Source organism: Ochotona curzoniae, unplaced genomic scaffold (genome assembly GCF_017591425.1).
Source record: "Ochotona curzoniae isolate NIBS_2020 unplaced genomic scaffold, NIBS_Ocur_1.0 scaffold_2453, whole genome shotgun sequence".
In the NCBI taxonomy this organism is placed as follows: Eukaryota; Metazoa; Chordata; class Mammalia; order Lagomorpha; family Ochotonidae; genus Ochotona; species Ochotona curzoniae.
In genome coordinates, this window is record NW_024467094.1 from 17528857 (window position 1) to 17671494 (window position 142638).

General features: G+C 52.7%; 1 protein-coding gene across 2 annotated transcripts; it reads left to right on the forward strand.

Annotated features, from left to right (window-relative positions):
* The first annotated feature begins 38862 nt into the window (after positions 1-38862).
* TMEM132E (transmembrane protein 132E) lies at positions 38863-81307 on the forward strand. Of its 2 annotated transcripts, XM_041001437.1 has the most exons (10): positions 38863-39247; positions 70990-71453; positions 71724-71926; positions 73233-73379; positions 73604-73796; positions 74472-74615; positions 76148-76353; positions 78053-78341; positions 79199-79390; positions 80135-81307. In XM_041001437.1, exons 1-10 carry the CDS (start codon positions 39181-39183, stop codon positions 81188-81190), a joined length of 2961 nt encoding a protein of 986 aa, XP_040857371.1. In that variant the 5' UTR covers positions 38863-39180; the 3' UTR covers positions 81191-81307. The 2 variants fall into 2 exon arrangements, with proteins under 2 accessions (XP_040857371.1, XP_040857370.1); XM_041001436.1 differs by having other exon boundaries at positions 39181-39247; positions 70990-71926.
* The last annotated feature ends 61331 nt before the right edge of the window (positions 81308-142638 follow it).

Consider the following 142638-nt stretch of genomic DNA (forward strand, 5'->3'; position numbering starts at 1 on the left):
GGGCCCCTCGGGAGCAGCCTCCTTCCCAGCCTGCGCTGATGGAGACTACTGCCAACTTATCTCCCCGGAAGCCAGGAGTTTAATGGTCGCTCCCAGAGCATGACTCCTGTGTCTTTTGGGATCACTTCTGTGGCTGCCTGCAGTAGCCAGCTGAGGCAACTCTTCCCAGGCTGGGCTACCCAGGAGAGGGAGGAGTCCGCATGGCTGGAGGCCCAGAACCACGAACTCTTTAGTCAGCAGGCTGCTTTAGCCTCAGTATTCTCATCTGCACAGTGGATCTCCATGATTTCATTCCTTCATCAAGTATTTACAGGCCAGGCCTAGTTCTAATGCCATGTCCAACAATGAACAGACAAGCTGGAGACCAACCATGTTCAAGTGAACTGCGGGGGGAGACACGATTGTTTCAGATAACAGTGATGCATAACCTGAAGGGGTCCTGGAAGAGCACATGGCTGCGGCACGGACACCATGGAAACCAAGACTTCAGAAGCAAGCAACAGCTGAGCACAGCCATCCATGACAAAGAGGAGTAGGCCAGCAAGGAGAGGAGGGTGGGCAGGTAAGTGCTGGGACAGGAAGAAGCAGAAGGCTTGTCTAGGAAATGGTGAAAGAGGCAGAGGCCATGCAGCCAGTGTTGTGGTGTAAAAGGTTAAGCTGCCACCTGTCATCTGGGCACTGGCTCAAGTTCTGCCTGCTCCACTTCTGATCCAAGCTCCCTGCTAATGGCCTGGGCAAAAGCAGTGAAGGATGACCCATGGAGGTCTGCTCTAGCCCAGGGGTTCTGACCATCTGGGGAGGAAACCAGCAGACGGAATATCAATCTCTCTCTCTATTTCTCTGTAACTTGACTTTCAAATAATTAAATATTTTTTTAAAAAAGGTAGAGGCCAGACCACAAAGTATAGGTCTTGCTCCTAGTGGGAAGCTTCTGAGTGTGGGCCATGACCTGATTTCATGTTGACGTAGCTCCTCCAGCTGCTGTGCAGACAATGATGCCAGGGGCAAGTAGCTGGGACGCTCTTCTCCCACTTGTGGTCTACAGAGCAATAAACACGGATATAGCACCTTCTAAACCCTGGCACTCCCCGGGGAATGAATGTCCTTTCCCAGTTCTCAGAGAGGGCCCAGGCTAGCTACAGGCAAGGAGACAAGTGGGTCCAGGTTCCTGAGATTCACCCCGGGGATTTGGGACCCAGGGATGGGCCCTACCCAAATAAATCAGGGAGGACTTACCAGGGAAAGTGACTGTCAGTCAGCATGTATAGGAAAAGAGGGGTGGGAAAGTCCCAGACACACTTAGATTTGCGGCCAGGCTGAAGGACCAAGGCCTGGGCACAGGACAGCCCAGCCAGATACCAGCCGCCACTAGCTCTTATGGAGAGCAACAGATGGACAGCACCAACGTGAGGTAGATTCTCCCTGAGCAGAGTCCCCTCCCCGTCATGCCCAATACGTGGGGACGTCATGAACAGTGGTTTGATTCCATTCTGCTTTGGGAGGGCAAAGTGAGCAGCTCAGGAGAGGATGGGAAAAGACTCAGAGGGTGCCCAAAGGTAGGGAGGGAAAGGGGCAGGCAGTCGGGAATCAGGTGGCAGGGGGAATTAGGAATCTAGGTTAGGGGGACATGGGGAGTGGAGTGTTATGGGGCAGTGGAGAAAGCTTCCCCTTTCATTGCCTTATCTCCTATCCGAGTCTCTGGGTTCCAGCCTAGCCTCTGCTTCCCACACAGCTGCCTGATAAAGCACTTGGGAGGCAGGTGATGGACCAAGTACATGAGTTCTTGCCACTCATCTGGGAGACCTAGATGGAATTCCTCATTCCTGCCATCATCCTGGCCAGAGGTCGGCCCTTGTGGACTTTTCGGGAATGAAACAACAGATAGAAGATCCCTCTCTACCTACCTATCTCTATCATCTCTGTCACTTTGTCTTTCAAATAAATAAATCCTAAAAAATAAATAAATAAAAAGAATCTGAGCTAGGAAATTAAAACGGGGAAAGAGGAAGAAACTGGGGGTGGGGGGGATGGGGCGGCAGGGCAGTAAGGATCTGAGTCCCAGAGGCCAAGGTCAGAAGAGTTCTAGCATCAGGACAGGGAACCCGTCGAACCTCTGCCTCGACTCCCCTGTTTATACACTGGGAAGATGCCCTCCAACCCTTGCCACCTTCCCAGGGAACAAAGAGCAAGCAGTGCTGAGTGTTCCCAAGGTCTGGGCCCAGGACAGGCACTCCAGATTCCACTACTTAGGCAGGGGCACCTGTATCGCACCTGTATCAAGAGAGGAGAGTGGGCAGTGGAAGAGGTTTTGAGGGAGCAGGGAAAGGCTGGCGTCAATATCCATGATGTCAGCCTTTCTGGGAGAGACCCATAGGGTAAGTGAAAAAGGAAGCTGTGGGGGACAGGATGACAAGCCACAGGCCCCAATGGCTGCAGCCCATGCCTGCCCTCTAAGGACTGGACCTCACAGGGGTAGGAGCAGGAAGCCCACCCCAAACCCTACTCTGCCTCCTGCTCCCCACTGCCTGAAGGCCTGGATAGTGCTGGGAGGTACTTGCAGGTGGCTCACACCTGTGCCCAGCTCTGCCTCCTCCCTCTGCCTTGAAGCCTGGGAGCTTGGATCTGGGTCCCACGCATGCAACTCTGCCAGGCTTACAGATGAAGAAACTGAAGCACAGAGAAATAGAATCTAACGTGCAGAGTTCTCCTGGAACAGGGATTGGGGCAGGAGGAGAGCCTCTGGAGTGGGGCTCAAGGCTCCACCTGTGCCTGCTGGGGATGCTGTGGTCTGGGGTACGGAAGTGGGTGGGCAGCAGACAGTGGAGTCTGACCTGGGCTGAGGGTAGATAGAGACAGTTAACCTCTTCATGGCAGCTGCAGTTTCTTGAGAATTCACCACATGCCAGGGTCTGCCCTGAGAGAACTCACGTGAGTGCCCCCTGCACAGAGGACATCTTATCCCTGGCAGACAGATAGGTTCTGTGACTTGTCTCTGGTCATGCAAAAAGAACTCTGATTCAAACAAAGCTGTGTTTACCTCCAACACCACGCCTTTTAGATGTGCCAACCACCAGGGAAAGAACACACCAGCCATGTATAGAAAAGAATTTAGATGGCCTTTATTCCAGGGAACCACGGTCATGGGCTATGCTTTCCCCATGGTTTATCTATCTGTTGAAGGGGCTCTAGGGTGGAAGACTGGGAGGCCATGGAGGATCTGATGCCCACTGCCAGGGGAGGCCAGCAGGTGCCAATGCTCCAAGGCTTCTGGGAACAAAAGCATGTGGCTGGGGAAACTCATATGGTTGCCCTGTCCAGCAGTCAATCATCAAACATCTCCAGGCCTCTGACCTCTCCACAATTCGCAATGCCCGGCAGCACTGGCTTGGATTCAGATATTAATTTTTTGATCTGATAAAAGCTGCTTGTCTCCTGGCAGCTTCTCTTCCCTGCAGGAGAAAGGCCCAGGCTGAATCCTAACCCTCAGGGTGGGACGAAGGGGGCGCAAATAGTGATTTAAAAAAAAAGAACCCCCAGCCTTAGCCTTCAAATGGGCACAGGGTGGCGCTCACCATTGACTCTGAGCCCCCAAGCTGCGTTTCAGGGTCCCCACAGTGGCTCCAGCTCCACACAGGATGGCTGACATCAGTCAGGTTTTTGCTGGTCCTGTCTGCTGACACAGCCAAGCCATCCCCAAGCCCTGCCCTTCTGGGGACCTTGGCATGTTTCTGCTGCAAACTGGCCGTGTTGTCTCCATTATCGTGCCTGCTGTACCAGCTTCTCTCACTCTGCACTTTGCTCACTTGACAGCCACCAGGGCCTCCTGGGTGCCAGCCCTACCCACCAGAGTGAGAGCGAGGGTCTGAGGTTGTCTTCCTCCTCTCAGTGGGCTGGAGCCAGTCACACTACCCCCACACCCCCACCTAGTCCAGACCGCAATATCCCCATCAGTCACCGGAGCAGAGCCCTACAAACAGTAGCAAGACCCACAGGGGTTGCCCGCCACCCCATGCCCAGGGTTTAACAAGGCACCTGTAACATGCAGCCACTTCAAGTCCGGCCTTTCCCATTGGAACAGAAGCTCTGGGCTGGGCGTGCACCCGGGTGGCACAGGTGAGGACAGCAGGTACTGCCACAGCCACAGCCCTTCAGTTCTCAGAACACTAACAAGTAAGAGTCAGAGACAGCTCCATGCCAATTCTTGCAGAAACTACCAGGTGGGATACTAGCTCTGTCACGTGTGTGTTTTCAAGAAGCCACTGTCACAGTGCTGAGGGAGGGGACACACACTGGGGATACTCTCACAGCTCCCTGGAGGCGCCAACAGGCTGAACGGATTGATGCTTTCAGGGACGCAAGATCATCAGGCAAAATTCCCTGTGTAAATCGGACTCCCTGATGGATTCACAGTGGCGGGGGAGATGTCGACCGACTGACTATTTAACAAAGCAGCGTAAAGAGGAATCATGTGGGGATCATGTTTTATGTATTAGCTGTGAAAAAAAAATCTCTTTACAATTTGTTTCCACTGTCTGAAAGCTAGAGTTCCAATAAAACATCGTTTCAGATGTATGTCTTACAAAGACACATACACACACATCCTGTATGTACACACACGCACGCATCACACACTGCACACCACACAGAACACACATACATGCATATACCACACCACAAATATGCACACACTGCACATATCACATACTATACTTAGCATACTGAGCAAACACATTGCACCTACACACACATGCACATACCACACACACATCCAGCCCTCCCTTTACCTCCCTGCCTCTGTTCTCCCTGCAAGTCCTGCAGAGCCTAAGGTTCACCCAGTCCCATCCTCCACGTGTTCCAAAGCGAGTAGGACAGCATCACTGCACATGTGAATGTGAATAATTCAAACTTCACAATATGTCTTCAAACTGGATCAGCTTCCTAGGCCGATGAAGAGGCCGGGAGCAGGGGGTGGGGGTGCCAAACATGCACTGAAGGAAAATCCCTTTCATTAGCTTATTTTCAACGTGGCCCAGAGACCTCATGCGATTGGCAGGGCATCATTGCAATCCCAACCTTCGCTCCATGTTGATCAGCTGACCAACTGCACTGCGGTAGAGACAGAACGTTCTGTGTTCTTGTTACTCCTCTCCAGCAGGTTTTCTGCGAGGCCCAGGCCTTGTTTTCTGTGGTTTGAGGGTGGCAAAGGGCAGTCTGGCTTGGAGATCAAGGCAGTCTGGCAAAGGTCGTGAAACAAAGAGAAGCAGGAGTTAGAGTGAAAGCTCAGAACTCCCCGTGTGATTCCAGCCAGGCTCCCCATGCTAGCCTGAGCTTCTTCATGGGGGGAAGAGGGACCCTCATGACCTCCTGGTCATAGGGAGGTTCCAAGGAGAGAGCGAAGGTGAAGGACCTGGCACACTGGAATGCTCAGTGAGGGTGCTGACTATGAGCCTCCTCCCAAGCCCTAGCCTGTCTCCAGCCCTGAAATTAAACCCTCCCTGGGGCCTTCCCCAGGGGGAGGGGAAACCACCATGCCCTGTTACAGGAAGCCAGCACCACAGCATTGTCATCCAATCCAGAATTATCTTGCTGCCAGTATATATGGAGACCTCCTGACCGGCTGCTATGGGTGAGCTCTGATGCACCAAGGGTGGGTCAGACCTGCAGGTCTGCATTTCTGACAGACCCCTGGCTATGGCCAGCCCACAGATAACTGTGCCTGAGTCAGCCCTGGGAGGCTGAGGGCAGGCAGGGTCCCTAGTTGCTCCTCTTCCTTCACTCCTGCTTCCCTCTCCCCTCTTCCCTTTCGCTCCTCTTTGCTCTCTCCTCCTTGCCTCCCCTCCGCTCTGCATCCTATCCCTAGCTTCTCTTCTACTTCCACCTCCCTCTCACTGCCCTGTGCTGTCCACTTCTGCCTTAATCTTAGGAGTCCTTTGCCTTTCCAGGTTGGGTCTCCCCTGTGCAAACAGTGGAAAGCTAAACCAGACACTCCCATCCTTCAATTAAACCCTCCTCTGCCATCTCTCAGTGAGCAGCAAGTGGGAACACGTTATGCACTGTGCGCTGCTCACAGAAAGAAGGGCCAAAAGGTAAAAGTCCTTCCTGAAATTGAGAGCCGGGGAAAGGTGTCTGCAGGCCTCTGGGGCAGATTAGTATGCTGTGTCTTCTGGAAACTCATGGCCATCGAGAAGGTCAAAGCCACAGCATAGGTCACAGGGGTACCGTGTCCACCTGATGGAGAGGTCAGGGTGCAGCCTGATTCCTGGAACAATGTGGGACCAGGGCTGGAGGAGCGTCATCATAGCACTGACCCCGACAGGGCTGTCTGGGGCTCAGCCCCTGCTCTGCACATGCTTGCCAGGAGAGAGGGGTGACAGGAGCTTCCTGACAAGAATGGACATGCAGGGGTGCGGGGAGGGGCAAGTGCCCACCCTGAATTCCAAGCCGCAGAGTCAGCCATGTCCTTCTCTCGGGGCTGTGGGCTACCTTCCCGACGGAGGGAGCTGGCGATGCAGGCTGTAAGTGACAGGCAGGCAGGCCACTCTGACTCCCAGGGGGTCAGTTCTCCTGTTTGTTTACTTCCCAATGCAAACCTTTTCACTCAATAATTCAATTCAGCAAGCTCTGCTTAAGCTTTGCCTCATTCAGCAGGCCAAGCAGAGCACGGCAGGGGCTGGGGAAGTAGAGTTCTGCCAGTGAGGAAGCTGGACAGCCTGGCAGAGCACCACTCCCCCAGATCTGAGGGTCAGAGTCAGGGAAACAGAAATGACCTTCAACCATCCCGAATGTGTGGAACCAGCTGTGATGCCTCCACACTCCAACTCAATTCTAGTTGGCTCTGCAGCCAAGTTAGAATTCCCCGGGTGTTTATCAAGGAAGAAAATAAAAGCACAAACTCGGGATAGTGTTTGAGCAAAAGGCCAAGGCATCCAAGAGCCCTGGACATGCTTCCTGCCATTCCCCTTCACCAGTCTTTCATATCCGTCCACTTCCTAACTCTGAGGTCCCTGCAAAGCAAGACTCAAGCTGCCTGTCGGGCAGCAGCGGAAACCCACAGTGGTGGCAGCCATCGTCTCCTTCAATACATGAACGTCCTGGGCTGCCACACAGGCGGCAGACACTGAACACCAAGCTCTCTTCTTCTGGATCGTCTGACACAGAGCTCCTGTGGAATAAGCCTGCGTCCCTGGCTCTGTCTAGCTCCAGGCTGGGTTCTCCCGGAAGGCAGAACCTGTATGTTTTCGCAATGGGGATCTTGGGTGTCCAGGGACTGGTGTGCAGATTGCTTTTCAAATCTAAAACAAGTCACAGTAGACCCAGTGCATTGTGCGTCGGTGAATGTCCAATAAAAGAGACGGGTGAAGATGAAGAGAGGGAAGAAGGAGGGAAGAAAGGTTGGAGAATTGAAGGGACATGCTCTCCTTTCCCCCGGGAGGAGCTGTTCCCTGCAGGAGCTGGGAGCTGCTTGTCCGTTTATGACCACGGTAATGAAGCCCGGCTTATTCTAGCAGAGCTGCAAACCTTTTCCTTTCCCCTCTGCTCCAGGGCTCCTCCCAGGTGAGAATGAACAGACTCATGATAGAGATGGGTCTGTATGCATCCCCAGAAAAGGCCTCTGGGGACAGCTGGGGATCTGCAAGCACACCCAAGAACTGTGGTGCTTGGAAATTTGTGGAGCTGGAAGTCTAGCCCCCAAGCAAGGAGCTTGATGGTAGACCGAGTACAGCGTCCTCCATGCATGCCAGCATAATCGTAGTCCCCTGCTCCTGTTCGAACTTGGGTTTCCCATCTGCAAAATAAGCAGTAGAGATGCCATCAAGGGCTACCAACTCTGCTCTCTGCAGCTTGAAGAGTTCCAGGAGGTGGATTAAGAGCAGGGGCATGCAAGTGGGCAGCCCCAGCCCACCCCCACCAGAACAGCTCAGCTTTTATCTATACATAGACTAGGCCTCTGCATAGCACTCCCCTTTGAGGTTAAAAATAAACTGAGAATTACTGAACGGGATGTCCTCTGAGGTTTCTTTCAGCTTGGACGCTCCGCTTCCCGTCCTGAAATCTTGTTCTTGAACTTCTGCAAGGCAGGGGCAACGCTGATGGAGCTAGCCCCTGTGCTCAGCTCTCAGCCCCACACAGTCCCAGGATAGAAGGCTGCAGGCAGTCGATCTGCGGCAATCTTACAGGCACAGCCAGCTCTGAGAGCCCTCCCTCCACCCCAGGAAAGTTGTTCCTCAAGCCACTCCCACCCAGGCAAGCTGGTGCCCAAAGCACTGTTAAGAAATAACACACAGGAGCCCCTCTTCCTGAGGAGGAGGCACTGGAGTTGCAGAAGCCCACCTCTTCACCCACAGGGATCCAAACCCCACCCAGAAGGACCCAAGGACTTGGTAGCCCTCCAACCCATGGGCTCTGCACCAAGTCTTTCTGCTGCTATAATCTGAGCATTCTGTCCCCCTTGGGCAGATGAGAGAATGGAGGCTGGCAACAGTGCAGGTACTTGCTCCAGCTCATGCAACAAGACCATCTCCTCTTGGCCCCTGTTTCCCACACTGCCAGATACAACCTGCACAACTTCTGTCAAGATCATCTAGTCTCGACTTTGCTTCACCATGGGGTTATAAAAGTGAAGTGCCGTTTATCCAGGATGGGACCAGCATCCTCCCCCTAAGGCCAGTAAGGTGGAAGCATAAGAGACTAAACAAGGAAGTTTTGTTTTCCCTATCAGCCCTGCTCCCCATTGGCCCCCTCGGTCCTATGTGACACGTGGAAGGAGAGTCTGGCATCCAGACACATGGTACACCTGACAGACAGTAGGTTAGCAAGAGGATGTCTGTCACTCCACAGATCACCAGGGCTAACAGGACTGGTCTGGCTGGCTGAAGCCAACCTCATCTATCCACACCTGTGCCAAAGCCCCCAAGGACAGTGGCCTCTGAAAAGTACTGATGCTTCTTGGACTTGGCTGCCCATTTAGAGATCAAACTGACATCAGTTCGACTCCTGGCTCCCCCGCTAACTTGTAATCTGACCTTGAGTAAATTATTTATCCTTCTGAATCTTGGCTTTTTCCTCCATTAGAAACAGAAAAACAGTAATACAGTAGAAGGCTGTTCTCTTGTTTCAAGATGAGTGGGTGATTTCTAATTTAATTTTGTTTTATTTTATGCTATATATACACTCATCGTGAAAGAGTCAAACCATTACGCAACACTTTGAAAAACAGCTGCCCCATTTCCACTTCCCATTTCTTGCTTCTCCAAAGCAAACATTTTCAATGTTAACAGCTTTATTGAGATATAATCCACATAGCATACAATTCACCCACTTAGTGTGTGCTTCAATGGCTTTTAGTACTTGCATACTCACAGAATCGTGCATTCACCACCACCATCATTTTTAGAATGTTCTCATTCATCGTCCCCAAAATATCACACCCCTTAGCCATCCTCTCCTAGTCTCCCCATCCCCTCCTCCATCTCCAGTCTCTGGCAATCACTAATCTACCTTTCATCCCTATAGATTGCCTGCTCTGGACTTCCATGGAGATCAGACATTGGTCCTACAGAATGTGATCTTCTGTGACTGGTTCCTTTCATGCAGCAAAGTATTTCCCAAGTGCTTCTGGTGTCGCAAATACCAGCGCCCATTTCTTTGATTATCCTGGTATGGATATCCTGTATTTAATGTGCCCCTTATCAGTTGGTGGCAGTCCAGGAGCTCTCAACAACATCGTAGGAGTGAGCTTGTTCCCCCAGAATGACAGGGGGCCAGCTCTTGGCTTTGCTACATTGCTGACCACTGTGTAAACTGTGCATACTCTCAACTCTGGATAACCACATTGTGCAGAGCACACAGAAGCTGAATATCAGAACAGACTGATTTTCTAGTGCTAAAATCATAGCTCAGATCATGTGCCTCTTGCCTGGCATACAGGATCTGTAGATAAGCTCCTCTGAACAAAGCTGGAAGAAAATTCTAGGTGTAGAATTCCTGCCCTGGCACTCTAAGTCCCTCTCAGACACAATAGGTGGCTGTAAAGTGCAATAAGATGAAAATGCGTGCAGGATGCAAGAAATCAATACAAGCAGGAGAAGCATGGAATGGGAAATTCACTCTAAGGCAGCCTCGGCCTGACTCTGGAGCCCTGCTCCTCTAGCTGGATGCTCTCTGCACCTTACCCCGCCTTGCTCAGAATCGTGGCTTGCTGTTAGCCAGGTGCCTCATGGCTGAGAGCTGTAAAAACCCAACTCAGGAGAGCTGAGGCTAAAAGAGGGCATTATTGGCTCGCTTAATGGAGTAGTCTGGGTGGAGGGAAGGGAAGCTCTTAAGTGTCCTCTCTCCACGTAAATGTGTGCCTCCGGCTATGGCAGGTTGCTGCCAGAGACTGTGGGGTGAGGGGGGCATAGGGTATCATGGGTGCCAAGCTCCAGGCATTTCTAGGCTTCAATAAATCTAGTTTAGGAATCTCAAGGGATGGGATCTGGATATAAAACTCAAGAAGTAGGGCTCTGATGGGCTGAGTTTGGGCTGTGTGCCCACCCGGACTGATTCCTCATCTTGGGCTGGATGGTCTCACCCCATGGCTGAGACAGGGAGTTATTGCTGCAGGAAGGAGGAATAAACAAACACAGCAAGACTTCTACATATAACCCTGCAGGCTCCCCCATTGAACACTCAGGTGTCCTGGTGTCTAGGTCATACCCTGTCTCCTGTACCTGCCTGCGCCTGTCTTGGGCTTCCCTGACCCCTACAATAATACTCTAGCATCCCATTCCACAGACAAAAAACCGAGGCACACAGAGGTAAAGCCAGTTATCCATAATCACAAAGCTGAGACTCCAGCCCTGAATCCAAACCGTGTGTTTTCCCTGCTCCCTGCCTCCCCTGGGTGGAAATACCACTGCCAGCCACAGCCCCCGCGCTGCCTGCCGGCACAGGTGTGTTCTCGTAGCTTCCTGACAGTGACTGAAGGCTTTTAAAAGCAGCTCCTCTGCCTCTCTCAGTTACCATCATCCTCGGGCAGGCTGGTCCCTATCCGAGGAGGCTGGGATATTCATTACAAGGCTAACAAGCATGTGCACCTGTCAGTCACAGTGCCTGACGGAGCTCTCACACAGGGGCTGACTCCTTCCGAGCAGTGATGGCAGGAGATGTTCCAACGACGTGGCTACATGTTGCTGGTGTGGCAACAGCCACGCCCTAAGAGATGGCCTCATTCCAGGGTTTGCGGCAACTGAGGACTGTGTCCTCAGACATTGTGCTTGCTGGATGACAGCCCAGGTCTCAGCAGGTGGTAGAACAGCAGAGTACGGGGTTGGAGGGAGGGGGAGGTACTTTGGCCTGCCCCTAAGGAGCAGCTACTCTCTACAGTGATGGTTCTTGGTTCCTTCTGCCTTCGCAAGAGACATTTGGCAATGTCTGGAGATGCTTCTGGTTGCCACAGCCATGAGGATTGTCAGAACTAGAGGATAGAGGCCAGACATGTCGCTAGGCACCCCACAAGGCACAGGGCAGTCTCAGAACCACATCAGAAGCAAAGAGGCTGAGGAGCCCCACTCTGCACACTGCTGCTGGGACTGTGACAGATTCAGCCATACCTGTGAGCTTTCTTCACAGGCCTCCTGGGTGGAAAGTCGTACCTGAGGGCAGGTGTTTGGCACAGTTAAGTGGTGGTTAAGGCATCACTTGATGCCTTAACATCCCACAGTGGGATGCCCCAGTTAGAATCCTTGGCTTTGCTGCTGATTCTAGTTCCTGCTGGGGAGGCAGCAGGTAACAGTTCACATACCTGGGTCCCTGCCTCCAACATGGGAAGCCTGGATGGAGTTCCTGCCTCCTGCCGTGCTTCACCCTGGCCCAACCCTATTGTAGTCATTTGGGAAATGAATCAGTGGATAGAAGATCAATTTCTCTCTTCTCTCTATCTCCATTTCAAATTAAAAATAGATGAATTTTTAAAAAGATTCTGTGCATCTATTAAACTTTTAAAACCATAGTTTTTTTTTTTAAAAAAAAATCCATTGACAATACACGGATGAATCTATATAGACTACAAAGGGAACCATTAACTACCCAGACACCAAATGCAAGGGATTTGGGTATGGGAAAGCACAAGATGAAAGAGATCAACAGTGGAAGGAAGGATGGGTTGATGAAACTGAGACTTGTTGCACACCTAACCTATGCCAGGCTAGGTCCTTTTCATAAATTATCTCATTTATCCCTAAACAGTCCTGGACAGTCACTAGCACTTCTCAGTGCTACTGATATTTAGACAGACCAAATATGGAAACAGTATATTCAACCTTGGGCTCCTGTTAAGATAAACTACAAACATGGCAGGACCTCACTCTCCACACCCTGTTCCCGCTACCATCTAACCTGGAGAACACGGTCTTGTAGAATACCCGCGTGGGAGGCCTTACTGTTGGCATCTGGTGTTAGCTTCTAATGTGTTCCTCCACTAGAGCTGTGTCATTTTCGTATGAGCAAAGAATGTAGTTTTCTCCTTCGTTTCCTCTTAACAGATCAATAAACATCTTGTTTTGCCTTTAATAAAAGTTGTGTGCCTTCTCTGTAAGTGGTATTTATTTCCTTTTATTAAGAGGATGTTCTAAGGTCAACAATGAAGTTCAGTGATGTTGGGTTTTATGATCCAAAAACTTGGTAACCTCATCAAAGGGAAGAATAATAGTATCCACCACTTATTATTCACCTATTGCTTGTGGCGTGCTTTGTGTCAGCACCATCCCATCACTACATTCGGCTTTCCACCTCTCCTGCTCTCCTGCAGCCACAGCCCGCTCACCCTGCCTCCAGTCCCAAGTTACCTCTGGCTCAGAAGACACAACACAGTGTTCAGCTGTATCAGAGGGACAGAGCACTTCCTCTGAGAATGGCAAGACAGCAAGCGCCTGGAACTCTGTGAAGTGGAGTTCAGGGAGCTGTTGGCTGACTGGAGTTGGCTGCAGGCTGAACTGAACAGTCTCTGGCCCATGGGACGACCAGGGTGTCTGCACTCCTGGCATTCTTCCTTTTAGTGAGAAACAGTCCCGTTACAGGTGGAAAAATGGTAGTTTAAGGGCCTTCTCAGCTCCATGACAGATTTGGCTGAGCCCAAGGAGCGCCCTGGGTTTTAATGATGCTGTAAAACACACCAGAGGCAGCAGCCAGGTAATGAACCGCAAGCTTTGCTCTCTGGCTCTAGATTCTCCTTCCAATTGTCAATCCCCCTGCATCTATCCTTCCACATTTACCTTTGGTTTCTGCAATATTTCACAGCCAATCCTGACATCCCATTGTTTTACCATAAATACTTCAGTATGTCTCTCGAGCAGGTAAAGACTTAAAAATAATAATAAAAATAAAGCCACAAACCTGCTATCCCACTACCAAAATGATACCCCCTGCTAGTGTCTAGTAACTCATACATATTTAACTTCCTCTAATTGTTTCCAAAATTGCCTTTTTACCGCTAGTTGGTCTGAATAAGGATCCAAATCAGATCTCACATTGTATTCACACAGAGCTTTACGTGTTTGAATTAGTTGTCAACATGTGAAAACCTGCATTTCACATCAACAGCGGGCTCCAGCTCCTTTCAACAATCACCTGGAAGATGAGGCAAGCTGGCAGCCTCCTACCCTGGCAGCAGCAACAGCCAAAGCAGCATGGAGCAGCTAGAGCACACTGCAGACCAAAACCCGTGTTCTCCTGTCCCCTCTGCAGCGCCCAGAGGCCTTTCCTGCACCAGAATCTCGAAGACTTTGGTGTTCACCATTCCTGCTCTTGACATTCTGCCTTCTTTAACTGACTGAACCCCTAAGTCATTTGGGTCATTCCCTAGCCCTTTCTTCCACCATCATGAAACCGTCCCTTTGTTACCCTTTCCCTCCCTTGAAGCAAAACTTCAGAGCCCACCTGATCTCAGGAGGAATTTTGTAGTGAAGAAAGGCTGATCCAATACCATCACTAGCCCTTCAGAGCACAGGGACAAGCATACCAGACTCCCATACCTTCCCTGATGCTCACTGGGCCCAGAGCCCTCCCTCCTCACACAGAGAGAGTACCAGCCTGCTTTGAATCCTCTGTGTGCCTTTGAAGAAAGATTTTTCCTTCCCTGGGCCTCTGTCACCCCTCTGCATTAGTGGGGGAGAGAATGAGCAGACCAAATTCCTGAATAACCTCCAGCCGGCCACCTGTGGTCCTGGGAGCACAGTGCCCCACACAGCCACACACAGCCTATCCACCCCATCACCAAGGTGGACAACGCTCAGGACCACAGCCAGGCAAGGCACCACCCCAGGATGGAGCACATGGAGGAAATACCACACAGCTCTACTTCCCCTCTCCATCCTCCCCAGAGGCAGTCTTTTTGCAGGAATTTGGTTCTCTTCCACTGGAGATTGACTGATCTTCTCTGCCCAAGTCCCAACATGGCACAAAGGGTACCCACATGGGCAGGGAACATGCTGAGAGATGCCAAGGCTGATAACAGGCTTGCATGAACTGTGGGATGCGTGGATCTGTGCAAGGCAGATTTGGGAATGATGGCAGGACCAGGATGCGAAGTATGTGAGTGTTCAGTCATGCAAAGGAGGCCAGCTACGGGGTACCAGGTGGCCTCCGACAGGTGTGAACAAGGAAACAAGCAATGACAACAAACTGAATAAATTATGCTCCTACCTTGCTCAAAAAAAAAAAAAGAAAAAGAAAAGATTGAAATGGCTATCAAGGCTCAGCACAGAGGCAAAGTGAATATTAAGTTAACAAGGGATGGGAAATGATGTTGAAAGAACAAAGGCTGGAATCTTTTGTCCAACATAAAAAAGGTCAGATGGGCCAGCCACAAAACCAGAGCACACATCAGAAGCCTCTCTCTCCTCTGCCACACACCCTCCTCACCTGGGTCTTGTGGCACCTTTCCTGGCACTGCCAGGGCCATTAGGTGGTGTGAGGACTCAAGGTCCAGAAGAGGACTTCCCTGCTTGATGTGCATCTGCCGCTGTCATGACTCTGAATAAGGTTGCTGAACAAGTGAGCTTCATGACCAGCACCTTGTGATAATCAAATAACTGAATAAAAGCAAATACCAATAACGGTGAGAGTACATGACTTTTGCCACCTAGCCCTGCATAAAGCCAGTGTGGCATATGCAGCCCTGGAACATTCTTCAGCCTACAGAATAAGGGAGATCCTGCCATGTGCTTCAGCATGGATGGACAATGAAGCATTCCACCACGGGAAGAACCCTGTGGTCCTACTTTTTATAAAATACTTAGAACAGTCAAGTTCCCAGAGAAATAATGTGGAACCATATTTATCAGGACTGAGGAAGGAAAGATGGGAAGAGTGGGGACAGAGTCAGTTGGGGGGTGGTGAAAACGTTTGGGAGATGGATGTGGTAGTTGGCTGCACAACAATGGGAAAGTAACTAAAGAAGCTAGACCATGCGCTGAACCATGACTCAGATGGTGGATGTGATGCGATGTATATTTTAACAACATGAAACAAATTCCTTACAGTAAAACGAGGCTAGGAAATTAACAGTGAACTTCAGAGTCAGGCGGTCTGGGCATGAATCTCAGATGGCAGAGAGGTCTTTGGCAAATACAACCTTGACCTCTTTGAGTTGCCACTTTGTCAAGAGGAGATTGGGGACAAAACTAATATCCTGGAGTGGGCATGAAGGTAGACATTCTCCCAGCATCCACACAGGTTTCTCCCCCAACCCTAAGAAAGAGAAGGGCAGTAAAGAGAAAATTGAGAAGCTGGAGTTTGGCACAGTGGTTAAGGCGCCACTTGGGATGCGCTCATTGCATCTTGGAGTGCCCGAGTTTGAGTCCCAGCTCTGTTCCCCATTTTAACATTCTTATACTCACCCCAGAAAGCAGGCGATGACGATTTGTGAGTAGTAAGTTGGGTCCTGCCATCCACATGGGTGAGTTGAGTTCCAAGCTTCTGGCTTCTGCTTGGCCCGGTCTCAGCTGTTGCAGACATTGGGGAGTGAATCAGCACATACGACTTCTCTCCCTCTCTCTCTCAATAATGTTGTTGTTTTTTTTTTAATTTGAGTATAAAAGTTGGGTCTGTGTTCTGTGCACTGTGACCCTGCAGATATCCCTTGAAGCAAGGACAGAATTTCATTGTGGATTTGGAAACTTGCAGGGCACAAACCCAGATGTCCCATGTCAGGACCACTCATCAGCTTCAGATACAAAACAGATTGTCTTTGAGGCCATTACCAGCATTTCTCAGTTTATGGGGCTCTTTTTTATTTACAAGTCCTATGAATGTTGAATTGAAATAGACCAGGAAAATGTGTTTCTAGAACTTACGTGCTTGGAAACTAAAGCAGAAAGCTTTGGTGGAGGGAGAAATTGTTCCAAAAACTGAGGTAGAAACAATGGGGACCAAGCTGAAGTTTCAGTCCTGAGTCAAAATCCAGTCCATGGAGAATCAGACAAGGTGACAGGCGTTTTGGTCAAGAGAAGCCAATAGAACTTCGACAGGGAAAAGCTGACCCAATAATGCTGGCAGAGGCCCCAAATCAGAGTTCTCAGATCCACCTGCTGGAAGCTGGAGGAGCTCCACGATGCCAGGGGCTGCCAATCACATGTCCAGGAACACAAGCACCACCCCCTAAAGTTGTGCAGAAGATCAAACATGGGCAGACAGGAAGGCTGGAGAAGAAAGATGTTTTCATTTCTCAGAACTTGCGGACCAGCTTGTGGGGAGAAGGGAACACAGCCTCAGTGTGTTCATTTTGCCTCCTCCATGTTGGGCCTTCTGGGTCTGTCCCACTTCATCCTTAGCATGACTTCTCCTATGATAAGAAAAGAAGTTCAGAGAGGCCTGGGACTTTCCAATGGCTACACAGCTGGTTCCAGGAGAATCCGAAATCACGACTAAACACCTGCTGGGAGGATCCTGAACATGGATGGATCCAGGTTGAACTGGGCTGAAAGAGCCATGTGGAGATGATGGAAGTTACAGGGAGGCAACCAGAGCAACCTGGTGGGCAATTAGGAAGTCGGAGGAGAGACCCAATTCCTCTATATTTTAGGCTTCAGCAACAAGACTAGTTAATGGCCTCAGTGGATAACCACAGCCTGGGTCATCCTGGGGTGACACTGCTGCCTTCTCTGCCCTTCCAGGGACATCTGCATATCCTGAAGATGGTACTGCTGGGCAGGTTGAGGGTAAGGGGGTTGTGCAGAAAACCTGTCCCAGGTTTTCAGGCCCAGGGATAGCTGTGACCTCAGCAAAGACAGAGTGGGGAAGGGTCTGAATTCCAGCCCTTTCTTGGCCTCTTTGAACCTGACATCAGTTACCTCTGCTCCTGCAACGCGTATGTTAATCCCTGTGGCCCGGATCCTGTCTCTAAGCTTTTCCAGGCTCTGGCATGCCCAGTTTTAGAATGTGCTCCTGTGCCTCCACTCCTCCCAGCAGGTCCCCACCTGTCTGGGGTGAGGGCTGCCTTGTTCTGCAGGCCCCTTGGGTTGGGCAGCTGGGCCTGGTGCTGCCCTCCCCTCACCCGCACCACAGGCCACACAGACAGGCTGGCAAAGGCAGAGCAGCTTGTTTCCCTCTTTCCCATCACCTCCGTACCTTTCTGAATTTTTAAAAATGCCTTTACTCAGAATTCATCAAAGATTCATCAGGCTTGGGTTGGGCCCCAGTGTTGGCAGGAGGAGCCAAGGGAAGGTGCAGAAGGGGAGGAGCCTGGGGGAGTCTGGAGGCTGTGTGGAGGCTCTGTTGCCCTGGGTCTGCTGACCCTGAGTGCTGGGCAGACAGGGTTGGGGGAAGAGAGGTAAGGGTGAGCTAGAGGAGGGGAGGCACCCTAGGGAGGCTGTCCCTCCACCAGAGATCTTAGTCTTGCAATTTGGGCTTCACTTTTCCCCTGGTGGAAGTCAGAGCCCTTGTTCTCTCTGGCAGAGAGCTGCAGAGGGTCTCTATACAGTGGGAGTTTAACCCTAAAGGCAGGGGACTGGCTGGCGTCATGATTGACATTAAAGCCAGGCATCAGGGGAGTGTGGGGCGGGGGGCTTCCAGCCTGGGCAATGGGGTAGCAGCTCCAGGGAGACTCAGCACTCAGTTCTGGGCTTCCAAGCAGCTCCTTCCCTCATCTGTCTTCTGTCTTTGGCTCCTGAAGGAGCTTCTGCTTTAAAGAAAAGAGCACTGGTATTTGTAAAAAGTCTGCAAATCATCAGACAGCTTGCCTCGTCAGTTCACAGAGGACTAGAGTGAGCCTAGAGTGGCAAAGCTGTTTGTCCACGGCCATCCCAATGGTCAGTGGCAGAGCTGGGCCTGCACCTGGGCCTCTAGCATCCTGGCCAGCAGCCTGTCCTCCTCTCCCCTGGCTTGCTCTGACCAGCACCTTTGCCTGCATGTGCCTTTGGTCTTCTAAGCCAAGGTCAGCTTGCTGGGCTGCAGGCAGAACACATTTCACGTCAGTGGAACTAGGCTGAGTGGATCTCCATTGGATGCCCATGATGAAATATTCTGTTCTCTGTGTGTCTGGCAGTTGCCCCTGGCTTGAGTCCCTCTGTAGAGCACACGGAACACAATGAAGTCCTTCCAGTCCAACAGGTAGCTGGTCCCAGCCCTCAGAGCACTGGTCACCTTGTCAGATTCACCCATTCCAGAGGAAGAAACAGAACCCAAGGCAGCCGAACTAGCACTCAGTCCAATGGAGACCAAGTTGGTGTACTTTCTGCCCAGTCACTGTACCTGCCCAGCCTCTCCTGCTTGTTCAGCCTCTCTTCCCTCATGACTGTCTCCTCCCTTGGATAGTGACAAGTGTGACAAGGCCCAGGAAAGGGACAGACCCTCTTTTTCTTGGCGGGAGGCCGGGGGGGTCTTCAGTCCCATTACTGTATCAGAGAAGCTGGGCCAGCTCTCAGCACCAGAACACCCACTGAGGACCAAGCGGAACAATAAACCGTGATAATCATGTTCTTAATAATCGCCTGGAGTTTGTTTAACATACAGTCACGGCCGGCAATAAATCCAAATTAAAAGCCCAATCGGGAGGCCTAAGCTAAGCTGACTTGTTGGAGAAGGAAGGAGGAGGAAGAGGGAGGGTGGAGCCTAAAGTCGGGGAGTAGAGCATCTCTAGGAGGGGTAGACAGGGACCCTTTGAGGCACTGGGTGTCTCCTAGCCTGGCCCCAGCTCTGATTCCAACCCTAGCTCAAGCTTTGCTTTCTTAACACAAAAGCATCTCTGAATGGCTTGATCAGAGATGAAGCCCCAAGTCCTGAACCCTCTGAGCTGCAAAGCACACGCTCACTCCCCAATGGGACAATCTCTGCCAACCCATGGACCCTTCAGTTCCATGCTCTCAGCTGCCTAGTCAGCAAATGTCTGCTGGATGAAAGCATGAATGAATGAATGAATGAATGAATCAAAGGGATCTGTTTTCCCCCTTTCAACTATTGATGATGCACATGCAGGACCTGAGGAGATAGAGCCAAACAAGGTTCCTGCTAGTGAAGAGTGATGTCCAAGGGCACAGGTGAGCAGATGACTCCAGGCTGTCTGATGCGTGCTAGGATCTTGTGATTAGCATGGGCTTCCAGGAGGAGGCTTTTGAAAGCTGAGCTCAGAGGGGCAATTAGGTCAGAGCTAGGCTGATAGGAGCCCGGACTTTGGGTGTTGTGGGTGACCCTGATCATGCATAGTGCTCTAGACACAAGCAGGCAGTGCCAAAGGAGAGGACAAGGTACTCAGAGAGGTCAGTGAGGCTGGAGAACCAAATCAGGGATGGACGGCAAGGAGGGAGAAAGAGCAGGTGCACAGCTGGCAGGGGCAGAGCACGAAGGGCCGCATGATCCATGCTAAAGAGTCTGGATTTTATCCCGAGGGCAGAGAGAACTTATTGCTGGGTTTTAAGCCGGAGGACGACATGACCAGAATTGCAGTCTAGAAAGATCACTCTGGCTGCAGTGTGGAGAACTGATCTGAGGTGAGGGTGCCTGGGGCAGGGCAGAAAAGCTGGGAGGCAGCTTCACTGGCAGGCAGCAGTGAGATAGGGACAGGGACACATTGTCTGAGAAGGGCCCAGGCACCACAGGGACTGAATGTGAGAGTGAAATAGAGAGGGCATCTGTGACTCCCAGGGGTCAAGAACCAAAGGACAGAGGGCAGCGCTGCTGGGGCTAGAAATTGAAGTGTGACTGACAGAGACACTGGGCCTGCTGCACAGGCCTCTTAGAAGATCTTGGCCACATGCCTGGATCCCTCCAAGGCCTGTGGTAGACCTCCCCTGCAAGGCACTTCTGTGAATCCACACTTCAGCGGGCCCAAGAGAAGCATCTAGATCAACTTTCCTCACTTGACTATGATATGGGAGTGGAGGAGCTTGGGAATGCAGAGACTCCCCCTAGATCACCCAACCGATCAGTGGCAGAGCTGAGAAGAGTGCCCAGGTGATCTCACTGCGGGCAAAGAGGCTTCAGTGCCTACAGATGCAGAGGGCTTGGAGCAGCCCCTTGTGCACACACACAGTGTGCCTTTTACCAGTCCTGGGCTTGTGCAGCCTCTGGCCCCACTAGGGGACAGAAAATACTGAAGTGCCCTACTCAGAGGCCACATTGTCCTACACACTCAAACCTGAGGGGAGAAAAGAGAACGGGGCAGAAAGGAGAAAGGAGAAGCCAATCTGGGCAGACTCTTGCCTCTGCCACAGGCCCAGGAAAGCCACTCCTCATCCTCTCCAAGCCTCAGTTTCCTCAGCTATAGAAAGGGACTCAACTGAGTTGGAGGAGTACAGTCAATAATGACCTTTGTGTAAAAGATGCTTAGAGCTAGAATCACTACAACCTGGAAGGAGCTCCTTTTGGTCACTGATATTCCTTTAACAAATACCCGGTCTGGGCCTGCAGCACACAAGGTCAGGTCATGGTGGGCAATGTGGAGATGACGAGGCACTGTCAGTGGGAGCTTTCCCCTTCTCCCCCAGCCTGGCTGCAGGTGAACCAGGACTAGGAGGCTGGCACACATTGGCCAGCGACCCCTTACTGCCCACTCTCACACCTTCTCCTCCACTCTGTAGTCCTGCTTGGAGCTGCTCACTCAGGTACATTTCAGTGTGTGCCAAGTACCATGGTCCCTGACTATGGGAATCTTAATCAGCTAAGACACCAAACTTGTACACAAGGTCATCTGTAAACTGCTCAAAGCCCTCCCCTCACACTTTGGATAAATGTCTCACCCAGCCCCCTGCCTCAGACCTCATAATAACATGCTGACCTAGTGTTAGAGCAGACCTGGTGTTACAGCACCCCAGCCCCATGTCCCCCACACACCCTTACGCTTGTGTGCCTGCCACAGCCTCAGTCGGAAATGCTCCTGTGCACATACCACGTGGTTTGCTCCTCCAGGTCACTCAAGCCTACAGCAATGTCCCCTCCTGCAGGAACTTTCCCAGTCCCTCTCCTCCCACCCCACTCTCCCTGCCTCTCCTCAAAGCGCTCATCATGACCTTTCTTTTACATTATGGAGATTAGGTTACATTCTGTTTGCTTACTGTCTGTTTTTCTTTTTTCATTGCAATATACACAGCAGAAGATCAGATGCTTGGTTTTGCCCACCGCTTCCATTCAGTGCTATCACGGAACTCTATAAAGATAGATTGATTGACTGATAAATGACTGATTCCAATCCTTGTGGCTTTTGTGCCAGGAGAGCCCACCCCTCCCTGGCTCAGAGCTGGGCTTTTCCACAGCATGGGCTGCTCTCTGAAATGAAGACACACACAGAGGCAGAGTTGCTTTCCCCCAAAGCTATTATTCAATCGATGTGCAGCTCACAATCGATGGTGTTCTACAACGAAGATGCACAAGAACCTGCAGGGATGTGGGGTTTGTCCTCCCCAAGGAGACTTGAGGAAGCTCTGGGGTAGAGAGCAGTGCTCGGAGCCTCAAGGAATAAATGCCTGTTCTCTGCCATGAGAGCCTTCAGGCAGAGGAAATGGCCTATGGGAGGGCACTGAGGCCTGGGGTGGTTGTGCTGCCCATCACAGGAAAAGATTGAGTCTGGGGCGAGTGGAGGGGCTGATGCCATGGCTGAAGATGAGGTGGGAGGTTGGTCTCACCTCTGCTTTCGTCCCACTCTACAGGGCCCAAGGGGCCGCCCCTTCTTCTAGGGTAGAGACTGGTCCCATCACACAGTCTGCCACACAATGGAGCTTCAAACACAGTGATCAGAGGTGTGAATGAAGGAAGAACGGTGCCATCCTAACAGAGAGCGGGGTCCCAGTGGAGGGGGCAAAGGTGGAATCAGCCAGGAAAGGCAGCTCCCTTCACCCAAGTGCTTGTTAGCTCAGGGCAAGGGGTTGTGGGGTGGGGTAGAGCGCAGCGTGCATGGTACTGGGCAAAGGAAAAATGAGGCACCTCTGCACTGATGAGGCATATTTAAATGTTAAGAAAAACAGGTCTTTTTACTTAAAAGTCAGAGTTACAGAGGAAGAGAAAGGGATAGATATGAGATCTTCCAGTTGCTGGCTCACTCCTTAAATGGCCACAATGGCCAGAATTGAGCCCATCCAAAGCCAAGAGCCAGAAGCTTCTTCTAGGTCTCCTGCATGGGTGCAGTTGTCCAAGGTCTTGGGCCATCTTCTGCTGCTTTCTCAGGTGCACCGGCAGGGAGCTAGATGGGAAGTAGAGCAGCTAGGACACAAACTGGCACTTATATGTGATGCTGCAACTGAGATGGAGAATTAGCCTGATAAACCATGGCACCGGCCCCCATTTTTGTAATTAAGTTTTTAAATGTTTTTCCTGTGTTTAAAAGGCAGAAATAGAGATGCTCCTTCCAGCAGTCATTCCCCAAACATTTTCAACAGCCACAGCTGGGCCAGGCTGAAGTCCAGGGTTCAGAAGTCAATTCAAATCTCCTACATAGGTAGCAAGGACCTGATTCCGTGAGCCATTTCCCTGGGCACCCCCAGCAAGCACATCAGCAGGAAACTGGAACTGGGAGGAGAGCTGGGCCTGGAACCCGGCAGTCCCAGATGAGATGCAAGTGTCCCAAGTGGTGTCATAATGACCGTATCAAATGCCTGCTACCCGGGAGGTAGCTTTAAGCAGGACTTGACTTTGGAGGAGCAAGAGGGAAGAGACAGCCAGATCAGCATGTCCTGGAAGCAGCCATACCTCAGACGCAAAGATGGGGACACTGGTGTAACAGATGGAGCCCAACATCCATCCACAGCCCTGCACCAAGTGCCAGCAGAACAGAAGGAATCTTGGAATTTGCAGTTAATTTGTGCTTTTAACAGACCCAACTCATTATCAGTCATTAACACGGACTTTCCTCATTTGCTGCTGGTGTCCAAGAGGCAGCTGCTTTCCTGGCCCTTCTACCTTCGCAAGGGGGCACATACGTGTTCAGGTGTTGGGGCGTGAAAGCTGCTCATTTGCCAACATTCCAACTAGCTTAGGGGCACTTGGACCCTACACACACACATACACACACACACGGAAAGTTAAACTAGAATTAAATTAGAGCCTCACATCCAAATCACAACCGTGAACCCCAGCCATGCCTCACAAATAAGATGATGGGACTCCGGGATGTCTACATTCAAGAAAACATGAAACTGGAAAGATCCAGGGAGATCACCAAGTCCAATCCCCTCTGGGAAATCACAGAGAAGAAAAGCAACTTTCCTAAGCACCCTGATATCCAAGTGGGCTCGGAACCCAGGACTCCCCACACACAGTCTCAGCGGATGGCAAACCAGCCTCTCAGAGCCAGGCTCCCCAACAGCCGCCCAGGGGCTCCCTTCTTGGGCATTTTCTGCTCCACCAGTCTTCTCCTAAACATAAACCTACATGGGGCATCACAGCTTAGCTCACCAGTTCCACTTCCTGTCGTGTGCATAGCACTTTACAGTTTACAAACTGTCGTACCTCATTAACTCCCAGTCGCAGAGGTGGGCAGAGCTGGTATTATTTTAATCTCCCTTCTCCAGATAAGGAAGGCAAGGTTCAGAAACAGGAAGGGATTTGCCCAAGCTCACAGCTTGCACAGATAAGGCCAAGATTCAAAGCCAGGCCTCCCAAATCCAAATCCCAGCTGCCCTCAGCGCTGCCCTGCAGTTGCTGGGTTCAGAGAGCCTCGATCTTCTTCTGCCATTGCACTGGCTTGGAACAGGAAGATGCAGACACACACACACATGCGCCCCTGCGTCTGCACAAATGAGCAAGACTGCAATGTGTCCCCATACAGACGGCCTCCCCCGACTCACATCCTCCCTCCCCGACCCAGCCAAGGCTGGCCCAAATCTGCCTACACTCCAGGCACTTAATAAGCAAAAACATCAAGTCACTCAATCAATAAACTCAGCTGTCGACAACAAGCGAGGCTGAGCACTCCTAAGAGCTAATAATGCTTGGAGCTATAAACATGGCCATTAGCTGGGCTCCCACCCTGCCAGGCGGGCTCTGCCACTTTGGGCAGGGCACCTGCAGCCAGAGGCCGCGGCATTTCACAGTTGGCTGAACCTGCGGAGCCTGCTCTGGTTGAGCTGTTGCTATCATCTCACTTCCCCTGTCATCTTTGGCTCCCCTGCCAGGGACCTGAGGTGAGGCTCCCAGGCTGAGAAGGTCCCAGCTGGATCCTTCCAGAACATGTGACAACCCTTGAGAGGCTAACTGACTTTGAAATCTTCACAGCCACAGAGGGCTCTCCCTGTGGAGCTGCCTGGGGTTGATGCTACCCACCCAGCAATCTCTCTGTCCATAAGAAGTACCTCTGCTATGTCTGCTGTGGGGCCTTGGGCAAGTTTCTTAACTTCTCTGTGCCTCAGTTACCTTGTCTGTCAGATGTGAATACCCATCATTCCCAAGGGGATTATGAGGCTGCAGTGTGGTTTCTGTGCTCAGAGAACTCAGCATGTAAAATACGCCTGAGAATCAGAGCAGGAGGTGTGTATCCCACAAAACTACCCATGTGGGCGGGTGGGAGAAGCCAGCAGGCATGCAAGAGAAAAGGAACATGAGCCAAGCAGATTTTATCTCCACCCTCCTGTCGCCTACACACATGGGCAGGCAGTGAGCAGAGGGCCTACTTGCTTCCAGTTGCTTCCTCCAGATGATCTTCACCCGTAGAAATTCTACCCAGTCTGGGCAGGTGGGGGAGGTGAGGGATTAGCAGGCCTGGAAGGCACCAGGAGACAGTGATCTGCCAGGATGCCAACCCGGATTAGGGTGGGATTGGGGCCTCATCCTGGATGCTAAATCCAGTTACAAGATTATACGGCCAGGCTCTCCTTTTAAAGGAACTTCAGCCTTGGCTGGGAGGCACCACAGCCCAGTGCTGGCCTTGCTAGTTGCTGCTCCAGCTTTTAGGACCAGGAGCATCTATGTTCCCAGTTTCCCAGAGGGGATTAGGAAAAACAGGCCTCCTCTGGCAGTTATTCGAAAGGGAAGTCAAGGAAAAAGTCATTGTGTTCCTCTGAAGCCTCTCCATATTTTTAAGAGTCTTCTATTGTGTGTTTGAGAGAGAGAGAGTGTGTGTGTGTGTGTGTGTGTGTGTGTGTACAAGCACCTGCAGACTAGCCTCTCCTGACTCTTTTTGCCCAGTCTAGAATTCCTGAACAGTTTTGGGTCAAGTTCATCACCAATGCCCCAAGGCTCAGCAGAGGGTAAGCCAGGTAGGATAGTTCAGGACCACGGACAGAGTTCCACAGGGGAGACCACCTGGTGGAGAGACCTCCATTCCTAAAAGAAAGGGAGCTGGATAGAGGGTCCTGGATAGAGTAGGTAGGGATGAGAGCAGCCGAGGAGACAAGCATGGGTGAACCGGCACAGCTGAAAGCAGAGCATAATGTGAAGGCTGGTGGCTGGGGGGGTGGGGTGGGATAGGGAAGGGATGACTGTGGAGCACAGGGAGGCTCAGAGCAACTGAGTCTAAAAGTGAGTTGAGAAAGTGTGAAGGGCTGCGAGCATGGAAGGAGATGTGCCTGCATGCACATGGAGTGCATGTGAAGGCAGCTATGAGGGAGGTAAGAGTGAGTACTGATCAAGATTAGAGCTAGGTGAGCTTCGGGCTTCTGGGAGGCCAGCAGGAATCCCAGGGGGCAGTGGGAGGCCAGCAAAGCTGGGTACCAGGGGAGGCAGGAGAGCTGAGTGCATACCCCAGGGGCTCCTTGAGCGCAGGGGAAGCAGGACCGGAAAGCAGGATTATTCCCCAGGATGCCAGGTCAATATTTAGAGGACTGTTTCCATGTGTATAAAAACTCAGTGTGTCTGCGAGGCAGTGTTTGCAGTGGCTGAGAGGGAGAGCTGGACCCAGGCCAGCCACAAAGCCTGTTTAAACTTCCATCTCCCCCAGTCCACTCTGCTGGCCCCAAGAGGGAGATACACACACACACACACACACAGGGCCCCCAGCCCAGGGCACACATGCTCACACACTAGCATTGTGCATTCAGGGACACAGCTTCACACACACACACAAACACAGAACATTGGTTCCTGCATAAATGCACCCATGAGCGCACATCCCCAGAGTCATAAACTAAGGTCCAAACAAACGCAGAGTGCATACACACATACACACAGTAGCATGATAGATCACAAACTCAACCAGAATGGATAGTTCATATATGATTACTTCCACAGTGACCCACATGATAACAAACACATGCACTTGGTCCATATGGCATCACACCCACATATACACACATGACTCATATATAAACACACAGAATCTAATAATTACAGAAGAAATAACATTACCGGTGGACCAACACAGAGACAAATGGTACACAACATCTCACACGGGAACAAAATAGCGTGTCACTCCTCCATATACTGGTGCACACACAGTCATTCAACATCTGTGAACTCACATTGCCCCCACATCATCACAAAGCACAGTTTATTTACCAAGGCCCCGGATGCAGCCCACAGCACCACATGCAATTCTGCACACACCATCTGCCCTCACCTGGCAGGCTCCAAGCTCTAAGTAGAAAGTTTACAGAGTAGTGGCTAGGAGGCTTACTCAGGAGTCAGACAGCCTGGGTTAAAATCCCAATGCTGCTATTTACGGGCTGACCTTGGAGGAAATCGTGAGGTTCAGTGAGATAATGAACTCAGTGTGGTAGCAAGTGCGTGCTAAGCACTGCATAAGCTCTATCCAGAGTCATCACGTAGTTTATAGCACTTACAGATTAAAGAGATTGAGTGGAAGGGATTGCCCAAGCCCAGGAACAATGCTAAGATGGAGGTGGTGAGGAGGAGGAAGAGGAGGGGGAGGCCCTGTAACAGCAGACATTTGCTCAGCACGTACAAGAGCCCTGGACTGTTCTAAGTGTTTTCATAAAGAATGCCATTTAGTCCCCGCAGCAGCTGTAGGACGCCAGCACTGTCATTTCTCCCCTTCGCAGCTGAGCAGACTGAGCCACACAGTTGTCAAGGCACTTTGGCATCAGACCAGTGCAATGGCAGTGATGTTACCTCCACTGATCACCTCCACAGAGACTCCAGGACACCCTCCAATGAGGCTCAGGGCTCCCGCCTGGCACTCCTGCTGTGCTTCTCTTACGGGGGCCCTTTCTCACCTCTCCTCTGGCCTGCATGCTAGGAATCCAGGCCTTCTCCATGGCTCAAGGTGTGGAGACCTGCAGGAAACCAGAGGCAAGAACCCTGGATTCTGCCCCGCAGTTCCATGATTCAAAGAACTGCCTGGGGCTGGCCACATCCCATCACTTCTCTGGCTCTTACCCTGCCTGTCTGTGGAATAGGATTGACTGATGAACGCTCCCTCCCTTGCCAGGGGTTGTTGCCAGAGCCAGGCATCTCGGTGACCATGAGAGGTCTCTCTCAGTCTGAAATCCTCTAAGGACACAGACGGCATCAGGAGGCTGGACCACTCATAGAAACCCGCTTCTCTGGTCTTAAGACTGAAAACTCCACAATCCCAAAGACGTCTTGCTCACCTCCGATTCCATCCCAAGTCTGTCTCAGCTCTCAGGGAGTGGGGAGCCCTGGCCACAGCTCCCAGAGAACTAGGGTCCCACTTCCTCCACATTATAACTTTCTGGAGTTTCTGTGTCAAGGCCAAACAGCCAGGTGGAAGGGAGACAGAAATCCATAGGAAGATCCCTCATTGCCTTCCTGGGGCTGAGCAGAAACATGCGGAGTCCATGGTTTCAACACAGAGAAACACACACACACAGAGGCAACATAGGCCATCCAACATTCCCAAGGCTGCTCTCTGCCCAGTTCCCTGCCAGTTTTCCCTCTACAAGTCAGAACTGGGAGTCTGATGAGCACACACAGATCCTCCAGGTCTGGGTCCAGCTCAGAGCTTCTCCTTGCTCTCTTGGGCTTTCACCCATGGAGTCTGCTCTGTGCCACTGGCCCTGTTGTTGTCTTCATTTCTCTCCGTATCTTTGTGGATCTTAATGAGACTTGCATCTCAGTCTTCCTCAGTCTTGCTGGGCTGCTGCCCTGTCTCCATGTGTCAATGTGTCCTTCTATCTCTTCCTGTTCCTTCCTCTGTTCTTGTGCCTCTTCTCCTGTGGTCCCATCAAGCTCAAATAAGCAAATGGAGGCCCAGCAAAAAAAGCAGGAGCTCAACCAGGAACAGAAATAGAGCCTCTTGCTGCTACGGATGCTACGGGTGGACCCTGCTTCGTTTCCTCAAAGCCAGACTCCTCCTTTGTCAATTGGTGCCACACAACAGAACAGGAGGAAGGCTGCAGTGAGCCTCCAGAGCTCAGTGTAGCAGACAGAGCCCCTGACCAGGGAACGAGAGCCCAGCTTTACCAACTGCTTGTCCCAGGACATGCCCCTGAGCACAGCACTCCCCATCTTGGGGCCTCAGTCTATTCTTCTGTGAGATGGAGAGAACTAGAGCAGCCTTGCATGCTTCACAAGCTTCAGATTGGGGAAAGGACCTGGAAGTGCTTTTGAACAAAGCATCCAGCAGGCATGGAGGGAAGGACAGGGCAATGATGCCAGGGGACCACATGACCCTGATGGTTTAATTGTGGTGGTGGTGAGAGCTATGATGACAGTAATGCAGTGTAAGTGCTGATGAGGGTGACAGCGATGCTGGAGGTGATGAGAGCTGAGATGAAGGTGATGATGTTCACAAGAACGAAATCAGTGCCCTTCCCAGACCCAGATGTGAAGCAGTGGGTATGCTTCGGTGACAGCAGCGCCCCCTGCGTGTCACACCTAGGAACATTCCCCTTCCCAGCACCAGCCCTCAGCCTTCCCATCAGGTCCCTTCCCCGCAGGTGCCACTTTGGCCCAGCCCATGTGTCTCCTCCGCTGGTCACGTCCTCAACCTGTCCTTACTTCCATGGGACTTCTCTGTTAAAGTGAGGAGAGTAGCTCCACTTGCTGCAACCATTTACACCCAGGGACACCTGTCGTTTCCCTGCCTCGTCTTCCTTCAGCACAGCGCCACCTGCCCCGCAGCCAGCCATCTGCAGAGAGGGGCAGGTGGCCAGGGCCCCACCTGCCGGCCACAGCCAGCCCTCCCTGCACCTCCCCACCGACAGGGCCAGTGCAGGACAGGAGAGGGCTGATCACGAGAGAGCAGTAAGTCCAGCCCTCTGTCTTAGTGTCCCCCCTCTCTGGAGCCTGAGAAGTATTTCATGCCAGGGAGAAAAGCTGCAGTGTGGACAATGGAGCACCCACTCCTGCTCCCTAGAAAAGGGGGTGGGGAACAGGAGCAGTTGAGGATCAGAAGGGATTAATAGCAGGAGGCAAACAGAGCTGTCAGGCAGAACTGAAGGCTGAGGTCTGGAGCACCAGCATCTCCATCATGTCCACTGTGCCTCAGTTTCCCATTTGCAGGAGGCATGACCGTAGGCAGATGCAGAAGTTATTGGGTATCCTCATGCAGAGGCTGACAGGGGCTAGCAGGTGCCCAGGATCCCACCCAAGCCCGTTGCCCACATGCCCCTGCTGAGGCGGCATCATGGAGGAGCCCTCAGGCATTCATCACTCCCAGCAGAGCTGGGCCCCGGCCCCTGACATTCCAATTAAACACTTGGCTCTGACCTTGGTTGCATCATCTGGAGCTTGGAATAATGTCATCCATCTTCCCCGGACAGATGGAGACCAGGGCCGGGCAGGGGCACCAGCAGCCACCCAGCCCCAGAGCAGGCCCCATCCCCACAGGGACGTGTTTCAATCAAGAGGGACCACCGCACTCCCAGGGACGGCATTCATCTCCGCGGCGCGAGCAACAACCTTGATTCCTGCAGAGCGGAGCCCATGCTCTTCCCGCTGCCCTTCTCATCCATCACCCATCACTGGCCAACTCAGGATTCCCAGGTGGCAGGCAGAGAAAGGGAGTCCAAGGACAGGGTCTGATGGTGCAGTGTGGGGGACAGCGGCCGGGAGGTGAGCTCCAGCCTTCCTGAGGCAACCCCAACCTGAGAATGGAGAGAGGCCCAGATCTGGGACTTCCTCCACACTAGTAGGAAGGAATATTCCAGACTGAGTGAGAAGCCTCACCCCTTTTGGGAGACCCCTTTTGTGATAGGAAGACACAGCCCTGCCTTAAGGAGAGCCCCATCTGGGAAACACAGGAAGAATGCAGCCACGCCCCTGGACTCTGAGGACAAGGGCCAAGCACCTGCCTCCAGAAGCTCCACTGCAAGGGGTAGGGCCATGCACAGCTTCTGGTAGGGCTGGCTGTGAGCTTAGACCTGACCTCAAATTCCACTTCCGTGCACTCTTTCCTGTGTATCCTTGCCCCATGACTCAACCTCTTAGAGCCTCTTCATCTGCAAAATGGGATCTGCCTTCTGGAGAGAAGTGAGGCCAGTGTGGAGCACACTGAGCAGAGTGTACAGCCCTCAGCGGAGGTGGGATGAGGGGGCGCAGGCTCAGGGTCAGGCCAACTCCAAGGACCCAGCACAGGGGTGGTGACAGGACCAGCTCCGGGGCTTTAGTTCTTGAGAGAAGAGAACAGCACTGGTTGCACAGAAAAGAAACGAAGCCAGTGTCGGGGCCCAGGACAAGGCCCCAGCCTACCACAGCACCCCTGGGGCCAAGAGAGGATGGGAGAGGGGCCGGGTGCCTGGGAGAGACTCTGAAGATGATGCTGAGACCTCTAGTGTGAGGGAAGAGTTCATCCCCCAAGCCATGCCAAAGACAGTAGGAAAACCTATTACCCCGGTTTCCCCAGACGCCCCCACCTCCCTCTCACAGCTTCTGAGCTGGCACAGCTTCCTTGAGGGCTATTTTTAGTTTGTTTTCCCAGTGATGATTCTTCTGGGTGCATCCCGGGGTTGTAGCTGTGTGCTCTCTGGGAGGCAGGAATGGTATCCAGACCAAAAAAAAAAAAAAAAAAAGTGAGGTTGTTATTCATAGTAATTCAACAGAGTGATTGTGAAGCATGTGTCACCACCAAAGTCACTTCGACTCAGCTTTGCTTGGAGCTGTGCATGCTCATTCTCCAGGGAGGCTCAGAGTGTTTGGTGGGGCAGGGGGCAGGGGATCCAGGAACCCCCAAGAGAGGCAAATAGAGGCAGAGAAGACCCACCCTCCGGAGCCGTGGCTCAGAGGGGACGACTCTGAGAGCAGGGAGCTTCCCACAGAGCTGCTCAACAGGACTTTTCAACACTGCACATTTCCTACAACCAGTATCCCCATTTCACCAAAGAGGAACAGATAGGCAAGTTGGCCAAAGTCACATGGTTAGCACAGCTGGGATTTGAACTCTGCCTATCTGGTTCCAGCACTTGGGCTCATAACTACCCATGAGCTGCTCCAGGAACTGCCTCAAAGGATCTGGGAGACGGACGGCGAGGCACACACAAGGACAGGGGCTCTGAGAGAGCAAAGTTCATCTCTGCTCTACTCTGCAAGCCTAGAACGTGGCTTCACTTGGCCCAGGGAGGGAGAAGTTTCCAAGGGAAGAAAACACTTGCAGATACCCCAGGCTCCCTGAATGTCCCCTGCTAATGGGTTTTGAGGTTCACAGGCAAAGTCCTAGGAAGATGAGCCTCAGAGGGCACTGAGCACTGGATGTGCCAGGAATAGGCCAAACGAACACAGGATTTTTGAGCAGATAAATGTGAGATCCAACCTCAGCTAGGTCACTTTCTCACTGTGCAATCTTGAGCAAATTCCTTCACTTCTCTGAGCCTTTGCTTCCTCCTCTCCAAATCAAGAGAGCATTTACATCCCCCCTCAGAATTACAGTAATGATTCAGAGACAACAAGGCACTTGAGACCAAGCGAGACATAGGCGTCCAAGCCACTCATTCATTCTGTAAGCATTACACCACAGATCACACTGTAGGGGGCCTAATGATGAACCACATTCCATCTGGGATGATTGAACAGCCTCACTCAATTCTCCAGGCAGAAAGGGAAAACGAGGAACAGGTATTCCAGCCAAAAACAAACAAACGAACAAAAAATAGCATGGTAAAAGGGCATGGTAATGAAGACAAGGCTGGTGAAACAGACAGGGCCTGCAAACACCTGTGCCAAGCCCTAAAGGATGAATCCAGTTGGCAGTGGGAGCCATAGATGTTCTGTTGCCAGAGTAAGACATGGGAAGTTGAGCCACATATTTGGGAGCTGGGCTGAGAACCTAAAGCAAGGATTCCATTCTTGAGGACCTAAGTTGGATTTTTTTCTCTGAAAGGAATTGCCAGTATATCAGCCCAAGCATGCAGTGCTCTGAGCCTCATGTCCATCCTCTTACACTCAGGGACTGCCCATATGATCTCTGGCAGCCCCTCTGGTCATATGCGCCCATGATAAGAGGAATTCTCTTATGCACAGCAGCTCTGCGGCCTCCCCAGCCTCAGCATGCCTGGCTCCCTCCCTCACCTTCTCCAGCAGCCACACTGGCACTCTGTACTCAGTGCAAGAGTCCCAGGCAATGTCAACCCCAAGGGTCAGGCAAAGTTGGTTCTGCAACTCTGTCAGATTCCAGGCAGCAGCTCAGGAGGCTCTGGGATGCGGCTGGGCCCTGGTTCTTCCACCTGCCCCTCCAACCCCCCGCCCCGGCCACCAAATTGGCTAATGAAAGAGAAGCCATGCAGGTTAAGGCAGAGGAGGATCCCACCACTGGGCAGCTGGGTTTGCTCCCTCTCGCAATCACCTCTCTCTGGCTCTTCTCTCTTTCTCTGCTTTGTGTTGGGTGAGAGCTTTGCCCTGGAATTAAGTGAAGCGGTGTGGGGGTTGGGAAGGAAGGAAGAGAAAAGCAGTTGGCCCAAGGCCAAATCCCTGCCTTGGCTAGGTGCCCAGGGTGGTCCTAGCTTACTGTCCATGTGTGTCAGAGGGAGGAAGGGAAAGTGGACAGACAGCCAAAGTCCAGGCTGGGTGTCGGGGACAGCGGGGGCGAGAGGGAATTGAAGAGAGTATTTGGAGAAAAAAATGAAAGGGTGGAGAGTTCAGGGTGGCAATGAGAGTACAAAAGTCCTATTACAGGGCCCGGCAGCTTGGCCTAGCAGCTAAAGTCTTCGCCTTGAACATGCTGGGTGTCGGTTCTAATTCCGGCAGCTCCACTTCCCATCCAGCTCCCTTCTTGTGGCCTGGGAAAGCAGTCGAGGATGGCCCAAGGCTTTGGGACCCTGCACCCATGTGAGAGACCTGGAGGAGGTTCCTGGCTCCTGGCTTTGGATCGGCGCAGCACCAGCCATCACGCTCACTTGGGGAGTGAATTATCCGATCTTTCTCTCTGTGTCTCCTCCTCTCTGTATATCTGACTTTGTAATTAAAAATAAATAAATCTTTTAAAAAATAAGTCCTATAACAAACACGCAGAGTTGTGTGTGTGAGAGTGTGTGTGTGTGGCTAGCACACAGGCATGTGCTGAACAAATGCATTAGCAGTAGCTTTGTGAAGCTGTATGTGACTGAATAGAATAACCGTGAGTGTGCAGGGCGGGGCTCACTGTGCCTGCTACTATCCCAGCCTCCTTTCCCAGCTTCACCCCAGCTCTCAAAGGCTCCAGCCACACGCTGAACCACAGTTTCCTATTCAGGCCGGATCTTCCCTGCTTCCAGGCTGTCAAAAGCTGCTCTCTGTTCCTGCAACACCCTCTTCTCTTCCTCTTCTCCCCATTCCCTTGGTCTACTCCAGCTTGCCCTTCTTTCATCTCACCAGCCAACCTTCCTTCTCCTGCATCACTCCTGGCCTTCTGATACCCCTAGATACACAGCAGTGGGTGAGTGACTCGTTTCCTCAACAGCCATTAGCTGCACAGATGTCAGGAAAGGGAGAAATGTTGGGAGAACAACCCAGACAGCACCTGCCTTCCTGGGTCAGTTCTCTTTGGGACGAGACAGGAATTCTACAATCTGACAGCCACTCCCATACGAGTAGCACAGAACCCTACTGGTGCACAGACTAGGGATGGGGCTATGAGCAGAATTCTGGAAGAAGGTGCAAGGTGAGGCCAACTGAATGGATGAATGAGTGAAGGAGTACAGCTGCAGGAACCGGAGTCTAAGGCCACATCGTATTAGGGCTGAGCCTCATCCCCCAGCAGAGAAATTGGTGCTCGCATCTGCAGTGGCGATGGCCACTTGGGGCAGGGAGTAGGTCCATCCCCATACAAGGTCATATTCCCATCTGGGCAGTAGCCGAGTACATGGACTTGGCCCATCACTGGCTCTCTCTGGGCCTGGAGTGACGAGAAATGTGGTTGGAACCATCCTGCAGGACTGGATGGCAGGAAGCAAAGGGGGAGATCAGGGTTCTCAAATATCAGCCCAAGGCCCATCAGGCAAGGAGAGGCTGGTTGGGCAGGTGTAGAAACTCTGTCTACTGCAGGGAATGAGGCACAGGAGGAGGCAGGTCAGCCAAGACATGTATCGGGGGTGAAGGCAGCCTGGGTGGAGAATGTTAAGGAAGTGACATCATTGCAGCCTGATAAAAGGACTGAAGGAACAGGCCTCTGTTTTTGCAGTTATAAAAGCTGGACAGCCAGCTTAGGGAGTCTCTGAGCCTGCTTCTGGCTGGAGAGGATAACCCCACAGACACACTTCAGTAACGCTCCATGCACTGGGCCTGTCCCAGCTCCAATAGGCAGGCATCCTGAAAAGTAGGGGCATCCTCAAGGGCAGTGGGGAGGTGAGCCAGTGAACAAAGTTATCTGCTCCAGGCCATGCAGGGTGCTGAGGTTCTGAGTCCTATTTGCTGCCTGGCCACGTGGCAAGAGACTAAGCTGCTCTAGGCATCATTCAGGAGCTTACAACAGACACCTCAACCTCTGGTAGTCATCTGCCTAGAAACACATGCAGTGTCCAACGGAGTGGGAAGACAACGGGGCTTAGGGGGACAGAGGGCTACACACCTGCAAGGTCCCCAGACTGGCTGCTCCACTGACCATGATCCAGCTAGGTACCAGCAGCACTGTTTAGGACTCATGGGTAAGACCAGAGGCAGATGTTGATGTGACAAGAAAGGCTGAGGGAGTAGGTGGCCACTTTTTCAGACAGGTGGCACATGGAGTCAGAACAAGTACACTGGTGGCTCTGCCTTCTTCCTGCTATTGCTTTCTCCTGAGTCCTAGAATTTGCACTGGACAGAGGAGCAGGTCCACAGGGCCCAGGAGAGGGAGTCAGACCTATTTCCTATGCTGAGCAGCAACAGCTTTGGTGTCTCTGAGGCAGGGAGAAGGAAGAGGTTGTATCTGGAGATCAGAGGAAGATCAGATAGGCTGCCTGGACAGACGGTTCCTGGTTCATGAAGAGTAGGTTCAGAGAGGAGGTCCAGGAAGGACAGGACCCTCTAAAGATAGCTGTGGCTGCATCCTTCCTGACCACAGGCGAGTGGGCATGATGCCACACAGCATCACCGCTGTAACCCATGTAAGCCCGGTGTTGCCTTGCTTCTAGAACCCAAGCACAGAAGATTGCCCACTGCTGTGACTGTGACGTTTCAGATACTCTTGTAAAAGGGAGAAGACTGCAGAGAGGAGAAGGCGAGCAGAGCCTCCTTTCTTGTCACCTGAGAACAGAGGGGCACAGAGAAGACCCGGATCTGTGTCCTGGGTTCAGTTTCCCAAAGGTGATCAGAGTGCAGGCTGACTTGGCTGTGCCCTCAGATCCTAGGGTCAGCCGCAGACCCATACAAGAGGGACACTGCATCCCCAAGAGGGACTCTCGTCTCTTTCCTCTGGCCTTCCTCAGATCTGGGTCCCGCCAGTGGGCTGGTGGGCAGAGCAGAAGGACTCCCTGTCTCTTTCCTGGAACCTGCCATGTGTCAGAAGCTGGCCTTCCCTCCACCACTCCCACTTCGCCCCCCAGCCTCATGACTGGTCTGCCTCAGCAGTGAGAGGGTGAATAAGCCCTGGGTGACACTAATTGCCATCAAACATAGGGACCTAATGAGAACTCATCTTCTCTGAACTACTATAGCAACTTCCATCCTCAGGGCCTCCAGGAGCTCCGAGACAGACGTGGGGGAGGGGCTCCCCTGGCCCCAGAATCAAGCTGAGGCCACTGTCAGCCAGTCAGCCAGCATCCAGGGAATAGGAAGGCTTCCAGCAACAACATCCAAAAACAAAGTCACTCTTCTGGATGAAAAGGAAAGTCAGAGTCAAAAGGGCTAAGAATCAGTCAGGCACATGATTGAGGGGAGCAGAGACCAGGCCCCAGTGGACCTTGCGCTGACCTGCCTGGCCCCACATTCTCTACCTGGTTAGGTGCAGAGGTATGGCGAGAGACGACCCTCAAACAGCTCTCTTGCACAAGGGTATTAAACCTGCGGTGTTAAAGACCCTGTCCCTCTGGAGTAGGATTGCACTCAGACCTGGTCTCTAAGGGCTGGGGCGTGACACCCAATCACTGCCATTGATCCAGGGTCTGATTGACGGTTGACTTGCAGGGTCTGATCTAGAGTGTGCCCTAATGGACCTGGCCTGATGGTGGGAAGGAGCGCCACCAGCCCAGCCTCTTCTTCAGCAGGTGACTGGGTGAGTGTGCCAGGGGGTAATTCCCCAACCCCTACTCAGGCCCCCCCCTCCAAGAGATCTGCAAAACAACCTGTAGGAGGACCCGGTCCTTCCTCTCCATCTCCTCTCCCGCCCCCCCACCCCCGCCCAGGAGAGTACTCGGTCTCTCCCCAGCTGCGCCCTCCACCCCATCCCCGCAGAAGCCAAGCCCTAGAGCTCCCACGCTGCCCGCAAGAGCCGAGCGCGGCAGCTAGGCTGATTCCCACCCGGAAACCCTCACGCTGACTTTGGGGATGGGGGCTAGGGTGCCCCCTACCCGCGCCTCTGGCAGAACGGTTGCAAAACACCTCCGGCGCCCGGAGGGAAGCTTACAGCCTCTGAAAAGGGACCTTGGCTACTGCAGCAGCGGCGGCGGCTGATGCAGCTACCGGGGAGCGGCACAGCCGCCGCAGCCGCCAGGCCCTACTCCGGTCCCAACGCCAGTCCGCGTCGGAGAGGGAAAAATAAAACCTCAACCCCCGGAGAACGGAATCGCAACGTCGGCCCCTGCCCGAGTCTCATTAAGCAGCGGCGCGCGCCCCCAAGGCTGGGAATGCGGAATGGACACGTGGACGGCGGAGGGGGCGGCGGGGAGGGGGCTCTCCGTGGCGCGCGAGCCGTGGGCCGCGCGCTCGGGACCCACGTGACCACGGGGACCCTGCGAGGGGAGGGGAGCGAGCGCGCCCAGCGCGGCGCCCGCCACTGCCCGGGTGGGCGCTGAATCCCGGTCGGGGAAGGAGGGCGGGCGAGCGCGAGTGTGTGTCTCTTTCGAGTCATTTACGGCGGAACAGCCGGCGCGAGCGCCGAGGAGGCGGCGGCGGCGGCTTCGTGCAACTGTGGCTACCCGCCGCCTCCTCTTCCCTTTTGCTCCCGATTCTTCTCACCTCAGCCCCACACAGGTCCACGGGGAGCCGGCCCCCCTGCCGGCACCTCCTCTCCGCTCGGCCTTCCCAGCCGTGGGCTGCGCGGGTGCCGGGTGCCCCGGTCCCTGGCGCCGCGCACGCGTCTCGCCTCCTGCAGCCCGGACTGGCGCGGCGATCCGCTCGCCCAAACTGACTCGAAGAGAGCGGGCACCGCCGATGCCCGGCTGCACCACCACAGCGGGCGAACGGGCGTCCGGGGGCAAGGCGGGGGAGGAGGGGAGACGGAGGCGGCGTCGGAGACTCTGAACCCCGGAAAAGTTCAAGGTTCGTGCAGGTCTCCCCCCACGAGCACCCCAGGAAGACGAGGAGCGCGGCGAGGCAGCGCGCCCCTCAGCTTCAGGTGGCGAGCCCTGCGAAGGAGAGGGGCGGCCTGGAGCGGGCGGGCCGAGCCCCTGCCCATCCTGTGTCGTTTGTGAGCGGCAGGCTGCGGTCGACGCCCTGGATAGGAGGGACTCGCGGCAGGGCGCATTAGCCGGCTTTCCAGCTCCCTCGCTCCTCCAAGCTCCTCTGGCCACCAGGCACCCCATTTCGGCCACGCCACCCTCACCCCGGCCGCCGATCCGCTGCCCGGGGCGGGCCGCCACGTTGAGCCTGGCCTGCGTCGAGCCCGAGCCCTGATCGAGGCTGGAGAGAGAGAGAGCGCGCGCTGGAGCCCAAGCGCGAGCCGAGCGAGGGGACAGACAACTGGCCGCCCGCCTCGGGCGTTCCGTCTGGGCGTCGGCGGTCTCAGCGCTGCACGGAAACTTTTCCTTCTCCGAGTGGATTAAAGTTGCCGGGATTTTTCTCTTTCTTTGCGAAAGAAACCGTTCCTTGGCACCTGACCTGGGATTTTTATGCTGAAGCTGCTGCAGGGCGCTCGGAGGAAGAAAGCCGCGCTATCCATGTGGGGTTACTTCCGAAACCGAGGGGACTGGGGTCGGCGCTGGAGAGCTGCACCCTCGTGCCACTTGGGATTGGAGCTGGGCCGCGGGCCCGGGGCACTCGGGACTGGGCTCTGAGCGGCCCCCGGCCCCGGGACCGCACGTGCGGCTCCCGGCTGGCTCCGCGGATCCTGCAGGGGGCACCAGCCTGGGGGCGGCCGAGGCTCCTCCCGCCCGGAGCTGCGCCCCCACCACTTCCGAGGGTGTAGCCGGTGGCGCCTGGGACGCCCCCTCCCCGCAAAGTGTCCCCGAATTGCACTTGCTTGCCCCCTCCCCCCTACCACACGCCTCAGCAGACAGCCGGGCGCACCGGCCATCCCGAGTTGGATGTGACCGAGCCCATCCCGGGGCCAAGTCGTCGTCGGCTGTTGCCCCCTCAGCCCCTCCCGCCCCCGCCTCGGCCATGGCCCCGGGGATGTCGGGCCGCGGCGGCGCCGCCCTGCTCTGCCTCTCCGCGCTGCTCGCCCACGGTAAGTGTCGCGGCGCAGACTCGCGGGTGAAGATGCGGCGGGAGCCGCTGGAGGGGGCGCCGGGAGGATTGAAGAAAGGAGGACCCCCCGCCAGCTCCACTCCCAACCCCCACCCCAACTCGCAGTCGCCGCTCCCAGCTTGGCGTCTCGGGCAGCAGCTCGAGTGACCGCTGGTTCCTATGCCCTCCCTCCCTCCGGAGGGAGCAGAGGCTGAGAACCGGACCGAGGTGGAAACGAGGAGCGAAGGGGGTCCCTCCAAGCCTCCCCGGGTTAGGAAGAAGGGTCCAAGCCCGAGAGTCTGGGGGCGTGTCTGCCCACGGGAAACCAGAGGAGAGCCCGGGGATCCGCTACCTCTCCCCCCGGCCGCCGCCCCTATCACCCGCATCCTCCCGCTGCAAACGGCCGGGCTGGGAACTGTCGGGATCGCGGGGGCTCTAGTGTACCCCTGGCCCTGGCGCGCAGGCCGGTGCGGCGCCGCACGGCCCGCCGCGTCGCTTCCTGCGGCTGTCCTCGCGAAGGAAGTGGACCGGCAGGGGCCCGGGAGCCGCTGCCACTCGCCCGCCCGCGGGCCTGTGAGCTGCATCTAAATGGCCGGCCTAGCCGAGCCCGGAGGGCGGGGGTCCGGGCAGCCGGCCGGGCCCGCGGACCGAGCGCGGAGGGAGCGGGCTCGGCGCTCCTGAGCTCTGCAATCTGTTGCGTCTGCTCCCCAGGCTCGCCCGGGGCTCCGCGGTGCAGGGAGAGTGGAAGAGGGACGGGCCCAGGGTGGCGCGCTTTGCTTCTGGGACGGCGGTGAAGCGGGTGGGGTGCTGGGGTCTCTGAACAGTCTCCCCCGACCCCACCCCTAGGGGGAACTCGGACCCGGCTTCCTGAGGCTGCAGCTGGCCTTCCGCAAGCTGGAGACGCTCCAGGAGGCGAGGGGCGCTGACCGAGGAGAGGGAGAGAACTCTGGGGAAGAGAATGGAGGCCCTGTACCCGCTCCCCCAGCATTTAACCGCAGACCTGGGACAGGTTTCCCTCTGCCTAGGGCGGGGGTGGAAGAAGGGCTTCCTGCCCCGTGGTGCGTGGGGGTTTCAATGGAGCAAGCAGAGTAGCTGCTCGCATTTGCTTGGAGCCGGCCCAGATCTGCCCACTGCCCAAGAGCCTGCCATAGCTGGCCAGGAAGACCCCAAAGATCCCAAACCAGCCGCCTTGGACCCTGAGTCAGATGCTTTGGTTTTCCAGGTTGAAAGAAAAGAAAAAGGGGATGGGGCCCGGCTGGGTCCTGAGACAAGAGGGGAACCTGGAGCAGGCTGACCTCCCCAGAGGGTGGCATCCTTGTTCCTGGCTGCTGGGTGACTCCCTGCAGCTCACTGGGGACAATTAGCCTTCGTTGTTCTTCCTGGGGTTGGAATCAGGCAGGGCAGCGAGCCAACCAACGGTGCTGGGCAAGGGGAGTGGGAGTGAGTGGGGAACCAGAAACCTCTGCTCTGCGCCAGAAGGGGGTGGGCAGGAGGACTTGCCTGTTTGTCTGCTGGAGGCTCCTGGGCAAGCACTCCTGACCCTGCCCTGGCCGAGTGCAAGTATCCAGCCGAAGGAAGCCAGAGAGGGTCTAGGTGTGGTTCTGACTGCCCCTTTACACCTTGCTGGGCTGCCCTCTCTATGCCAGCCATGGTCTGTCTCTGGGCATCCCCCTCCACTCGCCTTCCTGATCAAAGCCTGGCCTGATCAATCCTTTCCCCTCCATTCCCTCCCAGGACCCTGCCTGCTTCCTTCCTGTGCTGTCTTCCCTGGCTATTTAATCACTCTCATTCTTGCTACTAAGCACCAGTGTCTTCCTTCTCTGTGCCATGGGGTGCTGGAGCTGTGGCCTTCTTGTCTGTCTACACAGCCATTGCCCAGTGCGTGACACAGAGCTAGCTCAGCCAGGGGCCCAGTGCTTGAACATATGGTCAGAAAGAAAGGATCAGAGGAGACTGAGGCTGAGGGTAGAAGGGGTCCTCCTTCCAAGCAACTCCCCCTGGCCCTAAAGTCTCCCCTTCTTGGGGAAGGATGCCAGCGGGTGCTTGAAGCTGAGGGACTCCCTCCTGATAGATAAGGTCAGATACACAGAATCCATCTCTCCTCCTCCAGGGCTGCCAGACACCAGTGGTCCAGCCAACTCTTTACTCTCAAAGGAAGAGGCTCCTTGGACTTGATCTCACTTGGAGCCTGTGCTGGGTTGGGCATGGAGTGACGGTTATGGTTTTCTGTGCCTGGCAGGCTACTGAGGCCGCAGGGTTCTGACCACACAGCCAGAAGGGGAGCCAAGTGGCCTGGGTGTCTGCCTGCCTCTGGCGCCATCAGGCAGTGACCTTGGGCTGCCTCTCTCATCTTGGGCTGTGCTCCCCGTTTTCCACAAGCCAAGTGGTCTCTGGCCATCCCTTTCCCTCTAACTTTGTGCCAGGACTGCTGGACAGTGACCGTGTGTGGTGGAGGAGGCTCAGCCCTGGGCCGGGCTTAGAGGGGCATCCAGACACCCCCTGTCCTGTCACCAGGCCAACTGCCAGGGAACATTGGCCAAGGCTGCTTTCTTTGGTCAGGGGTCTTTGGGTGCGGGGGAAGAATCTGTTCTATTAGTTTGAATAGAAGTGTGAATGGTGGTTCGATCTGTCACAGAGCGGATACTTCCAGCCCGCTGCCCATTTATGGGCTCCACGAGTGTCCTAGGACCTTCATGCACTTGTCTGCATCTTCTGTGGTCACTTCCATGGTCTTACCCTCTCATACCCCTCCATGCACCCTGTGAGGTTTCCTCTTTTCTCACTTGCTTCCCTTTATGCCTTTGCACCTGCCAGCCCCTCTGTGTGGAACACACTGCTCCTAGAAAACCTTCCCCAACCTTCAAAGTCACGTACCACCTCCTCCAGGCAGTCTTCTCGCAGCAACTCCTCACTCTCCAGCAGAAGCAACCCAGACCTTCCTAGTGCTGCCCTGGCACTTTTCCCTGCCCTCTTAAGCCCTCTAGTGAACTGTACATGGGCATGTTGACCTGGGCAACCCTCCAGATCCTCCCAAATCTGCATCAAGGGTAGATGCCTCATCTTCTGTGCTTCTGCCTCATTCTGTAGTAGTTCTTAGAATGAACAAACAGGGTAAGAGGAACACTGTGTGTTGAGGGACCCTCCCAGTTGCCAGGGGAGCTCCAGAATGTGGGGCAAAAGAGGGGCATGGGAGGACACGGGCAGAGGCAACAGGGAAAGCACGAAGGGATGGAGTGGGCACAGGGCACCTAACCTTGCAGGGTGCAGAAGTGGTGCCCCATGACACTCTGAGTGTGTGGTTTCGGTGCGTGTGGGAAACACCCCTGCAGCTTCAAGTCTCTCAAGCGGTTTGTCCACACCCTCACCCATGCCCTGGCTCACCAGGCTCTGGATCCCATTGGAGATGGGGGTGGATGGGGAGAGGTGGGAAGACGGGAGTTCCTTGGGAGGCCCATTACTGGAAGGCTGCCTACCTCCCCATTCCCACAGCCTCTTCTCCCTTCTGGCTACATGGAGCTTGGTGCTGCCACTCAGCCCTGTTAATGTTTTAGACCAGTAGGTGGGGATGTGTTATAAACTTGGTGGCAGAAAATGAGCTTTATTGGAATCCATTCTGAAGACTGCTGGGTGTTTGGCTGCGGGAGGAGGCAAGGCCACTGTGGAACAGCAGGGTGGACCCTGGGTACACGCTGGGCTCTGCACCGCAGACCTATTGGCAGCCTGCTGACCCCAGGCCGAGATGGGTAATGAGTGAGGAACTGCGGAAATGAAGAAGTGACAGGCCCAAGCTCCGACCACCTGGTGCAGCCCTCCCACCTGGGTCAGGGTCTCCCTTGATAGCTCAATGTATAGCCAACATCCACCCCACTGAAGCGATGGCCAAACCACCAGGTCTCACTCCTTCACTCCTCATGTGGATGAGCAAGTGGCCACACGGTGGAAGGGACTGGCCAGGAACCCAGTGTGAGGCCAGTGTGCATCAGGACCCATTCCAGGGCCCAGATGGGGATTCTGGATGCTGCCTGGCAGCTTCCGCTGCCTCTGGCACCTGCTCAGGGCACCTTGTCCAGGCAGGCTAGGCTGGGGCCCTATGGCAAGCAGTCCCACCCCTCCAGCAGCCGGGGAAGATAAACCTCAGCTCACACACAAGAGCAACAGGGAGGGGCTCTGCACCGTGTCCACTAGGGTGCTCCAGCACCAGACAAGGAGGTGAGGAAAGACCTGACTCTTCACATTTAAACCAGAGCTGGCAGGACTAAGGACACCTGGGTTCAACTCCCCCCACCTCCCACCCCCGTGTCAGCAGTTTGCTGCATAGCTGCAAACAGTTCACCTCCCCTTACCAGTCTTCTCCTCCTCGACCGAGTGAGAGGGACAGTGCCAGGCAGCCCCTGCCTGCAGTGAACAAGCACTTCCCCCAGCCGGCTCTCTCTCTGTCCCCCACCCCTGCAGCCCTGCATGGCCTCCGACAGCAGAGCTAGCCAGTGGACAGGTTCTCCTCCTCTGCCTCCTCCCCAGAATCAGCCTTACTTCTTTCTTGCCTGTGCTCAACACAGAATATTAATAAGAAATTAATGAACCAGTTGTGTGTGTGCATTTTTTTTTAAAGAAAATAAATGTCTTTTTCTATTCTCCTCCTCTGTCTTTTTAAATGCAAGGGGGAAAAAAGTGGACTCCTTTAGTACCAGTTCAGCTGGTTGGACCCTACTTCCAGAGGTCCTCTAAGATGGTACAGTGTCGGGGGGAGTCCCAATCCACCACTAGCTAATATGACACCAGTATCTGGGCAATGAGGGGCAAGCAGGGTGGGGAGGGGGATACTGGGAGCAGGGAAGCCTGGACGGTGCCAGCAAAGGGCAGGCCAGGCAACAGAGTGACCTGGGCCCCCACACGCTGAATCCAGATGTCATTATCTCCTTTCTGCTGTTTGGCTTTTGTCCCTTTCAGTGCCCCCTCCCTCCCACCTGCACTCCACACACCTCCATCCCAGGCCTCACTGGCCAGCAGACAGCAGTAGGATGAAGTGGGAAATGGAGGCAATTACCTAGATAATTCAGTGCTTGTGGTGAGAATGAATGAATCCAAGAATGAATAATTCAGTGCAAAAAAAGGGGGGTGGGAAAGATAATTGAAGAAAACGCCTTTTTGACTAAATTATCTAGATAATTATCCGCAGTTGGAAAGTCCTGTTTTGGATCAAACTTGAATCCTTTTTGCAGCATCCCCACCCTCCCCTCTTTGACCTAAGAGAGGGGCAGCTGGCTTCTCTCCTCCCTGGAATTGCTTTTCATGGCCGCCTCACACTGGCAGGCGGCAGGCAGGATGTGTGCTTGCTGGCAGCTTTGCTCAGCTTACCTGGGCTCTCCTCCCAGTGTCCTTGGAGCTGTGAGAGAGATGCACTCTGGATCACCAGACGTGACCCCAGGCCCGAGACTGGTAGTAAGTTGAGGAACTGCAGAAATGGAGAGGCCTCTGAATGGCCTTCCCGTGAGGAATCCAGGACTACAAGTGGATGTAGCAGGGAAGGTTCCTGACCTCCCGTGAGAACAAGCAGCCACAGACACACCAAGTCTGTTACTTTTAAAATGCTTATGTGTTTCCTTGACCTGTTTTTATTTTTCCAATGCTTGTTTATTTTCATCTTGGATTGTGACATGATAGAGCAATCTTCCATTTGTAGGTTTACTCCACAAACGCCTGTAACAGCCAGGGTTGAGCTAGGCCCAAGCCATAGGCCAGAAACTCCATCCAGGTCGCCCATGTGGGTGACAGGGACCCAAGCCCTTGAGCCTTTGTTCATGCTGTCACCTCTGAACAGGATGCTCTGCCTGACCTGCCTTCACTTCCTGCTAGCAGGCTACCCTGATGGTCGGGATGACCAAGTCCCTGATCATGCAGTATGTTGTCGAGGGACCACGCCTCACCTGTGTCCTGCTGGTTTTGTATTCACCTGCATCTGCAGTGTGTGCTCTGTCCCCATCCCTGTGTGCCTGTGACCTGACAGGGACGAAATACCTGACATGCTCTTTACATTGAGCAAGTGAACATACACACACACAACCCTCACCGGCACTCAGGAAGCATTCAGCTGGTGTTCACTGCACCCGGGCCAGGCCCTGTCCTCAGCTTCTGACTGTAATTGCATGCTTAACAAACCCCCTGCAGCCTGGAGGCTAGGTTCTCAAGAGGGGAAATAAGTGAGAAGCACAGGAAATAAGCACATTAGGTATGCTAGGAGGCAGCAAGGGCCATGCGCAGATGCAGGCAACTGGGGTGCTGAGGGTGTGGACAGGAGGTGTGCCATGTTCCTTACCAGCTGGTAAACCTGTTCACTTGGAGGGGGTGTGGGAGCCTGAGGGCCTTGAAGGCAGAGGGACTGGCGACAGCCAGTGTGGGAGCTCCATGGGGAACAGGCTTGGCATTCAGGGAACAACACAAGAAAGGAGGACAGGAGCAGAGCACAGGGAGAGTTGGGTAGAGCAGGGCCTCACGGGCCCCTGTAAGAACATGATCTTATGGACTGAGCCGGATGGGAGGTATGTCCACCTCCGCGGGGTGTTTGGGACTCCGAGCACCCTTCCATTTCTTTTTTTACAGACCCTGACTTTGTAAATCGTTTCTACCTTACCAACACATGAGCTCCTCGGGGTAGCAGGGCCACCTCATGACTACCCCAGCCAAGCCTCTTCACGGAGAGGGCACCTGGCCCGGGGCAGCCCACACACTTCTCCCTTGCTCTGTCCCTCCTGGGGAGAGATGGGCTTATGGGGCGTCTGTCCAATGGGAGGGAGCTCTTGGATTGGAAATAGGAAAAATTGCCATTTTCCCAGATGCCAACACAGTAGAGAAATGATCTCAATTTTCTGTAGCTGTTCTCGGTGGGAGAAAAACTGTCAGAAGCCAGCCAGCCAGCCCTGTGCCCAGAGCTGTTGGAAATGTGGGAGGGGTGGAGGTGGGGAGAAGAGACTGGAGCAGCAGAGAGGAGCTGTGCTGAGTGTGCCTTGTCTCTGAAGGGCAATGACTTTCAGCACCCCTGCCTGGAACATTGTCCCTTATTCCCTTCTTCCCAGCTCCACTGGCCATCTACCTGAGTCTGAGCTCGTTGAAGTGGCCAGTTACCTTGATGGTCCTTATTAATCGAACACCTGGTATGTGCTGAACACCAGGGATGGCCCCGTGGAGTGGTGGAGGCCTCCACTGTGCTTCAACTTGCCCTTGCCCTTCATAGCTTCCCTCCTCCACCCTCACCATTCCTTTACACTGGGCTTGGGAACCAGACCACCGACTTCATCACTTCCTGTTGATTTAGAGCAAACCACAGAGCCACTCTGTTTCCTCCTCTGCAATTGATCATAAAAGGACCTGACATGGAAAGCAGCGCAACGATTCACCATGTTATTCCATGTCCGGTATTTAGAATCCTACCTGGCAGATAATAAGTGTGCAAAACTGACAGCTGTCAGTCATGCCGTCGTTAATAGTATTGGCAGATGTCAGGTACTGTGTGCAGAGTATAAAAAGAAAAAAAAAAAAAGATTAGGGAAACATGGCACCTGCCCCATACAGAGTTTGTCATGGGCCTTAGGGGTGCTCCTGTCTGCGCCAACAATGATGATATTCAGAGTTGTGGATCTGTTAAAAGAGATCCTGAGTGGTTGTGGTTGGGAAGGGAGAAATCTCATAACAGATGCATCAGGGGAGGCTTCTTAGAGGAGGCGCTGTTAGGATCCCTTCCCCAGGTCCCAGAATTCTGCTTCTGGAATAACCAGTCAGCAGATACTCTGCAGTCTGGCACCCCAAGGCACAGAATACAGAATGGGCAGAGATGGCTGCTGGCCTAGGAGCTCTCAGATCCGGGTTGGAGCGAGCTAAGGCCAGCCATGAAGGAAGGTAGGACATGAGACTAGATGCAGCGAACATGGCTAGAGGCAGGTCTCTACCTGGATGTTTCCTGGGGGCCTTTCAGAACTTTGGCCCTATGTTCCCTGGGGCACTAGAGAGCCACTGAGAGTTATGGAGTGAGGGTTTGCAACACTCACTTTGCCTGGGGGTGCTGGGCAGATTGTTGCAATGTTGAAGGAAGTAATGGCAACAGCTGCCCTGAGGTGGGAGCCTGGCCCCTGGAGTGTGCTCCTCCCCCAAGGTAGAGCCCTGAAGGGAGTGGCCAAGTAGGAGGGAAGGGAGACCCAGAACCTCTCATGCTACTTTTAACACTGGCCCAGTTTCCGTCCTCATTTCTTACCCACAGTCAACCGGAGACTGAAGGGTAAGGTGTGCCAGGTGTCGGGACCCGTGTGGACCCCCATGCAATTCCCAGGAGCCAGCCAGGTTGGAGGCAGGTGGTAGATTTCTGAATTAACTAAGGGTAGCTACCAGTCCATGCCCTGATGTAGTATGGCCAGGTGGTCCAGAGCACACCCTTATCTGACATGGCTCAGCTTACCCACCTGCCAAATGGGAGTGACGGCCTCAGCTCTCAGACTGGGCTCCTGCTTGGAGGAGGTCACATGGTACAAGTGCCCAGGGACATGCCGCATGCCTGTGGAAAGGCCTGAGTGGGTGTGGGTTTTCCTTGTCTGCCTGCTTGGAGCCAGCCTGGCTGCTTTGGAAGCGTGTTAAGGTCAGAGCAAAGACTTGGCAAAGACCTCTTTTCTGGTGGTTGCAGTTTCTTATGCTTTCTTTGGGGTTTTCGTCCTTCTCTCTTCTGCTCCCTCCACCTTGCTCCTTATCTTTGATGCCTCCTAATAACACCTTGCTGATTTTAAGAATAGCAGTGGCCAGCTGCTGGCCCTCCCCTCCCATCCTCTCTCTCAGGAAAGCAGTCACTGGCCTTACCCTGCACTCCACATGCCAACGGTGGCTGACAGGGACAGAGAAGGTAGTCCCAGCTCTGGCTCTGGCAGCCAGGTCCCACTTTAGGGGGACAGAACGGGTCTGACATGGGACTCTCCAGCCCTATAGCCTGAAAAACACATGGAAACAGACCAAAACCAAGGGGTAGGCCCTGAGGATTCTGGCCCCACAACCTCTGCCTGACCCTGCAAGAGGTGACCAGGTGGCCAGGAGCAGGTCAGTCTTGGGTTCCATTTCCTTTGTAAGCAGCAGGAAGAAGTCTTCCCCTTCTGGTGGCTTAGTAGGTCACACTCATGGCCCAGCACCATCAGTGCCATCAGTGACCTACAATGGCTCTCCATAGGGTCATCTCACCCCCCGTCCACCCAGAGGACCCCCAGATCCTACCCTGCTGCCACACTCTCCATCCTTGCTCTTCCAGCTAACTGCGTGCACAAGCTCTGGCTCCTAGGAGAGCTCAGTCCAGGTTTTTTGTATTTTTTTTAAGATTTGTTTATTTGGAAGATAGAGAGAGAGGGAGAGATTTTCCATCTGTGGGTCACTCCCCAAATATCACAATGGTGTGGGCTGGGCAGACTGAAGATGAACTTCATCTGGAGTCCCACATGGATGCAGGGGCCCAAGCACTTGAGCCATCTTTTGCTACTTTTGCAGACTTATTAGCAGGGAATTGGATCAGAGTTGGAGAAGCTGGGTCTCTGGTACACTGATATGGAATGCCAATGTTTCAAGCATGGCAACTTTATCCACTGTGCCTCAGCACCAGCTCCTCTCTGCCGTTGGCATAGGGGTCGCTGAGCTGCACCCCCACAGTCCCATAGGAGTGCACCAGGAGCCCCCAGTCTGCTGGAATTTGTCTCAGTGTCATGAGAGAAAGCCAAAGAAACAGCTGGAATTAATGTTACAGCATTTTCACACCATCGATCTCAAAGATCACCGCTTCAACGTGCAATCAGTAGAAACGATTATGAAGGAGCTATTTTGCATTGTTTTTTGTGCAGGCAGCCTCAGAGCTCTCTTGGGTGTTTGGCATTTGCCAATGGCACACTTTCATACCAGCCAACCAACCAATTAGCTAGCCAGCTAGTCAGCTGCAGCGCCCCACAGCCACCTGAACAGGACCGCCAACACCCAAGGTCTCTGCTGGGAGGTGTTTGGGGACCACTAAGGCGGTGCTTTGAGGGTGGCTCCCCTTTTTGCAGTCTTTCTTGGAAATGTTGTGTCCTCTTGTAGCTTGCCCAGCCCCTGCGTGATTCATGCTGGCCATGGAGCCGCCCACTCTTTCACTGCCTGGACACCCTGTATGCTATAGTCTAACAATATCTAATCCTTCATCCACTGATTCATTTATCTGCCTCATCCCAGCTGTGTGGTCCTGGGGTGGCAGGGAGGAAGCTGCTTAACTCCTCTGGCTTGGTTTCCACCTGTCTGCAGTGGGATGATACAAGGAGCTTCCTCATATGAAGTTGTCAGAATGAATGGATGAGTTAGTGCGCTGCAGCGGTGGGAGCCGTGTCCACCAGAGAGCTCTTTGTCCTGTCTGGGGTAGGGGCAGGAGGCATGGATATTTGAGGATCAGGTTCTCATCTCTGAGGGTCCCTACCATGACCAAGGTGTACGGAGCCCATGGCAGTTGAATTGTGACCACACATGCCCTGTCCCATGGAGGTCTCACATCCTCACCTGTGAAATTGTTCGTCACAACCCTCACTTCACAGACAAGGACGCTGAGGCGTGGAGTAGCCAACTTCCCTCCTCCTCTCAGTCCTGTCCCACAAACACTCCCACTGGTTCCTTTGTCCTTGGTTGTCCCCTAACCCCCAGAGGACCCCAGCCTTGTGGGGAGCTGGGGCAGGGACAGAGCCTGCCGCTCCCCTCCCCCAGCCACACCCTTGTGAACCCCATGTCCATGCCAAGCTGATTTACATAAAACCATCCCCAGGCCCTGCCTCTAAAAGTCTTCATCTTTCCTCTTCTCCCTAAACGGCCTCTAAATGATTTCTGTAAATTGCTCTAAGTAGCTAAAAAAAAAAAAAAAGAAAAAAGAAAAGAAAGAAAGAAATAATAATAACTCAGCAACTGGCTGCCTGACCAGAATGTCGATGACTCCCCTCCTGCCTGGCCACAGATCTCAGCTCCTGCCCGCCAGCCCAGGGGCTATTCCCACTATGCCAGGGCACCACAGTGCCCCTCATCAGACAGGGAGCCCATCCGGGCAGCTACACCTTCCTCCCTTCTGCCTAACCCCCGTGCCTCCCTCATCAGGCAGGGGGTGTTCCCATGAAGGGGTTTCCCATGGGCAGAGGTGGGGGCCCTGGGAAAGAAGCCCCTGGGACTCTGAATGTCCCTCGTTCTGCAGCCAGTTCCACCATGACACCTCATTTGTCCCACCCCATCTTAGAAATCTAGATGCTGGTGTCATTGGTTCCATCACACATTCATTCATTCATTCTAGAATGCTTTCCTGAACACCTGGGCTGGAGCATCCATGACCAAGGCCCCAGGCACATCCTGGATTCTCCTGGGGACAGAGCATCCTGCCCAGGGCCCACGGAGGCAGTGTCTTCTCGGGGGCTGCCCCACCCTGGCCCCAGCCACCAGCATTACCTTCATGGCACTGACCTCTTTTCACTGTGGGCCAAGGAGGGGTCTCCCTGAGGCAACAGACCACTCTCCTCCAACCCACCCTTGGCCAGCTATAGGAAGGGTAGTGTCTCCTCTGCCACTATTCAGGACTGGCCATGTGTAGGTTCCCCCATTGTCCCCTGCACTCTTCTGCCCATGGAGCTCCAGGCCTAGGGACCTCAGTGCTCACAGCCCAGGTTCTACACTAATGGTGTGGCCCTGAACAAGTCCCTTGCCCTATTCTGAGATGAGACAAAGATTGGGTGAAATTCATGGAAAATAGCAGTGTCTCCTCTGCCACTATTCAGGACTGGCCATGTGTAGGTTCCCCCATTGTCCCCTGCACTCTTCTGCCCATGGAGCTCCAGGCCTAGGGACCTCAGTGCTCACAGCCCAGGTTCTACACTAATGGTGTGGCCCTGAACAAGTCCCTTGCCCTATTCTGAGATGAGACAAAGATTGGGTGAAATTCATGGAAAATAGCAGTGTATTCACTATGCAATACAGTGTCTAGAATAACAACGTGTATTATGTGGAATACACACACTGCCTAAGCTGTGGATCAGAATGGTTGGATCAAAACCAAGTTGCTGGTTGGAAGAATACTTGGGGTGGGGTAGGGTTCCTCATCTGTGCCTGCTTCCACTGTCACCCCTTGGCAGTCCTTGAAATGCCTGCATGGGGCCCAGCTGGCAAGTCCTGGGTTCCCTAGTCCCTTCCTAAGGCCACTTCCTCTGTGCCACTGGGGACCTGGCAATGCTGGGGGTGGGGGCACTCCCACCACCTGTCCAGTTCCTGATTCCCAGGAGCCTGGCTCTGTTTGTAGCTGGTTAGGGTGAAGCCCAGGAGAAAACCTGGCTCTTGCTGGGGCCCCAAGAGCCTCTGGGATCCTGCCGCGGGTGTAGCCCCTGGTGAGAAACCAGCAGGATCCACCTTGAGACAGCTGTGCCTGCCTTTGCAGAGGGCAGGGTTGTTCCAGATGAGACCAAACCCATTTGTCATCCTTCTGCACCCACTTTGATATGCACATGAGGAAGGAGGAGAACAGACACAGCCCTCTGCTTCCTCTCCCATTTAATTGGAACCCAATTAAGTGAGTAATTGTTACAAATGTGAAATTACCTTCCACCAGCTTGAGGGTGAGAGCTGGCATCTTGCAGTGAGCCTTCAGGACCTCTAGTGGGCCCTGCCAAGGCCCGCCAGCTTGGGGTTTCCCCAGAGCGAGGGCAGGTGGGCCTCTGGGAGTCTTGACCCTTCCTCTGAAAAAGTTGTGGTGGAAAGGGGTTCCATGTGGCTCTGGCTGCACAACCTGGCTGCCAGAGGCCTGTAGCTTCCAGCCCCCGCTGTTCGCATACAGCCTGGCTCCCTGGGCTGGGACAGAGCTTCCCATCCCAGAACTCAGGCTTGCTTGCTCATAGGGGCTGCTCTGAGGCCAGCAGATGCGAGTCAGTGGTCCCGTGGAGGGGTGGACATGGGGTCCAAGGAGAAGCAGGGAGTGAGGGACATAAGTAGGACACAGCTACCTCAGGCCACTTTAGTTCATCCACACACCCAGACACCTGCTGCCAAAGCTAGGCCAGGAGAGCTTAGGCAGTGTGTGTATTCTACATAATACACATTGTTATTCCAGACACTGTATTACCTTGGAAGATGGACAACAGCAGGTTCTTGGGGCTTCCTGTAGTGGGTCTCTCTGGAGGAAGCAGGAATGGGGGTGCATGCGGAATTAGAGCGCGGAAGATGAATGATCCACATTAGGGAGTGTCCCAGAAAGCTGCCTCAGAAACATCCCTCCACACACAGAGTTCCTAGCCCCCCATCGTCCACCTCTGAGTGCATGCTGTCCTGACCTTCGGAGCCAGTTTGCCCCAGAGTGGCCTCTATGCAGGGACTCTAAGGGTGTGAACTGCTGATATGCACAAAGGCTGCTGTGCAGTGGGGGCAGGAATGCACTCCAGCAATGTGTATGCAGGTTCATGGTAAGGGGAGTGTCTGTGAGAATGGGCACTCTGCAGGCGGCGGTTCTCAGCCTTGGCTGCGCATCCAAGAGAACTGTTGTAAAGCTCGTGTGCCTGGGTCCCAGCCTGCAAGAATCCACAAGGCTGTGGCTCCCCAGATCTCATGCCTGATCCATGGGCAAAGGCTTCCAAAGCTGCAGGGGAACATGGAGGCCCAGGGTGGTAGGGAGAAGAGGGGAGGCCACTGCGACAGGAGGGATGTGAAGAAGGCATTGAGGACGAGTCTGTCCTAAGTGCCAGTGAGCAGGGACACTGTTTTGTGTTTCTTGCCCACCCTCTCTCTCACCGAACTCCCAGTCCTAGAACCCAGAACTCCAGCTTCCCTTGGGAACACTGCTCAGTCCTTTTATGCACGTAATAGGTATTCAGTCCATATTTGCAAGGTGAGTTATGGGCAGGGTCTGGAGGACTAGCCTGGGAACCTAACTGCTGGTGACTACTGCTCCAGAACCTGTGCTAATGACTCCTAATGGTTCTGTCTCTAGGGAAACAGGCGGAAATGCGTCTCTAAGCTTGGCAGCCTATTTCCCATGGAATCTTGATAAGCAGCTTGTTAATAACTTGGAGCACGCCCTGATGTGTGCCTGTGTTTGTGCAAGTGTGCATGCAATTGTGCGTGAGTGTGCCTGTGAGTGAGAGAGGGAGACAGAGATTCTGCTCTGAATGAACATAGCAGGGACTCCACCTCTCTCCCCCCCACCCACAGGATCTGTCCTGAGCCTGACCTCAGTGGTGTGTTGATGGCAAAGGCAAAGTAGAGAATGGTCAGAGGGAGGAGGGCCCACAGTCCAGGGCAAGCAGAAGAACTGGACTTGAGATGTGGCCCCGACTGAGCTAGGGCCTGGATGTATATACCTCCTGCCCTCACCCCACCCCCGGCACACACTGAGCCTCCTGCAGGAACCTTCAAAACAAATGAGAGCAGCCCACTGGGTGACAGATTCCAGGCAGGGCAAAGGCAGAGGCAGCTGCAAGAGGGAGCACAAAGCAGAGACTCTGAGGCCATGGGGACCCACAGTCCACCAAGGCACAGCTCCCTATGGGGCCTTTGTGGATGCTGACTAGGACTGAGAGGGGAGAGACTGGCCTACAGAGCCCTGGGATAAGGAGTTTGAGCCACCAGGAGACCTTGAAAAGCTCTGGCTTGCAGCCTTCCAGGGGGATTGTCAGGAGCCCGGGTAAGGAAAGCAAAGAGAGGCTGTGAGTGCCTGCCGGGGCAAAGGCTTCCTCTTTGCCAGGAAGTAGTCTCTGCAGGATTTCTCTGGTCAGCTGGGGCTGGGCAGGCAGGGAGGGTAGGGTAGGGGGGACCTGCCACACTTGCACTACCCCATCCCAGGCCTGGCTGTTTTTGTCCCCAGAGTCCCAGTCCTGCCTCTAGGGGCTGGAGAACTCCCAAGAGGCAACCGTTTATGGGGGAGATGACCCCGATGGCCTTGGAGGCGGAGGGCTGTCCCTGGCCACACAGAGTGACAGTGATTAAGTGCACGAGCAGCTGGGCCATTGGGGCCTCCCTGCTGCTAATGTGGGTCAATTAAGCCAATTTATCTTTGTTGACTAGAGGTCCCTCCTTGGTAATGGCTCTAGCTCCTCTGGGACCACCGAGGGAAGAGGCAGCCACTGGTCACACCTGCCTGCCCCTTGTGACCCCTCACCCCACCCAAGGGCCTCTCCCTGTCCCCCTGTCAGCCCTGCAACTGCCCACAGGGGAATCTCACTACACAGGTACACAGTTAGGAGTTCTCAGACAGGGAATGGCTCCAAGCTCATGTGAAAACAGGGATCAGAACCCACACAGCCGGATGTGTCACCCAGCTCTCCCCTGCTCATCATGCTGACCTCTGCAGTCCATGGCCGGCCTCAAAAGCTCTCTGCTGCCCTGACACCCTTGAGGGGCTCCAGAGGACGTGGTTTGAAAACCACTGCCCCTGCCCATCAGGCTGCACTTCCCATGAACACCAGGGACAAGGAGTTACTTGTGTCTATAGATAGAAGCCAGCTGCCCATGCTTGATCTCCTAGCTGAGGCAGGGACAGAATGTTCTGGAAGGAGTAGTAGTTCTTGCACTCTCCTTGTTACTCTGCCAGCAGCACGTTCCTTGGCAGAGTTCCATCATCCCTCATTCTGTGTGCCCTCAACATCACCTTCAGCCCTTGTGGGTCTGGCCCCATGAGATCTCTGCAAGCTCTGCCTGGTATACAGTAGGCCCATGACAAGCTTAGCTAAGACTAGAATGCCCCAAGCCTAGAGAGAAAGTGCTGTGTTGTCAGTGGCAGTTGCTCACTTTCATTACTGAGCACCTACTGTGTGCCCAGCACTGCTTGAGGCACAGGACACATCCTTACCACAAACCCAGGAGGGCTTGGTTCTTCTATCAGCACCTTAGGGGACAGGAGGTGGGCACTCACTAGGGGTCATTCAGTTCCCTCAAGCTGCTGGGGTTCTGAAGCCAGGTCTGCTGGTACTTGCTACCTACCACCCAGAACCCGGCTGCTTGGAGCTGTCCAAGGTATCAGGATGCACAAAGAGGGCTGTGTCTACCTTCTGCTGCCCACAGAATGGATGACGTTTCCTTTTGTAATCATCCATGAAGCCCTAAGCAAGCAGACTCAGATCCCCTGTCCTCAGATGTCACACAGGACCGAGCACACACGCTGGGAGCAGGAAGAGCAGGTCAACTTCAGAGCTTCATCGCATTTTGGACCCCAGCAAGGCTGGCTTCTTCTGGACTAAGGGGGTCAAGTGTACACTCAGCATCCTCACCTTGGTGAGTAGGGTCAGGGAGGACAGGGGCAGCCCCTCTGAGGAATGCCTTCCCTGGCCAGTATGAGCAACCCCTCCCCACAAGCCAACCAGCTCATGCCTCCCTTCCTGGCAGCCATACCTATCAGACGGAGGGCTGAGATGATCCCTCTTTGGCACCACGGCTCACACTGGGCCAGAAGGTTCCTTAGTAGCTGTTGCTGTGATAATGGCACATAACAAACAAGCAGGATCTCATTGGGCCAAAGCTTCTCAGGCACCCCTTTCTCTGCGGAGCAGCTCTGAGCCCAAGGAGCCAGTCACTCATGTTCAATCCTGAGTCGGCCTCCCATGAAATTCCATCTATCCTGGATTTCAGGAGAACCTACTGTATGTCTGCTGGGACTGGGGCTGCAGGGCTGGGTGTCCCTGGCTACCTCCTCGGGGACTCACACAGGCTACAGGGGAAGCAACAGGGTAGCAGGGGACAGGTGCTCCTGGAGGGGAGCATAGGGTGATGTATGATGAAATCAGGAAGGACCCTGACCATCACAGGGCCTCGCTCTGTTCTGTAAGAACCCTGTTCTTGTAGTCACACACACACACACACACACACACACACACACACACACACACACACACACACAGTGAGCAGCCTGTAGCTCCATTTGGTTCTGGCACCAACGCCTGCAGTTAGCACAGACCCCACATGTTCAGGGCTCAGCGCTTCTGCTCCCCACTTCAGACGCCAGCTGCAAGTGTTGGGGACTGCTGTTTCTGTTCAGCTGGGTTTCCAGCTGGAACTCCCAGAAACCCTGCCCAGCATCTAGAGTTTGCTACAATGGCTTGTGGAACTTGGGGAAACCCTTCACTTACCATTACCTGCTAAGCAGAAAGGGTGCGACCATGGACACAGATGAAGGCATGGGTGAGGGCCTGGGGGGAGGTCTGGGAGGGTCCCGAATGCAGATGCTGAGCACCACCCTCCTGGTACTTGGGTGTGCTCACCATGCCTGGGATTCTAGTCTCCCCGTGTGTTTAATGGACAACATCACTGTCTGTTAGGGATTAACTCAACTCTAGCCCCTGCCCATTCCGCAGAGGTCACAGGGTGGTCCTAAACATGGTAACTCTAATCTCACATTCTCTTGGTGACCTGCACATCTTCCTAACTACCTCACTAGGGATAAGATGTTGAGGTAGAGTCCCTCTTCCCCAGCACACCCAACAGGTGCTTTATGATCACAGCTCTCTTGGCTATGATCTTGGCCATGGCTAAGCTTCTACACAAAGTAGAGACAAAGCTTCTATCCAATGATGAGAGACCGGGCAGTGGAATCCATAAAGCTGAGGCCTAGTGCCTGGGACTGTAGTCTTGATAGGAGTGGTAAAGTGTGCACCCCCAATAGAATGAGCTATGAGCACAACTACACACAGACTGTGACCTCACATTGACCGCCCTTCCCCCCCCCCACATTGGGGGCTGCAAAGAACTACTGGGAATGTGACCCTGGTCCCCACTTGTCTCTTCCTCTCAAAAATGAGAAACAGAGGGACAGTGTTTGGCGTAGTGGTCAAGTTGCTGCTTAGGATGTCCATGTTCCATATTAGAATGTCCAGTCCAAGTCCTGGTCCTCTGCTTCTGATCCAGCTTCCTGCTGATGCAGCCTCTGGGAGACAGGAGGTGATGTTGGCCCAACTACTTGGGTCCCCTTCACCCATGTGGGGACCCCAGATTGAGTTCTGGGCTCCTGGCTTTGACCTCCTGGCCAAGCTGTGACTGTTTGGGAAATGAACTAGTAGACAGAATCTCTCTCTGTCTTCTCTCTCTCTCTCTCTCTCTCTCTCTCTCTCTCTCTCCCTTTATTCTTTCCAAATAAAATCAAAATTTATTTTTAGAAAGAAAAATCTAATTCAAAACATGAGGACAAGATACACTTGGCAGTTTGACCCAGCTGTGGGCATTTGAGACCACATAAGTGCTTTCTCCCCAGCAGGGCAGACCAGGAGATAGATGGCCACGGCCTTAAAGAGGGTGTCACCTGCTCTGGTGTGGCTTCTTCCGGAGCCAGAGGGCTGTAGGGGACCTCAGAAATGTTACGTTCTGTCCCTGATATGATGTTTGGGGTCGGTGGGGGGAAGCATGAGAGACCACAATGGAAGCCTCTAGCCCGTGCCTGCACTCACAGCAGACAGCATTCATCAGTTATGTTTCTGTTCCTCCCCTGCCCCCCAAATGTTGAACTTTTCTCAAGTCAGACTCCTTGGCGTGAGCAAGAAAAGTCTCCTTCCTAGCCTGAGCCTGAGGCAGTCAGGGCAGGCTCTCTGGAAGAGGTGGGATTTCAGTCTTTTCATCCTGTGGAGTTGAAAATTATTAAGCAGCTGTGAGAAAAGTCCGCTATGGTGGTGAAACTAGGACTGCATTTGTTTCGCACATGGCCTAAAGGTGAACACTGCCTGTGTGCTCTGCTTGGGTCAGGACTGTGAGAATGGATGGAGCAGTGGCGGGCAGGGGTGGGCTGGTGTGGAGCTTCCTGAGTTTGGGAGAGCGGAATGTAGCAACATGTCTATGAACAGAAGGGTGCTATCAAATGGGGGTGCCTGCCCTTCATCCGTGGATGCCAGGGACCAGAAGCCTTTTCCTCCCTAGCACATCCAGCCGTACCGGCTTGTTGACGCTATAGCGTAAGCATCAGCAGTTGATTCTAGCACCTGCTTACATCTGTCCCTGGGAGCCCCCCTCTGCTCTGTCTTTGTATGGGGGGAGCGGGGAAGCAGGAGCCCAAGGCCAAGTGCTACTCTGTGCACCAACATTTCTCTGCTCCAGAACCCCAGTGCCTCTGCATCCTCCCACCCTGGCCTTCCTACAGGCTGGTAAAGGTGCAGGCAGGATCCATGTGCAGTAGCCCATGTGAACACCCTTGACAACCAAAGCTGCCCCAGGGCTCCCTGGAAGCCAGTTTCGGAGTCCCAGGGTGAAACGTGCAGACTCCTCCTGGCAGCAAAACCGCATGCCCTCCTGGTGCCAGTCAGTCTGTGGCCCAGAATCTTGGTCCAAATTTGCCTTTTATCCTTGGCCCCATGTTGCCACCCTGCTCCTGGCCCCTCCAGACCTTGCCACAGCCAACCTGCTGTTGTATTTGCACCTCTTACTGGGCCCACGGGTAAGGGCTGCGTGGGCAGCTGGCTGTGCCTGGGGCTCCCAGGCAGCTCCACCGTGCTTCTTCACAGCCTGCGGTGCATCCTACCTTTTAGCTCAGTTATTTATGTACTTGTCTCCCTGTTAGCCAGCAAATCCCTCAAGGGCAGAGACTCTCTTTTTAATCTCTGTCTCCCTGCCAGTTCCCAGCAGGGTCTTGTGAGAGAAGGGGCCATATAAATATTTATTTGCTGAATATCTGTATCGAACGTCAGGCTCAAAGCCCTTAGTTCTGTCCTGGGCGGTCAGGCTGGGTTGGTGCAGGATCCCTGCCCTCAGCAAGGCGTATATCTAAGAGAAAGAGGGATGTGTAAACGATGGCCCCTGACCGTTGCAATGACAAGAAGCAAGAGGTCTGTGTCTAGTCAAGCTTTGGGGAGTGATCAAAGATGCCTTCACAGAGGAGGTGACATCTGGGAGAAAAGAAAGGAAAAGTGACACCTTTCAGAAGGAATGTGGGAGCAGGATAACAAAGATGGGGGCGCAGTGTATGCAACGGCCCAGAGAGGATGCTGCTGGAGAGGCCCAGCCCCAGGGGTGTGGGCAAAGACTCAAGAGCAGATAGTGCATATCCTGTGGCACTGTGGGATGAAGGACACACTTCTTGGGGATGTGGGTCTGGGAAGAGGAGTGGGGTGCAGGGAGGAGGGAGTGGCGCAGAGTTTGGCCATCCTTGGCTTTCCTAGTCTGTCCCGTGGGTGCTTTGGAGGCTCCTTCTCAAGCCCTGAGTTAGAAGTGCTGCAGAAACGTCAATCCATCAGCATGGTGCCAGGAGGAACAAGACCCATTAGGGCCCAGGCTTTGAGGGGTGCCTAGGGCATGACAGAACCAAACAGCAAGGGCTCCATAGGGGGGTGTCATGTGGGAGCCAGAGCCTGTGAGAAAGGATCCCCACATGGATCTCAGCCCAACTGCAGGTGGGGAAGTCTTGTCCCATTTTGGAGACAAGAGGTCTAGACTCAGTGATCTTCAGATTGTCCCCACTCCATAGGCCTCAACCCCAGAGCCCCTGTGGAAGAAGCCAGCTTAGTCATGCTTGCCTACTCTTGCTCCAGGCCTGCCCACCCCAGGGAAAGGACCATCACCTCAATCTTCAAACAAGGACTGTTGCTGGAGACGGTGCTGGGCTAAGCAAGACAATTTGGTTAGCCTCTGCAGTCTACTCCTCAGATACACACAGTCAGGGTGAACTCCTTGTCAACTGCCCTGTTCTCAGAGCTGCCTCTGACCTGGCTGGCACTGGGGACTGCAGAGGACACTGCCAACGCAGGCAGCTCCTAGGAGGAAGCTGATGAGAGCAGGTTCCTCCAGGTGCAGGTGCCCACACAAGCTGAAAGCTCTGTGCTACCCTTTCCTCCCCACCCTCAGCTTATGTACACAGGGCAGGAGTCTGAGTTCCAAACCCCTCGTTGCCTCTAAGCCTCAGGAACCTGCAACAGGTGCCTTCTCCCTAGGTTCAGTTAGAACGGGGATGGGTGGATTGGGCTGTCAGCAGGGGTGTGTGTGTGTGTGTGTGTGTGTGTATGTGTGTGTGTGTGTGTGGCTTGCTTCTCCCGAACAGTGTGCAAACATCAGCAGTTAGTCCCATTCAAGCCACTGCCATCCCACCTCCAGCTCAGATCTAGGAATATGTTTAGGACATCAGTACAGGTTATCCCCAGTGTCTAGGCTCTGAAAAAATGAGCCAGAGAAATTAGCAGAGGGACGGGCATGGGCTCTAACCCCAGCTCTATGTCCTTCAGAGGATTCTTCATCATTCCAGTGCTTCCATAGACAAAGAAGATAAAAACGATGCAATTTCCAGAGCTCCTGTGAGGCTGAGTAGCACACAATAGCCTGGCACCCAGGACAGTCTTGGAGCATGAGCTGGACCCCACTTACTGCACTCTGCAACTCCGGGGTGCTGCTTTTTCCTGTAGCTTTGCTGCTACGTAGGGCTGCACAGGCTGGGGGGTAGGGGGAAGATCCCTGACTCCTACCAAGCCTGGTTCTAACCACCCCCATCTACAGACAGGCCTGTGCAGGATCTCTCTCTCTCACGCACACACACTTTCTTTTTCCGTTGTTTGCGGTTAATTGTTTATTAGGAGATGCAGGCAGCGGCACCAGTGGGAAGGCTCAGCTTGCTCCGCTATAATTAGGATAATGCACATTAGTCATTTAGTGGAACTCTGAGCACGGCCCCTCCCCCGCACTCCCCTCACCCACACGCCTGCTGCCACTCAGCTCCCAGGCCACAACCATGAAGGCTTGTCCCACGGCCTCAGTGATCCCCTTCTTGTATGGAGATGGCCACCCCAGGATGGCGTTGCCTCCCTCTGACCTCCTCCCTCTCCCCCAGTGCACCTGCTCTGTCCTTTTCCACTGACCCCATTCTTTGCCTCTTTTCTGCTGCCTTTCTCCTGATTCCAGCTTCCCTGGCTTCCTTCCAGTGGCTGCCTGCAGCCGCCTGGTCCTTGCCCTGCTTCTCTTCTCTCCCCTACCCCTCAAGGCTGCAGCAGAGAGGCAGAGGTAGGTCTGGGTGTGTGAGCAGGGCAAAGCCTTTGTGGGGAGGGCAGTGTTGGTAGTGGTCGGTATGCCTGGGGGCCTTGGTAGTAGCATCCATAGCACACCACCTCCCCTCCTCAACCCACTCCTCACCCCCAGCTTTGGCTGAGCAGGGGCCTAGCCAGACAGGACATTGTTCCCAAAAGGCCAGAGCCTATCAGTGTGGCCTCATGGCCCCATTTCTTCTTGGTTCACTTTTGGTTGTCCTAAGACCTAGGCAGAGGCCGGATGGGTTGAGAAGGTGAAGACAAGCACCCTGCAGTGCTGGCAGGAGCCAGGCCTCCATTCTGTGTGGCCTGGGGTTGGGCAGGGGCTAGCCAGGTGGGGGGGAGTACCCAAGAGTCCACAAGGAACAGTTTTGTTTTCTGCCTAGCTTCATGCCTATTGGCCAGTGTCAGACCTGGAGACAAGTGAACCCCCGACCCCTGGTGCTTCATCCCTGATCTCTCCACCCAGTTCTTCCCATCACAAAAGGGACCTCACATCAGAGCTCCTAGCTGCCCCAGAGGTCGCTGCTGGGGCAGGGGGAGGATGGAGCCCCACTGGATTTTCCGGAAGTGCAAGGGCTGTTCCAGGGCCTGGGAGCACAAAGACTTCTTGTCTTCCCTGGCCTGTGGGAGCGGTCCCCATCCTGAGGTCACAGAGGCAACCCCCCCCCTCCCCGAGCAGACAGGTCACAGGGTAAGCCTTAGCACAGGTCACAGGGTAAGCCTGGGGTGGCCAGGCTCACTGTGCACTTAGAAGGCACAGCGAGGCTGCAGGGGCAGTGGGAAGGTACCCCAGGACTAGCAGGCAGCAGATGCTAAGTTTGGTCTTGGCCTCTTGCATTCCTTGCTGGGAACTTTGAGCAAGTGCTCCCTCCTTAGGGGCCTCAGTCTCCCCAGGAACAGGACAGTATGTGGGGGCTGTCCTGACAGCAGCTTCTGGGGGATCCCCTGGCTACCTGTCCTCCTGGTACTCAGCCCTCCTTTGGGCTTCAGAGAGCAACTACAGCTGAGCTGGGTTCAGTCTTGGTTTCTGCTGATGTGGAAGGTCCTCCCCTCCCCCACTCCTGTTAGGATCTCTGCTCCTTCCTGACTCAGCAGAGAGCACCACTGTCAGGCGGATAGGGGGTGGGGAGGAGCATTCACAAAGAGGGGACAAAGGGAGTGGCCCACAGGGGCTAGGGATCCCAGAACAGGGATGTGGTTGGGGGGCTGTAAGGGAAAGACTAGTAGATGTGTGTGTGTGTATGTGTGTATACAAGATTGTTAGCAAGCATCACCTCGCAGAACCACATCACTCACTCATTCATTCATTCATTTGCTCTACAACCCTCAATTGTATGGGCAAGTCAACAGCCATTGGAGTCCTAGATGGGTTCATGGACAGTGACGGGGAGTCAGTTGCTGGGTGAGGGTGAGTGGGCCCTGACTCAGGAGACCCTGGAGGATTCCACTGAATGGCGATACCAACGCTGCAGTAACAGCAGACAATTTGGGGTTAAATAAATGCATGCCAGGCATGAGGGACCTATTTTGCAGCTCCCTTTAGAGCACAGGAATTCTGTTTTCCCAGCAGCCCCAATGACAGGAGTGCAGCTTTCAGCCTGGTTCACACTTTAGGACCTTAGACTGGGAGGGGGGCCAGACCTTGGTAGGTCCCACAGTGAGTGATGGGCAGAGCCAGCCTCCCTCTCCCTGCAGTATCCTCTGAAAAAAAACATCTGGGAGCTTAGAGATGGCTGTAAACTAGCACAGACAGGAGGCCTGCTGGGAGGGGATTTAGGGCAGAGTGGGACAGGTGCTGTCCCCTCCCCCAGCCTAATCCAGCCAGCAAGGGCTGGGGAGCTGGAGTGCTGGGAAGTGGCCTCTCCTGGAAGCCTTGGTGCAGGGTTCCGGGTTCGTCTCCTCTGCCTTCCAGCCCAGGGTGGTTTGCTGCCACTCCAGCCATGGGAGGCACTGATCTCTGTGGCATTTTCGTGCGGCTTAAAAAAAAACCCAGGAACAGCGCCACAGTGGACTGCAGGTCTGGAGAGTAGAGCCGGGTTGGGTCTGAGCCCGTGCTGCTCCCTGAGTGGGCTGGAGACCAGATGTCAGGGTGTAGGGAGGGGGTGGGCAGCATTCAGGGCCCGGGGAACCCTGCTGTCACTTCCCGTTTATCCACTTGACCCTTGCCTAAGTCAGAATGTCCCAGGACTCTCTAGGGACACAACCTTTACCCGCCCTCAATCATCGTGTGATGTACGCGGCAGGGACGGGCCTCTGGTCCCAGATGAGGAAACAGGTCCAGGGAGGAGAGGCCAGTGTCCCAGGTCACATAACAGACCCGCAGCCCAGCTCCCTGGTCTAGATTCTGGGGCCACCAAACGGTAGTGCTCCTTCCAGCCTCAGTGCCTCCTCCAAAGGTCCTTGGGCCACTGCTCCAGGCACCTGTCATGTCTGTACTTGTCCTGCTTAGCTGAGCAGATATTGACAGGGCACCTGCCATTCCTGCCTCTCAGAACTGAGCAACCAGTGAGCGTTGAATGAGACTGAGTACTAGCTGAGCTGCACCCAGCAAATGTGTACTAGTTGCATCACAGCCCCTCAGTGGGACAGGGTCTGTGGTCCTCTTTACAGGTGTGACCGCTGAGGCTCAGCGAGGTGAGGTAGCCGCCTCAAGGTCATGCAGCTAGGACGTATCTGAATGGAGACTGGAATGTGAATTTTAGTAAGTCCAGGGACCCAAGTTCATTAGTTTTTTTTTCTTTAAAAAAAAATCCTTGGAACAGGTTCAAATACTTTGATTTTTATAATGGCGTTTATTGTTTGCTCCCTAATTTTACAAGCAATCCATGTACATTGCAGACAACCAGAACATACATAAGTGCGTGAAGGAGAAACAACGCTCTCTCGTACTCCCGCCCCCTCAGAGGTAACCGCCATTAGCATTTGGATGTGTTCCTTCCCATTGTCTACATGCTGTTACATAAAATCAGTCTCGCACAGTAGAGCCGCTGCTGCACCCTGTCTTGTCCGTGCACACCATCTGACTAGTGAGCGTGTTTCTGGTTGAGCAGAGGTTTTTGTTTTTGTTGTTGTTGTTTTGTTTTTTTGAGACCTTGGTCTATACCAGCAGCACAGGATCTTGTAATTTGTCTAAGTTTTCACTAACAAGCCTAATGCTGTAGTGGCCTTCTTTGTCCATCACTTGTAGAGCAGATATCTGCTTCTGGAGTATGGCTGGTCTACCTAGGTGTCCCTTTCTGGCCCCTTGCCCACTGTCCCCTCCACTGCTGGGACAGCCAAGGGCTTGCGTCTCTGAACCCTGCTAGCACTAGGTAGCACTCTTTTTTATATAAAATCAAAACTCTTCCTCAAGGTTCAGGCATTGACACTCTGTTGTGCAAAAACTGTGTGATATCATGGTGAATGAGCCTCTGACCTTCCTGAGAGGACCTAGTGCATCCCCCACCACCCCCAAAGCCTAGGGCATGCTGGATCAGACCCAGGCAGAACTCAGGCCTCCTGCTCCACCTTCCATCACACCTCCACGTGGTCCTTGGGGCCTGAAGCAGACAGTGGTCACCAGACACTAGATGGCCCCTAAGCCCCTCCCCGCCGCATTCCTCACTGTTCTTGCTTCACTTCATTCATTCATTCATTCATTCATTCATTCATTCATTCATCTGTTCATGGATTTGATAACAAGACTCAGCGTAGGCCAGGCACTGTCCTGGACTCTGGATGCCTGTCATCACTGCCTGCTAGCATTGCTCAGGCCACCTCAGGCCAGTCATGGGTCTTTGGCATCGTCAGCAACCCTTCCCCTTGGGCTCTGTTTTCCGGACTAGTGTTGTGATGGTGGTAGTGCCTGGAAGGCTCGAGCAACAGGAGCCACAAGGCCTGTCCTGCTGCTCCTGATCGCGTCTGCCTGGTCATCCTGGGCTTTGCTGCCTGCTGTCCTGTGTGCTTTTGTTACGTGAGAGGGAAAGAGCATTCACCTGCTGGTTCACTCCTCAAACGCTGGAAATGGAACTCCCATCCCTGCCCCTGCTTGTAGAGGCTGAAACCAAAAGCTGAGAAAGCAATCCAGGCCTCCCATCCCAGGCCAGGGAACTTAGTCACTGGAGCCATTTACTGCTCCCAGGGTACACATAGGCACGCAGGAAGCCAGAGTCAGGAGTCAGAGCCAGGTATTGAACCCAGATCCTGAAGCAGTATGGCACAGGGGTGCTCAGATCACTGGCCTCCATGCCCACCTCCAGCTGATTTCCTGTACACATGAAGGTTATGTGCTAAAGGAGCCATGGACACTGACATGTGGCATGGCAAGAGCATGTGCACACACACACACATACGCACACACGTATGTGTGGGCTGGCGTAGCCCAGAGCCCTTGGGCCCTGCTGGCATACCCTGCTGTGCCCTTGGGCTATAAACTCACCAAAGCCAATGACTTTTTTCCCCCTGATTTACATGTGAACAATTTGTGAGCATTTAGAGGTACATACTGAGGCATCTGATTGTGATTAGAAGCAAGGAGATGGCCAGGGCTCCCTGCCCCCAGTCTACCAGGCCTGCATGCTTCTCACTCAACAATTCATGTGTGTGCAGTATAGTAGAGGCTAGCTCTACATCGAGAGAGGGAGGAGTGGCCAGGGCTCCCTAGCATGATGACATGTGAGGGAGTCTGTTGCCCTCTGCTTCTAAGCCCATGCCCCTAGTGCCATCAACAGGTCAGTGGGGATTTCAGAAGCACCTACTGTGTGCTATGCCTTGCACTACGCAAAGCTGGTCAAACCCAGAGTTTCCCCATATCCTGTATGGCTGGAAAGGCCTCCTAGTGGTTTGAGAGAGTTCTGCATGGCAAGTTCATGTGTGGGGCCAGCACCGACACAACAGGTTGAGCCACAGACTATCAGCATCCCAGATGGGTACACATTCAAGTTCCAGCTGCCTCACTTCTCATCCAGCTGTCTGCTAATTCACCAATGAAGGCAGTGGAGGATGGCCCAAGCCTTGGGTCCTTGCACTCACATGCAAAACCATGATAGAGTTCCAGCTCCTGGTTTTGGTCCCACCCCTCCCTGGTTGTTGCAACCATTTGGGGGATGAACCATCAGATGAAGGGCCTCTCTCTCTCTCTCTCTCTCTCTCTCTGCCCTTTACCTCCCTCTTAGTCTTTTTCCAAAAAAGTTGGGAGGGGGCGGTGCATAAGAACCAGAATCCCCCAGCTCCATAGGAATGACTGATGGTTTGCCCCTAACACACCTGGGCCAAGCCTGATCCATTAGAACTAGAGCTGGACAAAGTAAAGTAGTAACAGACAGATGGAGGTATTCTTAGGTGGTCTCGGGGAAGGCTTCAAGGAGGAGGGGGTGTGTGAGCTCACCATGGAAGGATGTGGGGATCCCTGCCCCTCTCTCATGTATGTGAGTCTGTTCCGAGATCTTGGTGGGACTGATGGCCTCCTCGGGAGCCAACTGAGCCTCTGTCCACTCCTTTGGTGGGAGAAAGAGTCCCATGCATGGGGAAAGGGAGGCTGACTACGCAAAGTCCGTAAAGGTCAGGCCTTCTAGGGCCAAACAGGCACAGAGGGCACACTTGGAGTTCAGGTTCAATACTGTGCCCTCAGCAGTACTGCTGTGGGCAGCCAGTCTGCTGGGCACTGAGGCAGGGCCAGCCAGCATGTGTATTGTGTGCATGTATGTATGTGTGAACTATGTGTGTGTATGTGTGCTGTGTGTGTGCATGTGTGTACGGAGGCTTCTAGATCTAGCTGGAGGATGTGCACCTTTTTGGTATTGGATGTGCTCATGACAGGCCCAAGCTGTTACTTCCTCCCCAGTCTCAGTTTTGAAGCTCCATCTGCTGCCCACTGTTGGAGCGACCTGACTGCCACATCTGTGTTGGACTCCAAGTCCTTACCCCACTTCTGTCTCCCTTCCTGGAATCTCCCAGCAGCTTTCCTCCTCCCACTCCAGGCAGGGTACATGATATCTGGGGGTCAGGGCTCTAGACTGTGACTCAGGCCAGCATGTTAGTGCATGCTGAGACACACACACACACACACACACACACACACACACACACACACACGTGTGCTCATGCACTGCTGTGAACCCTCCACCAACCACATGATGTTGATTCCACCAGCCTCACCTCCCCACTCTCCCACCGCAGCACCACTTCCCAGGGGAAACTGAGGCCCGGTGAGGTCAAGCAGCTTCCTTCAGGCATTAGAGTAAGTGAGGGGGAGAACAGAATCATGCCAGGGGCTTGGGGGCCCCATCAACTGTGCCCACAGGGGAGCCCTAGGGCCACAGAAGCAGATTCCTTCCTAGTAGAGAGGGGAGGTATGTGTGGCCAAGTGAGAAGCAGGAGAGCTGCAGCCCCATGGCATTGTCTGCCTGGCCTCTATTGGATGCCAATTGCTTCCTTATCTGCAGGGATGCTAACGAAGGTCGAGTGCTTGGGCCCTGTGCCAGGAGCCCTTGGATGCCTGACGAGGCTGTCATCACCCTTACATCTCTGCAGTCAGTGCTGGGTAGCTCATTCAGAGAACTGCATTCTCGTAATGGAAATCCATGGAGGGTCTACAGTGTGCCAGGCCTATCATGTGCCAGGGAGCAAGCAACATCCATGTACCAGGGAGCTGAATTCCAGCTGGAAGTCGCCACAGGCAGGTGCATGGGAAGTACTGTCAGGTGCTGAGAAGTGCTATACAAGCAAACGAAACAGGAAGGGGAGGGACAGATATAGGGAAGGTGGAGGGCCTGAGTGAAGACTGGGGAGAAGCATCTTTGCCCCTCTGGGAGGGGGCGTTCCAAGCAGTAGCAGGAAAAGCACGTGCAGAAGCCCTCACTGAAACAACAGCACAGGATCTTGCTTTTTTGCCAGGCTAGCTCCCTGCCCCCCTCTAGGGGGTTGGAGAAGGGCACATGGACCCAGTTCCCTAGTCCTTCCCCTCAAGCCCCACCGCCATCCCATGTCAGGTGCCCTTCTGGTGGCCTCTGTCCCCCACCCCCGTGACTCCAAAGGCTCTGGATAGCCAGCCATGAAGTCAGGATGGTGAGGGACAGATGGAACCAAGTGGCACTTAGCTACTCTTGGGTCTCTGGAGATGGTTAGTAGGGAGGAGGACAGTGGTATGACCTCCTGCACACTCCAGCTGATGTAGACAGTGAGCACAAGAGCTCCTGAGTCCTGGGGCCCTTTTCCAGCCCAGGGGCCCATGCATGGTGGTCCCTCCAAGGCTCAGCCTTGGGATGCATAGATCCCGGCTGTCCCTTTGGCAGCTTTGCAGGTCACAGAGGGAAGAAGCGGTTATGGGTCCTCAGCCTCAGTTCCAGTGTGTCTGGAGGTAGTGGGGTTCATGTCATCATGAAAATCTGAGAGCAGAACACTCAGATGCAGAATGGGAAGCAACTTGATCAGTGAGTCTGTATTAGAAACCTGCTACTTCTCAAGCAGATGGTTGGCAGCTGTATCCTGACCCCAGGTGTTAGCCTGGATTCTGTGGGCCTGGGGCCAGTCTCGCCCTTGGACTTGGGGGACACAGAGACCCCAGAGGTGACTGTGGAGTAGGCAGGAATGCCAGGTGCCAGTCAGGAAGGCTCCTCCTGACTCTGCAGACATCTTCCTGTCCTCCCTTGGATCTCTGCTGCCAGGTTCACCCTAGTCCCGCAGCCAGCACTTCCTGCCGGGACAGTTGAGTGTCAGGGAGGAGTTGCCTGGGGGGTGAGTTCTCCTAGGAATGATGGCCAAAGCCTGGGCTGCCCACAGGGACCAGGAGGCCACTGCTTTAGGGTTCCTGGAGGCTCCAAATGCCATTCCTACAATTGACCCTGAGGGCTTTTGCCAGGGTCCAGATCAGTTGCCTCCAATGAAAGGCTGAGCCACTGGACCCTTGCGGGTGAAGAACCAAGTGTGAATGGTTGTGGTCGAGGGGTTACAGACAGTGGGGCAGCAACAAAGGGACACCAGTTGCCTGCAGGGCCAAGGACCAGAGCAATTCCTCTGCCAGAGGCCTCTGCAAATTACTTATTTCAGGTTGCTCATGAGGCTTTCAAGGCTGCCTGGAGGGTGGACTCCCCCACACAAGACTGGATGAGAGAGATAGCCACGGAAAATAAACCAAAGCTTCCCAAGAGTGGAGCCCGAAGGGCTTCCTGGGTGAGGTGGCATTGGAACACAATTCAGATTTGCTTGTGCATGGATAGAGAGGACACAACTTGAGCAGAAGAGGGGAGAAGCAGTGGTGGCTGTGAGCCCTCACAACAGCGAGTTGTCAGGTCATGCTGCCAGCTGGGTCTTGGGAAGAGGGATCTTAGGGGACAGGGCAGTTCGGAATCACACCTAAGAGATCCTGCATATCACACTCGAAAGCGGGTTAGGTTTGGGTTTGTAAGTACCTGGAAGAGATCCTTTAATACTTGCACACTTGTGCCTTGAGTGGCATGACAGATGGAGTTTTCTTCTTTGAGTCTCAAAATCAAACCAAATGTCACGGCTTCCTGAGAGCCCAGCACTGTCTTTGCTCTGACTTCCATGTTGAAGACTGGGACTCAGAGAAGGGTCCCCAGGAAAGAGAGGAGAGGATCCAGAACCTCCACCCTCCATCATGGAGCCTCCCTGGCACCTACCCGTGTCCAGCAGGTGTTGTGTGGGCATGAGAGGATAACACAGTCTGATTGGTGCGCAGGAGACAAGAGCACTCCCCTGCCATGCTGGAGAGGGGACTGGCAGCAGGGAGGTGAGCTGGGGAGAAGGGAGACCCAGAGAGGCAGTTTGGTGTCATCATGGTGACAATAATGAGGCCAGAGTAGTGAAGGGCCTGAGGATGGAGGATGGCGCATGGATGAAGCAAGAGGTAGAAGTTGGATAGTGCTGAGTGCAGTGGTTTAGGGGCCTCTGGAGAGTCCTCACCTCTCAGAGAACGTGGTTCAAGTCCTGGCTGTTTCCAATTCCAGCTTGCTGCTACACGTTTACCCCTGCCACCAACCCAGGCTGAGTTCCAGGCTCCTGGCTTTAGCCTGGCTCAGCCAAGGCTGTTGCAGGCATTTGGGGAATGAACCAGTAGATGGAAGTCCCTGTCTTGTTGCCTTTCAGATATTTTTTTTTAAGGTGACATTTTGAAACTAATTGGTTTCCTGGGTAGGTGGGGAGAAGACCAACAGGAGGCCCATATACAGATGTTGGGAGCCTGTTGGTAAAGCCCTGGGGCCCTTCACCTCTGGGACGACTGGTGCTGTTGAGGCTGGGTCTGAGAGTGAGCAGGCTGCAGGATGGATTCCCATGGCTGGCCCTGCTGGCCAGCTCCCTGTGCCTGGAGTGAATTCCTGGCTCCAGTCCCTCATCTCCCCTTAATCTGAAAGGTGTAAGAAGTTACTGAGGTCAGACTGCCTGGCTCCAAGGGCCCCCAGTAAGGCCTACTTGAAGGCCTGAGTGCAGGATCAGTCCAGCTGAGGCTTGTGCCCAGCCCTGGATGCCCAAGACTTTGCAAAGTCAGCCCTCCCTGAGGCACTTTGGAGCAGAATGCAGATGCACGGGGGCAGGGAGACAACATGGCTACAGCTGCCTAGGGCTCAGACCCCTCTACCTCCATGCTGCATATAAGTAAGCATGGGGGAGAGAGGAGTGTGACACACCAGCAGAGGCTCTGCCAGGCCCAGGGCCCGTGGGAAGCAGGCAATGCCTGCCCAGGTCAGAGAGCCCAGGGCCAATGCCGCGGCAGAGCCCGAGGATCTGTGTACAGCCTCTTCCCTCACCCCTCTGGGCTTCTTTCCTCTGTTCCCAGCCTCCAGCCGCTCACACCCGGCCAGCCCCAGCCCGCCAGGGCCGCAAGCTAGCCCAGTGCTGCCGGTCAGCTACCGCCTGTCGCACACGCGGCTGGCCTTCTTCCTGCGGGAGGCCCGGCCACCACCACTACCACCCTCCGAAGCCAATGGCTCCCTACAGCGCTCCGAGCCCTTCGTGGTGTTCCAGACCAAGGAGCTGCCGGTGCTCAACGTGTCTCTGGGGCCCTTCAGCACAAGCCAGGTGGTGGCACGGGAGCTCCTGCAGCCCTCCAGCACGCTGGACATCCCCGAGCGCCTGACGGTCAACTGGAAGGTGCGGGCCTTCATTGTGCGCTCCCGCGTGCCTGCCTCACAGCCCGTGGCGCAGGTGCTTTTCTACGTGGCCGGCCGAGACTGGGACGACTTCGGTGTCACTGAGCGCCTGCCCTGCGTCCGCCTGCACGCCTTCCGCGATGCCCGCGAAGTCAAGAGCTCCTGCCGCCTCGCCGGGGGGCTGGCCACGTGTCTCGTGCGGGCCGAGCTGCCCTTAGCGTGGTTCGGACCCCCAGCACCCGCCTCTCCACCCTCTGCACGCCGCAAGGCTCCGGATGGGCTGGAGGCCGAGGCGGCCGGGGAGAGCCAGCAGGCAGAGCTCTATTATACCCTGCATGCTCCCGATGCCACCGGCGGCTGTGGTGGGGCCCGGCGCGGGCCGGTGCCCGGGGTTGGAGCGCGCTCTGAGAGCCCCACGCAGCACCCGCTACTGCGCATCGGGAGCATCAGCCTGTTCCGGCCGCCGCCCCGCAGGGCCCTGCAGGAGCACAGACTGGACAGCAACCTGATGATCCGCCTGCCCGACCGGCCCCTCAAGCCTGGGGAGGTGCTCAGCGTCCTGCTCTACCTGGCTCCCAACGCCTCTTCGGCCTCCAGCCCCAGCGTGGAGCATTTCACACTCAGGTATGGGGACTGTGGAGGGTGTGCAAGGCCAAATGGGCACCTGACTTGGTGGTGGTGGTGGTGGTGGGGTGATCAGCTACACCACTGGCTGTGTCTGGATCCCAGCTCTTCCACAGGTGGCTTGAGCAACCTCAGAAAGACACTTCACTGACAGGGGGATCTCAGGGTTCCCGTTTGTAATAGCAACCCAGGGAAGTAGAGTCCTGATAAAGGGGCCGGGGGGTTTACAAGTGTGGCTGTCCAGAATGATAGAGTCAGGGTTGGAAGGACCTTAGGACATAAGCAGGCGCATTTCTCCCATTCTGCAGATGTGGAGTCTGAGACCAAAAAAAAAAAAGAGGCATGAAAATAAAAACATAATTGCTTCTGGGCTGATGGCCAAAAGATGAATGGCAGTGTACGCCCACATGGACCTTGGACCTGATTCTGGAGTTAGAGGGACAGTTTCAGGCCTCTCCACTGTCTCTATACCTTGAGGGCACGGTTCATGAATTCAAGAAAGTGTTAGATCACAACACCCCAGGACACAGTGATGCCTCCTATAGGGGTCCATGCCCTGAGCCATGCTGAGTAACTCCTAGGATGTGAGGAAGTCCCCAAAACGTGCCTCTCCTGCCTCCCAGCACTGTAAGACGTGGAAGACCACGATGGACCTTGCGTCAAGAGTGGCCCTAACTCCTCACACCCCAACTGTTCCTGGAGTGGGTCAGGCCTAATCCAGGGCTCGGAGGCTGAGTGGCAGATAAGTGGCACCAATCTTCTGAGCTTGGGCTACACTCATGCGCTTGGAGCATGTGGGCTTGGGGGGGCTGGTCCTCTGCTTGCCCTGGTGTTCACTGGAGCCCAGCTGGCTCTGTGCCTTCAACAAGGACAATGCACCTGGTGTGCTGATAGCATCTAGAGTGGTAACTAGCCAGCAAGTGCCACAAAACTGCAGCCACAGCGTCTCCTGGAGGAACTGGAGAGTGGAAAGCATGGGAGGGGGCTCTAGCTAGCTAGAAAATTAGCCGTTAGCATGGGAGAGGTCGGAAGTGCTACCTCCGCTCTAGCAGAGGCCCTGCCTGGCTAGAGTGCCTTCTCATTCCTGTGGACCTTCAGCAAGATGCGTACAGAAGCCATGTCACTAAAGCAAGCCAGTGGGGAAGGGGCAGACCAGGCAGCGGGCTCTAAAAGGTGATGCTGTTTGCATTCAGCACACCTGCCTCTCCTCCCCTTGTCCCACAGCCTAGGGCTGGCGGCCAGGTATGTGGTCCTGGAGCCATTGCCTGACTCCATCTTTGTCATTTCCCCCAATCCTTTGTCCCAGGGTGAAGGCCAAGAAGGGTGTGACCCTTCTAGGCACCAAGTCACGGAGTGGCCAGTGGCATGTGACCTCAGAGCTACTGACGGGAGCAAAGCACTCAACAGCCACTGTGGATGTGGCCTGGGCTCAGGGCACACCCCTGCCTCCCTGGTGAGCATGAAGTGGTGCATCTGCAGGGGTGATGGAAGAGGCCTGGCCTGGGGGCAGGAGGGTGGCAGCTGGGACTTGCCTATTGGTCTGGGCTGCTGGGCAGTGTTCTGGGCAGGGTTCAGGGATCTAGGGGCACCTCAGGAAGACTGGATCCCACAGAAGGTGTCAGAGCCCTTGGCCTCCTCCCAGCCCATCTTCCTCTTCTACCTTCCAAAACCTGGCAGGGAAGGCCAGGGACCCCTGGAGATCCTGCAGCTGGACTTTGAAATGGAGAACTTCACCAGCCAGTCAGTCAAGCGGAGGATTATGTGGCACATTGACTACCGTGGCCACGGCGCTTTGCCTGAGCTGGAGAGGGCAGTCACAGAGCTCACGGTCATCCAGCGGGATGTACAAGCCATCCTGCCTCTGGCCATGGTGAGCGAGCCTGTGTGTGGGCTGCGGGGTGGGGTGGGCATGCCTGGCTGAGCATGTGCACAGATGCACAGATGTGTGTGTGTTTATGAGTGAGAGAGACTGCCTCCTATATCCAGATGTGTCTGATGGCAAAGTGCCTGCCTACACTCTCGGGAGGCAGGCACTGCTTGATGCCAACTAGTATAGACAGCAGGTGCCAGGGTGGACAGAAGTGGGGGAAGTTACCACGATGATTTCTGGAGGATGTGGCTCTGCAGGGGTGCCTTGAAGGTCATATGGAGGAAGTGTGGGACCTTCAGAAGTGACAGGGTAGGCAGGGCTCATCTGTGCCCAAATGCTATGCTGGGAAATGTGAGGGTTACCCCATGGAAGGTCATTTGGGCCCAGTCTCGGACACCATGGTGAGCGTGGGGGATATGCCCACTGGGGAGGTGTTGGGGACAAAGTGGCAGGCATCAGGGAAGGGCAGAGTGAGGTCTGCCTGAAGCTCCAGCAAAGTGTAAGAGAACAGACCCCAGTAAAGGCACTTGGGACCAGGCAGACACCTGTCCCTGCCTGTCACCCTGTCAGAGCGATGTGCTCCAAACCATGGGAGTAGCCAGGAACCAGGGCTTAGTGGGTGCGTTCCAAGAGACAAGACCACAAGCAGGGGCCCTCCCCTTCCCCTTCCTGCAGGACACAGAGATCATCAACACAGCCATCCTGACTGGCCGCACTGTGGCCATCCCTGTCAAGGTCATCGCCATTGAAGTGACCGGCATCGTGCTGGATGTTTCTGCTCTGGTGGAATGCGAGTCTGACAATGAGGATATCATCAAGGTGGGCTTCCTGGAGGCAGGGCCCCCTGCAGAGTCCAGGTTGCTCCCTCTCACTCATCCTTTTATTCTGATCTCACACCTCCCTTGCTCCCCTTATCCCAGGCGCCACCACAGCTTTGTGAGAGGGTGGGTTCCCAGAACCACTCCCTCACCCCAACCCGGGGTACTGCTCTGGTCAATCCTGGAGGGCTTCCTGTAGAATGGCCCAGCATTCTGGATTTGTTCCTTGCCAGAGCTTTACCCAGTGGGCAGAGGCAGGAGGGGGAAGAAGGCAGAATTTGAGTGTGTGGGGCTGGGGGTGGACAGCAAAGTGAGAGGTGACTAGCTCTGGCAACCATGGCCTGCAGTCAGCAGGTTTGACACGGAAGTGGTGCTGCTTGGAGGTGAGCAGGAGAGTGTGGGTGCAGGGACCCACTCTGCCTCCCTCTCTATCTGTTCTGCCTCTGGGTCCCTTGGGATCCAGGGAACCTGGGGAAGAACCTCCCACAGAGGAGCAGGGGCTCCATGCTGCACCCCATCACCTGCCTACGCCCTCACCCCGCCCCTCCTCTGCCACCCTGACTACCCCTCCCTAGGGCTGCCTTAGAGACCCTGGGAGGGTTTTAATGGAGTGTGTTCTGGATCTCAGTAAACCACACCTGGGTCTCTGTGGCATTGCCAGACTGCGGGTACACTCCTCTGCCTTCTCACATGGGAAATAAGCACTCCTGGTGGGCCCACACATCCCACCTACGCCTCTCCTCTGAGATGACAGAAGGGGCTGGCAGAGGCTCGGATGGCCCTGGGACTGCAACACACTCCCTGCCCACCTACCCACACCCACCCCTGCAGAGCCCACCCGCTGCATGAGAGACCTCCTGCTAAGCTCAAGGCGCCCACAGGTGAAGTGCTGGGACACACTTTGAGCATACATTTCCCTCTGGGTTGGCCCTGCAGCACTGGCAGCAGCCCCTGTCTGAGTGGGCACCACCATCTACCACCGAGACGTGTTCAACAGACCTGTGGTTTCTATGCCCAGAACCCCTAGCAACACAGTGTTGCAGTCCAGGTGGGCTGGCACACCCATCGGTGGCAGCCTCCCGCCTGTCCGCCTCAGATCCCCTGGCCAGGTTTCTTCTCTCCTATTTTCTCTCTTCTCCAGCCCTCTCTGCAGCAGCTTCTGACCCTGACATTAGCCACTGCGCATGCTGCTGGGGCAGTCACAACCAGGGAGGTGCAGGCCTACCCTTCCCCCAGCCTGGGATCCCCTTCTTCCTTAAAGGGGACCCAGCCACCTGGCTCCAGAGGCGTCGTTGTGAATGGGGGAGGGACCAGCCCCAGAGGAGAGTGGGTCCAGGGCTCTAAGCCTCCCACAGAGGCCGGAGGAGTGAAACAGGCAAGGAGGCCCTCTGCCCTTCCAAACACCTCCCCTCCTCCACTCTGGACACGTCTCCCTCCAACAGCCTCCCTGACCTAACTGTGGGACCCAACCCCCTGTCCCACCTGGTCGGGGAAGACCTATGGGACAGGATGTGCCGCCCTGCCTCTCCCCAGGTGTCCAGCAGCTGCGACTACGTATTTGTGAGTGGAAAAGAGTCTCGAGGGTCTATGAACGCCAGAGTCACCTTCCGCTATGATGTGCTCCAAGCCCCCTTGGAAATAACCGTCTGGGTACCCAAGCTGCCGCTACACATCGAGCTCTCAGACGCCCGCCTCAGCCAAGTGAAGGGCTGGAGGGTGCCCATCCTCCCCGACCGGAGGTACAGTGCGCATGTGCTGGGGACACTCACAGGGGACACAGCCTCGGCGCACATGTGCGAGTGACCCTGGGTAGGCAGGTTGGGCATCAGCAGCTGCCAATGTCCTGGGCAGCTGCCATGTGCCAGGCACTGGCAGGTGTTACGGCTGTGGGGCAGGTGTGGCTGCTGCCTGCTCCAACCCACTGCTGAGTGTCAGTGCTGTGCACATGGTGAACAAGACCAGCCCAGCACGGTGCTGCTGCACAGGTAGCCCTACCATGATAAGTCAAGACAGGTTTCTTGGAAGAATTGGTTGGCCCAGGAATCAGGGTGAGAGCTGTGAGGCAGCTAAAATGCAGCAAGCCTGTCAGCGCAGAATCAGACATATGCCAGGCCCCCATGCCCGAGCCTGGTTACAGCGAGGGCAAACTTCCAAGCACTAGAGTCCCTGCCCAGACTCCTTGCTGGGTGCAGGCTTACCCACCTGTGGGACATATATGTGAGCCAGCCTATTCAACCCCTCCACTCATGCCCTCCGAGCTGCTGGAGAGAAGAACCCAGCAGGGGCACGCAGGGAATGAAGGCAAACAGCTCTGAGCAGTAGCACGTGGGACTGGCAGGAGAAGCAGGTGGTAAGCAAAGCAGGTGGCCAAGGGAAAACCGAGCAGAGCTCCATTCAGTGGGGATCTGGGAAAGCTCGGGGGTGTGGACCAGAGCCCATTGAGCATCAGCGTGCATGGGAATTCTCTGTGGTCCTGTTAGACCGTGGCTTCCAGTCAGCAGGATGGGGCGAGTATGCCTTTGCCCAGCTCCCAGGTGATGGTCACGTGAGCACTATAGTCTGCCAGCCAGGTTAAATTCTGGCTCTGTGATTGGCTAGCTGCTGTATGGCAGTGACCCACTTATATAGCCTTTCTGTGCCTCAGTTTCCTCATCTGTGAAATCGGCAAGAGGCCCATGATAAGGGTTCAGTCGGTAGGTGACACAGATGCACAATCAATTTTGTGGGAATGATGTTACTGGCAGGTTGAACCTTCCAAAGCCCTAACAAAGCATTAGCCACAGAGAGAAAGCTTTCCCAGGTGTGCCTTCCTCCCACTGGGTTTCCTGCTTGGAGCATATTCTCTAAGCTGCACAGCCTGATAGCTTCCCAAATCATCAGCTCCAGGGGCCCTCTGGCTTGACAATCAGTACAGTTGCCCCCCTCGTGTCACAGTGTACAAATGGCAGCAAGAGAAGACCAGGCGGCACCTTGCTTGGCAATGTCCTCGGTAAAGTGTCCAGGTCACCTCCCCGCCAGCATGCTCTGCTCTTCACATAACCATAAGCACATTCAGCTGAGCTTGTTGGCATTCCCCATGGCCAAGATCGTCTTTGCTACAGTTTAGAGTTTAGCAGTGTGCCAGGCATACACTCAGGGCTGAAACAGGCAGTCACCGTTGGGGTTTGACGTCAGCTATTCCCAGATGTGGAGGAAGCCAAGCAGACCGGGGGAGGAGTAAGAGAGGATTCAAAATGGGTTTTTCTAGAAGCAAAAAGGCTGGGACACCTGGCTGAATGTTTACCACATGGAAAACGTGAACCAGGAGGAGACTTTCCACCCAAGGGAGCTGGAGAGATGCCACCCGGTCAAGGGCAAGGGTAGAGACTGGTATAGGTCAGCCCAGGGTCAGGAGCTCTTGGCCCGGCCAGCCCAGACTCTGTCATGCCTCTGTACCAGGTCAGCCCGGGAGAGTGAGGACGAGGATGAGGAGGAAGAGGAGCGGCGGCAGAGCGTGAGCCGGGGCTGTACCTTGCAGTACCAGCATGCCACCCTGCAGGTCTTCACCCAGTTCCACACCACCTCAGCAGAGGGCACTGACCAGGTGGTCACCATGCTGGGCTCGGACTGGCTGGTGGAGGTCACTGACCTGGTCAGTGACTTCATGCGGGTAGGTGACCCCCGAGTGGCACATTTGGTGGACAGCAGCACGCTGGCAGGCCTGGAGCCAGGCACCACCGCCTTCAAGGTAGGCATGAGCTCTGTCCTAGCACACGGGCAATGTAGAGTGCCTTGGTGACTGGGGAGGGGAGGGAAGATATCCCCAGAGCTTGAGCCAGTCCCCAGCAGGCGCTTCCTGCCAGGAACTTCACCACCCATGGTCAGGCTTTTCCGGCATCCCTTTGCTGAAGGCTCCCACCCCTTACCTGATCAGCTTTGTAGATTCCGGCAGAGCCCTCCAGCAGTTAGAGCTAGCGGCGGGAGAGCAGGTGTGAGCCAGCAAGAAGGCAGACTCTGGCCCTGGGAGCACAGTGGTGACTGTCACCTCTCACAGTGGAAGCTATCCACCTAGCGGACTACAAAGGGGCACCTGGAGGTGGGGATTTGTGTTCTGTTGAGGAAGTAACTGATCCAATGTGTAACAGTTGGGATGCTCTTCATTGAACAACAACAAAGAAAGACCAGACTGCTGGTATAACCCTGGACATGAATTCCCACCTGGCAATATTTAGCCCATATATTGGTGCCCCTTTTTGGGGTGCATGCCTTCACCCCTTTGCCACAGTCCTCACCATTCCCTTTTGCCTCCCTGACTGTGGCACTGGGCAGCCATTGCTGCTTACCACTGTGCAGGCATCATTTTCTCCTTAAACTCCCCTGTATCATATGTGTGGCTGGCTGGCTCCTAGGAGCCTCTGACTCTCTGGGGACCCATGGACCCTGGATCCCCACTGTAGACCCGAGTCACAGCCAGCAGTCCCACCTTCCTGCCTGCCTTGTCCCCTGGGCCCCTCCTCCAGCAGCACCAGGATTTCCCCCTGATACAGGGACCCTGGGTCGGGGGCTCTCCCAGGCCTTCCCACTGCCCACCCCTCTCTGCCTCAGGTGGTGTCCCCACTGACGGAGGCCGTGCTAGGGGAGACGCTGCTGACAGTGACGGAGGAAAAGGTCAGCATCACACAGCTGCAAGCCCAGGTGGTGGCCAGCCTGGCCCTGTCCCTGCGGCCGAGCCCCGGGAGCAGCCACACCATCCTGGCCACCACGGCCGCTCAGCAGACCCTCAGCTTCCTTAAGCAGGTAACGAGCCACCTGGGCCTCCTCCCACCCCAAACTGGAGCCTCTGGGGTGCAGAAAGAGGACTCACCTGTCCCACTCCATCTCCCTGCCCTCTGCTTGGGCTGCCTGGGCAAGGTCTCACCTGCTGGCTTTGCCACCCTGAGCAGTGTCCACTGGTCCTCAGAGGGTGGTCACTCTTGCCCCATGAGCGGCCAGTATCCCTACCTGACCCTGGAACTCTAAGCACACACATAGCACAACCCTGCCACGGGCCATGGGGTCAGGTGCCGAGCCGGGAGTCAGGACTTGGGCCATCTGATCTTGCCAGGCTCTAGTTTCTCAGCAGTAAAGGGGGACTCTCAGGAGGTTGGGGCCAGTGGAGGAGGTATGTGTGTGTGTGTGCATTCTCCAAAGTCAGCTGTCTAAGGAAGGTGAATCCAAGGTCAGGCGTGGATGTGGGGCTAACCTGCAGCACCTAGAGACTTGAGTTAGACCCAAGGCAGAACCTATCTTCCATTCATCAAAGGGATTTCGGTGAAATTGGTTAAGAAGCCTTGGGCAAAAAAAAAAAAAAAAAAGCAGCAGCAGCCTTGGGCAGTTCAAAATCTGGAGGTTGTAACCTGTGAGCAGGACTCACTGCAACAACAGTTCCTGAGGGCTTGCCGCCAGCCAGTCAAGGGCCAGAGACCCTTGAGGGTCTCAGCTTCTTAACAGGGCAGCCCAAGGAATAAGCACCTAACTCCTGTCCCTTTTCCCCTCCTCCAGGAAGGCCTCCTGAGCCTCTGGCTCTCCTACAGTGACGGCACCACAGCGCCACTCTCTCTCTACAGCCCCCGTGACTACGGGCTGCTGGTGAGCAGCCTGGACGAGCATGTGGTCACCGTGACCCAGGATCGCACCTTCCCACTGGTGGTGGCCCAGGCTGAGGGAGCCGGGGAGCTGCTCCGGGCGGAGCTCAGCATCTCTGAGAGCTGTCAGAAAACCAAGCGCAAGAGCGTGCTGGCCACTACCCCCGTAGGCCTGCGGGTGCACTTCGGGAGGGACGAGGAAGACCCCACTTATGACTACCCTGGCCCCAGCCAGCCGGGACCCGGTGGGGGCGAGGATGAGGCCCAAGGAGGCGGCCAGTCAGGCACTGCACACCCCGCTCCAGGGGCCTCAGGCCAGGGAACCAGCAGCCCCATGGCACCGCCCACTGAGGACTTCCTGCCACTGCCCACGGGCTTCCTGCAGATGCCCCGAGGGCTGACCGACCTGGAGATTGGCATGTATGCCTTGCTGGGTGTCTTCTGCCTTGCCATCCTTGTCTTCCTCATCAATTGCATCGTTTTTGTGCTGCGCTACCGGCACAAGCGCATCCCGCCTGAGGGCCAAACCAGCATGGACCACTCTCACCACTGGGTGTTTCTGGGCAACGGGCAGCCACTGCGTGTGCAAGGGGAGCTCTCACCACCTGCTGGCAATCCGCTAGAGACGGTGCCCGCCTGCTGCCATGGTGACCACCACAGCAGCGGCAGCTCACAGACCAGCGTCCAGAGCCAAGTGCACGGCCGAGGTGATGGCTCCTCTGGCGGCTCCGCCCGGGACCAGAACGAGGACCCTGCCAGCTCACCCACCTCCAAACGAAAGCGGGTCAAGTTCACCACCTTCACCACTCTGCCCTCTGAGGAGCTGGCCTATGACTCGGTGCCTGCCGGAGAAGAAGATGAGGAGGATGAAGAGGACCTGGGTTGGGGCTGCTCAGAGGTGGTCGGCTCCACGAGGCCCACAGCACCCCCAGACCTGCACAATTATATGCGCAGAATCAAAGAGATCGCATAGGCGCTGGGGAGTGGGTTGAGGGAGGGGTGCAGTAACTGCTCCAACCCCCAGACCCCGGCTCACCCAGGGCAGGCAGCTGGATGGATTTATACTTCCTGCCCCTGCAGCTTTGCCCAGCCCTGCTCACAGCTACCCTCTTCTGCCCTCTGCAGGTGGAGGGCCCTCCCTCCTGTGGCTCGCAGGGAGGAGGGCCACCCTAATCTGCCTTGGTGTGGTCCTTCCCAGGCTGCTGCCCTCAAGAGGGAGGGCAGGTGGCCCCACCTGGGGCAAAAGGGTTGGGGCCCACACTGTGCTCAAGCCCTCACCTTCCCTCCCTCCCACCCTACCCCTGTGAAGGGGGCTTTGGGGAAGTCTTGAGGCACACACTGCACCAAGATTTTTCTCAAACCAATATTCAGGGATTTCCGTCCTGCAGGGTGGGAGGTGCAGCTGCCTGCCCTGCTGAGGATCTTGATGTGGACAGGACTTGGGGCAAGGAGGCGGGCATGGTGGTTGGTTGTAGCATCTGCTGGCTTCTGAGTGTCTCCTAGGCTGCCCCTGGGAGCTGATTCTACAAAGGGAGCTAGTGCCACATCAGGCACCTCCCTGAGTTCTCACCCTGCTCTGAGGGCTGTGGGCAGGGACCCTAAAGGGAAGGTTTCTGGGTCCCTCTCCAGCCAAGCCGCACCCCAGAGCGCCTAGGTCCACAAAGGGCCTCCGATGTCCCACCCCACCCCCCAGCAGGGTCAACACTATTGCGCCTTAGCCATCTCCAATCTGCTGACCCGTCCCTTCCGCAGCGGCAGGGCGGGCAGCACCCACCCCTCACAGGACAGAGGCTGGGGATGGGGCAGGAAAGGTGCAGGCACACTGCGAGGGACCTTGGGGTGGGCACCTGCCCAGGGGAGCTGACAACTCCCCTTCCTCACCCCACAGCCTCTTTCCCTTCGGGTTCTACCCACCACTGTGTCAGATATTTCTTAAATAAACGGGGCCGTCAGACTTGGGGTGGGGGCGGCAGCTCCCAAGAAACAGAGAGCACCTGGTGGCTGGCTCGGACTCTTTCTTGTATGCCTGGGCAGCATGCGTGGACACACACGCACTGGTTGTGCTGTGGGAGGCCAGTCTGAGTCCTGTTCTTTGCCCCTACCTGCAGGCCTCTGTCTATAGGGGGATACTATATATACGGGGGATACATCACCTGATACTATAGCGGATGCCCACCTCAAGTGGTGACGCATCTGGTGACCTTACAATGTGCCCTAAGAAGAGGGCTCCGCTAGGAGTTGGTCATGATTGACTCCAGGGAGGGAGTGAACGAGGTGCAGACCTTAGGCCTTGCAGGGACAAGGCTGTGGCCCAGAGGGCACAGGAAGAGGAGGAAGGGGAAGTGTTTGCTGACTGGGTTGACTCAGTCTCCCTCGCTGCCTCTGCTCACCTCTCCTCATCATAATTCACAGGAAAACCTTCCTTTCCTCCCCACAGGGTGGATGGGGAAACTCAGGGGGCTTTTGATTACAACAGGTGTACCCACCCACCAACAGGCTGGCAGCCTTGACCTTGGAGTGTGCTTCTGGTCTCCCATGGCCTCTCATGGCCAATCCCCAACACAGGGCAGCAGCCCAGGGACACGAAGGAGCTCCAGATCTGAAAGGGGGACCTTGTGTGGTGCCCGTGGACAAGTGGCTACTGTAAATGTAGAGAAACGGGAATGAACAGAAGCCAGCTTCTGTCCTGGAAGTAGCTGGTAGCATTGCAGGCTGCACAAGCAACTAACTGCCCAAACAGATATGCAAGAAAGGAAGCCTGACCTGCCATGGTCACCCACTCAACTGATAGGGGCCACCATGGGAGTGGCACGCTCTGCCTGGTCCCAGGCGGCAGGTACACATCTAGCCCAGGCCTGGAGGGTCTCAGTGAAGGAGTTTGCCACAGCTGGGTAAGGTGTAGGGACAAGGGTAGGGCTGTTGGAGAGCCGTGTCCAGGTCACAACCACAAGGTCCTCCCAGGAGGGCTGTCCTTGAGTTTGCAGAACACTATTCATGGCTATTGGCATCTGCCATGACAAGCTCCTAGAAGGTCAGGGTTAGGGTCATCTTAGTCATTCTGCTTAACCCCCAGATGCTGGCTGGCTGAAATCTAGGTGTTGAGTATAAGTGGTATGCACGTGATCTCACTTCAGGGCCTGCCTGTGCTCTGCCATCTTGTGATCTCTCTGCTACAGGAGTGAGATGTAAGCCAGGGAGGGCTGCTAGGGGTGGGGGTATGCAGGGGGCAGCTTGGTGTTGAAGTTGGAACATGGAGCCACTGGTTTATTTAACACATGAAGCTCCTACATGCACAGAGTCTGGGGAACAGTCTTGAGCCAGAACCACAGACGGGGAGGATAGGTCAGACGTGCATCCTGCTGTGCCCTGGGTTGGGGGAAGAAGTGAGGCTCCCCCATACCGCTGTGGCAGCTTGGGAAGGACAGCCAGGGAAGCTCAGGAAGCAGAGGCCCAGGGTTGCTACGGCGCCCACCACACCTGCTTTGGCAGCCGGGTCCCCGCACTTGCTCTCCTGCAGATGGAGTAGCAGTTCCTGATGAGGAGAAGCACACATGAGGAAGATGCAGTGGCCGGAGTGGGGCAGACTCAGTGTGGGCCTGGGAAGCAAGCTCAGACTCAAGGTCCTGCTATTTCCCTTTGTGGGGAAGGACACAGCACAGGGACAGTCAGAAGAGAGGGCTGAGGTAGAGGATAGGTGGCTGCAGGCTTCATCCCCATGCCTGATGCCATGCCAAGGATAGTGGGAATGAGACGCACTGCACCTCCGGGTGAAATCAGGAAGGACCTGTGAGCAGGCACTTGCAGGACAGAGGATGGATGCTCAGGTAAAACACACCTTTGGCTGCAGGAAATGGGCCCAGAGAGGAGCAGCCGTAGGTCAAAGACACACAGCAAAGCTTGGAGCAGAGCCGAGCTGCGCCACCCTCCTTGTAATTTGTGTCGCTTTCTCTCGATCCCTCACTCACCCATCCAAATGGGAAAACCAGAAGCAATCACAGGCGACAGCAGCACCTGACCCCGGTGGAGTTCAAGTGGGCCCGGGCTCGGCAAGAACGAGGTGGGACATTAAGTTAACAGCCTCTCTGGAATGGCCCTGGCTCTCAGCGCCTCTTTGAAAATTTGTCTTCAACCCTGGAAACGAATCGAGGGACTGTGGAAAGAATCGTTATTGGCGGGGAGCTGCTCGGGGGCACCGGGGAGCCAGGCCCATGAATCAGCTCACCAGCAAAATGAGATTTCTCAGACGAGCAGGATGAGAGCAGGCAGGGAAGAAGCCACTGCAGAATGACGGGGGTTGCCTCCACCAGCTCCACCCTCCCTCCACGCCAGCCCCGGACACTCCTCCCTGCCAGCCCTTACCCACACTGACCTAGTGCCCACTGTTTGGGGTGCCGTGTTGCCCTTAAGGCTCTGGGGGCAGAGGGAGAGGCTTGGAAACCAGGGAACTGCAAGTACCGAACTAGTCTAGAGGACTGACTTCTAAGACAAGCCCTGCCAAGATGACTGAGGGCTAGCTGCATCTAGCCACTACATCACCAGTTCTAAGACCTTGCCACCTCATAAAGGACAGCACAGACATCACCATCAACCCTAGGCATCATCTGCCACCTCCCTGAAGTGGCCCCACTTGGATTCCTACCATGAGTTTTGGGAATTACGGGCCAGACAGCACCTGTGGTGCCCTCCATCCTCACAGCTGGTAGCTCGCAAGGGGTGAAGCCTTGGTCTCACTTGGCTCTCGCAGATCACACTGGCCTTGCCCCAACATTCCTAGAGGGAAAGCTGCTGTGGGGAGGGAGTTAGGGTTGGTCTCCTAAGCTTCACTGTGTTTCCACTTGATGCTGCCTGTGTTAGAGGGTTTGCTATGTTGGGTTCAGACAGTCATGGGTCAGGGACAGAGATCGCCATTATCCCTCACTATACGTGCCAGGCAGGCTGGATGAGCATCTTAATGCTGAGATAGAGCATCCTCAGGCATGGCAGTCTAAAGGGAGAGGACCAGGCCATGTCCTCCAAGGGCTTCCAGTCTGGAGCAGATATTCTCTGGGGACTCCCACTTCTACAACTGAACCTCTGCACCCTAGTCAAGAGCCAACTGTGCCACCCTATTCAGAGGGCCTTCTAGCCCAGGAGTCGCACGACCCCGCTTGGGTGCTGGACCAGGCTGCAATCCTTCCTGCTACATCCATGTGGCTGCAGGAGCCCCAGCTCTATCAGTCTTCCTGGGCAACCATGGGCACAGCCCCAGCCCTCCTTGGGCCCCACTATGGGGCTAGGAAGGCCCTTTCCCTCCCTGGGCATTCCTGGTACATCCCAGCAAGGTGGGCGCTGCCAGCCAGGGATGAACAGGCACAGAGGGTAAGTGAGCCCTCCAACAGCAGTGGCATGGCCCCAGCCCAGCCTGAGCTTCATTTCCACCGTCGACTTAGAGGCTGAGGTTCTGCTCCAGGTTCTAGTGTACCCATGAGCTCTCTGCAGAAAGGACTCTTGTCCACTTGCGACAATGACCTTCAGGGTCCTTGTTTTGGAGCTTGTTGAGGGGAGGGGACCTGGGAGCTTGTTGATCCCATACTTGAAATGACAGTCACCCAGCCCTCAGAAGAATGCCCATTTACATGCAAGCCAACTCTGAGTTAATTACAAAGATTCTTATCTGTTCATTAAAGCAGTCCAGTGGCCTCTATTTGGAAACACATTGCAGTTGAAAGGGCTGTGTCATTAGAGCTAATGGCATGAGTTATCTGGGGCCCGTGCCTGGTCATGGATAACTTGGGGCCTGAAGCCTAGATTCTCAGGACAGGGACTCTCTGCCTGGGAAGAAAGGGACAGAAATCCAGGAGTGACAATCAAAAACCCTCTCTGGTGGGAAGCAAAGCCCTCCCTGACTGGGAGCAGGCCATCTGAAGCAGCTGGAAGGAATGGGCCACCTGGGGATTCCGGCCCACCTGACCCAGACACCAAAAGCAGCAGGACTGACATCCTACAGGTTTGGTCCCATGTCTATGAAAGGGGAATAAGACAGTGCCTGCCTCATAGTGTTGCTGTGAAGATTCGATGAGTAACTGTGTGAGAATAGCAGAAAATACCTGTTCCACAGCTCCCTTCAGTAAATGCAAGCTATTATTCTATCATTTTCCAAAGAAAGATGAGTTTCCCAAAGTAACATGGCGTGCAGAGCTGGGCTGAGCCTGTCTAATTCTCTGGGATTTTATTTTTCTCTTGTTGGTGGCAGGAGGTAAGATAAGTGAGTCTCCCTTCCTGATCCATCTCTCAGCGGGGTGGGAGGACCTCAACAAGTTTGTGGCCAGTCTTGAGGTCCCCCAGAGGCAGATACTGGCATTTTGCTAATGTCGGGCAGGAGCATTCAAGCAATTGATTTGACAAGTCCAAAAAGAGTGGATTTTGAGATGGTGTCAGGGGTGGCTCCCTTTAAAGTTTTCTTCCAGGCATATGCCTCCCTGATCATCCCTATTCCCTAGAGTTGGCCACCAATCCAGGACCTTGTTATGATGCAGCAAATTAAGCCAGTGCCTACAATAGCAGTATCCTGTATGAGCACCAGCTCTGCTGCTGGTCTAGCACCGTGCTAATGCTCCTGGGAATACAGCAGCAGACAGCCTGAGTATGTGGGCCCTACGAGAGACTTGGATGACCCAGCAGGTGGAAAATCCACTTTTCCCTCTCTGCTTTTCTCTCTCTCTGTTACTCTGCCTTTCTTGCCTTCAGCCTGTCTCTGGGTTTGCACACACTCTGGTGAGGACACAGCCATCAGGGCCTGGCCAGCTGCCACATCTTCTCTGCCCCTTCTTTCATGCATTCCTCCCTTGTGCCTGCATCTTGAGGTCCTGAGGGACCTATGCCAGGAACAGGGACTTCCAGCCTAGACCCTGGCACAGGGAGGAGTTTCTGAGGCAGGAGCGGAGGGGCTGGGACAAGAGAAGAGAAAGGAGCCCGTGGTGTCTGCCAGGAAGAGAACCCATCTGCAGGTGCGTGCCTTGTACGCAAAAACTGTCTCCTTGGCAGGAGCCTCCTGTTGGGCTGTAATCCTGAGAGCATCCTCCACTTATCCAGGGAAACATAGCTTTATCACAGGCCCCACATCCTCAGGGAAGCCATCTTCTCCCCTCCCAGGCCCAGAGAGCACCATTGGCCCCACGCAAACCCAGCTTGTAAACATCTGCTCCAATCTCAGGTGGGAAGTCACTGATCTGAGCTCTGCCCTCACCTACGGGGGCCTCCCCTAGACCCTGTGCCCAAACGGCAAACTTGGGCCCTCAACCCCTCCAGGCAGCTGCAATACACCTCGCTGTCTACCGCCTATCCTTGTATTGAGCTGCTGCTCTGGTGGCTGCCCAGCCGATGGGGGTTCCTGGACGACATGGGGCCTTGCTTCACTCATGCAGAGAGAAAGGGGTGCTCTGATGAGCCTCTGTCTCAAGTGTTTGTGCCCTGTTGATCATGGAGCATCTCCCATGCAGAGGAGACAAGGAGTCCAGCCCTGCCATACCCTGGGGCCCACATGGCCTTCTGCCAGCCTCTCAGCTGCACCTGGAGTAATCTTGAAGCTCTGTGGGTGAAAAATAGGGCACTCCCAGGCAGAACAGGACCTGCTCCCCATACCCCCAGCTTCCCCAAGGAGTAGGAGCCCAACAGCCGGGAGCAAGGGAAAGACACATGCGATACGCAACTCCTACTTCTGTGGTGAGCACTGGCAGGGTAGGTATGACTGAGCAGCAATGCACCATGATGGGCTCTGAATTCAAGCCAGAGTGCAGAGCTGGTGACCCATGGTTTGCAGAGGGTATGAAAGCATGCAGCTCCACACAGCTTTTCCTGGATTTCATCAGCCTTTCATAGGGGCCTTCACTTTAAAAAGAAGGAAAGCTTGAAGTTTGGGAGAGTACTTCTGGCCCTTTCAGCTCCTCTACCACCTCCAGGGACAGAGCACACCCAGGTCCCACCTGCAAGAGGTCCCTGATACCAGTCAATGAAGCCACTCCCTCGCTTCAGCAGGGACTGAAGCCACAACCAAAAATAAAATAAAATCTCCAGCCCCAACTAGCCCATAATGCATTTGCAGGTAAAGTGGATATGAATTGGGGCCCAGTGTTTCTATTTGGGAAACTATATTCCCAGTCCTTCTGCTAGAAGGGCATAGATGCATCACAACTTGATTTCTTCCCCACTGAGGGCCCCTGGAGCCTGGGAGGCAGCTCCTGCTAGCGTCTAGCTGGCCTAGTGATGACTCCTGCACTTCCTGGACCACCCATCTGGCCCACAGTGCAGGCACAGGGGCAGTGGGACTCTAAGAACCAGATTAGCAGAACAAAAAGCCTCAACCATCTTGCTTACACCAGACAGGAACCAAGTCCAGTGGCTGAAGAGCTAGGGGAGGTATCGAGCAAGATTCAAAACCTTCATCTATGCAACATAGAAAAACCATGCAAGGGAGAGAGCCCAGAACCCAGTGCAGTCCCAGAGTCAAGACAGAGCCCAGTTACAAACTGCCAAGGACTCCCTGACCACTCCCTGACTGCACCAGGAGAGCATCCCAAGAAGGGCAGGCAGGCAAGGCAGTCCCACAGATTTTGACCAGTGTGCACCACAATAGACTTGCAAATACAGAGTGACCCAAGCGGCTAAGGCCTGAGGGTTAGGAAAGAGGACCCCAATGCAAACAGGAGACAGGACAAGGGTGTGTTCAGAAGGAAGATATGCCAGGTGGTCAGTGAGTTCAGGAATGGAAATGCCTTCCCAGATAGTTCCTTGAACTTGCCAAGTCCCTTGCTTCAATGTTTATTGCTCCGTGAGATCCCCTAAGGCCCAGGCCCCCATGACTGACTATGGCCTAGGAGGTAATCACATCCTTTAGCCTGAAGAAAGGATTTGGGAGTTTAATAGGATTGGGTCTGAGTCTTGATGCTATCCCTCTCAGTTTCCTGGTCTGTGAATTGGGGCTGCATTTAGTTTTTCCCAAAGGTGGTCACTGCGATCAGGAATCTTGCCCCTGCAGCCTGAAACGCAGCGGGCACTCAGTGATGAACACGGGCATCCCAGCTTCAAATGCCCAGCATGAGCTCATTAGTCTGGAATCATCAACCCCACACCTCTTCAGTCTGGGAAGAAATGAGATCCAGAGCAGTGGACACCATGGCTAGCGTCTTGGAATGTCCACGACTCAGGAGCTGGGATTCCGAGCCAGGCCTCCTGGCCACAGTGTCTGCATCCAGCCTCCCAGCTGCCTCACTCCCAGGCAAACCCGGCCTCCATGGACATCTCAAGGAAGTGAGTGCTGTCGATTGGTGAGGCTCCAGGGACAGTAATCACCTTCTTCTTGCCCTTCCCCCCACCACAGCCTCCTCCTCTTCCCCCTCAGAGCGCCCCTTCTCAACTGCCATCAGGCCCCAGGCCTGCAACTGAGAAGCTGCAGCCGGGAAGGGAAAGATGCTAAATGCCTCTCTTGTCGTCACTCTGTCCCTTGGGTCCCCTCCGCTGCTGAGGGATGGACCTGTGCTCTGGCAGAGGCCCGGGTCCACGATGGATGTGGAACCTGGTAGGATGGTGTCGGCAGCACTTGGCGAAATTCATTTTCCTGCTGCTGGGGGAGAAAAATGGGGCCTCCGTGTCATCCATCTGCTCTGCAGCGGAGTGGCAAACAGGCGAGCTGTGCAGAAAGTGATCTGGAGGTGAGCCCAGCTCAGCAGCCTTTCCGCGGGCTGGGGAGGTAGGGAGGGACACGGGGCTTCCCTGCCCAGTGCACCCATGGCTGGCGGGACCCCTCAGGTGGCCTCCTCCACTTCAGCAGTCACATGGATCCTGATTGGTATCGAAACTGTTCCTTGGGCATGACACCAGGGGATATAACGGTTCCTGAAGTCCCCTCCACCAGACCGGGCTGCTGCTCTCCACCTCACTCTTGGACTCCTACCCAGGAGCCTCACACTCAGATGCTTCCTCCAAGGAGCCCTCCCTGATCCTCCTGCCTATATCCCAGAGTGAGATCTTACCACCAGGTTGCACATTCACGTAGGTCCTCCTCCTGTCCCCTGTGGCCACATCATTTCCCAGCCTCCTTCCTCTCGACTCCCCCGGTGGGAATTCTAGTATCATGAGACTGGGCTGGACCGGAGAAAAACCAAAGCCCACCTTTCCCTCCCCCAAATCAGTACTTCCTCTGGAAGGGCTGTGTCAAATGTTCTTAGCACATGCCCTGTGCTTCCAGGGAAGCAGCCATGGGGGGACACCTCCAGACACGCTTCTTTTGGAGAGCTTAATTGGCTTTAAAAACCTGATTTAATTATTCGAAAGGCAGAGAGAAAAGAGACTTTGCATCCACTGGTTCACCTCCCCCCCCCCCGCCCCAAATGCCTGCAACAGGCAGGACCAGGCCAGCCCAACACAGGAACCCCAGAACTTCGTCTAGGTTGACCCTGTGGGTGGCAGGAGCCCAAGGACTTGAAGGATCACCTGCTGTCTCTCAGGGTGTGCACTAGCAGCAAGCAGGTGGAGCCGGGACTGGAACCAGGCTCTGGGACCTAGGATAGAGGCGTCCCAAACAGCAGTTTAACCCCTTGCACTCCCATTATCATCCTGACCAAGAATGGAGCAGCCCTCAGCATCACAACAGGTTCAAATTCTCCAGGAGGTCAGGTCATACTCAGTGAAGTGTGGAGATACAAGCGAGGCCTCACGTTGAACTAGCGTGGCGCCTGACTTACTGTGATCATTTGGCCCCCGACAGCTGAGTCAAGAAAGCTGTATGCTGTAACCGACTGAAACCCAGCCATCTGATCTGTGTGTGCGCTCTGAGATTAATTCATTTCATTTAGCATGGATGACTCCGCCGCGGCTTGGGCTGCTGAGCCCAGGGTAGGAGCCTTGTGCAAATCAGCAGCTTCCCACAATTTTATTTAACAGACTCCTCCTCCCCAGCCTTGCCTCCCCTCCCCCAGCATTCTTTCTTCCCATGTAGCCCCTCTCTGATCTTCAGCAACACCCCTTCCTTCACAAGCTTCAATGTGCTTTTATGCCCACCCTCTTGACCTCAAGCCCTCTCTGTTAAGGAGAGTTGCTCTGATGGTGGCTTCCCATCTAACAGACAGGGAAACCAAGGCTAAGATGGGAATGGGACCCTCACTGTGCTGTCCTGGTGTCTTTTCTGACCAGGACAGTTGCAGCACCCTCCTGCCTGACTTCCTGCCTGGCTCTGCCCTCCCCACCTCTGCACTGCCACCACTGTAACATCAGAGATGCCTTTCTGATCTCTGTCAGATCCTGTCACCCCTTGCACCTCCCCGCCTTCCCTATGGGTGTAGAGATAAGGCTGAAGAAGCCAAGCCAGAACAAGGGACCCTGCCAGCTCTTCGAGTTGCATCCTCCTTGCCCCTTCCTAACCATCCCAAGGAGGAGAGAAAGTCCACACGCATGCCCACCCTCACCTTCAGCTCTTACCCAGGCTCACAGGGCATGTTGGGAACATTCAGAAGCCCTAAGTGCAAGCCCCAGGCGATCAAATTCTCTCACAACCCAGCCCCACCCCCGGGTCTACTCCCACCCGCTTGGGAAGCTGGAGCAGCCCCTTCCTTGCCTCGTCTGTTAAGCAAGAGGGATGAATCCAGGAGACCTGAGCATGGGCACGTGGTTGGCTCTGTGGAAGTATGGGTGAGGCCCAGGTACCCTCTTCCACACCCCCACCCCAACCAACCCAGCACACACTGCTTTCTGTTAAAATTTGGACTCAGAATTTCATGGTGCTATTCAGTGAGGGGAGGTTGACACCCCCTACCAGAGGCCCCTACCCCGGCCACCCAAAGCTCCATGCAGACCAGCATCTCTCTGTTCTGTGTCCCAGTTAGTTGGCCCCAGGCCAGGCCAGGTGAAGGGGCCTGCCTCTTGCCATCCCCTCCTACATGTTAGAGGGGCCAGCATAGCCATTACTCACCGAGCCCATCTCTTGCTCTGACATCAGCTAGCCCCACCCTCTACTCCAGAGAAGAAAATTAAAAAAGATTTGTCCTCCAGTAGCGACAGCTCATCTCTCTGAGTGAGGCCACAGCCCCTCCGGTCTCTGTAGGGGCTGTTGGCTGGGAGGAGGGTGGCTGTGCAGAAATCCCAGGAACCTCTTGCTCTCAGTAGGCTCTGCCTGTCCCACGCCCTCTGCTCAGCCCCCTCCTCCTGTCTCACATTCAGCCCAGCCAGAAACCCCTAGGCAGATTCAGTGTAAAGCCTGAGAGGCAATCCTTCCCTTCTGGCCCCACACCAGGCTCATCGGCTCACACTACCACTCAATAGGTGGTTCGATTTGTCATCTAAGTTGCCTGATCCCAGCAAGCTACATTGTGGCACCCAGCTTGGAGAGCTCAGTGAGAGCTGCTCCAAGGCGGCAGGAGGTTGGGGGGTGGGTGGGAGGGAGGTTGGGTTTTCTCCTCACCCCTGTACTGAGAGACCCTGCCTAGCACAGACCTTGTAGATCCATTTCTGTAAGCCCTGCCTGGGTCTGGCATCCAGCACGGGCCAAAGGCATCCACGCCATGCTGAGCCCTGCATCAGGACAAAGGGAATGACCCCACACACCTAGAGAAAAAGCCAATATGGCAGCAAATGCCACTGCACCATCCGCTTCAAGAAGTCAGGGCCCCGTACTCTTCTTCTGGCCCCACCCTGGCTACACCCTCTAGAGCCCAGTCAGCCTCACCTGCTACTTGGGACAGACAAGGGGCCCAGTTCCAGACCCCTGAACCAGTATATGGGGGTCAGGAGAGAGAGACAGAGAGAGAGCCTCCATCCTCTGGTTCACCCCTCAAATGTTTGCAATGATCAGGGCTAGGCCAGTCCAAAACCAGAATCCAGGGGCTTCCTTTGTGGGTGGAAGGGACCCAAAAACTTGGCCCAAGCAGAAGTTTAAGCTACTGTACCACAACATCCTTCCCAATACAACTTTATTTACAGAAACAAGCAGCTCTGCTGGAACTAACACACACGCACACATACACACAGCTCTCCTGCCATCAAGATTGCTGTTCCCAACCCCATGACAGTATAGCCTAACCCCGTAAGCACGGACTCCCACGATCAAGAGTCAGATACCAGCAAAGTGCTTCTCCTATCTTTTCTAGAAGTGAGAATGCCACAGGGGCTTCCGGGTGGGCCTAGCAACTGGTGGCATCATGCCCTGCTTTGGAATGTCGAGAAGGTAGGAGCTGCAGAAGCCTGGGGTAAGACAGAATATGGATTGGGGAGCTTTTCAAATCCTTGCTCACTGATAGCATGAATGCGATGGATCCTTGAGAAGCGAAGTACCACTCGCGCGTAGTGCCAAGTGTCCATTGCTAGCAGTCACCCTCTTCGAATGAACGCTTCTGGAAGTGCTCAGGTGTTATCAGGCATTGTTAGTAGCACTTGCTACTGTCGACGTGGCAGCTGAGGAAACTTCTGCTGCATTAGCAATTAATGGTATTATACATGCAGGTCCTGTTGTAAAGAAAAAGATGCCGCTGGTTCAGTACATTGCAACAACCGGGGCTTTGAAAGCTAGAGTTGAAACCTGTTTAAACATCCTCAAATATTTAATAATGTTTAAATATCTTTGCACAAATTAGGTAAAATTCAGCTATATTTAAGTTACTTTTATTTTCAGCTTTTTTATATTCATTCATTGGAATGTGAATTACATCTTGTAATTTTAATAGATCACATCACAGGCTTTTTTGAGAACATAGGAGATGTGTAATTTTTCAGTTTTTTACGATTGCTTGAGTTTAACAGTTTAATGTGAATACAGTCAAATTTTGGACACTGTGAATAAAACTTCATTTTATTTTCTAACTTTTTTTTTTCGTTTAAGTGGCCCAATCTAGAGTCCAGTATCTACATGCAGTTACCTACACCTGAATGCTTTAACCCATACAATACAGGAGTCCAGAGACCTAGTAGAAAACAAGGGACCTCAAATACCATGCAAGAACTTTTTAAAGATTTTTTATTTGAAGGGTTGAGTGACAGACAGAGGGCAAGGATAAAGAGCTCCATCTTGAATCTGCTGACTCACTCCCCAAATGGATACAACATCTGGAACTGTGCGCAAGTGAAACCAGGAGCCCAGAATTCAATCCCACTTTCCCACATGGGTTGCAGGGATCCAACTACTGCAGCTATTCGTTGCTGGCTCCCTTGGTGTGGGTTAGCAGGGAGCTGGAACCAGGCATCAAGCTGGGACTCACTCAGACACCCTGACAGGCACTATAGGTATGCTGAGAGTCACCTGGGCCACTGCGCCAAATCCTGACGTTACCAGCAAGGCTTGAGATTTTGCTAACATAATGGTAAGTACATTTTATGGAGTAAGTATATAATAATTTGAGCACTAGGCACATGCACTTTTGTGCAATTTTAAACACTGCTTTGTCTTCTGATGTCACTGTGGTTTTGCTGCTGTTTTTGAAGTGTAATTCACACACATTTTGAGGGGACAGCTTGGCAAGTTTGAATTCTTGTATCTTCTCATTCTACCAACACCCCAGGTTTGATGCTGGTTAACCCCTCCATCCCAGAAATATCCCCAGACTATTGTGCAGACAAATCCACCTCCCAGCAACAACGCTTTGCCAGTTTCTATCTCTGTCAATTCAATTGCCAATTGTTGACCAGCATCTAAACAACATCTTTGACTCTCTGTGCTCTTGAGTCTGCATCTTTATTCCTCCTCTGGACATCAGCAGCCCACCGACAGGACACCAGCATGTGTGCTGTAGGGATTCAAGTGGCCATCACTGTAGCTCTGTGTATGCTTCACAGCCTTGCCACACTGAAGGCCCACTTGGCAAGACAGGAGAGAGGGGCCCACTGTGAGATAAACAAATGACTTCCAGGGATTGAGATATGCACGGCCCTCCCTGTCGCACTCCTGCCCTGGACCTGACAGGTGGTGGGCAGGCAAGCATCAGCTAGCCCTGGAGGTCGGGAGAGTGCTACAGAATCTCTAACTTCCTCTCTGGGAGCTGGCCCAGCATCCCCAGATGGCTGAAAAAGCCCTACTCCCAGGAGACAAGGTATGCAGAGCACACAAGGCCTGACGTCCACGGGGGCAGCGACAGAGGATGGGGTCCTGAGCTGCTCACTGAAGCAGGCACCACCCTTTGGCCAATAAATATGTACTGAGCACTTAGTGTCAACCCACAGAGTGATTAAAGAGATTAAAAATGTCTACACATGTGAAGTCAGACACAAATCCAGAAAACAAGATGCAGGGGAGACTTTCCACTGATCTGAATTCCCCTCAGCATTCCCAGAAAGGGGGAAGGGCAGGAACCCCTGAGGAGCTGCTGGGAGTGGAGGCAGAGGACAAGATTAGTCACAAAAACCTGGGCACCCAGTTTGCTGTGTTTACCTTGGCATGGTGAAAGGACACACAGGCAGCACAGTGCTCCTGGACCCATGGCTTGAAGATCCAGGAGCCTCTACCTGAGGCACAAGAAGCAAGGAGGTAGGCCAGGACACTGGGAAGAAGCAGGGATGGATGGATGGATGGATGGATGGATGGATGGATGGATGGATGGATGACTGGTGGATGGATGGATAATTGGATGGATGAATGGACGATGGGTGGATAGATGGATATTAGGTTGATAGATAATGAGTAGATGGACAGATGGGAAGAGATAGATCTTCCTAGGAAACCTTTGCTCTCGCTTTGCCCCAGGTAGTTCTGGGAGAGATGAAGAGCAAGGAGGCATCTTTGATTATAATCAAGACATATTGTCATTTTTTAAAGATTTATTTCTTTTTATTGGAAAGGCAGATATACAAAGAGGAGGAGAGACACAGAGGAAGATCTTCCATCCAATGGTTCACTCCCCAAGTGACCGCAATGGCTGGAGCTGAGCCAATTCGAAGCCAGGAGCCAGGAGCTTCTTCCGGGTATCCCACACTGGTGAGGACTTGTCTGGAGTAGGCCTTAGTAGCTGTGATGCCAGGAGCACCCTGCTGCTCCCCTTAGAGCCCTGTTCACCCCTCCTGGACCTCCACCACCTGCTCTCATGCTATCGTGCTGTGTGACTGTGCAGCCCGGCCTGGCAGGTTCTATTGCTCCAGGCAGTGTCCTTGCAGAGGGTGCATGATGTCAGGGTAGCACCCAGCCAGCACAGGCTGCCTGGCCCTGGGCTCTCAAGAGCTGCCCCCCTCCATCCTCACCCCTGCCAGCTGCCTCCAACATGCACCCAAGGTAGCTGGGGGATGAGGGAACACCAGAGAGGAATGGACCCCGGAAACTTGGAGATGGAGACTGGCAGAGACAGGACCAGAGAAAAGGGCATGGAAACAGTTGCAGGGACAGAGAACGAAACCTGTGGGTACAAGTAGGCCTGGTGGGTGGGGTGAGAAGACCCAGAATGCGAGAAGAGTTGGGGCATGCGGCTAAGCCAGGGGAGCTGACTTCTGAGAGACGCAAGAGGCAGAGCACAAAGGCACGGGCTGCAGGGAGCTGGAGCACAGGCCCCCAGCCCCCAGCCCCATGCACCTGCGGCATCCGGCACACGGCTCCTGACTTCCTACAGGCACACGAACGATAACCATTAATCTCTATAAATAATTGTATCCACTGAGCCTCCTAAATGGGTTCTCTGTGTCTAGGAAAGCTTTTAAAACCCATTTGCTTGGTAAACATGCAAGTGCAAACAAAGGGCTCTCCCAAGCAGCGGGAGGGGAGGCGGGAGACCAGTTAGGCCAGGAATAATTAAAAGGAAGCGCCTGTGCCCACTCCATCCAGGGCCAGAGTCAGCTGAACCTGCTGGGGTCTGAGCGGGGCCAGTGGCCCCCACAACGCAGCCCACCTCCACTGTCCCTTTTCCTCTCCCCTGGAGTTTCCAGCCACTGCCCTGCTCAGCAGTGCACACCCCCAGGACCTTCTGGCAGAGCCCTTTTTCCATAGGCACCTGCCTTTGGAAGGAATCGATATGTGGGTTAGTGTCCTGCCTCCTCCCCTGTGTTTCCAGAATCCTCATTGTCACAGCGACAGAGGGGCAAGCTGGGTGGGTCTGGTTTCTGGGCACAGAAAGAGATTGCCTCAGGTGCACAGGGGCTTGCCCAGGGGCTCCTCACTGCCTTCTGGTTGACCTCTTTCCAGCCCAGACTCCTCCTTTGGACAATACCCCAACCTGCTCTCCCTCAGGCCCCACCCAAGATCCACTGCAGCTTGAGCTCAAACAGAGTGCCCACGGCAGGCAGGAATGGAGTGACAGGGCAGAATTAGGGTTGTCTGTCCCCTAGGCTGCCCTCAGCCAGGTCTTCCCGGCTGACCCTGAGGCCATGTCTGCCCCACAGACTCTGGCAAACCCAGAAAGTCTCCAGCCCAATGATGGATGGCCACTCGCGGTGCTGGCTCAGGGGACCACCACACCTTCTGTTTTGAGGCCTTCCTAAGGCAGGGCCTCCCCTCTGAGGTCAGCCTGTGAGCATGAATGTGCCATCACTGTTGCCCACTGCTGCCCAGTTACAGGGTCTGGAGCCCCTGGCCTCAAGCCAAGCTTCCTTGTGAGGCTCCAGAGGTGACGGCAGCCCCGCCTGTTGTATGCACCACCTGCTGCCCACGTGTCTGGGCTCACTGTCACAACACCCTCTTGGACCCTTCAGCCTCCCTTTTCCTTCCTTAGGGGCTTTTCTGGATAAGAGCAAATATTCTATCTTAAGGGTAGCTGATGAACCAACTGAATTCCACCTGCAGCCTCCTTGTGTTTAGCTGGATAATGGAGCAAATCCACAGCCCTGGGGATTAGACACAGGCACTGTGCTGCCTTACACAGCCTGCATGGGAGCCTGGGAACCAGGAACACAGCTTCACCAGGTGAAGGGAGGTGCACCCTCCCTTCATGCGAGCGTGGTCTTTAGCAGGTGTTCTTGCCTCTCTCTGCTCAGTTCTTTGATTTGTTCAACAACTCCATCTACAAAACCCATTATATGCCAAGCATAGGACTAAAGCAAGCGGCTCTTCCTTCCATGGACATTACATCCTAGTAGTGTGTAGAGGGGAGGGGTTGATTGCATCAACATAGAAAATATCAGATGGTGGGATAATGGGAAGGCAGGCAAGCCTTAGGAAAAGTCATCAAAATAGGCATTAAGATAGGCTTCTCTGAAGAGGTTCCATTGGCGCCAAAAAAGCAAACAGATCAAGTCTGAACACCTAAGGGGAGGATGTTCCTGGTGCACAAAGGAACCTGAGACAGAAGCTCCCCTGGAGGGTTTGCAGAGCAAGAGGGAGAAGGCACAGAAAGGCAGTCAGCCGTCAGCACAGGCTCAGAGGGCAGCAGCAGCCAGTCCAACAAGGGCTTCACTAGCTCCACCGGGTGGACTTTGGGTTTCATACCCAACAACTTGGTCAAGTTGAGAATACTAACCTTTCAGGAATTCATGTGTAAAACTACCCAATGCAAGGCCTGATGGGCAACACAAATCCTGACATGCTTGCACCCCTCCACGTGGCTCCAGGACAGAGGCACGGCTCAGTCCAGCTGGGATGTGGTGAGGTGGGGCTGTGTCCTCTTTCCTCCTAGGGACACAGCCACTGCACCCTAGGCCACAGTGCACCTCCCACCCGACCCCAGCCTGCTGTCCCCTGTTTGCCTTGCATTTCCCTGCAGCCCCTGTGGTTATGTTGGTTTTCACTGCTCCTTTATTAATTGGCTTTTCTGTCCTTAGGATTATTTGATTTCCACTTAATTGCTTGATGACAGCAGGTTTATTTTTGTTCTTTTCTTCCCCAGAAAAGGGTTGGGAGCTGGAACATGGGCCAGGCTGGCTACACAGGCCTGTTTTGCTTCCCCACCATCCTTGCCATGCACCACCATGCACCCTTCCACCCTGCCCTGGATCTCCCCGCCAACAACATGCACCTGAACCTTACAGTGTTGGGGGTAGGAGCCCAGAGGCTGCAGTCCCAATGAAAGCCCCCATCTGTGGAGCTTGCAACTGAGCCTGCGGGTGGGGCCTCAAACACACACCATCACTCACCCACAGCCACCCCTAAGTGAGAGCCATTGATATTCAACCAGGGAACTGGCCTGTAGCCGTGGAGCCAGCATGGGGCTCCATGAGAAGCCAGATCCATCAGATGCAGCAGACAGCGCCTTCTCTGAGCCTGGGCTCTGCCTGTCAGCAACTCCCCTGTAGAGCAGTGACAGACAGGTAAGCCAACAGCCAACACGGCTGCTAGAAGCAGGCAGTGACCATGCCCCTGGGCTGTGGGGTGATCCCCTGTGGGTTAAATGCACACTGTCTATGCTCACAGAGAGAAAGGTTCAGTCCTTCAACCATTGCCTCCTTTAAGGTTTATTTCTTTGAAAGGCAGAGTGACAGACACAGAGGGAGAGAAAGAGAATCGTCTATCTATTGGCCTGCAGCAGCCAGGGCTGGGCCGGAACAAAGCAAGCCCTGGGATGAGCCTCTCAGCTGAACCCTCCTGGCTGCCTCCAAGCCCAAGAGGCACCCTCTCTTCAGAGTTAGGTCCTTTGCACTTGAGCTCCCAAGGTTTCTTGGGAATTTAATGGCTCAGCCCAGCCCCACTTTTTAAAAATTTTTATTACAAAGTCAGATATACAGAGAGGAGGAGAGATAGAGAAGAAGATCTGTCCGATGTTTCACTCCCCAAGTGAGCCGATCCAAAGCCAGGAGCCAGGAACCTCCTCCAAGTCTCCCACATGGGTGCAGGATCCCAAAGCTTTGGGCCGTCCTCGACTGTTTTCCCAGGCCACAAAAAGGAGCTGGATGGAAAGCAGAGCTGCCAGAATTAGAACCAGGATCCCAGCGCATGCAAGGCAAGGACTTAGCCACTAAGCTACCACTCTGGGCCCCTATACCCACTTCTATAAACTTATATTTGCTCTCGCACCCTAGCACAGAAATCCAACCCCGATCTGGCCCCAACCTCCTAGGTTCATTCAGAAACACCTGGCACCTCCCTAGCACACAGGCTCCACTCTGCAGTAATCCAGGATCTTAGCCCAGGAGCCTTAGGTGCCAGCAATAAAACCAGGCCACGCTAACATTAAGGCCAACAGGACACCTTGTGTGGAGTCCCCACATCTCCACCTGCCTCCCATTCCCGCACCCTGCTCCTCACTGCTCCTCACTGCACACCAGCTCCCTCTGCTTACACTGGGTCTGGCAGGTGCTTTTGCCTTATCTGGCACCACATCTCACTGTGCTTCCTGGCAGCTCACTTGCTCCTCACCATCCATCTCACAAGTCTTCTGGGTTCAAATCCGAAATTTCAAGTTACTGATTGGGTCAGCACAGGTCAAGGGTCTACCCTAGTCCAGCCAGCTCTGCCTTCAAGGGATGCAGCCCCTTGACCAAAAACTGCCCTGCCCTTTCTTTTTTTTTCCTGATTTTGTTATTATAATTTATTTATTTTCACTTTTTGAGAGGCAGAGCAAAAGAGAGTGGCAGACATGCAGAGATCTTGCATCCATGTGTCACTCCCTCAAATGCCTCCAAAAGCCAAAACTGAGCCAGGAATCCATAATTCAGTCTGTGTGTCCCACGTGGGTGGCAGGGAGCCAAGTCCTGGGCCATCACCTGCTACCTCCCGGGGTGTACCTTTGTAGGAAGCTGGATCCAAAGTGGAATAGCCAGAACTCCAACCAGGCACTGTGATATGGATGTGTGTGAACAAACAATGGCACTGAGCGCCTGCCTCTGTACTGCCCTCCTGAAGGGCCCTGGGTCTCCAGGAGGGGGCAGGAGGACTGGGAGCAGTGATTGACATGGGACACTTTCTGCTCTTCAAGCAGACTTCCACGTACCAGCTCCACGTCCCCTCCAGCTGTCACACCCTGCCCATAAACCCCTATCCTTCATAGTCCAGACAAAACTGGGCTTGGTGGGTTAAGCGGGCTAAAGCACACTGGGTGTGCATTAACAGCTGGGTGGCAGCTCTTCTGCCACACACCTCTCCTCCTAAATGATGCATCCAGGTCTGCCCCTCCACCCCTGCCACACACACACACACACACACACACACACACACACACACACACACACTCTGGCTTGGTTTTGGTCCAGCCCAGCTCCAGTCAGCACTGGTACAACACACTTCCCTCCTTGTCTGACACTTGCTACCCCACCCCAATGCCCAGCACTGATGTTCAAATCAATAGAACGGCAGAAGCACAAATGCAAACACTCTCTCTGTCTCTTTGGGAAAAGTCATTTGCTAAGATCTTCCCCAGCAGAGCCGATTCCCTCCCCAGATTTAAAACATTCCCTTCTCACTACCCTCCAGCCCAGCCTCCAAGACAACCTCCAACCTCAAACCCGATAACTTGGCCAGATTCTCCCAGCTGTCCCTCTACCCTGCCTGAGTCCCTGCTCAGGAGCCACCTCCTCCTATTTCTGACATTGCATCTAAACCACAAGAATCTTTTAAATTGCTTCTTAGTTTTAAAATGTAGCAGTTTAAAAAATAGTTTGTCACATTCACTCCATATATGGACATTATATACATACATACATATACTATTTATTCTGGAAAAGACATATTAATAGCTCACAGAAAAGGGTTCAGGGCAATGATCATAATTGGTGGAAAGAACAATATATTGGCATGTGTATGGTGTGGTCAAAGAAATAGTGTATGTAACTAAACCCTGAATAGCATGACACTCACACAATTTTTATACTCTGTATATATTAATTTTCACACATAGGAGAAAATGTGATATCTGTCCTTTGAGGTCTGACCTCTCACTTGACATAATAATCTCCAGTTGTGTGCCCTTGTTGCAAATGTCAGGATTTCATTTTTTCTTATGACTGGGCAATATTCCACAGGGAATAGAGATTACATTTCTTTCTCTGGTGGGTCTCCAGGACAAGCCAGGACCCTTGCTGTTGTGCAGTGAGCTGCTATGAACATGGCACTGCAGGTGCCTCTCTCACATGCTGACTTCACTTACTCATGGGTCATATGGCAAGTCTGGTTTGCGCTTTCTAAGGAGTCGCCATACTGTTTTCCATAATGGTTGTACCAGTTTGCATCACACCCTTTCCCCCTACTGCATCAGTATTTGTTGTTGTTTGATTCTCAGATGATCACCATGGTAAGAGGCATGTAGCCAGATCTTTCAATCAGAGATGACAGAATCCAGTGCTCAGACACAGAGGATCTGAAGAGCGCCCCACCTCACATGTCCCTCCCTTCCTCCACCCCTGTCCCCAGCCTGGGTTCCAAGGACAGCACCTGGCTCAGGCTTCCTGTCCTCAACTCCATAATTTTTTTGCCCTCTTCTCTTCTAAACACAAGATAATTAAAGCTCTCTTTTTACTCTTAAGAAGCTTCCAACTTTGCCCCCAGAACCATGTTTTTCCATATGCTTTGGATCCATGGGATAGATATTTTTTCCCAGCCAAAGGGACCCCCCTGTCTCAGTCCTCTGGGCCAGGCTCAGGGCACATAGGACTAGAGTCCAGGTTCCTGCCTCCTCTCTTCTGGACTTCCCTCAATGCTATTCATGGTTGCTTCTTAACCCACACAGAAGTGATGCACTTCAAGAGAGAAACAAGGAGCAACTGGACTGGTCAGTGTCACCTTAGAGCAGCCTGACCCTGGACAAGTTCCTGACAGCTGGCACATCTGGGACGACAGTCCCTCTGTGACCCAAACAGCGAGGGGGATGGGGCTGGCACTGGACAGAATCAAGGGCCTCTGCTTCCCCGATGCATCATTCTAGCTGCTGCTACAAGACACCCTGCTTCCCTAAGGGCCCTCTAAGTGACAGGCCCTGGGCACACACATCACATCCAGGAGCAAGTACCAGTGCCACCCTACGCACTCCACAGATGAGGAAACTGAAGCTTAAAGAACTCAGAAACCAATGCAAGAGCACCCAGCAACTGTGAGGTAGCTCTAGAGCGGCAAGCTGGCTGTACAGCCTCAGAGCCTAAACACTGCCCAGCACTGTCTTCTGAGGCCAGTCTTTTACACTGAAAGGCTGAGAAGGAACCAAGTGGAGAGGGGTCGGGAGGGAATGAGAGATCATAATATGCACAAAAATGAAACTCTGTGCCATCGGGGTCGGGTTGGGAAAGCCAGCAGATGGCTGACCTAACACCAGCAAGTAGCAGTGCTAGGGGATCAGACAGTGCCCTGGATCAGCCCTCTCCTCGCTTCCACCTGCCCTTGTGGAAAAGTCCTCCGAAGAGAAGGTGTGACCCTGGCCCACATGTGCAATCAAGGTAAAACTAGGAGGAAGCAAACAGTGCAAAACCAAGCAGAAGCACAGCTCTCTCCCCACCAACATAGTGGTGGATGAATGGGATGGGGGAGGAGGCAGCAGGAAAGGAAGCTACTGGCTCTCCGGAGCTTGGGCCTCCGAAGGATTCCCTGTGGGATTGTGCTCACCCAGAAGAAAAGCCAAAGCTCTTGGCAGTGGCTGCCAGGACCCTGCAGGATGCAGGTGCCCTCCTTTCTTGCCTCTGTCTACAATGTCCTCTTTCCCAGGTGCATCAGTGGCTCTGCTGCCCCTCCAGTGGGCAGACACAGTCCCAGCCTCTGCAGGGACATTGCCCTCTCTGCCCAGCACATCAATAACCGCACTTAATATTGCACAAGGGCCCCATCACAGAGCCCTCACCGTACTCACCGTGGCTTTTTCTCTATTCTACATCTAGCTTCCTTCCCAATTCTCTTATGTCCTACTGTGTGTGTGTGTGTGTGTGTGTGTGTGTGTGTGTGTGAGAGAGAGAGAGAGAGAGAGAGAGAGAGAGAGACTCACAGAGGCTACACGAGAGCAGAGATCCTGCCTGTTCTGCTCACTGCTGCCTTCCAAGGCTCTGACTGTGCCTGATGCATCTGTGCATCATCCATGAACGAGGTCCTTAGCTTCCCAAAGGCAGGAGCCAGCACCACCTGGGCCACAGTCTGGGTAGGTGCTTGGAAGCAGCTAGAAAATGTCACAGCCAGGCACCTGTAAAATCATCCAACTGTGAATGTGTGTGAGTGAGGCCGGTGAGAGCCAGCATGCCAGGCCAGGCCGGGAGGAAATTTCCACTGAGTAGCCTCACTGATGACAGTAATTAGAGCCACACATTTTTCTCCATTATAGCATATGCTGCTATTCAATCAGGAGACTGTAGGCTAACACCAGGGGCGTGTGTGTGTGTGTATGTGTGTGTGTCATGAAAGAAAAACCTGAAAAATATATTTGGAGACAGCAGTCATCCAGCAACAAGATGAGAAGACAGGAGAGGGGCTGTGAGGGGAGCTTGGACTGCCTGGAATAGTTGGCTGAGCTTTTGGGGACCCTGCTGTGCTCCCTTACTGTCTTGCTTTCTGCAATGCAAGCTCCTTGGGAGAAGGGACACCATCACCCTTGCTCTGACCCACCCACCCCATGGGTCCCTCTGGGTGCTGGGTGCACAGTGCATCTGCCATAACCCGACTTGCTTTGGCCAACACGTACCTGGCTGAGCCAAAGGCACAGGTGTGTTTGCAGTCATGCCTTGCCCAGGAGCCTCTAGTGGGTGTGTCCCTGCTCTGTCCTTGGTATTGCTGGAAACTCTGTTGGCCTGCTTCAGCACTCACAGAGGGGCCTGTGAGACAAAGGGCTGCATGGAACCATCTTGTGCAAGGTCTCTGATGCTGCTGTTCGCTGGACCTATGGGAGTTTTAGTTCTAATTCCATGAGCCACTTCCAGAATGGGAGCACCTACTCCTCCACTCAAGGGAAAACAGGTAGCACCTGACTGGCTGCAGTATGCTTTGCCCTAGAGTTCAGCCCTCACCCCCATTTTCCTGGTGTGTCAGTTTCCTAGTGTGTCTGGGGTCCCCCTGTATCATATGTGGAGGTCTTCTCCCTCCACATGTCTCTGCTCAGAGCCACAAGTGATTCAAGCCTCCTTTGCCTGTTGTACAGCTTCCTAGCACCGCGCTCCACCCCCATCACCTCCTCCAGAGACCTTATTAAAGCTCAGCTCTGACCAGCTCTCTCCTGTAGCTGCCATGACCTGCAACAAGCCCTGTCTCTCACTTGGCATTCTACAACATGACACAAACCACCTTTCCCCAACTCCAGCTCCCTTTCTGGTCCTCCCATCTGAGCACCATGCCTCCCTACCCCATCCCTTCCAGTCCCAGAAGGCTCCTCTCATCCTCCAGCAAGGGCCACAGTCCCTGCCTCCTCCTCAACCCTCCAAATGGCCAGACTGCCTGCCCAGCTCAGCCCCTTGCCCTTGGTCTGTATTTGCCATGGGTTCCAGGGAGGGCATGTCAGGGACTGCCTGTAACTGACCTTGCACCCTTCCTAAGCAAGTTAGTGGCACCCGAGGTGCTCTGTGTGCTGGGCAGAATGGGGCATCAGGCATCCTGGTGCAAGGGAGAAAGAACCACCAATGTGAACTTTCCCAGGCACTGTTCTGGCTCCTTGGTATAAGAAGCAGATTGTTCCTTGTCCCTGGTTTCTCAACCAGGGTTCCCAAGAACTTGGGGATTTCCTGGGAACCCTAAGTTATTTGTAAGGAGCCCCTTCCAGAAACACCTGAGTTGATACTAACACAGAGGTTACTGGTGGTCCCCAGAGAGCTGCAGGCAAGGCTGGAAGCCGGAGGAGCCCACCACATCATTGGAGGCTTTGGTTCTGCAGCCCTGGAAGGAGAGGGCGGGGCAGAAAGTGAGTTAGCAGTCAAGGCCACCCTCCTGCCTTTGCAATTAATCTACCTTAAAAAGCCTCAAGTTCCAGGGTTCCAGGAAGGTCCTTGCTAGCAAGCACCTCTGCAGGAGGAGGGGACGTCTCCACCTTCCTGGGTATGGAGCTCCTGCTCCCAGGACTCCCCGCTGCAGGTCTCTTTAACTACCTGTTCACTTGTGTCCCTTAGGACAAACTGCAGCTGTCAACCCAGGATTTTCTAGAGGCCTGAAAATCACTTTAGCCAGTGGTCAACCTCGGGAAGGATGATTGTGGGAGTTTATAGTCAAGTTGGACAGAAATGTGGGTAAGCTGAGGGCCCAGCACTTGGATCTGGACCTGCAGTGACAGCAGTTGTGGGATGAGCACTGAAACCTCACGTCGAATTGCAGGATACAGGTAGGGTCAGAGAGTCAGAGAAATCTTGAACGGAGGAAAAATCTCAGCCACTCAGCATGTGTCAACCCATGCCCTCCCACAGCAGTCCTACCAGGTAGACACTGTCCCCAGCCCTACAATCCCGAGGCTGATACGTGAAGGGAATGGGCCAGCAGGACAACTGCCTTCTCCCTTCTACTAGGGCTTGTGGGGCACCAAGTTGACAAAGAGGATTCCAGGAAGGAGAAATCAAGGACCCTGGAGGCTAGCATCCCACATCGGGAGAAGTGAAGACTCTTCCTTGCCAGGCTGCTCTATTTCCATCTCTGCGCAAAAAGTGCTAGGCATCTAAAAACATCTGGGTGGAGGCGGGGTGGGGGAAGGCTGACTCTGCTTTTCATCCAGATGTGCAGCTTTAGGTAGAGTTTGCCTGAAAGTGGTTGCCGTAGAGACAGCTGCAGATGGGGGAGCTGGAAGTTCAAGCTGAGAAGACTCAGGGATGGTGAAGGGGAGGGCAGGGCTCCCATCCTGTGGCAGCTTCTGTTTCCTGGCTCATTCTAGCCACCCTTCAGGGCTGTGCTACCCCACAGGGAAGGTTTTCTCTGCCCCCACCCCCTCACACAGCCCCCAGATCACGGGTAGCTGACAGACACGGGCAAGTGCACAGCTTCCACACACAGTCAGCCAACCAGGTACAGAATTAGCTGGCATCTTCCTGCTCCTGGATTATGCAGGCAGCAACTCTGATCGAATCTGGCAAGCAGATTTATGAATCAGTCGATAGTTATTGCAGGGAACAATCCATCAACAATGCCCGGTCTTTGCACACAGAGCCCTGTTCTGGGCACCCTGGGGGGCTTGGTGCTAAACGCTGAAAAGCTCCCAGGGAGCAGATCAGAGGGAAGGGGCTCTGGAGTGGGATCAGATGCCCATCAGCCAGGAGACATGATAGGAGCTGGAGAAATGTCTGGGGAAAGTGGCACAGCCACCATTTCCATCCCAGGTTTGTTTGGTCTGCCTTTCTCACAGCGTCTCCCATGCCCCTCACTATGACACCAGCATAATGCACTGCAAAGAGAACAGAAAGTGTGATGCTGTTTCCTTCTCTGCATCTGCCCTTTCATTCCTGCCCACCGGTCCCTTAAAGCAGATAACCGTGCCTGAGCACAGGCTTGTCTTAATGGGCCAGTCACAATGTAGAGGCTGCAATTCTGCTGATGAGTGGCCAGAGAAGATGCCACTCTGAGGGATCTCATTTGCATACCTGCGCTGATTGACTGAATCACTATACTTTGTGGTCCAAAGCAGGATTCTCATTAAGGGAGAGCAAGCCCAGGAATCCATCTACCCAATGGCAGTCAGTCTGCTTTCTGGCTATCGAACAGAGAACAAACTATCCTGAGCTTGTCAAACTAGTCTAATTGGAGAGCAAGAGTTTCCGATGGGTGGAAAGGCAGGAGAGAAAAGTAGATCTCCCAAAAGAGACCCCCTGATATCCCTTCTCAGCTCCAACTGCTTCCTGCCCCGGAGGAGCTGACAGATAACACCACTTCCCCCACCTTCACCCTAAGGGCCATGGTCTGGGTACTGAGCTGGTTTTGTCAAATGTACTTATGTATTTACTTATTCATTGGTGAGACAGAACACATATGCACTGGTTCAGGCCTCTAAAGCCCACACCAACCAGGACTGGGCCAAGTGGAACTTGGCAACTAGGAACTCCATCTAGGCCTCTCATCTAAACGGCAAAGAGCCAAGTGCCTGAGCCATCACCTGCTGATGTGTGTTTAGTAAAAGGCTGAAATCATCAGCAGAGCTGAGATTTAAACGTGGCCACTTGATATTATGGCATGTGAGAGTCTTAACTGCCTGGTTAAACCCCCTCCTCCCCTTACCTCAGACACTTGGGCTCTCAGGAGCCCTGGATCTTGGGTCCATTACTGCCCTCTCTAATCCCATGAATGGAGGGAAACAGCACAACTCTTACGAAACCGTGAGTCTTTGGGTATGACTTCAAGGGCAGAGCTACAGTGGAAGACACAGGAGTTGTGGAGGAGCTTTCTGTATCCAAAGTATCTACAATGGAAGCGATTAAGACAGTATAGGACCCTCAGGGGCACGTGTTGGATCTGGCAGTTAAGACATGCTGCTTGTATCCCACATCAGACTGCTTGAGTTAGAGTTCCATCTCCCCTTTTGATGTCAGCTTCCTGCTAATGTTCATCCGGAGATGAACATCTGATGGCTCAGATATGGGCTCCCTGCCACCCACATGGGAGGCCTGGGTTGAGTCCAAGCTTCCTAGTCTTCGGGCTGGTCTAGCACAGGCTGCTGTGGCCTTTGGGAAATAAGCCAGTGCACAGAAGACCTCTCTCTCTTCTCTCTCTCTTCTTCTCTCTCTCTCAAATAAAAACATGAAAACAAGTGCATAAGAGAATAAGAGAGTGACCTCTGTGTCCCTGGAAGCTTTCAAGCACACTTGGATGACCATCTGCTTTGGAACATTGTTTCTGGACACCTTCCCACACTAGATGGGAATTTAAGTATAGAGTGTTGGCTGCCTCTGAATCTTTATGATCCTATGACTCATTCAACAAATTTGTGTCAGTTACCCACGAGACCCAGCTCTTATAGAATTCCCTAAACCAGTTGGAGGTGCTGCTTATGGGATCCCCAAACCCAGGCCTCCTGGCTTGATGTGCAGGAAGCCCATTAATTGGAGTAAAAAAGATAGTGTACACTGCAAGGTGCGAACTGAAGAGCTGGGTATTTGTTAACTCCCTGAGGAGTTAGAGATGAAGCTGGGATGGGCAGAGGCACTGTTGGCTCATGTCCAGCCTCCTGGTAGTTCAGTGGTGTGCGTGACCTTCCTTTGAGTGGTCATGATGCTATGTCCTTTAGGGAATTTATGACAACTAAGCGGGCTCCACTTGATCAGAGGAGTTACATGTAGCTAGTAGTTCCTTTCTGCCCCATCCTTGGAATTTCCCTGCCTGCACCTGGAGTTCCCTTAAACAAACTCCTCTGGACAATGCTGGTCATCAAGGTTTTATCTGTTGGAGAAGTAAATAACCTCTTGCATCATTTACATTTTTGGAAACTCATAAGGCCAGCTGTATCACTCCTTGGATTCAGTGACTCCTTTTGATAGAGGTCAGGCAAGGGCACCTTGACTGAGTCACGAGAGAGATCAAGCTCACTCTGAAGCTAATGTGCAGTTGGATGATCAGAACCTTTTCCCTTACAGGAAAAGCAGCCACTGGGTCAATGGACCTCCAAAACTCTTCCAGCTCGGCTCACTTGCCTGACTTGTTCAAAATGATTGGGATCAGAAAGAAGCACGTTGGGCTCTCCCCATCCACTTCTCCCTAATCCCCCCTCCTTTCTCTACTTTTTCCTGTACCACCCATAACTTAGCAGAGCTGGGCCGGAATGAACTTCTGCTGGCCTGGGATGCTCGGTGAAACAGATGGCCCTGTTGTCATGGAAACCAAGGAGTCTCTTGTCCTGGGGGGCTGGGGATTGAGTCAGGGGTGAAAGCAAACAGGATGATTTACTCCAGCAAGGCCCCAGCTGGGAATCTACATGAATGTTAAGCAGGGGTGGCTCCAGGCAATCACTCAGCCAGACAGATCAAAAACCAATTAAGATAAAAGACCCAGAACACTTGAGCGTCTCTTCCCAGGGATGCCTGTAACTTCCCAGCTCCCCACCCCCACTGCGTAACCTTGGGCAGGTTAGTGCCCTGTCTGGCTCCCAGGGGATTGGATTCAATTGTTGCTTAGGCTAAGCTGGATTCCTTCGGGCAGGCTCTGCTGGCAGCTCTGGGGATGTCTTGTGGCTGAGGACCCAGGGAGGGGGGATGCTGACCTTTCAGGAAAGAGTCTTGTTGGCCAAGCACAAGCAGGCTGCCTCTCGGGGAGGTGAGCCCCTTGCCCTGGAAGCATCCAAGATGGACCAGGAACATCCTCTGTCAGAGCTCGATGAGCAGTTCTCCCCATCCAGTAGATGGGGCCCCGGGGACGTGTGAGGGTGGTTCCTCCAGCTCTGTGCTGTTGGGAAGGCAGAGGCAGTGAAGCACCATGTTGCTGAGGGTGTCCTCTGCAGCCAGACAGACCCAGCTCAGTTGCCAGCTGTGTTTTACCTGCTGCATGGCCTGGATCAAGGTAACTTCCTCAGGGTCTCTGCTTCCCCACTGGTGAAATGTGACTCACAGTACTAGCTTTTTACAGATTAAAAAAAAAGAAAGATTAAAATGATATAATGTATCTCAAGTGCTTAGCATAGGAACATGTATATATTGCTTCTCAGCCTTTTGGCTAAAATCAAGTGTAGAAACATGTATATATTAAATACTCAGGAAACTGTAATTATGACTCTGTAATTACTAAACCTATCCTGGAATGGGCACTCTGCAAGTTGAGCCCAGATAGCCATTTATTCTGTAACCTTGACAAGTTTCTGGATCTCTCTGTGCCTCTGTTTGTTTCCTCTTCTTCAAAATGGGGCTAATAATAGTGCTTATGTCATAGGATTATAATGAGGATTGAATCCTGTAATCCTCACAATCTAATCCTATCTTACATTTAGAACAGAACCTAGCATCCAATGGTAGTGTGCTGGTGCAATTAACTATCTGTGGTCCTCCAACATTCATACCTTGACATCCCAAGTCCCGTGTGTCAGAAAGGGCACTAAGCCTAGTGGCTAAGAGTGACAAGTAAATATTTGGTTCATGTTCAAAGTGAGGAGCATCACAGCTAGGTTACACGCACTTGAGAGTTCGTAGACAAACCAAAGGTAAGTGGTTCAAACAGCTGAAGCAAATGCCAGAAAGACTAACCCAGTAGTTACTCAGTCAACGAGGATCCAGGGAAGGACCTATGATGTGCTAGGAAATATCATGCTGTGGACCACCCTGGGTGTGCTGACCCCTCCAGGCACCCAGCCATGCAGGATCATTCATGAAGTCTCACTTCCACTGTGCTTCCTGAGTTCCGAGTCCCTCCTCTGAGGCTGTTTCTCGCACTGAGACACCCACCTTTCTCATCAGAGTAGAGGAGTTTGATTTCCAGCTCAGGCTCATGATTCCCCAGCAAAGCAACAGGTGATAGCTCAGATAATTGTGTTCCTGCCACCAGTGTGGGAAACCTAGACTGAGTTTCTAGTTCCAGTCTCCAGCTTGGGCCTAGCTTCAGCCATTGTAGGCATCTTGCAGAGTGAACCAGTAGAAAAAACATGCTCTTTCTCTCTTTTTTGTCTGTCTCTGCACTGCCACCCTCCACCGTCAAATAAATATATTTTTAAAAAATGAAAGAGAACCCCTAAGTCTTAGTGTGATGTTATTGGTGTGATGCACCTTTGAAGGGGGCTCAGGCCCTGATGGTAACACCTTCATGAATGGGAGTAGTGTCCTGAGAAAGGACCTCCCTCCCCCCGCCCACCCAGTGTGGTCTCTCACCCTCTTTCTTCTACATGAGGATGCAAAAGTCAGCAGCCAACAACCAGGAGAGGACCCTTGTCAGAAACTGGCCATGCTGGCATCATAATCTTCAACCTCCAGTGTCCAAAACTGTGGGAAGTGAATGTCAGTTTCTAAGTCACCAGTGTGTAATGCTTTGTCATAGCAGTCAGAACTGGTAAAGAAAACCATCACCAGCACTATCATTGCAATCACCATTACCATGAACATCTTCATCCACATCTCTGTATTACCTGCCCAATGCTTGGCACTCATCAAGATTTATTGAAAGATCAAGTGAATGAGTGAGCCAAAGATATGTGCCTAGGAATGCACCTTCACAATAAATATTTGTGAAGATCTGCAGTGTTTGTTGTCCTGTGTTGGCCGAGGATGGTCAAGAGGGAACCTGTAATCGCAGAGAGTGTTACACACAGCAGTGAATTTCATGGAGCATCAAATAAAAGCCATCAGGTCTGGTGTGGTAGCCTAGAGGCTAAAGTCTTCACCTTGCATGCAACAGGATCCTATACGAGCACCAGTTCATGTCCCAGCGGCCCCACTTCCCATACAACTCCCTGCTTGTGACCTGGAAAAGCAGTGGAGGCTGGCCTTGAGCCTTGGAACCCTGCATTCATGTGGGAGACCTGGAAGATGCTCCTGGTTCCTGGCTTCAGTTGAGCTCAGCTCCGGCTATTGTGGCCACTTGGGGAATGAACCAGTGGATGGAAAATCTTACTCTCTGTCTCTCTTCCTCTCTGCATATTGACTTTCCAATAAAAATAAATAGATCTTTAAAAAAATAAATGAAATCCATCATATTCCTTATGGTACAACCACACAGGCTTCCTGGGAGAGGTGAGAGATGCATATGCTTTGAATGGGGACAGAATGGCAAGTATCCAGACCCAATGGGTAGGTAACATCCAGGGTATATTGGTAGTGTCCCAGGTAGGAGGAAAGAGCATGATCTTTCTCTAAGACAGTGATGGACCCATAGAAATGGGTTTCAGAGTTCTATCTGGAATATCTGTGCCTGAAAATGGAGTGGAAAGGGAGTTAGGAGACATGGCTTCAGCAAATATCTGCATTCTACTTCCACCTAGTGGTTAGGTGGTCTCCAGCAAGTTTCTTCGTGTTTTCATAGCCTCTGTTTCCTTATCTTAACCAAGAGGGAGTGACTGCCCTCTCTCCTCCCCCAGGAGTTAATATTTATGCAGGATCTGGCAGGTAGTGGATACCCAACAGATGACAACTGCCGCTTATCCTGTGAATAATGAAGAGCCAAGAGAAACACATTCCTTGGTCATTTCAGGGCAACTGATCAATGAATGGGAGGAAGGACAGCCTGGTGTGAGATAGAGCCTTTTTAGAGATGATGAGTCATGAGTGAAGCAGTGCCTCTTTGGGATTCAGTGGGAGCAACACACATGGAATGGAGGAGAATGAAGAGGCAGCACCGGGAAGACCCAGCAGAAGTGGGTATCATTAGAGAATAGTCCTAGGAAAAGTAGGAAGACAGTAGAACAAGAATCGTAGAACAGGGACTCACAGGCAACATGTTTGGTGGTTCCACAAGGAAACCCTGATCTGAACAAAATACAAACACTTCATGTTCAGTCAACAAGTGTTTCCTGAGCACCTAAGTACATCAGGCACTAAGGATATAAATCTGTCCTCAAGGATTTTGTGGAATCATTGGGAGAAAAAGACTGCAATAAATGCATGTGGTAAAGACCAGTAGATGTTTTTGCCCACAACATCCGTCTAAGTAGATAACAGAGCAAGGCAATGGTTGATTTTCAATTTATTCAGTAGGTGATCTCCAGGCATCTGTGAAGGGGCACGCATCCTCATGGAAAGGATGAACCAATGAGCCAAAGCTCATTGACATGTTCTAGATATGTAGACCACATGGACATTTAGGGTAGCAAAACCATGACTGGGGTTGGAGATGCCTAATGGGACCATGGCATGAACAGCCATGGAGGCCATAATGAAAAAAGGGAGGTTTCTGTGCTGTGCTGGGAGTGCTGGGATCACAAAGGGAAGGCAGATCTGAGTTGAGAACATGGGTTTAGAGTCACACATGTGGGAAGAGTTCATCCACTTTTGCTTTAAGGTAGGAAGGCATTTCAAAGAAAGGAGTGGGGAGCTGAGACCTCAGAGGTCTATCCTTATATTTGCAAAAATGCCACAGGTGGGGACATGAATTAAAACAAACAAACAAACAAACAAACGAGGTCAGGGTCCAGCTAGATTGAGCAAGGAGAAAAGAGAATGCAACTAACTGAATCTGCAGGAATTGTAGCAACAGGCACGCTTTCGTTTCTGATTCAGTTAGGATCATAAGAGGACATTATGGACAACAGGGATCAATTCCTTGAAAACTACAATAATAGAGGTTACTAGAACTGACACAAGATAAAATACAAAGTCTAAGTAGCTCTGTATCTATTTAACAAAATTAATTTGTTACCCGAAGTTTTCCTACAAAGCTTCAGAAATAGATGGCTTCACTCTGAATTTCATAAAATTCAGAAAACAGAGAACAACAATTCCCATCTTGTTTTTACAACAGCAGATTAACCCTGATATAAGATTAATCCTACTGTCATATTAACCCTGGTTAACCAGACACTACACAAAAGAAGAAACAAAAGGTGAAAAATGACCACTGTTATTCACAAAAGAAGAACAAAATTCCTAGGAAATGATTAGTAAATCAAATCCAGCAACATATAATAACAATAATAATAAATCATGGCCACATAGATTTACCCCAGATATATAAGATTGTTTGAACACTTAAGACATTATTAATATAATTCATTGTATCAACAGAGAAGGAAATCCATAAGATTATTTCCGTAAACTTCAACACCTGTTTATCATGTAAAAGAAACTCAGCAGGTTAGAAGTTTCTTCACTCTGATAAAAAAAAAATAAATGAAACGCTACAGTTAAAATTATATTTAATGATGAATTATTATACATATTCTCCCTAAGATGAGAAACAAAGATAAAGTCTGTTCTTGCTACATATTTTTAACTTTTAATTATAATTTTGAGCTAGGGTAATAAGAAAAGAAAAAGAATAATACACAACAATTAGAAAGGAAGAAATCAGGAAGTCTGTGCATAGATGCCAAGTCTTGTTTATGTGAAAAAAAAAACTCAAGAAATCTACAAAATAGAAATTGGAACTAATAAGAGAACTTAAAGTAATAAAATACAGGGGTACTATTTATACATCGGTGAGACTTCTATATGCTAGTAATCGACTATTGAAAAACTATTTGTTTCATGTTATTTTCATTTTATTAGAGATACAGAGATCTTTCATCCACTGGTTTACTCCTCAAATGCCAACAACAGGTTGAATTCAGAAGCTTGAAATGCAATTTGCATCTCCCACTTGGGTTGCAGCCCTCCAAGCGCTAGAGCCACCATCTGCTGCTTGCCAGGGTGCACATCAGCATCAAGCTGGAGGCGGGAGGGAGGCTGAGACTCAACATAGATACTCAAATAGGGGGTGCTGGGCTCCCAAGCAATGCTCTAATCACTTCTCCAAACATTTGCTCCCAGAAAATGAAACTGCTTAAATTCCACTCAAAATTTTTTTAATTAGGAATAAATTTAATAATAGATATAGAAGATTTATACACTAAAACCTATTTTTAAATTACTGAAATAAATTAAGGAAGACTAAGTAAATGCTCCAGTATTGGAAGACCTAAGTGTTGTTTCAATGATCACTTTTTCCAATCAATAACTTTTGTTAGTTCTACAGATTCAACACAATCCCAATCCTGATTTCTAGTGAATGTTTATTTATAGAAATTGGTAGGCTAACCCCCAAATTTACATGAAGATGCAAAGAACCTAGAACTTACAAGGCAATATTACCAAAGAAAAACCAAGTTGGAGAACAACCCCACCATCTAACTGGGAAGCTTACAGTAAAGCTAATACACTGTCATTGTGACAGGAAGGGCTATAGAGATACAATTCAATGGGAGAGGTGAGGGCCCAGGAATCAGCTCATATTTATGGTCATTTGACTTTCAGTAGATATCTACCAAGCCAAAACTATAGGGCTCTAGAATGCAACATAGAAAAACATCTTCATGACCAGCAGAGAGGCAAAGAACTTTAGGGGGAAGGCAAAACACCATACTAGAAAAGAAAAGTGGTAATTTAGACTTCGTAAAAACAGAGTCTTGACTGGATGAACTATTTGCAGAACATATTTGTTGAAGGACGGGTGTTGAAAAGAATGTCTGCCACACGATAATAAACATATAACCCAAGAAAGAAAAGGGTAGCGTTTTCTACAAACACTTTATAATAAGTTATGTATCCTAAATGTATATCTACCCTATGGCCCAGTAATTTCATTTCTAGATATTTACTCAACAGAAATTCAAACATATGTCCACTGCAAGACTTGTATGACAATATTCCCAGCTGCTTCATTCACAGTAGCCCCTAACTGGAAGCAACCCAAAACAAATTTCTGTGAACAACAGAATGGATGAGCAAATTGTGACCACTGCTCAGTGACAGGAAAGGAAGACCAGACTGTTGCATGTTATAATCTCTAAAAATACACTATGCAATACATAACATTATATGTAAGGTATACCATTTCAGCCCATTTGTGTGAAATTGTCTTTGCAAAATGAGAGCAATGATTGGTTGGGAAAGGACATGAGCAGACTTCCTGGATGACAGAAATGTTCAGTCCCTCAAAGGGTCTGAGAGACGAACGTGCAATCTTTCCTAACATCTCCTCAGAGGAAGCACTTAGAGGGGGCAGTGTTCAGTTTAGCGATAAAGAGGTCACCTCACGTGCATCCCATACTGAAGTGTCCTGCTAATGCAGTCCACAAAGAGCAGTGCTGACGGTCAAATGGTTGGGTCCTTAAGTATATATATATATATATATATATATATATAACTTATATATGTAATATATTACTTATACTTACTTACTTATATATATATAATATATAATATATTATATATTACTTACTTATTACTTATATTACTTAAATATATATATATATATATTTGAAAGGCAGAGTTACAGACAGGTCCTACATTTGTTGGTTCACTCCCTAAATGACCACAATGACCAGGGCTGGGACCAGGACAAAGTCAGGAGCCAGGAGCCTCCCTTGGATCTTCCACATGAGTGCAAGGGTCCAAGAACTTGGGCCATCCTCCACTGCTTCCCCAGAAAGATGGATAGAAAGTGAACAGCTGGGACTGCAGCCAACACCCATTTGGGATGTCGGTGGTGCAAGTGCTGGCTTAACTTGCTATGCCACGGGTGCTGCCCTAAGAGGTTCTTGCCAACCACATGGGAGATCTAAATTGATTGCCAGCTTTCAGGGCATGTGAGGTGTGAATCACCAGATGGGAAAGCGTTTCTCTCTCTCTCTCTTATTCTCCATTCCTCTCTCTGTCCCTCCCCTCCTTTCCTTCTTCCCTCTCACTCTCCCAAGTGAAAATATTTTTTCAATTTTTCCAAAAGGAGGCATTAATGATTTGTGCATTTCACCATCCCACTGATACAAATTTAACACCCACCCACATGCAAACACACACACATACACACAGAACTGCAAGCAAATGCTAAAAACTACTTGATGAAGTGCATGCTGGAGCATTTGGGGGAAAGAATACAGATGGCTTGCATCTTATTTTTAAACACACCAGAAAGAAAACTGAAGGATACACAGACACAGGTGTCTGATGAAGGAGATACAGTCAAATGTTGACAAGTGTAGAAGCTAGGTGCTAGATATGTAAGTACTTAGGGTTCTTCCAATTGTTCTTTGTCCTTAGAATTTTCAGAATAGATTGTCGGGAAAAGAAGCATCAGGAGAGGGGTTGCAGGGCTGGTCAAGAATAGGTAAAGCTCCAGATGGCCTTACGGGAAGGCAGGAGGCCAGATCAGGATTTCCCAATCAGGAGTGTGTGCCTGTCTGCCACAACACTTAAATGTAAGAAAACTATTTAGCCTATTCCCAGAGGTTGGCTGGTCAATGGCCACCCCCTCATTCAGTAGGACATCTGGCATCTGGGCACCAGATAGTTCTATCACACTCTGTCTCCACCACAGAGGAATTTATCAGGCTGGAGAGAGGAACTACTTCTCTTCCATCAAACGAAGTGTTTAATTGTAGGGAGGGCCTAGGTGCTTCTAATCACACCTGCCGCTTCCTTAGGATACAGGCCGTGCTTCTTCCATCAGCTTGGGAGGTCCCTGGGGCTGAGGACCAACCCTGTACCAGAAATCCCCTCAGCAGGTGTCTGCCCTCTGCTTCTCAGGGAACTGACTGTAGTTGTTCTGCACTCCCACAACTCTCACCAGGGATCTTCAAGCTGAGTCGACTCTGCAGAGGGTGAGGGAGGAGTGACTGACAGTATCCAAACAGGAATGCTCTGACACTCACTCACATGGGCAGGGGGGAAAAAAACCCAAGCATTAATTCACTGTAGTGATTGAGGTTTCACACGCCCTAAGTGAACCTTTTTTTAGCTTGAGTTTCACCCAGTAACTGTAGCTGGCAACACACCCCCAGGCTTTAGCAGGAGGTCACTGCTCTCAACAGCTCATGGGGCAGGTGGAGGAGACACATTGCTTTTGTGGGGTGTACCCAGAGATGATGGGGAGACCCCAAAGACAATGACAATCACTACCATTCTCCAAGAGTGGTATGCCTCTCCTCATGTCTCTCCACTCTGCCCGCTACTCCATGAGACACTGCACACAGTTTCCAGTATGACTCACGTTTACAAGGGGAAGTTCCCTAGCAACTGCAGGAACTTCCAGCGTACTACATGATCGTACACCTAATGACACCTGGCTGCAAAATGCAATGAACTTGGTCGTGCCAAGGGTCATGAGATACATTTTTCTCCCACCCATCTAGTCTGTTTCCCCAAAGCTTCTTCTTCTCCCTGGACTACTGTATGCTTCCCGTTCTCCCGTCAAGATTCTCTTCTTGACTCAATTTCTAGTACATTATTCTGGGTAAGGTGGAGAGGGAGTCATCAAGGTAGACCATGAAAACTGATCTCCCATTTTCTCTATTAGAGCTTTTTAAAGTGTCATCTTATGCTGACAGGTTGAAGACTAGTGTCACACAATAGCAGACTAGATTACCTAAAAACAACTAGTTTCTGTTAAAAGAGACTTAGCGACATTTCTGGGATAAATGTAAGAGAAATATATTATACTTTCACACAATATATCCAAAATCCACTGAAAGTAGGTCAAGGAGTGTTGAGCATCAAGGAGGCTCAAAATGAAAGCATTGCAACAAAACAAAGACAGGTACTTTCCCCACAGTTGTTCAGCATTTTACTACTAGAGCAATCAGACAAGAAAACAAATAAATGACATGCACGTTGGAAAACATCAAGTGAAGCTGTCCGCATACACAGATCGTGTGACCATATATTATGTAAAAACCGCAAAGAACCTGGAAGAAATCTACCACAACTAATTTTAAAGATAAATCAACATTGCAGGATAGAAGATCTACACTGTAAATCAGGAGTGTTTCTGTACCTCTGCAATGAAAAAAGGAAACGTAAAGCAGCTCCATTCACAATAGCATTTAAAAGAATAAATGCCTGGAAGTTATTCTCACCATGGAGCTGAAAAATGGCACATTGAAAAAAATCACAAAATATTGCTAAAATTAAAAATCTCCATCAATAAAAGGCATTTCATGTTCATGGATGGAACGACAATATTATTGAGTTGTTTATACTATCCAAAGTGATCTGTAGATTCAATGCAATCCCTATGAAAATTAATATAACCGTTTTTTTTACTTGCAGAAATGGAAAACCCAATTCTGAAGCTCATATGGAATCACAAGGGACTTTGCACAGCCAAAATAACCTTGACAAAAAACAAAGTAGGAAGACCACACTTCCAAATTCCATGACTCACCACAAAGTTTCAGGGATGAAAGAACATGGTACTGGTATAAGGATACCCATATATACCAACAGAGTAGAACTGGAAGTTCAGGAAAAAAAAATTCCTACATTTTTGTATGTGTAAGAAAGCCAAGTCTTTTCAACAGGTAAAGAAGAGTCTCCAACAATTGGTACAGTGACAAATGGATTTCCACATCAAAAGAATCAAGTTGGACTCCATCTCACAGCAAGTACAAAAATAAGCTCAAGGTGAATCAGTGACTCAAATGTAAGAACTAAAAGTATAAAACTCTTAGGAGGAAATACAGGGGAAAATGTTAATGATCTTGGACTCAGAAATGGATTTATAAGTGTTAACTCCAAAATCCAAAGCAACAAAAGAAAATCTAGATTCAATGGACTTCGTCAAAAAAATGTTTGTGCAGCAAAAGATCTTGAGCAAGAAAGACAGCCTAAATAAAGGGAGAAAGTATTCAAAAATCCTTTGATAGCCCTCTTCCCTGTTGGGCCAGCCTACCCCCTAGGGTCATTCCTAGATGCAGCCCCCAGGCCACCCCACAGGGCTAACTCACCCAGGCCTGGGATGCAGGCTTGCAGGGTGTGGGAGGCTGGGGGATAATGGGGGTGGGGGCAGGTGGAGGCATGAGGGCACCTGGGGACTCACGTCCAAACAGGTGGAGAGAGCTTGGGGATTTCCCCACATGCTTGGTCCCAAACAGGGTAGAGGGAGGTCGGGGAGGGCCCTTGGCTGTCAGACAGATCTGGTGTGCTGGTGGACCAGGCTTGGGGAACTCGGGATGGGCCTGGATTTTGGAAGGCTGGAGGTGTAGGGTTCCGGGTTGGAGTGCATATGCCAGGAGCTTGAGACCCTGGTGGGCAGGTGGAGTTCCAGGCCAGCGCACCACCCCTCCACCACCATATCCACTCATCCTCGCTCACCCCCCAGCCCTGCCCTGAACTGGGCTCTGGAATGCAGGGCTGGAGAACTCATGTGCTCTCAGGTGCAGGGACAACAGATTAATTAGAGTAAGGGGCAGGGGGATGTGTAGGAGGGAGAACCACTGAGGGAACATGAGGCAGGTAAAGAATGACCTCAGGGACTTCCATCAACAGGGCCACTTTACCTGCAGAACCAGGCCTCCTTAATGGCTTAGAGCAGTGCATGGCACACCCAGATGCACATGAAGGATGTGGCAGTCCATTGGGGCCTGCAGAGAACATCTGGTGCCATGGCGGAGGATGGGAGTAGAACAAATTGGTCAGCTACCCCAACCAAGTGTTGACAGGTGAATGGAAACTCTAAGGTGGACTATGTCAACCAATGAACCTTTGAAGGATTTCCTCATCCTTGGAGTAGAGAGATCAACAGTATTTCAGAACTATGAAAACCACTTGAGCAGAATCTTCGGAACATGCTCCACATGAGTGACCATGGGATGACATCAGATGGCTGTTCCTCATCCCTGGGTACTGAGGCAGTTGGGAGGCTGGATGTGGCAACCCCCCTTGTCTCCCCATTTCCCTCAGATGCAGGAAGAGAAAGGAGAGAGTTTGGAAACAATGGTGCCAGCCACTTTGCTCCAGTCCTTGGCCCTTCCCACCCTAATCAACTATGTGAACATCATCAAAAAAAAAAAAAACCTTCTTTGATAATAGCATAATATCCAAAACACATAATTTCTACACCCAACAATAAAAAGACAAATGACCCAACTAAAAAAGGGACAAAATGCTTGACTAAACATTTCCTCCAGAGAATATGTACAAATAGGCAATTAGCACATGAAAAGAGGCTCAATGTGCTTAGACATTAGGAAATATAACCCAAACCCTGTTACACCTATCTGGATTGCAGTTATGATAATAATGTAAGATCACAAGCTTTGGTGAGGTTGTGGAAGATTGTTGTTGGTATGACCATAAAATGGTAATAGACTCTGTTGGCTCCTCAAAAAGCTAGGGCCCAGCATGGTAACCTAGTGACTAAGGCCCTCACCTTGCATGCGCTGGGATCCCATATGGGCGCTATTCATGTCCCAGCTCTCCCACTTCTCACTCAGCTCCCTGCTTGTGATCTGGGAAAGCAATCAAGGACGGCCTTGAGACCCTGCACCCATGTGGGAGACCTGGAAAAAGCTCCTGGCTCCTAGATTCAGATCAGCTCAACCCTGGCCATTGCGGCTCCTTGGGGAGTGAATCAGCAGATGGAAGATCTTTCCCTCTGTCTCTCCTTCTGTATAAATCTGACTTTCCAATAAAAATAAATAAATCTTTTAAAAAAAAAAAAGCTAAACATGGAATTACCCAATGCCTCCAGAAACTCCACTGCCTAGAAAAATACCCAAAAGAACTGAGAGCAGGTAGTCAAATAGTCACATGCAACTTTTTTCTAATTTTTAAATTTTTTACATTTTTGATGATGATTACATGGTTGATCAGGGTGGGAAGGATTGATGGTGAGAGAAGCATGGATGAAATCATTATTTCCAAATTCCCTGTTTCTTCTTGTCTCTGGGGAAGAGGAGAGATAAAGGGGGAAGCCACACCCAGCTTCCCAAATGTCCCAGTAGCCAGGGATGGGGGTCCACCACCCAATATAAGCCCAGGGTCCCACTGTAGTGTATGTTCTGATGGTTCTGCCCAAGTGGTTTGGATAGTTCTAAAATGCTATCAATTTCGCTGACCCAAGGGTGAGGCAACCCTCCCGATCCATTGGCTGACATAGTTAACCTCAAGTCCCTATTCATCCAGATTTTTGCTGTCCTTGTTTGCTGTTCTTCTTTGCTGTCCAAATTGCTCTGTTCTTCTGCTGCAACAGTACCAAATGGGCTGCCATATTCTCCACGTGCAAATCAAACCATGTGTCCACTGCTCCGCCTTTTTCACTCATGGGTAGGTCCAAGGATCAGGGCCAGGTGACCTAAGCTCTGCCAGATCCCCTGCCTTTGGGACTCACAAACCCAACACCCACCTCTCAGGCAGGCCAAGAGACCAGGGCCAGGCGACCTGAGTCCCACAGGACCCTCCACCCCTGGGGCTCACAAAACTAGCATCCACCTTGCAGGCAGGTGGCTAGACGTAGGACACAGCAACATAGGAGGCAAGAAGTAGGCAGATTATAAACATGGCTTGTAAAGAAAGCCAATAAGGATTGAAATAAGAGTGGCAGAAATTAAACTTGAGCAAAAGATAACTGGAGTTGACCTTCACGGAGAGGGAGAAGACAGTGGGAGGAGGATATCTGGAACAGAGCAGGAATACCAAGAGTTTCCTTGGGGTCCTGTTAAGTTTGATTTGCCTTCAGCTGTCTAAGGGAAGATGCTGAGCAGGCAATGGGGTGCGACTGGTGTGAAACGTATGTCAGAGATGAGGAAATCAATAGCTTCAGGACTACTACGACCCTCGACCAAGGCACACAGCTGGTAAGTGAAAGGACTTCACCCAAGAGTGTCTGGTCCCAATGTCTGGGTTTGAAACCTGTGTTATTCTGCTCTACTAGACTCCCAACATGAACCATGACTTGGGTTTGGAAGAGACAGAACAGAACACAGTGGAAGTGTTCAGGCTGACTGGCCCAGTCTTGACAGCTGTAACTCTTGTCCCATCCCAAGCTGTTTCCAGGTTAGGAAACCACCTGCACTCCTCCTCAGCAAACACCACACGCCTTTCGGAGAAATCGATTCCCAGGAATGGGAACTCAGTGTCTCTGTGCATGTGAATAGGGTGGGAGGATGGGGAACTTGTGCAGGGTTTTTTTGTTTTTTTTTTTTTTTAACTGTCCAGGGGATGTAGTGTTGCTTGCTGCTGGTGGCAGCAACTGCTACAATCAGAGCTATTTCGAAGCAAAGAACTAATTTACTGCATGAATGACTTTAGCTCAAAAGAAGAAATAAGGACGATCAGGAGTCCTAAGGGAGCAGAATAATAGGGTAATTTACACGGGGAGATGAGGAAGACGAGAGAAACACACAGGGCAACTTTTCCACACAATCTTTATATTTTTGCCCTTTCTTCCTGCGCCTCCTCAGAGCAAAGCCTTGACTCAGAGACGCCTCTGGTCATCCTCAGGATTTACACCGGGAAACCATGAAAGGGCAAGGCAGATGGGGCCGCTGCAACTGGGGAAGAGAAGGCAGGAGATAGTTTGGTAGATGTTTGCAGAAGCCAACTGCTGTTCATCGGACAGTGTGTGAGAGTCCCTGTGGAGGAGAGGGACAGCAGGGGACAGTGTCTCATGTCCTCTGAGTGTTGCTTGCAGAGAGGCCATTGTCTGCATTACCCATTGCTTGGGATGACCCCAAAGTAAGAACTCATCCAGATTCTTAATTTTCTCAGCACAGATAGGATCTGGTCTGGCAAACCTCTTGGAGAGAATATTTAGTCCAAGACCTACATATTTTGAGGCAAGGAGAGCACCGAGGCCTGGGTTCTGGTCATACTCCAGCACATGTCAGCCATGGGACCTTGGGCAGATCCCAAAGCCCTGGATTTTCCCATGTGTAAAATCCAGACCACCCTCTTCCTCAAGGAGGGTCACAAGAAACAAATGAGAAGATGTGTGACGACCTTCTTTATAAACTTCAAGCACTAAACAAATGTGTTATTGTTACCTGTCAGTGAAGGAAACTAGGTCCCTGCATAAGGCAGAATGAAGAATGGAGCCTGAATCTCCAGTGTCTTTTCCACAGAAGAGGCTGTGTAGGATGGTGGTGAAGAGGAAGCATGTCTCAACATTACTAAAGAAACTTACTCATGATACTTGTTAAAATCATCAGGCAAGGGCAGGCACTTGGCACAGTTCAGGCTGACTGGAACAGTGGTTAAGCTGTGGAACACCGGAACCCATACTGAAGTTCCTGTGTTCAAATCTCAGCTCTGTCACCAGTTCCAACTCCAGTGCCATTGCAAGGATGGCTCAAGCGATTGGGTCTCTGCCACCAAGTGTGACACCAAAATTGAGTTCCCTATTTCCAGTTTGGACCTTACCCATTTGGGAAGCAGAACTAGAAGATGGGAGGTCTCTCTCTCCCAGCTCAGGAACACAGGACCAAGGAGCAGGGACAATGGATGGAAAATTGCTAAGAGAAATCATCAAAGGGAGATTATAGCTAAACTATACTAATATGACTATTGGTGAAGGCCAACTCAATAAATCACCCGGGAGTTGATGGAGGATGAAAATTTGGATCAAATAGTGAGGGGTGGAAGATTATAGCTAAACCAACTTGGCAAAACTTGCTTCAATTTGGACAAGCCAAGATGGACACAGAAGACCAAAAGTCAAAGCCTTATAGAGAACTGGGTTCAGAGGAGAATGACTAAAATCTGATCAGAGAGACACTTTCAGAGCCAGGCTACTTGGTCTGCCACTTGCCAGCTGTGGGACATTCAGAAAGTGAATTCATGCCTGTGCTTCTACTTCCCCATCAGTGAAGTGTGGCAATCATAGTCATTGTTTATATGTATTAACAAACATGTATGTACTTATACCTGTACACTGTGAGTTATATGGGACACATGTGCACTTTATATATGTTTTTCTATTGTCCACCATTTGGAACAATGCTTGCACATGGTGTTTTAGAAAAGCTTGATAGTGCTGCTGTTCAGGAAACATGGACTAAACACAGGAGACTTGGATCCTCCCTTGTGGATCCTCTGAAAGGCCAAGAAAAGAAACACACATTATGTGCCACACTTGGAATCCAGGCTGTCTTTGGTAGTCAGAGTTTCAAAAACCAGTAAAGCCTAAGGGTCTTGCCTTGGAGTCAGGAGACAGGAGTTCTTGTTCCAGCACTGCCATCTCAGGGCAGACCTCTGGGCATGTCACCCTGCCCAAGTCAAACAATTTATCTATAATATAAAATAATAATCCTCTCCCAACCAGTCCATACTGTAGGGCTTTGGGAGATCCGAATAAATGGAAAACGTCAAAAGCTAAAAAGTTCTGTCAACATATTAAGAATCTTCCTGGCAGTGTGAATTGCTGAAATACATTTTGCAAGGCAAGGTTCTGGGAAAGGGATGACAATTCTTGCTCCTTGGAAAATAGGAACAAGAGCCAGCTTCCATAGTCAGCTTCTCTGACAGTGGAAGGCTACTCAGGGTCTTATGACCCAAATCTTACCAGGAATCTCCCCAGGATGGACATGAGGGAGGTAGTGCAGAGTGGACCAGTTACAGACTGCACAGCAGCTCCATGCCTGCCACATCCCTACAGGTGGCAAATGGACTTGGATTCTGAATAACTGTAACCATGACTCATTAACTCAAGATTTTGGGGGACTTAGGGAAATACAACTCAAAGAATGCCACAAAACATCATGCCTCCCATATCCCAAAGCAAACATCAACCAATGTGACCCAGGCACCAGGTTCAGCCTTCTTGGAGACAGAAACATGGGCAAATGGACTTGCTTACTTGGTCATGCAATGCAACCTCAGCCAGTTTTCGGTACACTGACCTTCTATATCCCAGACCTCTTTGTCCATACACCACAATTAAGCAGCCACAAAAATGCCATAAAGAGCCAGTTATGGCCACAATACAAGATCAGGAGTTACTCTCTGCTACCTGTATATAAATGCTCCTACTTAATGTGTAACAGCATCTAGTCTATGATTGAATGGACCCTAGGTTTATAGTTGTAGCTGTTGAGTTGCTGTAGCCTGTGGTTTTATGGCCCTAATTTCATAATAAACCTCAGTTTTAATTTTTCTCCTCCTACCCTGCAGCAAGAGTCTCCTGGATATGGGGGAAGGGAGTGGAGTTCCTGCCCAATCACAGCAAGTCACCTGTCACAGCAAACCAGAAAAAAAAAAAAGCCCTTGCTAGAGCCAAAGCAACCCACCTGCTCCTCCATGAAAGAAGAAGGTCACCTACCCTGTGGGGAGGAGGCCGGAGCAGCCCAGATGCCCTCCATGTCGGAAGCCTGAGCTTTGAAAGCAGCAAGTTCATCCTGTAAATGTACCAGGGCAGTGCCAGCTGTTCATGGCCCCAGGAGATGCCCAAACCAGGGTAGAGGGAAGACAGGGGTCAGATAAACAGGTCAGGAGAAGGAGGCCTGCCAGTTAGAGGACCTGCCCCTGGCCATGGGCAGAGCATCAGCAAACAGAAGAAACAGAATGGGGTGGGGAGTTAAGTTCGGCCACTGTCCATGGTGCTGACTCACACTTGCAAACTGCTTCTTCTAGCCTCAGGATTGTAGTGATTCCTCTCCAACCTGCCTTCGCGTTTACCTCTTCTCTTGATGAGGAATCAATGCAGAATACACAGGATCATGGCTTGCATCTCCACAAATGATGAAATTGGTTTCTAATAATGTTGGCAATTGTATCACATTTACAACATTTACAACATTTACATTTCCTTAGGTATATTGGGCATGCTCCTCCCCCAACACATCATTGCTATTCCTATAATCGCTACTCACCTTGCAGAGAGTGGAGAAAGGGTGGGTTCAGTTGGAGCTATGCGATGAGTAGAGTTGGTCCCAGCAGGATTCTCCCCACCTGCAGATGCACTGTCCTAGGGAGCCATTAAATGACTCTTTGGAGTTAGCACATCATTTAACATTTCCAATTTTGTAAAATCACATAGAGTGATTAAAAAAAACCTTCCCAAGAGGCATATTTAAAATATAGAGGGCAAGGATAAGAAGGGAGAAGGTCCAATTCCCTCTACATTCTTAAGAAACAAAAAAGATGGACTCAGCCTGAGAGATAATCTGATATTTTACCTGCTGCCTGTAAGACAGGGACTGAATATGGGGAAAGATGGACAATCAAAACTCACTAAGATATTCTTTAAAGCTCATCCTGTTCTTACCCTTGGACCTGATTTCTTTTTGGAGTGGAAGAAGTATGGTTTCTGGACTGGTAATTATGATCCAGCACTTGCTAGCTGATAAGTTCATCTCTCTGCTTCCACTTGCATAGGACTTGTGTAACAACAATGGTTCCTCATCATGAAACACCACCTCCCAAAATCTGTGTGTTGGATGTAATCCCAACACAACCATGCTGGAGAGCGAGGCTCTGCCCTTGTGAGTGGATTAAACCCTTATAAAAGGCTTAATGAGAGATCTTCCCCATGATGTTCCCCACCACCACCACCATTTGAGCAGAGTGCTCCTCCCCTCTGGATGCCTCAGCACCCAAGGATCTATCTTGGAAGCACAGGCCAGACCCTCACCAGAGAACAAACCTGCCAGTGGCTTGACCTTGGATTTCTCACTCTCTGCAACTTGGAAATATTTTTATATATAAATTATCTAGACTGTGGCATTTTTCTATAGTGAAACAGACAATATCATTCTTCTTCATGGGACTCTTAGGACAAAACAATAAATGTAAAATATTCAAAGCATGATGAGGACTCAATGAGAGAGGGATTCTCCCTAACCTCCCTTCTGTGCTTTACTCTTCCCAGACAGACAGTGAGACCATGAACACCTCCGTAGACAACCAGAAGAGCAAAGGCCACGTGCTCTCCAAGTCACTGAAGCTAATGCCTTGCAATAAATAAATCTGTAAAAAAAAAAATTGGGGGGCAGATCTCATGAATGTTACATCTTATCAAATAAAGCAGAAAACAAACAAAACAATCTAATTTAAAAGAATTGGGAGGAATCTTAAGGTCACAGAGCTGAGTTGCTGGCCAGAGAGCCATCACCTTCCCCCATACACACACACACACACACACACACACACACACACACACACACACACACAGAATCTCTCTCACACACACAGAATCACACCCACACTCACCAGGCAGGCAGAGATGAATGAGTCTTGCCAAGAAGCCCTAAGGGTGAAAGCTAGTGGAGAAAGATGAGTGGTAGAAAACAAAACAAACAAAAGTCAGGGGACAGAAGACAAGAGAGTGCCTGCACCCAAGTAGCCTCTCACAGGCAGGGAGACAGAGGCCGGGAGCAGGAGGACGCTTCTGAAGTCACAAAGTGACCAGATGGGCTCTTACGACTTCTGGTTCACTTTCTTGTAACTCACAACTTCAGCTCAGTAGAACACAACATGTTATTTATATGTTTGTTCCCAATTTAGCTTCTCTGCACCAAATGACAAGGAATGGGACAAGAGAGCCTTTTTCTCTGTTTTCTTGATACTCTGAAGAATATATATAGAAAGTAAGAGTTCCCTGTACCTTAGGATCTCTCTTTCTCTCTCTCTCTCTCACACACACACAGCCCTTCCTTGCTTGACATCTTTCATCCATCCCTCAGTCATCTCTCTACATCTGAACTCTACTTCCCCCCCTTAAATTCCTCTACCTCCTCTGTCTAGACCATCCTTGACTCCATAGCTAACAAAGACCAGGATAGTATTAACCCACCGGCCTGAGGAATCCCACAATAGGTTAAAATATGGTGTTACTTGGGTAGGCCTCCTCTGAAAGCTTGCCTTCCTCTCTGAGGTCATACTTCCTGTTAGATGAGCATCTGGCCTCTTTCTGGCACTCCACAGTACCCAGGATGTCAGTCCAGAGGAATGGAGCCACTCTAAGAAAATCATACTCGGGCCAAGATTCCTTCAGGGAAAAACTGGACACCTTCCTAAAATCAAGAAGCAAATCCAGAGTCTAAACTAAATATTGCCACATTTTTTAAAGTTTTTTTTTTCTTGACAGGCAGAGTAACAGGGTAGGGGTGGGAATTGGAAGAGAGAATCTTAAATCCCCTGATTCACTCCCCAAATGGCTTCAACACTTAGGGCTGGTCCAGACTGAAGCCAAGCTCCAGGAATTCCATGTGGATCTCCCAAGCACTTAGGCTATCTTCCACTGCATTCCCAGGGACATTAGAAGGAGATTGGATTAGAAACGGACTAATCAGGACTAGAACCAGTGCTCTGATATGGGATGTCAACACGGAGAGTGGCAGCTTAACTTGCTGCACCGCAATGTTGGTGCCATCTCAATGTATCTTTACAGGTTCACATTCTATATCGCCCCCATCCCAGCTCCCTAACCCACCACTTCTTATCCCAACTCTGGGAATATCTCCACTGTTCTGTGTTCCCCAGGGGCAGGAGTATGTCTGGGAACTTTGGTGGGAAGCTGCTCATTGCCATCCGTAGCTTGGAGGGTGTGAAGAAAGAGGAACTGTGCTGCCCCGGAAGACTTGTTTGGGTCTCCTTGCCTGCTGGGGTCCTGATCTGAGCTGTCTCTTGCCCTCAGCTTGTAGCTATACAGTGTCATGGCTGACAGTTGGAACAGCACCTGGTGATGCCAGGGAAGGTAGGAGATGACAGAGTTCCATGGAGGCTTTGCAACTTTGGATGAGGATACTCCTCAACCCCAAACTCTCTCTTAAGTACTAAAAGGGACCTAGGAAATCACTGTATCAACCTTCTAATTTTTTCTAGATAAGTAAAAAAAAAGCCCAGGGGGATTCAGAAGGCATCTCTGAGAGTCATAACCTGCAGCTCCTGGCCAAGAGAGAGAGGCAGCAGGGCTAACCCAGGGCTGGGGCTGGAATTCTGATTCTGCCAACTGGACTGCTCTGTGCTTTTTTGGCCAAGTCACTTATCCTCCCCAGGTCTGTTGCCTTGGTGCTTAAAATGGGGGTGAGGAGAGATTGTTGTGAGGACTCCATGAGATGACAGACACAGGTGTCACATGGGCAAGAGGATCCAGGGAGCCAGCTCCTCCCCAGCCTGCTCTGTACTAGCATCCATCCTCCTCCCCAGCCTAGATGGCTTCAACCCCCACTTCTGCTGCATTCTTTCTAGCCTGTGTCAAGGAAGCAGAGGTGGTGACAAGGGTTCTTGAGGTCCATCTGAGGGTGCTGCCTCTCCACCTCAACCCTTGGGATCTTTAATACTGCCTTGGATGGGTAGCAAAGCCCTCACAAAGCCAAGCAGAGCCAGGGCACAGAGCAGAGAGACAGGAAGAAACAAGACTGGGTCGGCACAAACTGGTTTCTTTGTTCCTGGAAAATGAGTGCAATTTCCATTCCTTTCCACGAGAAACTAAGTCCAGCCAGCAAGTGGGTGGCAGCGGCTGAGGTGTTGCCGTGGTGAGTAATGGCCCTGGCAATGATGGCTCTGCCCTCAGCTTGCACCTTCTGCCCCAAAGATGAACTTAAGGCAGTGAGTCAGGGCAATTGACAGATTCAGCTCAGCCCAGACCCCCACTCCAGACCCCTAGCATCCTCCATTCTGTTTCAACTCCAGGGTGTCCAACTAACCTGACCTCTGACCAAGTTTCAGGGCTGCACCCGCAGGGGAGGAGGAACCCCAGGGTGGAGAAAAGGTGCTCTCCAGCACAGAGCCGTGGGCTTGCTCACACATTCCTGGGCCCTGACTGCAGCCCACACTGACCTACAGAGGGAAGATTAAAAATCAGACACACTTGGATTTGAATGTCAGCTTACTAGCTATGTGACCTCGGGTAGATTACCTGACCTTAATGTTCCTGTCTGTAAAAACACTAATGCTCCTGTCTCAGATGGCTAACGGATTCAGCAAGTCAGGGTGTAATAGCACAGCAGGTGCTCCACATGCATGAATCCCTCCCTTGGGCCCCATCACAGGTTGCTGGCTTTTGCCCCTTCCCATCTGGTTCTCCAAACAATGCCCATCTCGATCCTGAGCATCCCTGGGTGGGGGCAGAGGCAAGGTAAGCTGTGCGAACTCTATCCCTGGTCACTCCACTTTCAGAGGGGCTGTTGAGCTCCGGGTGTTAAGGCAAACTGCAGGGGCCTGGGTGGAATGAATGATGGATTTGCAGACAGGGAATGTAGCTAAGAGCAGGGCAGAGGCCCCTGTGGGATCCAGAGGGAGCCCTTTATGCCTCTCTGACCACATTCATACAGACACATGTGCACCCCTGGTGGAAGGCACCTGTGAGTTGATGGGCGCTGCTTGCAGGTAAGTGGTGGGTCTGAGCAGGCAGGCCTCCCAACCTAGGCCTGGTGCTTCCCAGGAGCTGTTGTGCATTTCAGCTGAGTCTTAGTCTCACACAGGGTCAACCTCCAGAGGCCCAGGCCTCATCCTCAAGCATCTCAGCAGATGGCAGACAGGAAAAGGCTCAGAGTAGGAAACCGGCCTGCCAATGTCACCGAGGCTGGCAGTGCCAGAAGTGAAGCTTGAAACCACGTCTTGGGACTCCAAATACAACTCTGATTCTACTGAAGTGCAGCAGGCCCAGACCACACACACGTGCATCACGCATACTCACTGTCAGGGCACTCTTAGCATTCCTGTGATCAGACCGTATTATGAGGGTTTTCCTTGTAGTCCATTGGGTGGAACTTTGCCAACACCTGTAGGGGTGTCATTATAATTCAGGTACAGAAACTGAGACACAGAGAAGTAACTTGTCCAAGGACACGCAGCAAGAGCAGTGGGTCACCTTGCAACTGCCCAGTTATCTGCCATAGGACTGGCTGCATCTCTGTGTGCAAATTCATACACACAGACGTGTGCATACACACACTGATCTCAGGTGATCTGGGGCTAACCACACCCACCCATGGATGCAGTGATGTTGCCCACACAGAGAGCAGGAGCTGGCTCAGGCCCAAGAGCAGATCCCTGCTTGGAGACAAAGCAGAAGCACCTTTCCCTGCAGTCTCCCCTCCCTTGCCCTGCCCTGAGCTCCTGCATGGGAGCAAAGAGCCCCCCACCAGGCTCCTTCCTAGGTGCAGCCCCCTCCCACCATAGCCCACGTAACTCCCATCACTGTGGGTCCCTGAGGCCTCTGCCTGTATTGCAAAGACATCCTGGCAGTAGGGCGCCAAGAACAAAATGAAATATATGTAACATCTTATTAATAAAGGACAGCTAAGCCTCTAATTAAAATTTGCCTAATGACCCAACTTCTCTGTCATTTTTGCTCTTAGAGACATTAATTTAAGGTGACAGGTACTTAGACTAGGGAAAATTAATTTTTCCTTTAAAAAATTAAAGGAGGGAAGAGTGACCTGCTCCCTTATTTGTCTTTAAAATTTTTATTTATTTTTCGTATCTCCCCCCACTCTCACCCAATAAGCCCTGACGTTGGAGCATAGCTGAATGAAGGGATAGGGATATGTGGTGCAGGTGTGCTGTGGTATCCCATTCCCCACCCAAGACAGGTGCCTAGGACACCCCGCAGGCTCATGGAGAGGTTGGCTGGCCCACTTCTGGGGAACCTGCTTCCATCCAGGCTGTTCAACTTGGCTCAGCTGACAGTACCTGCTTCTTCCTGGAACAGATGGTGGGTATCTCTCCCTTAACACCAGGCTGCAGCCCAGCCTTCTGCCTTGGCTCTCCTTCCCCAAGCAACAGGCTGCAGCCTTGAGCACAACCCCATCCCACCCCCAGGCAGGAACCAGGGCCGAAATTCAAGGGATGCAGCTGGGGTCCACTTTGGCAACCCTCTCAGTTCTTTGGCCTCAGACATCCCAGGTCTAATGATGGAGGAGGGCTCTTAGCAGCAGTGGGGCCATCCCGGTGGGGAGACAGGGGCATGGCTGGATGATGTTCCAATCCTAGGTCCAGATTCTGCACAACCCTTTTGGGGATGACTCTAAAGGTTGTAGAGAGGCAGGTGCTGTGGCACAGACACTTGGGACAGCCACATCCCATGTCTGAGTGCCAGGCCTCCAGCCCCACCTCTGCTTCCCATCCAGCTTCCTGCTGATGTTTCCTGGGCCCAGTGGTTCCTCCTCAACATCCTCCATCCTCCATCCCTGTCTGTTCCCACTCTGTCCCCAGGAGCTCTCACCCAGCCAGCCCCGTCTGCTCTCCAAGCGCTGTCTGCTGCTGTGCACTGGGATGCAGGCTCCCTGATAGATGAAGGGAGTAGGTCAGGGGCAGGGGCAAGAGAAGAGGAAAATGTCCTCCGTCCTGGAGCCCTCGGGGCCTGTTACTAACCCATCTTATGCACTCCAATACCCATCCAGGGCCATGACTGCAGTGAGCAAGTCTATCCAGGGAGCTAAGGAAGGCTTTTCTGGCTAGGAGGCCACGGCTCTGACACAGGCACACCTCAGTCCTCTGGCCCTGTGGGGCGGGGATGGGAGTACTCAGTGCTATTCTCCCCAGAAGGCCTGGGTCGCACTCAAAGGGCCTTTACTCATAGATCCAGCTCACCTTGCTGGGCACCTAACCTCAAGACCCCATTGCATGAGGGTCTAACAGGGACACTAGTGGAGAGGCCAAGGACAGGAGCAGGCTTTGTGCAAGGTGGGGGAGGCAAATGGGATTTGAACTCAAGGGGTCTCTTGCTGGAGCACACCACTCACCTGAGCCCCTCAGCCTCCAGAGTAGAAAAGGGCCAGCCACAGTGAGAGACACTGAGAAGAACTGTGAAATGTACTCAGGAACGTGACCAAGGACCTCCTCCCGCACGCCTGCTGCCACCCCCACCCATTGCCCGCTGGCTGGGGAGAGAGCTGCAATTCCTCTAATGCATGGAGGAAAAAAAGTGGTGAGCTTTAAAGACGCCTGTTCATCTTGCTTTGCATACATTTGCATATTGAGTTCAAGAGGCTCGTCCTAATTCCGAGGATGGAAAATAAAATAAATTAACGAATGGGAGATTAGCAAATGCAACTCCCACAACGATTGTCTTCCTTGCCGTTCTGGGCTTGATACCCTGGAGACAAAAAAAATGCTCTCCAGGCCATCAGCTTGTCAGCATCTCTGGGTATGGGCCCCTGACCCAGCAACCTCCTCAGAGGGCAGTGCCCTGTGGGGACCTGAAGGGTGCTTGTACAGCTGAGGGCGGGGGCCAGATTCTGGGGCAGGGAGTGACTCTTGATGTGTTTTATAAACTTACAGGGTGGTGGGGCACAGGGTGGGCAGGGGCCATACCTTCAGCACTCAATCCTATCCTGCCATGGCCAGCTGTATGATCTGGAGCAAGTTGCCCAGTCTTTCTGCTCTTGAGTGCCCCCATGAATCAAACGGGAACCCAATGCATAAGGTCAGCATGGCGAACAGGCAGCTGTGTTGGGCCAGGCCAGCAGGTGTGCCTGCTTGTTTGCTAAGTGTTGACCAATACGAGCACCTTCATCACCATCACCATCTTCACTGTTCCAGGACACAGATGCCTACAGGAGCCTAAGCCTTGGCTTTTACCCTAACCCTCTCCTTTGTCCACTGGGTAGTTCTTGGTACTCCAAAGGGGCCATGACAACAGATCAGACAGGTCAGATGTCAGCCTGCTTCAAGAAAGCCTAAGGACATTGTCAAGTGCAACACACGGTCACACAAGTATAGCATGATTATCACACATGTGTAGTATGCAAGTCACACATGTGCAACATGCAAATCACGCATGTTGAGATTGCCCTCTAGCTTACAGAGGAAGGACCCTTGGAGTCACCCCAAGCAGAATGCAGGAGCAGGAACCCAGCTGTGGATACACTTGGCAGGAGCAAGAGAAGAGGCTCCCACCACCAGTTCAGCTGTCTAGTTTGCACCAGGACCTTCAGGAAAAGCTCAGCCACTTTACCCAGCCCTGCCCACACCCTGGCTGGCAACCATGACCTGTTCCCCTCCCCATCACGCCTACCTTCAGAGGCCACACTCAGCCAGAGGCCCATTAAGTTGATGAAGAGGCACATTCCGGAAAGAAGGAAGCATATTTCAGCCCCTCGCAGACCCTCCACCCTCCTCCATCCCCTTTCCTCCCCACTCTAATGCTCTGCTCCCTCTACTTCTCCCTCCCTCTATGGCCTCACCTCTCACCCCCAGATTCCAGAATAGGGCAAGGTGGGACAGGCCAAAAGCGGCTGACATTGAAACTCAAGCAGAGAGAGGGTGCCTCTGTGTATCCATCAGACCACCCAGTCCTCAGCACAGCCCTTCCAGGGTGTCACTCCCTCAGCCCTTAGAGCAGAGTTTCAGCCACTAGCCCAAGGTCACCTCAGCAAGTCTGGAAAAGAAACGCCAGCCGTTCTGAAGGCAAGCCTCACTCAGCGCCTCCTCCAAGCCGCTGCCACTGACCGGCTTCTCCCGCACGAGCCCAGCTGGAGAGGAAATACGCCCAAGTGCAACCCCAATGCCAGAGTCCTTTCTCAGGCTTTCTAGGCCTGGGCTGGGTCTGAAAGCCTATGTTTTTCAACACCTTCTTCCCATGGTTTAGACTCACACACGGGCTTGGAAGTCACTTTGTTCCCCCAAATCTTTCATTCTCCAGTTGTGAAAATGAAGGCCAAGGGAGAGTATGTGACTGGTCCAGGTTAAAAAGCCCAAAGGACTAGGATCCCAGCTTACCTGCCTGTCTATCAGCAGTTGGCACCAGCCCTCACTTCCCACCTGATGGTTCCAGGCACAAGTGTGGGTGGGGCATTCCTCAGAGAAGCTGTAGCCAGCCTGACTCCCACTTGCCCCTTTCCTCTGGGGCCAGTCATGAATATGCTAGCTGGAAAGGTCATGGCTTCTCTGGGCCTTGTTTCTCGTGACTGCAACTTGGGACTCTGCTTCCTGGAGAGGAGCCAAGATTCCAGTGAGGATGGAAGCACGACCCATGCAAGGAGCCACTCCGCCTGGCTCCCTTGCCCATGTTGGGGACAGGCCCACCAGAACGATGCCAGTGCACTCCCACATAGACCTTAACGTCCCTGCTCACAGCACTGAGGGGCCCTAGCTGCAGGGCAGCCAGACAGCACACTTTCCTCCTGGCTCCTTTTCTCCATGCAGGGAGGAGACGCCCAGGCCCAGTGGCAACAAGAGGACACCAGCCACTCCGGGGTTTGCCTGGGCCAGCGCCAGCTTCAGCAGCAAAACTTCTACATTCCAGAAACTGCCCCATTTCAGACAGCTCCGCCTGGCAGCTTCTCGGAGTAGGAAGCAGCAAACCCAAGGTCACAGCCTGGGGCCTGATGAGCATGAACCTCTGCCTCCTTCCGCACGCCTTTCCTTTTCTCTGGTAAAGAATATGTAGCAGTGCCCAGGCCTATGAAGCACTTAACAGCAATAACAACAGTATAATGCTTCCTTCAATTCTCAGATGCCACTGATTTTAACTTAAAGTCAAGGTAACAGGGCAGGCATTGTGACACAACACCAGAATGCCTGGGCTTGAGTTCCACCTCCACATCTAATTCAACTGGGAAGCAACAGCAGGAGACTCGAATGCTTAGACTGCTTGTTCTCCCTCCCCCCACGCCGCCAGATTAAGAAGCAGAACCCAACATCTCATAGGGGCACTCTTTCATGTCTCAGATGCTCCACTTCCCATCCAGCTCCCTGCTTGTGGCCTGGGAGAGAAGTGGAGGATGGTCCAAAGCCTTGGAACCCTGCACCCTCATGGGAGACTCAAATGGGATTCCTGGCTTCTGGCTTCCACCTGGTCCAGTCCCAGCCATTGAGAGTATTTGGGGAATGTACCAGCAGAGGGAAGATCTCTCTGTCCTTTCATCACTCTGTTTCAAATAAATAAATAAAAATTTTTTTTTTAAAGATTTATTTTTATTATGTTTTTGTTGGAAAGGCAGATATACAGAGAGGAGGAGAGACAGAGAGGAAGATCTTCCATCCGATGATTCACTCCCCAAGTGAGCGCAACGGGCCGATACTATGCCGATCCGAAGCCAGGAGCCTCTTCCAGGTCTCCCACACGGGTGCAGGGTCCCAAAGCTTTGGGCCGTCCTCTGCTGCTTTCCCAGGCCACAGGCAGGGAGCTGGAAGGGAAGCGGGGCTGCCGGGATTAGAACCGGCGCCCATATGGGATCCCGGGCGTGCTAGGTGAGGACCTTAACCACTTGCGCCACCGCGCCGGGCCCGATAAAAATTTTTAAAGAGAAAAGAAACACAGAATAGAAAAAAAAAATGGACTCTTAAAAAATCGAATTAGCAGCTTTTCAGGAGCAAAATGGGAGCTACATTCCTTTCCATGAAAATACTTCAAGATACCAGAACTGATGTATCAGATAGAGAAACAACAGGATCTCCACATTAAGGAAACACTGCACTGACGGTAACCAAGCACCACCCAGGGCAGCAGGCGGTGCCAATACTTCCACAGGGAGGAAACCCAGGCTCCCAGGGGTCCCAGCCACACTGGGGCAGGGGTCTGTCTGTCTCACAGGCCCCAGCTAGTCCTCATGCTCTGAGGGGACTTGGCAGCATCACCTCCAGCTGGGCAGCACTCTAACGGCCTCAGAAATTATATCACAGTTTCCAGTACTTCCCTTCTTTAAAGGCTTGCTCGGGACATTTCCATTGTGTGGCTCTGATTGCACAAGGAGAGGACAGAGGGACTGGCAGGGAGGTAAGGGGCTTCCCAGGCCTCCTCTGTGCTAGGAGCCAAAGAACTTGCCCATGTGGAGTGAGGGAACCCCACAGGCTCAAAGGGTGCTGGTCAAGGAGGAAGTCCTGGTCTTGCCCCAGCAACCCTGCCATCTCCCCGTCTGACCCTGTGCTTCATTCTCTGCATCTGTAAATGTGGGAAGAATCAGGTGTCCCCAGGACTACTCTAAGAAGTAAATAGGATCATGGCAGGGCCCCCTCGGCTCACTGCAGTTTTACTAAGTGCTGTTGCTTCCCTGCCTAACTCAGATTCTCAGTCATCCCCTCCTCCGGGGAGCCGCCAGGATTGCCCCCACACCAGGCCTCCTCTATCTCTGCTTTAGTATACATTAATGCTTGCCAGCATGGAACAGCACCAGGACATATTGTGAGGTTTTAAAAAGCAACATGCATTTCAAAATAGCTAAGAGAGTAAATTTCAAATATCATTCCACAAAAAAAAAAATGATAAGTGAGGTGACAGATGTTAACCAGCTTGAATGAACAATTTCACTTTATGTATGTGTGTATGTGTGTGTACATGTCACTCTATACCCCATACATGTACATAACTATCATACATTTAATATGATATCAATAAAGATGGACTGGCACTGTAGTGTAGCAGGTAAAGCCATGGCCTACACTTCCAGCATCCCATATGGGTGTTGATCTGAGTCCTGGCTGCCCCACCTCTGATACAGCTCCCTGCTAATGTGCCCTGAGAAGCAACAGAAGATGGCCCAAGTGCTTGGGTCCTTGCTTCCATGTGCAAGACCACAAAAAGTTCCAGGCTCTTGGACTGGGGCTGGCCCACCTCCGGGCATTTGGGGAATGGATCAGTGGATGAAAATTTCTGTAACTCCTCCTTTCAAGTAAACAAATAATTTTTATTTTATTTTAACTTAAAAATATGAATAAAAAAGAAAAAGCAAGATAGAAATGAATTTGTAGAATACAACTCCTATTTTCCTATTTAACATAATTATATATGTATAATATCTAGAGATATATCATGTTTAAGTGTAGAAAAGACAATGAGTGATGCCCAGCGCAGTAGCCTAACAGCTAAAGTCCTGACCTTACACACACCAGGATCCCATATGGGCACCGATTCTAACCTCAGCAGTCCCGCTTCCCATCCAGCTCCATGCTTGTGGCCTGGGAAAGCAGTTGAGCATGGCCCAAAGCCTTGGGACCCTGCACCCGTGTGGGAGACCTAGAAGAGGTTGCTGGCTCTTGGCTTTGTATTGGCGCAGTGCCGGCCATTGCAGCTGCTTGGGGAGTGAACCATTGGATGAAAGATCTTCCTCTCTGTCTCTCCTCTTCCCTGTATATCTGCCTTTCCAATAAAAAGAAAGAAATATTAAAAAAAAAAAAGACAGTGAATAGATGGCACAAACTGTGAGTTTCTATGACATTTTAACAAATACTTGTGTATTTGAAAGCAGAGACGGATATATTCCATCCTCTGGTTCACTCCCCAAGTGCCCATAACAGCCAGGGAAAGCCAGCCATAGAGTCAGCAGCCAGGAGCCAGGATCTCAATCCGTGTCTCCCACGTGGGTGGCAGGGACCCACCTGCTGCCTCCCAGCGTGCACATCAGCAGGAAGTCGGAATTGGAAGTGGAGCTGATACAGGACACAGGTGTCTCAAGCAGTGTCTTAACCCTTGCAATGAACAACTACCCCACATGTAGTTTTAACCTCTGAGGCTAGTTGTTGGTAGTGGGCAGGGAACTTTTGAATTTATTATTATATCATTTGTAGTAGTAGAATTAGAGATGTTTATACATAGGGGTGAATATTTTTTCTTTTTAAAGAGAAGAAAGGAAAAGAAAAAAATGGACTACTCCCCTGGAAAGGATAAGGTCCCCTTGTCCCCACTTTGGAGGAGATGCAGTGATCAGGTTTGAGGCTACGGACACTTCAAAGCCAGACATTTGGAGGGATATTCACTGCACTGTGAGAACCAGGCCCTGGACCCTATTCCCTTCCTCTCACTCCAGTCACAGACCCTAGCCCTGCCCAAGAACTGACCTGTTCTGCCTGGCACGTCAGAGGTCCTGTCAGTCACCATCCCTCCCCCATCTCTGCCGGAGGAAGACTCAGGGCCAGTTAGGAACTGGAGCCTCGTTCACCCTGTCGGAGATGCACCTGTAGCCACTATGGTTGCCATGGCAACACAGCCGCACCAGGGGGCGCTGCCCAGGAAACAGGTTGCTTGGAAACGGGGCTGAGGATGGGCAGGGTTTGACCAAGAAGAGATCCCCTCCCTTCTTTCTGAGAGCGAGAAGTGGAGGTGGGGAGGCCCAGTGAGTCCCTCCGCAACCTTCCCCTTCCGGCTTCCTGCTGGGTGAGACAACAACACAGAAATAGTCCTGAGCCCGAGCCCTGGGGAGCCGGGGTTCTGGAGCAGGCAGCCTCCAATGAGGACTGTGGGGTGCACCCTGCACCTCAGCTTTCTCGTGTATGTGACATGGGGACATTGCAGCACCTGACTCTGGCAGTGCCCATGATAAGGGGGCAATGCTACCTGCAGAGCAGAAGCCTTCCTTGTGTGCTAGCTGCCAGACGCCAGAGCATCTGGGACTTCCAGAGCGTGCCTTCCAGACTTCCAGAGCGTGCGGGATTGTTATTCCTTCTCCCTCGGCCCAGCAGCAACTGTGAAGCACCCACACTAGACCAAGCTTTGCTCTAGGGCCCAAGGATGATACCCCTCTGTATGTTCTTCCTATGTGGGACTCACAGTCTGGAGTGAGGGGACTGAAGCCCACTGATAGCAGATGATGACCTCATGTGACCTGAAGAGTGAGAGCAGACCTGGGAGGAGAGACAGGGGAGATCCGCCTGTGGCAGTCACACTTGAGCTCAAGTGTGGACAGTCCCGGGAGAGGGGGACAGAAGCGCAGCTGGGACAGCCATAAATGGCCCCATGTGGGTAGAGCCCTGGTGATGAGGAGGCCCAGGGGGAAGCCTGGAGAGGGCACGGGAGAAAGCAAGGAGAGCAGGAAGGGCATTGGGGCCACAGGGACCCCAGAGACAGTGCTGTACAAGCTCTGTTGCCCCTGTTGCATTGTTATCAGGGTGTGATGGGAAGAAACTGCCAAGTGCAGAGGCTGATTCAATGCTTGTGCCAGTTCCTCTTGAGTCTCCTTGTGGTCCTCATGGCTGGGCCCCCAAGAAAACCTGCCAGACAAAGTAGAGACAGGGTCACAGGAATGAGCATTGTGCCTCCCAAGAGTATGAGCACTGTGAGCAACAAAAGCAAGGATGTATGCAGCCAAGTCCACCTCTTCCGAAAATCTCCATGCACACGGTTGCACCATCATGCCTCGGAGTCAGTAGTGGCTTGGCTGCAGCACAGGATTCAGAGCTCCTGCTGTCTGGCTCTGGGAAACCCTCCAAGTCCTCCAGGAGGGTCATCCCAGTTTCCCCAGACCCTTTCTTGAGAGCCAAGAGGACCAGAGCTCTCCTAGAAGAGGGATTGGCAGAGGTTCCCAGAGGCGGGAGCCAGTGGCATCCTCCTCCCCTGGTTTGATTGAGAAGGAAACAGACATGACTGGGAGGGACTTGCACAAGACTGAGCAGTGGGCAGCTTCACCAGCCAGTGTCCCCCGCCTTCTATAGCTAGTTGTCATGTATTTTATTTGGAAGGCAGAAAGAGATAGAGCAAGAGATTACCTACCTGCTGTTTCACTCCCCAAATGCCCCAAACAGCCAGATGTCCCATGTGGGTGGAAGGGACTCAAATACCTGGCCATCACCTGCTATTTTTTAAGGTGTGCACCAGCAGGAAACTAGAATTAGGGGCAGAGCTGGGACTTGTATGAACCCCAGCAGTCCAGGATGGGACATCTCAAAGCTGTCCTAACCCCTGTGCCAAATGCCTGTCTTGAACACCCACCCCCAGCTTTCCTAAGAGCCAAGGGGCACTGCCTGCCACACAAGTCACCACCAAAGACTGCAGGGAAGGCCAGCCCTGTTCCCAAGCTCCCGCTCTCTCAAACACACACACACACTTCCTGTTTCTGTTTCTGTGTAAATCTTTTGGCTTTCTGCCTCACCTTGAGCTCCACTTGGCTGGTAGAAACAATAAGGTAAGGTTCTGAATGGCAGAGGAACAGGGTTCAAGCTCAGAGCTGAGTGCAGGGCCTGGCCCTGGCTGCTTCTCCATGGGCCCAGCATTACCCGTCAGCTGCAATGAGGGTTGGTTTGGGACAATGCCCAAGAGAAGGTCATCCCTGGGCTGGGAAGCTGGGAGCAGTCCAGGGCTAGGACTGAGACTGGGCCCTGGGGACCACTGACTAAGCAATAGCATCTTCTCACAAACAACAGCCAGCTTGAGCCCTGCTGAGCTTCTGGTCCCACCTGAAGCCTCGAATAAAGTAGCAAGGGAGGGAGGAAGAGAAAGGCAGCGCCTGCCCTGGGCTGCGAGATCCTGAAGGTCTGACCTGAGTCATACTCACTGCAAGGGCCTCAGTGCTGACGTAACAAACTACATTGTGCCCAAGTGCATAAAGCAAGCAGTGTGTACGTAGCACCTGCCATGAGCCAGCCCGCCTGCTAAAAGAAGCCCCGCTCTAACCTCAAATGCACTTCACCATGCTCAGACAATCTTCATTGTCCTCACCGGGCAGGTGAGGACCCTGAGTTTCAGGGAAATGAATGTGACACCTCCAGGGAGCAGCAGAA

Excerpts from the sequence above, each read along its gene's own strand:
- TMEM132E (XM_041001436.1), top strand. The coding sequence starts at position 39,181 with ATGGCCCCGGGGATGTCGGGCCGCGGCGGCGCCGCCCTGCTCTGCCTC. Across the intron at positions 73,380-73,603 it reads GGCACACCCCTGCCTCCCTG|GGAAGGCCAGGGACCCCTGG; the intron begins GTGAGCATGAAG and ends AAAACCTGGCAG. Across the intron at positions 76,354-78,052 it reads CCCATCCTCCCCGACCGGAG|GTCAGCCCGGGAGAGTGAGG; the intron begins GTACAGTGCGCA and ends CCTCTGTACCAG.